Source organism: Neoarius graeffei, chromosome 24 (genome assembly GCF_027579695.1).
Source record: "Neoarius graeffei isolate fNeoGra1 chromosome 24, fNeoGra1.pri, whole genome shotgun sequence".
Taxonomy (NCBI): Eukaryota; Metazoa; Chordata; class Actinopteri; order Siluriformes; family Ariidae; genus Neoarius; species Neoarius graeffei.
The window spans coordinates 53,318,083-53,440,666 of record NC_083592.1 but is presented as its reverse complement, the minus strand read 5'-3'; the positions used below and the strand labels follow the sequence as shown (position 1 = coordinate 53,440,666).

General features: G+C 42.0%; 2 protein-coding genes across 5 annotated transcripts; both read left to right on the top strand.

The window, feature by feature from the left end:
* The first annotated feature begins 3,026 nt into the window (after nucleotides 1-3,026).
* Nucleotides 3,027-20,303, top strand: tcn2 (transcobalamin II). The gene is made up of 10 exons (XM_060907465.1): nucleotides 3,027-3,131; nucleotides 3,464-3,564; nucleotides 8,334-8,517; nucleotides 9,438-9,607; nucleotides 10,991-11,143; nucleotides 11,261-11,433; nucleotides 13,454-13,628; nucleotides 13,863-14,043; nucleotides 17,526-17,644; nucleotides 19,659-20,303. The coding sequence occupies exons 2-10, from the start codon at nucleotides 3,507-3,509 to the stop codon at nucleotides 19,718-19,720; spliced, it is 1,275 nt and encodes a 424-aa protein (XP_060763448.1). The 5' UTR covers nucleotides 3,027-3,131; nucleotides 3,464-3,506; the 3' UTR covers nucleotides 19,721-20,303.
* A 1,351-nt stretch (nucleotides 20,304-21,654) lies between these two features.
* Nucleotides 21,655-116,035, top strand: rabl6b (RAB, member RAS oncogene family-like 6b). Of its 4 annotated transcripts, XM_060907461.1 has the most exons (17): nucleotides 21,655-21,771; nucleotides 30,716-31,060; nucleotides 38,088-38,222; nucleotides 48,526-48,573; nucleotides 53,218-53,247; nucleotides 56,589-56,641; nucleotides 63,452-63,543; nucleotides 69,962-70,102; nucleotides 72,446-72,551; nucleotides 84,671-84,774; nucleotides 88,195-88,529; nucleotides 96,965-97,127; nucleotides 100,237-100,443; nucleotides 100,523-100,799; nucleotides 105,869-106,043; nucleotides 106,183-106,241; nucleotides 112,677-116,035. In XM_060907461.1, exons 2-17 carry the CDS (start codon nucleotides 30,928-30,930, stop codon nucleotides 112,872-112,874), a joined length of 2,256 nt encoding a protein of 751 aa, XP_060763444.1. In that variant the 5' UTR covers nucleotides 21,655-21,771; nucleotides 30,716-30,927; the 3' UTR covers nucleotides 112,875-116,035. The 4 variants fall into 4 exon arrangements, with proteins under 4 accessions (XP_060763444.1, XP_060763445.1, XP_060763446.1 ...); XM_060907462.1 differs by lacking the exon at nucleotides 53,218-53,247; XM_060907463.1 differs by lacking the exons at nucleotides 48,526-48,573; nucleotides 53,218-53,247.
* The last annotated feature ends 6,549 nt before the right edge of the window (nucleotides 116,036-122,584 follow it).

Here is a 122,584-nt window from a genome sequence, read left to right as displayed (position 1 = left end):
ACCTTATCAGTCAAAGTTAAAAAAAATCATCAAATATACAGGAAAGTAAATGAGAGAACTAACTTTTGGTCTTCCCATGGCCTTCAGAAGACACAACTGATGTAACTTCCTGTTGAACATGTTAATGTTCAATTCCTAATTCCTAATGATTCGATGATATTATGGAATGTTCCAAATTTGTCAGATTGGGTAATATGTTTGGGTAACAGGACTGAGTGAAAACCCAGGGACACGACTAAAATGTGTATTTTAACTAAGATATTGTGGATTTCTTATGAAAAAAATATATTTAAACCATGGATAGGATATGGAGTCACACAACATTGCAAAAGAAATACTGTTTCTGAAGGATTTTAATCATAATATTTCATAGTTATGTATAAAGTTAGAGTGCAGGCACAGGTAACACATGCTATTTTTCAGTGTTTTAAGTAGTTTTTATTAATCCTTACAATTCTATATCTTAAGTTTGAAATCAGATCAATGTGCAGGACATTCTGTGTAATAAGGAAATGTATTTTAAAGTACATTTTTATGTGCATTTATACATATAATTTTCTAGGGACGTAAATGGCACCGATTCGGTGGAATGGCTCATCACATTAACAGTTTTAACATGAAGTCAGCTTCGTTGATGCTATAAACCCCCACCGACGGAAGCCCCAAAGTCAGCAAGTCAACTGCAGTCCCCAGCCACAAAAGCACCACTGTAAGAGTCCAGAGCGACCCCCAACTGTCCTCATGGGGCCATCCTCCACAGGAGCGATGCGATGAGACTCCAACCAGACACAGGGCACCAGGATGGATCAGGCAGGTCCGAGGAGCAGAAGAGGTCAGCATCTCGATCCCAGGACCGACATGTACAGTGGTGCTTGAAAGTTTGTGAACCCTTTAGAATTTTCTATATTTCTGCATAAATATGACCTAAAACATCATCAGATCTTCACACAAGTCCAAAAAGTAGATAAAGAGAACCCAGTTAAACAAATGAGACAAACATATTATACTTGGTCATTTATTTATTGAGGAAAATGATCCAATATTACATATCTGTGAGTAGCAAAAGTATGTGAACCTTTGCTTTCAGTATCTGGTGTGACCCCCTTGTGCAGCAATAACTGCAACTAAACGTTTGCGGTAACTGTTGATCAGTCCTGCACACCGGCTTGAAGGAATTTTAGCCCGTTCCTCCATACAGAACAGCTTCAACTCTGGGATGTTGGTGGGTTTCCTCACATGAACTGCTCGCTTCAGGTCCTTCCACAACATTTTAATTGGATTAAGGTCAGGACTTTGACTTGGCCATTCCAAAACATTAACTTTATTCTTCTTTAACCATTCTTTGGTAGAACGACTTGTGTGCTTAGGGTCGTTGTCTTGCTGCATGACCCACCTTCTCTTGAGATTCAGTTCATGGGCAGATGTCCTGACATTTTCCTTTAGAATTTGTTGGTATAATTCAGAATTCATTGCTCCATCAATGGTGGCCAGCTGTCCAAGCCCAGATGCAGCAAAACAGGCCCAAACCATGATACTACCACCACCATATTTCACAGATGGGATAAGGTTCTTATGCTGATATGCAGTGTTTTCCTTTCTCCGAACATAACACTTCTCATTTAAAACAAAAAGTTCTATTTTGGGCTCAGACGTCCATAAAAACATTTTTCCAATAGCCTTCTGGCTTGCCCACGTGATCTTTAGTAAACTGCAGACGAGCACCAATGTTCTTTTTGGAGAGCAGTGGCTTTCTCCTTGCAACCCTGCCATGCACACCATTGTTGTTCAGTGTTCTCCTGATGGTGGACTCATGAACATTAACATTAGCCAATGTGAGAGAGGCCTTCAGTTGCTTAGAAGTTACCCTGGGGTCCTTTGTGACCTCACCAACTATTACACGCTTTGCTCTTGGAGTGTTCTTTGTTGTTCGACCACTCCTGGGGAGGGTAACGATGGTCTTAAATTTCCTCCATTTGTACACAATCTGTCTGACTGTGGATTGGTGGAGTCCAAACTCTTTTTAGAGATGGTTTTGTAACCTTTTCCAATCTGATGAGCATCAACAACGCTTTTTCCGAGGTCCTCAAAAATTTCCTTTGTTCGTGCCATAATACACTTCCACAAACGTGTTGTGAAGATCAGACTTCGATAGATCCCTGTTCTTTAAATAAAACAGGGTGCCCACTCACACCTGATTGTCAGCCCATTGATTGAAAACATCTGACTCTAATTTCACCTTCAAATTAACTGCTAATCCTAGAGGTTCACATACTTTTGCCACTCACAGATATGTAATATTGGATCATTTTCCTCAATAAATAAATGACCAAGTATTATATTTTTGTCTCATTTGTTTAACTGGGTTCTCTTTATCTACTTTTAGGACTTGTGTGAAAATCTGATGTTTTGGGTCATATTTATGCAGAAATGTAGAAAATTCTAAAGGGTTCACAAACTTTCAAGCACCACTGTAGCTCAGAGGGACAGATTTGGGGGGAGGAAACACAGGTTGTTTAGGTATTTTTTTTGTGGTGGAGGGACGGGGTCGGATGCAGTTGCCAAGGCTTCCCCAAATTTCAGTCTTGGGTGAACTGTTCCTTTAAGGTGCATGATGCTTGGATTGCGGTCTATTTATTAAATATTATGAAGTAAAATTTGTTCCTTTTTGAGAAAAATATCGTATTGAAGTTTAATATCAACAAGTGAATCTGAACAAAAAATACTGAAGCGACTTGGAGGCCATTAGATGACGTTTGTAGTCCACTTCCGGGTAAAAATCGTTTACAAATCCAAGACTGACTGACGTTTGTTTGTTTGTTTGTTTATGACGTGGAATCGTATTGATATTTAATAAAAAGTTTTTTTTATTAAACATGAATACGATTCCGCATCATTCATTCATAAATAAATAATAAAAAAATAGACAAATAGTTATTAAAATTAAACCGCATACGACCCCGCCCCTCCACCAAAAAAGAGCTCATTTGCATGTCCGCTAACTTTAACCCCGCCCTTTGTTTTGATACTTTGTCACGTGACGAATGGGACTGTGACTTTCATGTCCAGCCCAAATAAATAGGTCACACAGAACTGCGTGGTTCATTCAGATCACATTGTTCCTGAGGAGGAAGGTGAGGTTTAAGCTAAATTAATTTAAGTTTGAGTTAACATGTCGGTCATTTCTTAACTGAAGTGTAAATCCGTGTCATGGCTTTTTGTATCTCAGTCCAGATGAAGATTGTTAGAATGACGTCATGTTCTGTGATTATATTATGTGAACTGCTCCCACTGTGTCATTGACCTGGACATAATGTTCCCTTGTGATCTTCCATCACTGGCAAACTCTAAACTATCTGGTGTTTGTTTTAATTTACTCATGCTTTAATCAGTCAACTTCACACTGAACAAAACCTGATAACTCTGTGTGTGTGTGTGTGTGTGTGTTGTTTCCTTTCTCCAACAGGAAAAGGACAGGCAGACTTGGTGGAGATTGAACCTGAATAAAGATGATCATCTTCTGTATTGCAGCTGCTCTGTTTGCTCTGACTGCAGCAAAGACAGCTGGTAATTATTCTGCATTTCATCTTTTTTTTTTTTTTCTTCTCTGCCACCACTTATTATAGTGTTCTGTTTCAGCGAAGTTATATTAAAGCTGTAATAAATTGGCCTAATAAATTGGTTAGCACTGTCACCTCACAGCAAGAAGGTCCGGGTTCGAGCCCCGTGGCCGGCGAGGGCCTTTCTGTGTGGAGTTTGCATGTTCTCCCCGTGTCCGCGTGGGTTTCCTCCGGGTGCTCCGGTTTCCCCCACAGTCCAAAGGCATGCAGGTTAGGTTAACTGGTGACTCTAAATTGACCGTAGGTGTGAATGTGAATGGTTGTGTGTCTGTGTCAGCCCTGTGATGACCTGGCGACTTGTCCAGGGTGTACCCCGCCTTTCGCCCGTAGTCAGCTGGGATAGGCTCCAGCTTGCCTGCGACCCTGTAGAACAGGATAAAGCGGCTACAGATAACGAGATGAGATTTAAACAAAAGCTTTCACTTCAGGCAGATAGGCTATAAATGCCGGTTTAAAATGTGTAGTTTTATCAAAAGTAGAAAAATGTAATGTTGATGTGAATTTATAGGTGGAATAAAATGAAAGAAATATGATGCTTTATATTTGCTTAATATTTAAGTAGTTGGATTATGGGTGTGAACAAACTACACTGAAATTTAATTAATAAATATATTTATTAATTTCAGTTTGTTGAAAAGCCTGAAAAACAATTATTTTAGAGAATATCATCTCTTTTATTTTTTTACTATCCATTTTTATGATCCACCATACATATTTATTATATTTATGAATTAATTGATAAAAATTTGCTACAAAGTAGTAGAGGTGGACAGTAATGAAGTACATTTACTTGAATTCTGTACTTAAGTACACTTTTGAATATCTGTACTTGAGTATTTTTTTTTTTTTTGGAAAGTTATGACTTTAACTTCACTACATTTGAAAGACAAATATTATAATTTTTACTCCACTACGTTTCTATCAAGGCCCTCGTTACTATGAAGCAGCTTTGAAAGTGGAGGTTTTTTCATTTCTTTTCTAAAACGTGATTGGTTTTTTCTGCAGGTGACACTGAGACAGCTGATCAGTAATCACTAGGGTCACATCACGTCCATAGACTGTATAAAATCAAGTTCAGTGATTTCTCCACAGCATTATTTAACACGATCACTTGATGGCAGAATGGAAGGAGGCGGTTCTTCTGGGGAATGAATGCACTCTTGACTATAGCTAGAACCCATGTTTCAGTTTTCTGAAACTAAAACGAAACAAATCTTTATTAAATGTTTGCTTTGTTTGCCTAAAATGAACCACATCACAGCCTACAAAAATTTGCCGTCCAACCTACGGAAGCATGTCGAGGTATATAAATGTTTTTGTTCCAAGAGAAAGCTTGCAGTGAAGTTGTCTGTGCTTTTAGAGCTAGTGATAACGTTGCAATAGCTATATGGTCTGGTTAGTCAAATGACTTTCTATGGATTGGCCCGCCAAGTTGCCATCGCCTTGTCCACGGCTAACGTTTATGTAAAAACGGAGTTACGCTAAGATGAATAACATTTCAGAAGTGTTTCAGCATAATCTTGCCAAATAAACAAAATGTCGAAATCTTTCTTTTCTTGTAGCATTAGCTACCCAATATGATTTCAAGTTTGAAAAGAGTTTGCTAGCATGTCAGGTGGAGCTTCACTGACTAGCTAGCTTAACGTTAAACCACCATGATTCCACAGGCAGATTCATATGCAGTGATGGGAATAACGGCGTTAGAAATAACGGCGTTACTAATGGCGTTACTTTTTTTAGTAACGAGTAATCTAACTAATTACTTTTTACATCGTTATAACGCCGTTCCCGTTACTTAAAATAAAATACTATGCGTTACTTTATTAAAGCTGTTCTCATCTGGCACGCTGCTCGTTCAGCCTTTCTTTACTCTGCTTTCGTGTGGGGCGGGGAGACACGAGACAACGGCACAGTAAGCCAATCAGAGTAGATTTGGACAACATGCGTAGGTAGGCCACGCCTACTGCAGTACTGCGTGGTCTTTCAATTGGAAGACCCAGCGATGGCGAGCGGTCAGCCCAGCACTGCGCTTTCACACTGGAAATACAGCCATTACTTTTCATTACTTGAAATAAAAGGCAAGAGTGTTTACATGCAATGCACATTATGTCGAGGAACAAAGCGTTTGTCCTCGTCAGTGGCCAGTAATTAGTAACATAATTTTAATAACTACAAAATATATTACATTTGATAGATGTCTTATCTCACATTGTCCCACAAAAATATTAATATAGTGTAGATAACATTACTAATTGGTTCTGTTAAGTGTCCATTTCAGTCATTAAACACATTTAACATTCACTTTTATTCTGATTACACTAATTGAATTTGATTTTTTTTGAGGGGGAACAAAATGTAACGGAATAATTACTTTCCCTGGTAATTAGTTACTTTCATGACAAAGTAACTCCGTTACTAACTTAGTTACTTTTTGGGAAAAGTAACTAGTAACTATAACTAATTACTTTTTGAAAGTAACGTGCCCAACACTGTTCATATGCGCGTGAATACATGTGCGCGTACACACGCTTGCATGTGAGACCTGTGAGATGGACAGTATTGCACTAGTCAGTCAAAACAAATTGTTGGAATTTTTTGTTTTGATGTCAGATGATGGTCTCTTTTTTTTTTTTTTTTTTTTTTTCTTTTTGTCTTGCTTAAAGCAGTGTTGCTGTTGGGCAGTTATTAAGCTTGAGGTGTGGACCTGGGTTTTAAACAGGTTGGATTGTCAGTTTTATTTTCTGAATAAGCTGTATATTCCACTGTGGCAGTGCACACACTGGCAAAGCTGGGTCAGAACACTACCATGCTGCTTTGTGGGGTGTGGAGGAGTGTTACAATTAAAAAAAAAAAAAAAGACCGTGGTTCTTTTTCAGTTTAGTTGTTTTCATTTTGTAACGTTCTACCAGGTGTTTATTCTACAGGTTCTATGAGTTGGTCAGTAAATCCAGTCGGTTGCTTCAGAGGCATTAGGTTTTGTAAGCATTTTGGCAATAATACAACCATGTGTTGACAGAAAATGTACTTTTAATACTTAAGTATTTTTAAAAGCAAGTACTTCAGTACTTTAAGTTAAGTAAAAATTTGACTGGACAACTTTCACTTGTATCGGAGTAACGCTTGATCAGTGGGATCTGGACTTTGACTTAAGTAATGAAGCTGGGTCGTTTGTCCACCTCTGCAAAGTAACCACTTAATTTCAACTCCATTTTATTATTGTTTATTATTCATCAGGATGTGAGGAGTTGTATTATTTAATATATAACTTTGACGTAGGTTGAATATTTTAATTTGAGGGAGTTGTTAACTCTGATCGCTCTAATTTTAGTCAGTCAATCAGAAGAGAGAGAGTGTGTGTGTAAGGAACAGGAACAAGAGGGAAAACTGGAAAATAATTTTGTGAGGGGGGTTAATGATTTAACAAGAAACGATTATGGAAAAATCCAGAATTTCATCATCAAGGACATTTTTCTTTGTACTTTGCTCTGAGTTTATTTAGCAGTGTTTGTAGAGACGTGTGTGTGTGTGAGAACCCCAGTACCACTGCATGCTGCCCTGCTGAGGCAGCAGTTTGTCGGGGTCGAGACCTGTTGGGTCGTGAACTCCTTTTGGATTTTAAAAAGCTTTTTTGTGATCCATGCGCTGTGGGAAAGTTTCTTACTGTATTGCAAAATCCTGACAGCTGAGTCAAGTGGAGATCAGTTTGCTCTGTACTGCACATGTCTGTATAAACACCTCTGATAACAGGAGATGAAATTGTGCAAGAGGGGGAAAAACGTGTACATGAATGGTTGCACAATGTGGGTTTTTGTGAGCAAACAAAAAAAAAACGATTGTAACAAATCAAATAACCTCCCACAAGTTAGAAAAAAAAGGTGATCTGAATTAATTAATTCATCTATAGCACTTATCTGTCAGGGTGGTGGGGGAAGCTGGAACCAATCCCAGCTGACTTCAGGTGAGAGGTGGGGTTCATCCTGGGCAGGTCGGCAGTCTATCGCAGGGCTACGCAAAGACCGGAGACAAACAACCATTCACGCCTGTGGACGGTTTAGAGTAGCCAGTTGATCTAATCTACATGTCTTTGGACTGTGGGAGGAAACCCACGCAGGCATGAGGAGAACATACAAACTCCACACAGAAAGACCCTGGTCAGCCGTGAGGTTCAAACCCAGAACCTTTTGAGCCACTGCACCAATGTACATTATTATTATTATTATTATTATTATTATACTTATTAAGAAAAAGATCTAGAAACTGAGAGAATGTGGGGTATGACGACCACAACCATCAGTGGTAATAGGTGCTCTCAGTCTAGTCAAGAAAGGGATTGAAAAATACACCAACAAAATTCCTGGTAACATGAAGATGCAAGAAATTCAGAAAATTGTCCTCCTTGGCACTGCTCACATATTAAGGAGGACCTTACCGTATCTATCAAGTAGCTCCATCACACCCTCATGGTAGTCCGAAGTCCAAGGGATGGACTCTGCTCCGTGAGTGAACAGAACAGGGCATTAAATAAAAACTATAATGATGATGAACTGATGAGTGAAGATACAAAACCACCACCACAGTTTCTAATCTGTCGATTGAACAATGATTTACTGAATTAAAAAAAAAAAAAAAATTTAAAGGAATTTTTGAAAGAAAATCTCACCTGTGATATGAATCCACTGCTCCATAACTTTTTTTTTTTGCACACTCTCCCCACAGACTCTACTCATAACGATCTCCTGCTCAAGCTGCAACAGGATCTGCTGCGCGCTGCTGCAAATGAGCAATCTCTTCCCAACCCGAGTATCCACATCGCGCTGCGCCTTTCCACTCGACACAACCTGACCATAGAGGGCCAGTACCTCCAACTGCTCAAGACCAAGTTTCATGAAGACATTCAGAGGTACTTAATTGCTCTTCCAACCATATCTAAGTGACCTTGGATGCTCTAAATTTCCCATAGGAGTCTGTGTGTGTGCGTGCACGCACACGGTTCCCTGGGATGGAGTGGCATCCCATCCTGTGTGTATTCCTTCCTCATGTCTAGTATTTCCAGGATAGCCGCTGGTCTGGCTCCACCACAACCCTGAGCACTTACTAATGTTGGATGATGGATATAAATGCTGTAATTGATCACTGTATAAGCTGTTGTGTGAACACAGTTGGTCAATACTAATACTCAAAGGTCTGGTAGAGCTGGAGGTTTTCCTTCCAACCAGTCAGAAGCCAGACATGATGCCACTGGTTGTTCCAGTAGTTGCTCTTGTCTTGGAGCCATTTCAGTCCTTTGTGGATAAGATCGGACGTCTTTTTGAATTAAACCAACAATCCGAGCTCGCTGACTGATTCAGCGGTAGTTCTTGGAGTTGGCTAATTCATGCATCACCATACTCGATATACTACCGTACTACTGTACACTACATAGCACTAAATATCACTTAGTGGGAGAAGCCATGGCATCATGGTTAGAGAAGCAGCTTTGGGACCAAAAGGTTGTCGATTTGATTCCTTGGACCAGCAGGAATGACTGAAATACCCTTGAGCAAGGCACCTACCTCCCAACTGCTCCCCTGGCTGCTCTGGGTACGTTGTATGTTGCTCTGGATAAGAGTGTCTGCTAAATTATTTGCCAGAGGGAACCCATGCAGGAAACCCACGCAGACATGGGGAGAACATGCAAACTCCACACACAAAGGCCTCCGTCGGCCGCTGAGCTCAAACCCAGAACCTTCTTTCTGTGAGGCGACGGTGCTAACCACTACACCACCATGCTGCCCAATGTAAATGTTGCTTGTATATTATTTTTGTCTCTCTTCCAATCAGCAATCTGGACAAGGCGCAGCCTGTGGTGGGCCGCCTCGCCCTCTATGTACTGGCGTTAAAATCTTCCTGCCAAGACCTGAGCAATGCATCACTGTTGACTGGTGAGAAACGCCAACCTCTGCTCACACACTTGAAGAAACAGCTGGAGTTGGAGAAGGACCACATCATGAGTGAGGGTTTTTTTTTTCTCTCTCTCTCTCTCTCACATTCCTGTGTTAGCCTTATCTATGTATATTTATCCAGTGATTAGTCAAGGAGACCCTCAATGATGGTGTAGCTCACTCGGGCCCTGTCTAGTCCAGAAGGAATGATCTAAAGTGTTCCTGTGCAATAAATGTTGCAAGCTATATATAGAAGCGATATCCACCCTAGGAATACCAACCTATTTGCCAGAAAGAATCCAAAACAGCAAGGAATTGACCGAGAAGAAGTGATATTTTTATTTATTTTTTGTTGTTGAACTGCTCATTAAGGCTTAATTAGTCCATAACTTCATTAATAATTATAATTAAGCAAATCTGGGTAGAAGTTCTATGCACCCTAGGTCCCCCTACCTTCATGCCAGAAAGAATCAAAATCCGTGAAGAACTGAGGGAGAAGCGATTTGTGTGGAAACTGCTCATTAAGGATTGATTAATTACTCCATATCTTCATTATTAATTGCAATGATGCAAATTTGGGTAGAATCCATATGCACTCCAAATAGACCCACCTTCCTGCCAAAATGAATAAAAATCGGTGAAGGGCTGAGAGAGAGGAAGCGATTTTCGTGAAATGTGGACGACGCCGGACAACACATGATGGCATAAGTTCATCACCAGTCAGCTGGATGAGCTAATAATAGTGATGAGAAGACGACTTTGAGAACATCCCAAGGACTTGTGCTACAAGGCTGATTAATTCACTAATTATGGCACTCCAGGGTTCGATCACGAGTTGGCCTAGTGGTTAGCGTGTCTGCCTCTCGATCGGGAGATTGCGAGTTCTACTCACGGTTGGGTCATACCTTAAAAATGGTACCTACTGCTGTCTAGCAAAGCATGCTGCAATACAGATGTGAGGTGGGGAGTCAAACTCTCTTGGTTACCAGAGGACCAGCCCCTCCCCTCGTAACCCTAGCTATGTAATAGGCGAGAGGCCGAGGGCTATAGAAATGGAGATTGGCGCCACATAATGCATAATATGGTGCGGGAAGGACTTTAGACTAGATTTAGGGTTTGAGCCTGCTTTTCCCTGTTGTCCTGAAAGTAGACACAGGAAGTAATACGACAAATTGAAACAATAATGTGACTCGGCTGAGTTTGGAGTGCAGATAGCTTCTTAACATGCTTATTGCGAAAGACTTCTCTGGGCTCAAGTGACTCCAGAAAAAAAATGGTTAGCAAGAAATCTAGGTCTCATAAAGTGGCCATTAACTGAACATGGTGTTTAAAATCCCATCAGCCATCAACAGCACTGCTATATCTGAAACTCCACCGTTAGACCAAGCAAAAAAACCGGCAAGGGAGTAAACGAGGTCCTGTTTGTGATGTGTGCTTTTATTTTCTTCTCAGCCAGCTATCGTCCCCTGACTAACTACTACCAGTACTCTCTGGGCGTTCTGGCTCTGTGTGTAAGTGGAGTGAGAGTGAGCACTCAGGTCAGCCAAAAGCTCATTGACACTGCCCTGGATGACCAATTCAAACATGGTGACTCTGTAAGTGTGGGTGAGTTCATACGGTTTACTAACTGTATCCTGTACCATTTGGAGGATGATTAAACCCAGAAGAAGAATGTGTCGGAGAGTGTTTTGAATGCGTTGTGCTGTCTTTCAACCTTGCCAGATACTGTTGCAGTGGCAGGCATAGCCCTGCAATGTCTGAAAGATGCTGACACCCCGGTTATAAACAAAGAGAAGTTGGTCAATGCTCTGGTCTCCATCAGAAAGCAGCTTCTGGACTCGCAGAGAGCTGATGGACACTTGGGCAATGAGTTCAGCACCGGCCTGGCTGTGCAGGTGAGATTCTGGTATCCCTTTTCCACCAAGGTAGTTCCAGTGCTGGTTAGGAGCCGATGCCTAATCTCAAACAACTTCAATTTTTGACAGCTAAAGAACTGGCTCTTGGCCAGGAAAACTGGTTCCTACTATTTGTTGGTCTAGAACCAAGAACCGCTTACGTTAGAGGCTTGGGGCTGGATTGTCATGACCAACAAGACCAGCTAAAACTTTTTGTGATTGCCATTTAAAAAAAAAAGTTAGTATAGTGTTTAATCCATCATTGTTGTTATGCTTGGTGCTAGTGGCAGGGATTAGCAGCAGGATTAGCGGTTCTGCAAGTGGAGATGTCTACAGTGACCTAATAATGTGGCTCTTCGGTGGAAAAGCAGACCAGTTCTTAGAAGGTTCCAAAGTTGAAACTGCACAAGCACCTGGACTACATTGGTGGAATATGGGGGTATGTGTGACCCAAATAGATCAGACTTCTGAATAGTAAAATCACTCATCTGGGGTCTGGTTGTCGTCTCAAGAAGATGAATTAATCCAAACGAAACAAATCTCAGTGAAGGAGGCGTGTGCCCGTCAGTCCCAGTGAAGGAGGAGTGGTTTCTGTGCTCATCCACCCTACTGAAGGAGGTGTGGCCTCTGTTCCTGTCAGTCATACTGAAGGAGGTGTGACTTCTGTGCCTGTCAGTCTTCCTGAAAGTGTCTAGGGTTAGAAGAAGGAGGGTGTGGTTATCAGTGCTTATCAATCTCTGTGAAGGAGACGTGGCCTCTCTATTGCTGAATTCAACTAGGGGTAGTAGTAGTAACTCATAATTCCTGCCATCCAACCAGGAAAATTGAAAGAAAACACCTCCTCAATTCAGAATTCTTACTGTGGAACTTGCAATGGTCTCCTCAACCACTGACTTCCTCTGAAGTCAGGAAGTGACATCAACTCAACATGGCAGCTCAAACCATCAGCAGTAAACAAAGTAGTGCTTCTTAGCTTTAATCATGCAGACATACTCGCTTGTTAAATCTGTACCACCAAAGTCCTTAGAAGCAAGGCTTGCCACTCTGCAGCCTGCTAGCTGCCTCCGAGGCAGTTATTTTGGGCTAACAAGATCAGGCCCCTAACTAAACGAATGGTGAGGGAGAGCCGTAACTGCACTTTCAATGGCCACCAGGACCTAAAAACTGCATGTACAGAATCCCCAGTCAAATCTTGTAAAAGGGGGTGGCATGGTGTAGTGGTTAGCACTGTCACCTCACAGCAAGAAGGTCTGGGTTCGAGCCCCGTGGCTGGCGAGGGCCTTTCTGTGCGGAGTTTGCATGTTCTCCATGTGGGTTTCCTCCAGGTGCTCCGGTTTCCCCCACAGTCCAAAGACATGCAGGTTAGGTTAACTGGTGACACTAATTTGACCGTAGGTGTGAATGTGAGTGTCAATGGTTGTCTATGTGTCAGCCCTGTGATGACCTGGTGACTTGTCCAGGGTGTACCCCGCCTTTCGCCCGTAGTCAGCTGGGATAGGCTCCAGCTTGCCTGCTACCCCGTAGAACAGGATAAAGTGGCTAGACATAATGAGACGAGAAATCTTGTAAAATACGCTTAAAAATTTTGGTGACTTTACCCCAAAATAAGGTTAAATATTTTTCCCCACAGGTTATACACACACCGGCCACTTTAATATGAACTTGTTCTTGGCTGTAGGAGTGGAACCCAGTGTGGTCTTCTGTTTTCTGTTGCATGCTGCGATGCTTTTCTGCTCACCACGGTTGTAAAGAGTGATTTGTAGGAGTTACTATAGCCTTCCTGGCCAAAAAAAAAAAAAGCTTGAACCAATCTGGCCATTTTCCTCTGACTTCTCTTCTCAACTTGCTCAACTCAATGTATTTTGTTTTTTGCATCATTCTGTGTAAACTCTAGAGACTGTTGTGTGTGAAAACCCCATGAGACAGAGGGCAGTTTAGCTATATGATAAGACCAAGAATTTTGAGTGAAGGTAGCCACAGAGAAGTCATTATCACAATTTGTACTATATTTCTGTTTCAGGCTTTACTGGCCCTAGGCAAAAAAGTAGATGAGAAGTCTCCGTCTGTGAAAGCTCTGTGGGCTGATGTCGAAAATGGTACCTACCACAACCCCATGGGGATCTCTCAAATCCTGCCTGCTCTCCAGCAACGCTCGTATCTCGATCTGAAGAAAAAGAATTGTCAGGATGAGGATGGTTTGTACACTTGATACACTCACAGTTCAGTTACAAGTGAAAACATTCTGGATAAAGTGTTTTAATACGTTATCATTTGACGTTTTTGGCCACAGGTGGTTCTCACAATTTCTACATATCTAGATCTTCCTTGTCCCAAATAGAACACTGCATTCTGACATGTTCTCTGTCTTTAAGGTGTAATGTTGCAATGCTAATGGTATGTTGTGTTGCAAAACTGGTTTTCTTGCACAGACTCTCTCAGTTTGAGTTCCGATCCAACTGTCCTGCCAACTGTATCAAGTCGTCGTGTGCAGGTGGATGTGGTGGTGTTGAAGGCAGACGGCTCATCCTTCAGTTATAAGATCAAAGTTCCTGGTGGTACCTCACTGCTCGAGACTCTCAAGCTGCTTCAGCAGGAGCAGACAAACTTCACGTCAGTCCTGTTTATCTGACTATTTAAATGCAAAAAGGAACAAATTGCTCAAATTTAATTGCAATAACAGTTGGGTTTTTATAGAAAATTCAAATGCAAAAATACCGTAGAAACGACGCAACATAGAAATACTACTCGGTAAACAATAAATGCAAATATTCTTGATTATTCTATCCACATGGACTGGATATGAGCAATCGCGCGCTCTGATTGGCTACTCTACGACTAGGACATCAGCTCATATACTGTGAGTAGAGAAAAACAAAATGGCGGAGCGCATCTTGTCATGTATATCACTGTTGCTTTTAAATACTTGATGATAAAAATAGCTAAAAGAATATAGGTTCCCCACACTCCAGCCCAGTCAGTGGCGCTAACGCACCTTTAAGTTGGTTTACCAACTGCCAAAAAAAAACCTAAAGAAGAAAATGGCGGCGCGTGTTACTGAAATTAACCGAAGATAAAATAAAAACTCAACCCCCCCCCCCCCAAAAAAAAAATACAAAAAAAAAAAACAGCAAAATATGGAATGGAAAGTATTTGATGGTAAGAATGTACCTTACCCCCCTCCCCAGAAATTATTTTTTGCATTTCTCACAAATTGCTCCTGTCATTTCGCTGGCTTGTTTACTTTCTAAGCAGAAATGATTTTGTTGGCATTTTGTATAAAGTTTTTATTAATCAAATTTGCAAAAAATAAAAATGCTCCGTTTTCTCAAAATCCAGTGAATGTGGATAGAATAAGTTATTCCGGTCAATCTCGTAGTACACGGCTTGTAGCCAACTCGGTGCCACGCGCCTTGTTGGCTATTGGCTCATGTACGACAAGATTTCGTGGAATAACTGTTAAATATTTAGCAAACACTAATCTTCCTTAATAAATAACAAAAGCTAAAAACATTTGCTTTCAAACTGGACTTTAATGAACATAACTTCCTTTTTTTCCCCATTTTCCACGTTTGTGAGGATGTTTAGCGAGTTTGATGGTGTTGGCTAGCTAGCAACAAAATAGCACAAGCTATTTATACAGTACACATCAGCTCATGTTTAATAGCAAGGCAATGTTAGTAGACTATCTTTAGCAAACTTAGTGGTGCTTGAAAGTTTGTGAACCCTTGAGAATTCTCTATATTTCTGCATAAATAGGACCCAAAACATCAGATTTTCACACAAGTCCTAAAAGTAGATAAAGAGAACCCAGTGAAAGAAATGAGATGAAAAATTCTCGTCTCATTATCTCTAGCCGCTTTATCCTGTTCTACAGGGTCGCAGGCAAGCTGGAGCCTATCCCAGCTGACTACGGGCGAAGGCGGGGTACACCCTGGACAAGTCGCCAGGTCATCACAGGGCTGACACATGGACACAGACAACCATTCACACTCACATTCACACCTACGCTCAATTTAGAGTCACCAGTTAACCTAACCTGCATGTCTTTGGACTGTGGGGGAAACCGGAGCACCCGGAGGAAACCCACGCGGACACGGGGAGAACATGCAAACTCCACACAGAAAGGCCCTCGCCGGCCACGGGGCTCAAACCCGGACCTTCTTGCTGTGAGGCGACAGCGCTAACCACTACACCACCGTGCCGCCCAGATAAAAATATTATACTTGGTAATTTATTTATTGAGGGAAATGATCCAATATTACATATCTGTGAGTGGCAAAAGTATATGAACCTTTGCTTTCAGTATCTGGTGTGACCCCCTTGTGCAGCAATAACTGCAACTAAATGTTTCCGGTAACTGTTGATCAGTCCTGCACACCGGCTTGGAGGAATTTTAGCCCGTTCCTCCAGACAGAACAGCTTCAACTCTGGGATGTTGGTGGGTTTCCTCACATGAACTGCTCACTTCAGTTCATGGACAGATGTTCTGATATTTTCCTTTAGAATTCGCTGGTATAATTCAGAATTCATTGTTCTATTAATGATAAGCCGTCCTGGCCCAGATGCAGCAAAACAGGCCCAAACCATGATACTACCATCACCATGTTTCACAGATGGAATAAGGTTCTTATGCTGGAATGCAGTGTTTTTTCCTTTCTCCAAACGTAACGCTTCTCATTTAAACCAAAAATTTTATTTTGGTCTCATCCATCCACAACATTTTTCCAATAGCCTTCTGGCTTGTCCACGTGATCTTTAGCAAACTGCAGACGAGCACCAATGTTCTTTTTGGAGAGCAGTGGCTTTCTTCTTGCAACCCTGCCATGCACACCACTGTTCAGTGTTCTCCTGATGGTGGACTCATGAACATTAACATTAGCCAATGTGAGCGAGGCCTTCAGTTGCTTAGAAGTTACCCTGGGGTCCTTTGTGACCTTGCCGGCTATTACACACCTTGCTCTTGCAGTGATCTTTGTTGGTCGACCACTCCTAGGGAGGGTAACAATGGTCTTGAATTTCTTCCATTTTGTACACAATCTGTCTGACTGTGGATTGGTGGAGTCCAAACTCTTTAGAGATGGTTTTGTAACCTTTTCCAGCCTGATGAGCATCAACAACACTTTTCTGGGGTCCTCAGAAATCTCCTTTGTTCGTGCCATGATACACTTCCACAAACATGCGTTGTGAAGATCAGACTTTGATAGATCCCTGTTCTTTAAATAAAACAGGGTGCCCACTCACACCTGATTGTCAGCCCATTGATTGAAAACACCTGACTCTAATTTCACCTTCAAATTACCTGCTAATCCTAGATGTTCACATACTTTTGCCATTCACAGGTATGTAATATTGGATCATTTTCCTCAATAAATAAATGACCAAGTATAATATTTTTGTCTCATTTGTTTAACTGGGTTCTCTTTTATATATTTTAGGACTTGTGTGAAAATGTGATGATGTTTTGGGTCATATTTATGCAGAAATATAGAAAACTCTAAATGGTTCACAAACTTTCAAGCACCACTGTATTATTTTCAATTTTATTCCAGTCTGGTACATTTAAAAAAAACAAACAAACAGTTATATCACATGTTTTTGTAAGCTGTGTAAGCATTTTTCTTAAACTTGTCGGTAATTTCAGGTAAACGACACAGCTGCTTTTTGTTTCTTTTGCTAATTTGGAGAAACCTGAGGTAAATGACCAGGCATAAACTACTGTGCTAAGAATTACACCTCCAAACTGCTCGCTTTGTCTGATTTTATAGCTGCTAATAGGAGAAAGATGCTAAGTGAGTCGGAAAGAAGTCAGATTCTGTGGTTGAACGGGTTTCTAATCCAGACACTTTGCTCATTTTGAATTGGAGATGAATTTATGACATGGCCTGAACAAAGATTTACAAATCTCGCTTCTTTTTCCCTAATGTTTTACCACAGAAGCTATTGCTAATAGTAAAGCGCTAATAATGAAAAAAGTTGACTGGAGGTTTAAGCCGATACTTTGCCATGTTTATGTTCTGATCTGATCTCCTGTGTGGGAGTCTGGAGGTCATTTTATGTGTTTTGAGGAATTATTTTTTTTATTTCTGCTGCAGGTTTAAGACAGAGGACAGTCTGTGGGGGCCGTTTCTTAGTGTAGTGAACGGAGAACAGGCACGACAGACCGACCGGAGATACTGGCATCTTGCTTCTGGTGGACAAGCACTGAGTCAGGGTAACACACGCTACTTTAATCGTGCTATCATTGTGAGGACCAACACTGATGATTATTAATGCTATACTACACCTACACTACCGTTCAAAAGTTTGGGGTCACCCAGACAATTTTGTGTTTGCCATGAAAAGTCACACTTTTATTTACCACCATAAGTTGTAAAATGAATAGAAAATATAGTCAAGACATTTTTCTGGCCATTTTGAGCATTTAATCGACCCCACAAATGTGATGCTCCAGAAACTCAATCTGCTCAAAGGAAGGTCGGTTTTATAGCTTCTCTAAAGAGCTCAACTGTTTTCAGCTGTGCTAACATGATTGTACAAGGGTTTTCTAATCATCCATTAGCCTTCTGAGGCAATGAGCAAACACATTGTACCATTAGAACACTGGAGTGAGAGTTGCTGGAAATGGGCCTCTATACACCTATGGAGATATTGCACCAAAAACCACACATTTGCAGCTAGAATAGTCATTTACCACATTAGCAATGTATAGAGTGGATTTCTGATTAGTTGAAAGTGATCTTCATTGAAAAGAACAGTGCTTTTCTTTCAAAAATAAGGACATTTCAAAGTGACCCCAAACTTTTGAACGGTAGTGTGCGTATATATAACCCTAAATGTAACCTTTGGCTCATGGGGACCAGCCAAATATCCCCATAAGGTTGCTTTTCTTATCTTGGCGGAGATATTCAGTCCACAGGGTCAACGCTTGTACGTGGTGGATGCTTGCACATTGTGTGTGTGTCCTCTAGGAGGCGTGGTCACATGAAACATACCAGAATGATGATTTGGGGGGGAACCCAACATAAGTTCTGTGTTTCATTGTAGGAATAATAAACAAAGTAAAGTAACTAATGTGTAAATCCATAATTCTACTAATCACTGATTGTTGGATGCTTTTTATTTTGGGGTTGTGATCGTTTACACCGTCAACACTGTTTTACTGGGAGTCTGTTAGAAGACAGTGATAGAATACCGTGCCATCCTGCAGGATTAAACTGGCTGTTATCTCCAGTTGCTATAAAGCCTCATGCTTTATATATTTTTATTCACACAATATCGTGATGGTAGACTACTTCTTGTATGTCAGCCGAAGTTGACTGTTTACTGCAGATTTGTTAGCGAGCTCAGGAGAGGTACTCGCGGTGGACATCAAGGACGTAGAGCAGTTCCCACCCAACCGTTCACACACATTCTCACCTATGGGCAATTTTAGTGTAGCCAGTTAACTGAACCGCATGTCTTTGGATGGCGGAGGAAACCAGAGCACCTGGAGGAAACCCACGCAGACACTGGGAGTACATGCAAACTCCACACACAAAGGCTCCAGTTGGCTGAGAGGTTTGAACCCAGAGCCTTTTCCCGTAGTAGATTTCTGAAGACGGAGTAACCAGAAATGTGATGCTACCAAGCGGACCAATCACTGTTGTTGTGGTCTGCGTCACTGTGACACGTAGTTACGTTTTTGAGGAGGCTGACATCAGGCTTTGGCGTAGGATAAGTGGTTACACTATATACCCTGTGGTATATGTTTGACACAGAAAAGTATAAATTAAGATATAAAATCAGGCACACACACCATCATATACCAGCACTTTACTTAACAATTATTCGCCAAAGGTGAAGTGAAAATTGGTGAATGATGACTGAGACGAAACCGAGGTGAAAACCTGATTTGAGATGTCTGGGAACTCGATGGACGGATAATTTTCCAACTCGTAGGAAAAATCCTTCTTTACTAGCATGTAAGGATCTATCCCATCACAAAGAGCAACTATCCTGAAGGTATCTTGGCCTCAAAACTGCGAAAATGCTCTGAGACGGTTTCACTAGCTCTTTACGTAACGGCGGCCAAATCGGTTTGCCTGACCACCACTTCGTTCACTGGAAGTAAACTCTCAAGCAAAAGTCACATGAACGAATGCAACCTGTACTCGAAACTAATCTGTTTTCTGCAAATTAGGAGACGCTTTTAACCGTTTTTTCCTCTCTATGCTTTTTCTTTTCAGGTATAACAGACTATAAGATTGAAACGGCTCAGGTCATCACCATCAAGAACACGAGCTACTGATCCGGGTCCAAAATGAGACAAGGGAATCTTTTAATGAGAATAATACTCGCCAATTTTTAGTGTTCATTTCTCCTTTTTAATGGATGTTTTGTACAACAGTTAGTTCTGGTTTACTGAGCAGCGTTCTATCTTCACTATGACATCACTGGGACGTTTCACTGTCTGTATCACGTCACTTGTTTGTGTTCACCACATAAAATTCCAACTCCTAGCAATCATTCATTACACTGAAACGGTCACTACACTTACTACAGACCGTCAGTCAGTCGGTTACCATGGCAACACGCAACACTGTGTTTGGCTGTAGCTTCTTTGGGGAAAGGGTTTTTTTTAATGGAGCAAAAATAAATCAAATATTCAGCCATGTTGTGTCAGTTACTCTATTAATTTCTTCTTTAAAAAACTTGTATAAAAGCAATATCACACTCGCAGTCCTGCAGTTGGACTGAATACCTGTGGCCCCGTCCCTACAGCCGTGCTGATATTCACGACAACAGCACGATTGCGAGTTATATACTTAATTATATAGTTTTTTTTTCTTCTATGTAACAACTTTAACAATAAATAGAGTTGAGTATCAGAATACGTCATTATTTCTGTAGTCATGTTTTGATGGTTTTGTTTATGGGACAAAAATGTCAGATCGAATTATTTCAATAAAATGTCTATAGTGGTCACTGGAGAAAAATTGTTTATTTTATAAAATGTGTATATATGGCGGCACGGTGGTGTAGTGGTTAGCGCTGTCGCCTCACAGCAAGAAGGTCCTGGGTTCGAGCCCCGGGGCCGGCGAGGGCCTTTCTGTGCGGAGTTTGCATGTTCTCCCTGTGTCCGCGTGGGTTTCCTCCGGGTGCTCCGGTTTCCCCCACAGTCCAAAGACATGCAGGTTAGGTTAACTGGTGACTCTAAATTGACCGTAGGTGTGAGTGTGAATGGTTGTCTATGTGTCAGCCCTGTGATGACCTGGTGACTTGTCCAGGGTGTACCCCGCCTTTCGCCCGTAATCAGCTGGGATAGGCTCCAGCTTGCCTGCGACCCTGTAGAAGGATAAAGCGGCTAGAGATAATGAGATGAGAAGTTAAACCGTGACAGAGTTAACGTTCAGTATGAATTCCATGAAAATCCAATGAAAACCTTTGCTAGAGCTTTTTTTTTTGGGGCCCTTTTGGTGCTCCATAAGAAGATCCTGCTGATTACTGACATTTAAATAAAGTAAATAACAACACAAATAAATGTAAGGTTATTCATGGATATTTTCCACAACGTTTAATTATGGTAGTTGTAAATGAGCAATAAATCGTTTAGTGTGTCTTAAGACAAATTTTCATTTATTTAAATATTTTTGGTTAGGCATTTGAATAATTTTGCTGCATAAAATTATAAAACCAAAAACGTGTAAAGTTTTAAAGGTATGTGATCTCTCCAGTAGTTTAAGTATAAATTTATATTACATTATAACAACACCAGCATAATGATTAATGATATATAATTAATAAGTTAATTGTTCAGTTGTTAAACTAAAATCTATTTCATTAATTATGAGGACTTTAATTTTGAAAATAAGTGACTGAGGAAATTTTTCATTAAATCCCGCCTCCTTTGTTATGATTGGCTAACTTTATCTTGAAGAACGCTAGCCGGTAATATTCCACTTTATTAATGTTAATATCTTTCAGGTTTGTGTATGTTAGGACACAAATGATGAATGAATTAATTTAAAAATATTCTACATTTCGTTTGTAGCCGCTATGCTATATTTCCTCTCTCGCGCGTTTCCAAGCTTTCTTTGGTTGCTAAGCTGGCGTTTATACTGTCCAATCAGCAAGCAGTATGAAGTCGCGAGGGTTACCACTGGCCAATGGTAGCGCAGGAGGCGGGATTTGTTTTCGAGTATGCATTCATGCTTCACGCAGTTAGCCCCACCCCCTGCTCGACTACAGGTATTTGTATGCTGATGTGTCCGTATTGGAATATGGCTGTGTCTCGCCATTATTCGCTCAGAAAAATACAGATTCCATGCGGCCATTATGAACTCGAACTGTGCTCTTAGAGTGAGTATAACTTCATCCCTGTGATTACTACAGTAGCGCGAATGAACGGTATAATGACTCGTTTTGGAGAGCTAGTCTGCTATAGCTAGTCTCGCTACTGGGCTGAAGTCCAAATGAGTCCATGTTTGATAAGTAGTGCACTATGTAGGGTGTTGGCGTCATGATGTCATACCCTATGTAGCGCTCTTATGTAGGGAGTCAAGGGCGGTTCAGGATTCAGCCCACTTCCTGGATAGTCTTCATGAAATATTGGTGTGTTTTGTTTGTTTCATCAACACAGTGTATATTTTTCCCTTTTAGGAAACATGCATGATCTTGATTAGGGTTATTAAAATAATATTCTAATGTCAAAATGTCAGAGAAATCGTGTTGGTGAATAAGAGTGCAGTTATATTGGGTCACTGCACTGCAGAGGTGTGTTTTTCTTTTGGATAATCTTCTCTAATCATCATTATATCAGGTTTAATGATGAAATTTATCCATGCAATTGTTAATTTCAGTACAAAAACAAATGCATTGAGCTTGATGACATCTTGAGGACCTGCTTCAGTTCTTCTGCACTGGACATCCTGCTTTAACACAGTATTTCTGTTATAATTAGATCATTAAAGGTGCATTCAGTGTTTTTTTTTTAAATTATTTTTCCCCCCCTTCGGGTAATATTTGGCGATGTTTTCCTTATGTTCCAACACTTTTTTTTTTTTGAATAAAATACCCCAGTCTTAAGGCCAATTTATGCTGACAACCCAGTCCTCGCAGACGGTGTCGCAGATAGCGTCTGCGTAGCCCCCCCCCCCCCCCCCCCCCCCCAACCTTCGCAGACGCTCTGCGCGCACCTCCCAAAAATTGTGACCACCGCAGAAGCCTCGCAGACAAGAGGGCTCTGATTGGTCCACTCTACATCCGCTGTACACGCACTTCTGCTTCCCTACTTTCCTGGTTTGGTTTGTTTTCACGACCGGCATTTTTAAAAACACGAGCGAAGATGGAGCAGCACGAAGAGCGGTTGATTGAGGAAGTACGTACATCTATACAACTCCAGTTCTAGTCATTATAAAAAAAAAAGTTCTAGTCATTATAAGTAACCGGAGGATAAACACTCCACTAACCACACCCACCAACTACTCCTAGCGACTTCGCGCCCCCTTGCGTTGTGGCGGTGAATAACATCGCGCAAGCCTATTACTCCCCGCTCAACAATAAATTACAACTGTCTGCGAAAAGCTATCTGCGAAAGCCTTGTCGCAAGAGCATGCAGAGGCCCTTAGTGGTGCCTCAGGTTTTGGAGAAACATTTAAGGACGTGTACTACCTCCACCACCATCAGCATGAGGATGAACAGGCGTCTCTATTTTCTTGTCAATTCAGAAAGCTTTGCCTCTGAAATGATTTTGGCTTTCTAGCCTTCACGCTTAAGTTTTTCAAACGACCAAAGATCAGCTGCAGCACGCAGTCATGAAAGTGTGACACGGGACTGAATTTTCACCTCAACATTAAGGCCTGCCCGATTGCCCGGGGCAAGTGAAACACAAGTGGGATATGTCCCTGACATGCCCGACCAGGCAAGTTGGAATGAGCGCGTATTACGAACTAGCACCACAAAAATTAGGCTTTTTAATCTTTTATTTCAGTTCTTAAAAGCGTCCATCGCTACGTATCGGCCGTTATGTCTTGGCTGTTTTCTTAGTCTCGGTTTCATTTACTGCTTTGCAAGTTATTTCATATCCCCCCCCCCCCCCCCCCCCCCCCCCAGCTGTTGTAGTATGGTACGCGTACTGTTTATAGACCCCTTGTGCATGGCATCATGTGATAGTTACAGCTGGGGTCAGACAGACACTGTTTTTCATGCAAGCAGCTTAATCTGTCTTCAATATGGTTAATTTTTACGCTGTTTTTGCTTCTTCAAACAGAGAAATAGATAAACGGCATTACCATCTCCCCGCTATCAAGAAAAATGTTAACAAATAGAAGTAAATGCTTCAAGAACAGCGAGGAAATGAGCGGTTAAAGAATACGAGGAGAGGAGCTCAGCCTGAAAACTCCAGAGAAATTCACAATTGTATTTAAAATGTATTTTACAAAAACAGAAAGTCGGGCGTGAGGGTGGAAGTTTGTTTAAGAATCTCGTGTTTTGTTTTTTTTTTTTTTCCCTGCTCTCATTCGAGTCAGCTCCTTCATGAAAGTGTTTGAGTTTCTTTAAGGTGAAGCCGCTTCCTTATTCGACACAGAAAACCCAGATCGGTTTCAAACAACTCGGGCATTAAAAAAAAAAACTCAACAAGGAGCGACATGAGCAATAAATCCTGACAGAACAGATTAAGAACGGAGAGAGCTGGAGCTTTGCTTCTGTTATCAGAGGAACACAATCCTGTGCAAAATATTTATATATCAGGTTTTTTTTTTGTTATATCATCCACCTCTAGGTTTATATATATAAAAAAAAAAAAGTTGCCAGGTCTGTATAAAACACCCACAGCTTACACACTAAACAATCATTTTAAACTCAAACGTTATCCTGGCTGTCATGACGCAGTGCCTTTTTTTTCCCCCCCAATGTATATCATATATATTCTCAAACACCGTACTGTTGAAAAGTCTTGGCACCCTATTGTTTTCTTCATACAAACTTTGTTATAGATTTCTATTTTATGATTTCTACACAAACGCACTGAACTTTACAACAGCTGCACGCATGTGAAATGGAAATAAATCGACGAAGGCAGGAAAAACTATTTTGGATAAAATTATTGTCCGTTACAAGTAAAAGTAACCAATAAGCAAACTTAATAATAAACTTAATCAATAACCAAACTTCAACTCAATGTATGATCTTCATTTTATGTTGCAGTTCACAACTATTCTATGGTTTTCCTTAAAAATAAATAAATTAAAAAGTAGTACTCGCAAAATAGGTGGCAAGTGGGTTTAAAACAGGGGTGGGCAATTCTTTTTTCCATGGGGCCACATGAGAAACAGAAGATTTTGTGGAGGGCCGGACCAAAAGGCTGAACTAAATTCTGCATAATATTAATTGTCTTTCTTTATATAAAGCAGTAAATAACATTGTTTTTACAAGCCGCTAAGACTGGTAAGAGTATGGGGGAAAAAACGAGGTTGCCTTACAAAAAACGTCATTTATTCAATCAAATTTCCCAAAACAATGGTTAACAAAATGTGAACGTTTGTACCTTTTTTTTTTTCCAGTCACATTCAGCCCAAAACACAATAAAGACATCACAATATTGTCTTTCTACTCCAAATATCAAGCAAGATACATCATATTATAATAATGACGCCCACATTTGTAGTCTAATCACCTCATTTGCTGTTTTTCAGTTTTTTTATTTGTTCAGTGAGAGAAATCTCGTCTCTGTTGGTCTTTAACGAGTGCATCAGAGTCAGGTTGAATGTCTGAGGTGGAGATGCGAAGCACAGCTGACAGACGATCATCGGTGAGAGAGGATCTATACCTGGATTTGTTCAACTTCATCACTGAAAATGTTTGTTCACATATGTAGGTAGAGTCAAAGAGAACAAACATCTTCTGAACATGTCTCCTCACGTTTGTTGAAAGCCCTGCATTCGGTATCTACCTTTCTTCTTTTTGTGGACATTTTGGGGGCTAAAGTCTTCTTGTGACCTGCTCGCAACAACGTCGATTCAGTGTAGGAATCAGATCTACAGATCGGCTCGGGCTCCGGCGCCTGCTGGTGACGTCACACTATGTGATTGGCTGGACCGTTTGAAGGATGACGTACAAGTTTGTGGTTGGTCTGAACAAATTACGGAAGTAGTTATCGCGGGATTAGGTTTCATGGGATTTCATGTCATGTTCATGTCGCGCGTTTTGCGTTTTTGTTGAACACAACTTCAAAATAAAAGCACTGCACATTCAGTCCATGCATGAGGTAAAATTAGAAAATACGTTTATTTTGTAATTTCTAATTCATCTTACGCGGGCCGGTCAGAATGAACCAAAGGGCCGGATGCGGCCCGCGGGCCGTAAAATGCCCAGATCTGGTTTAAAAGTTAATGTCGAGCCCTGATTCCACTCGCATAAAAATAAGAATATGGGGGAAGCCATGGCCTGAATGTTAAAGCAGCCCTGGGCCCAAAGTGTCACTGGTTCAAGTCCTGGGCCCGGCAGGAAAACTGTGAGGGGAGTTGAGTGAATGAACAACACTTTCCCCTCCCGCTGTATCATGGCCGAAGTGCGCTTGAGCAAGGCAGCTAAACCATTCTCAACGATCTCGAGAAACGTTCAATTTAATCAGCAGGAAACGGCGCTTTAATTCACCATGAACTCTTACAGACAGGCTTTCGTCTAAACCGGGGAACAGGGGCGCTGCGCCCTCTTACCGAAATGCCGATTGAACCCCAAGTCACACTTGGGCCATGCACTTATTTGGACTACTGCACAACATGCAGTCTTTCTCAAAACGATCTTTTCTCCGTGAAAACATCCCAGCAACACTACGTGACAATGTGTCTGATCATCAAATACGTTATAATTACTCCAAAAATATTCCAATCATAGTAGATACACCGCCAGACGGTGCAGAAACAATCCGAATTGGCGTTTTCCAGACTGAGGCGCCATGTTGTTTACTTGTTGCGGCTGCTCTCGCGAGAGTTGACATGGGTTACATACAAGGTCAGCTGACTTGTAGAGCGAGATTTCTCGAGACTGAATGACCTTTCACCCACCGGCGCGGGAGCTTTTGACAGAAGTAGTTCGCGAGTTGTTTTTGTTGACACTTGGGCATTTAAAGATGTCATCCCGCGGCACGAAACGGAAGAAAGCCAAAGACTGTCCGGGGCAGAAGAAGATTTACTTTTCTTTTTCAGTGTTGACAATTTGTTACAATTTCCCTGTCAGATAGCCTCAGAATGTCCCATTGTAGCCTCAATTTTTCAAAGGCTTCGCACGGCGGGGCGGGGGGGACGGACAACCGGCACCACCATCCCCCCGTCGCATCGCTCCCTCGCCATGGTGAGCGCCCTCATACTAAATTTTTCTAGAAAAACCCCTGACAGATATAAACTGGTCACCACACACACAGGCGTAATTAGCCTTTTCCTCAGTTCAGTCTTTACAATAGGGCTGTGCGATATGGGAAAAAATGAATATCCCGATACATTTTCTCCATTTCACGATATACGATATATATCTCGATATATTTAAATCTCCTCTAAAGGACCCCATGAAATCTAACTTTTACTCTTTACTGTTTTCGCTACAATCCCTGCAGATTAAATAACATTCTTGGTTAACTTTACAGGTGGTTTTCAACAACACATTTTAAATTTTCCTGTTAGTGATTAATCACAATTGAGTTGAAATAAGACTATTTTTATTCAACAAAGATGTGGCACAAACTGCAAAAACAACCTTGAAAATTGCAACAAAGGGGCGACACAATACAGAGCTGCTCAGAGCTCAAACCAATAAAGCGCAAACTCAACACTGAGAGACATTTAGCCTAAATAAGAAAAGTGCTCTTTCATTAAATTATTTTAAAAAATAGATCTCCAAGCTATTAACCTGACTACTGAGAACCACTGGAACATTCACAATAGAGAGAGAGAGATTGAGGGAGAGAAGAGAGAGATCTGCAAAAGAGCAATTCCAGCGTTATGGACGTGACACTTGAACTCAAAATGGCAACAAATGACCCAGTGCATGTTTTATCGTCTCCCAGTATTTAAACAGGTGTTGCATATTTTAAGGCTGTACCATACTGGAGAAGTGATAGAACAAGAACAATTCCCATAGTACATCTAGGGCATGCCAGAAAACGCCAATAAAAGATGCGTTATGGATGTGACAGAAAAAGTATCACTTTTCTTGGGTGACTCTACATTTTTATCAAACTCTGTGAAATTGTAAACCTAATGTCGAAATGGAGATATCCATTTGATAGAGGGGTCCAAGGTGAATATTAAAAAATCTTTGTTTAAAATATTTTGTATTTCATGCAGAGTTTCGGAAGGAAAAGTCAGCGTTATGGATGTGACGAAATTCCATTATGGACGCGTCTGAAATAGACATGGCATATGTTTAGAAAATCAGCAATTTAACCACCATAACTCTTTGAAAAACTCTCTAAATATCAGCTAAAACTATCAAAGTTCTTAAATAATATTTAGGATGGCTATTGTTTTGCTGTTTTGTGGATTTTAGCATACATTTCTGTGGCTTGTGGCAATAATATAGAATTGTACATGATCAAAGTTGATTTTAGCTTGGGGTTTACATTATAAGAAAGAAAGACTGACAGTGACATATTAGGTTGGTTACAAATTGGTTCAACTTATTCACATCTGTAAAATACAGGCCTAGGTGAGATCTCTGGGAGTGGTTTTGATGTTGCTTTAATTTTGCATGGTGAGGTTGACATTTACATGGAATTGCCCATAACATCATTTTCCTCTTTGCACACTTTTGAACTGAGTGTTTTCTGGCTCTGCCTCTCAGATGTGTATAATTCCGGTGTTGCCTTCTCTGTAAAATGTCTGCGACCAGACAACTCATATTTGGGATCGAGTGCGTTTAGTAATTTTTGGAAGCCTGGTTTTTCCACTGTTCTAACTGGGATCATGTCTTCGGCAATGACGTTAGTGACTGCATCCGTTATAGCTCTCCATCTCTGACTCGGTTTCTCATATGGGGGGCTTTGGAGAACGAGGCCGCTATGGTCATTTGTTTAGCTCGTGGGGGGTTTTAGCTCGTGGGCAAGTAGTTCAGAGTTTAAGAGACTCTGCATACTGTACCGGGTGAGTTTCAGGTGATGGAACATATTTGTCGTGCTGCTGCCTTTCGTGATGACAGGTTGTTTTTTTTTTGCACACTTTACAAACTGGCATTTGCTGTTCCACGTCCTCCTCGCGATATCCAAAAAATGCCAGTTGACTGACCCCTTACTAGTTCTTTTAGGAAGTAATTTGTCGCTGAAATTGACAGAGCTTACACGGTAGCCTATGCAACACCAGCGATTGCACGAACCGAGTCAGCGCTGTAAACCGGAACCAGGAAATCTTCCCGCCGGCAGTGTTGCCAGATACTGCTAACGTTTTCCAGCTCAAAATATGTTCAAAACCCGCCAAAATGCACTTAAAACCGCTCAATCTGGCAACACAACTGAAACTAGAAAATCTTCCCGGAAGTTCCTTTCAGCACCGAGATGTCGCCCGGGATTGGTTGGCGAGTGCGTGACCTTATTGTTTTCTTTACCCTTAGGCAGCCTCTCACGTTACTGCCTGAGGGACAGAGAGAAAACCACCGGAAAAGGTTTTAAACAAACACAAGTCGGAAGATGACCGTAAAATACTCGATAGTTACGATATAATAATTTTATGTATCGCACACAGAGTTTTCGCGATATATCGAGTATATTCGATATATCGCACAGCCCTACTTTACATTGTGTGTTTTTGTGAACCACAGCGTACACACGGCGTTCTCTGGACACTTCATCTGTTTTGTCGCCGTTTTTAATTATTTTGGGAATTCTGAAGAACCGTTTTGCTTATTACTGCAATTCTTATCTCGCACAAACGAGGCACTGTCTTTCTTCAGAGGCAGCGAAATCAAAAGAAAATCACGAAGCGTTGGAGCAGCTCACATGTCAAGCACCGCTATCTTGGTGGTTGTTGTTGTTTTCATTATCATCCATCATGGCCGACGTCCGGTTTGGAAAATAAGCGTGACGTCACGTGCACACGAAGAATACTTAAACACGTTACGTTTCTCCCTCTGCTACCACTTTATCAGTTTATCGTGCAACCAACATCGATGAAACGCAAGTCGACGATACGGCTGTCTATTTTCAGCCAAGCAGCGCTGCACGCTGCCACGCTGGCTAGAGTTTACATCTCACAACACTAACAACAATAGTGTGATAAATATTGACCGACATTGTACGGGATTTTCTAGAAAAGTCATTCGCAAATGTTTTTCTGAGGGGAACGAAAGAACAATTTAGCGAATCTGATGCATTTGTTCCAGTTTGGGGTGTTTTTTTTTTTTTTGGGGGGGGGGGTATCTAGTCAAGGATCGTCAAAGATTTCATCATAATAATTTTTTCTTTTAATTTTTATCACCAACTTGTGTTTTTAGCTCATCCGACCGTAAAGCCGATGAGCCGTTGCCATGGCGTCAGTTCATCCTCCACAATCCCGTTAAATCGTGTCTCCTCCGTCAGTTCTCCACGGGTTTCCGTTCCAATTGTTTTGTTTGAAAGAACTCCTCACGCCGCACAAAACCTGGTCGTTGTTTTGTCAAATTCTTTGCTAACGAGTTACTAATGAGGCCAAATTAACGAATTTTCCAGGTCTCTCTCTAGAATTATATCTCCTCTCGCGGTTCTCATCCGATTCCATCCAATTCTGATCGATGTTTTGGGCCGATCGTCCCTTGAGGGACAAAATTTGGCCGTTTGTTTGTTGATTTTTTCCTGTTGGGAACAATTTGTTTACAACGTTTGTTTATTTTCAGTTAAATCGCGTCTCCTCCCTCCATCAGTTCTCAATGGATTTCAGTTCTGATTGTTTTTATTTGAAAGAACTTGACCTTCTGCGCAACACTCGTTCATTTGTATTTTCAAATTTTTTGCGAACAAATTAGTAATCAGGCCACTTTTTTTCGCTCCGGGGACAAAATTGAGTCCTTTGTTGGTGTTCTTGTTGTAAGCAGTTAGTCGTGGAGGTCGGTCCTCTCTCACATCGTCACATTTCAGTTCTGTTTGAGCTTTCGGTCGTCACGGGTGTTTTGATGGCAGGCCAGACGAGCGACTGCGTCCTTGACGTTCTGGTTATTAAATGTTTCAGTGGATTAATCCTGAGAATCTGTGACTCGGTTCTCCGATTGGTTGTTCATGAAGCCATCGGCTTATTAATAAAGTCCCAGCCTTTCTGATCGCATCGTCTGTCTGTTTCTTTGGCAGGTTTTATCATCTGAGGTCAATGGAGGCATCGCAGGCTGTTCATCCATGAGGATCAAGCCTTGGTTTCTTCATAACAGCGTTATGATCTAAAACTGATCCTGTCCTCCATTATGGAAGATAAAGAGTGAAAGTGTGCAGTCGAAAGCCTGCGAGTTAAACCGTGATCGACACCAGTGAAGAAGTTGAATTCAAAGCCGCGCCGTGTCGTCGAGATGTTCTCCGCTCTGAAGAAGCTGGTCGGCTCTGAGACTCCTGTCCAGCAGCGGGACAAGAACATTCCCGCCGGGCTGCAGTCGATGAATCAGAGTCTGCAGAGACGATTCGCCAAAGGAGTTCAGTACAACAGTGAGTCTGCTTTTTAATTTAATTTTTCTCGAACATGAACACGTCAGTGTGCTGAGAGAGTGATGGTGATAATAAAGACGCACCGTTTTCTCAAACCGTGTCAGAAAAGGTTTAATCGAGCTGTGCGGAGGATTTGGAGCGGATTATTCCAACTGAGGGAACGGGTCAGTCCGAGACGGAGCTGGAGGGAAATGTGGGTCGGATTGTTCTCTCTGGAGTAGAGGCCTTTTTTTTTTTTTTTTTCTTTCCTTCCCAGGGTTGCCTGTGATTTATAGTGCTGCACATCATGACTGTGACTTAAAGGGGAACAGAGAGCAATATATAGAGTAAATATAACAATAAAACACACATTAACGAACCTTATTCAAGACTTACAAAAGTTTTTTGTTCTAAGGTTGGAAAGTTATAGTGTTTTGAAAGTAGCTCGAGCAAACTATTTCCGCAGTTTGAACAGCCCGCCATGATATTAATTTTATCCAATCAGAATGCACGTTCATTTTCTCTGCGTAACACTCATGACGTATGTATGTGCCCAGTTGTGTTGGCTCATTGAGGTTGGGAATAGCACGTGTGAAATACCCGTTTCTGCCTCTTGGGTCATTCCATGCCAACTCACCTAAGGGTCCCCACATCACCGTCTCAGATTTTGCTCAAAAAATTCTATAATCAAGAATCATATGTTTGTACCACACATGCAAAATATTAGCTCCCAATTCATTGTAGTTTTGGAACTACAGGCCTTTGAAATTTTGATGTCAAAATACCACATGACGAAATGGCTCTTTCCCCAACTTCAGAGACCCATAACTTTTTATTGCAGCTATCTAGACAGTTGTGTTTGCAGATTCTTACTGAATGATACCCACTCTTTTCAAATCTGTTGCCACAAAGCCTCTGAAGGACATACGTTTTGCATAATGGGAAGCCAAAAATGACGTTTTGGCCAAAATCACTTAAAATTCATTAAAACTCTAGGGGGCATAGTAGAAATATGAAGCTAGTTAGATTTTTTTCCTCACTACATAGTAATTGTAGGGTTGTTATCTGTTCACAGAAACATATTTTGCCATGAAATTTCAATTCCTGAATTTAAAAAAATTTTTTTAACATCTTACGTCCTTTCCGAGGGGGCTAAAATAGGGCATTTTTGCCATCTTATTTGGTCATGTGGCTAGGGGTTTAGGATCTTCTAATTTTTTGTGAAGATGCTCTCATATAAGATGTAACTACTCCCTGATTTTTTTTAACAAACGCCCCTTGCTTCATATTTTAATAATTTGTTTTGTACATGGACAGTTTCATCATTTTTCACTTTTTTCCACATTCAGAACTCTGTAACTCTAAATTGGAAAATTCCTACTAGCAGCTATTTCAGATTTACATACACTGACACACAAATTTTCATATTTTAGTAGTAGTATGCCCAAGAAATTCATATTTTTCTTTCTATTGGGACCTAAAAACAGCTATTTGGCCAAAAATGACAAAAACGCTGGGCAGCTTTTAATAAACAAGGGAATAATGAAGGGGTGTTTTGCACACAAATTAAGGCTTATAAGAACCTAATCTAGGCATACACATTTCCTGAACAACTTTTACTGTATTGTATAGTATTTTTTGCAATTAGAAAATTTTAGGTATAATTGCAATTTTTGTTGAATATCCTTGGAAAATATAGAAAAATAACAACAAAATTCTGGAGTAGTATTTTTAATATACTTCAAGGTTGTGTAAGCACAAAACATTTAGCAATGAGGTTTTATTTACATATTAACACATTCAATGATCCATGATCATGATGTTGAAAAACATCACAAGATTTGTACATAATTTAAAGTCAAATATGGGCATCCGTGATAATGGGTAATTCATTCACAGGCAGTACAGTTTCATGTGATGTGCTAAGACACTCATAAACTGTCATCTAGTAGTACATAAGTTAAAACTTAAGTCTTTCACAAGTTTGAAGTCATCCTCTGTTAGTTGGTATTGGCGTCCCCCACTTTTTATGTTTGGGGCCTCTACCACACAAAGGACATGAAGCAAAGGCACCCAACATTCATCTTTCCTGCTTTGTGGTGGCCATGAGAATGTGTTGCCTCGTCCTTGTCTCATGAAATTGACATACACATCATTTTCTTCTTCATTTCTGGTGACAATATTTCCAATGTACCATTTTCTGTCATAAACACAGGCAATATATTTGCCCGGCTGGTACATATTTGGTGCAGATTGGGACATTTGGCTTGGGGCCTGTAACTGGGACTGTAAAACTGGTGTGGTTTCAGGTCCTATGTCCACTACCGATGATGGTACCACATCAGAAGAAACCCTTCTCATCTCCAGCTGAGTGGGTGCAATTGGGCTAAGGATATCATTGCTTATATATATATATATATATATATATATATATATATATATATATATATATATATATGGATAGAAAAAGTCACCACATCTTTAATTTATGAGGAAAATAGCCCATTCCCTCCAGAACTTGAAAAATATCAAGTCAACATTTTTGTCATTTTTGGCCAAATAGCTGTTTTTAGGTCCCAATAGAAAGAAAAATATGAATTTCTTGGGCATACTACTACTAAAATATGAAAATTTGTATGTCAGTGTATGTAAATCTGAAATAGCTGCTAGTAGGAATTTTCCAATTTAGAGTTACAGAGTTCTGAATGTGGAAAAAAGTGAAAAATGATGAAACTGTCCATGTACAAACCAAATTATTAAAATATGAAGCAAGGGGCGTTTGTTAAAAAAAATCAGGGAGTAGTTACATCTTATATGAGAGCATCTTCACAAAAAATTAGAAGATCCTAAACCCCTAGCCACATGACCAAATAAGATGGCAAAAATGCCCTATTTTAGCCCCCTCGGAAAGGACGTAAGATGTTAAAAAAATTTTTAAAAATTCAGGAATATAATTTTCATCGCAAAATATGTTTCTGTGAACAGATAACAACCCTACAATTACTATGTAATGAGGAAAAAAATCTAACTAGTTTCATATTTCTACTAGGCCCCTTAGAGTTTTAATGAATTTTAAGCGATTTTGGCCAAAATGCCATTTTTGGCTTCCTATTATGCAAAAAGTATGTCCTTCAGAGGCTTTCTGGCAACAGATTTGAAAAGAGTGGGTATCATTCAGTAAGAATCTGCACACACAACTTTCTAGATAGCTGCAATAAAAAGTTATGGGTCTCTGAAGTTGGGGAAAGAGCCAATTTCGACATGTGGTGTTTTGACATCAATATTTCAAAGGCCTGTAGTTCCAAAACTACAACATAATTGGGAGCTAATATTTTGCATGTGTGGTACAAACATATGATTCTTGATTAGAGAATTTTTTGAGTAAAATCTGAGACGGTGATGTGGGGGAGTTCCTGAAATTTAGGTGAGTTGGCACGGAATGACCCTCTTGCGACGATTTCGCAAGTCCACGGGTGGCGCCCAGCTCATTGCAGCAAATAAATTCTGCTGGACTCGCGAGCAACTCCACGTTACATTTTCCGCACGAGCACCACGCCGTGTCACCTGCACGCAGACCCTCTGCCCCACGCTCGCCATGCCCATGGTCAGCATCAGTCTCATCCTCGCCGTCATCCGAGCTTTCTTCTCTTATTTCATCACCGGAGTCGAGAGTACCTCTCCTAGCTATTTTTAAGTTCGTTTCTTAAGACAAGGATTTTTTAAGATGTTACCTTGTTGACAGTTTCGGCGAGAATCTTCCGCCTTCTTCAAAACAGTCACCAGATGTGTCCTGGGGGAGCGACCTGACAGCAGGAGGCGTGAACTACCTGTCAAATTGGGCGGGACGTTCACGCCTCCGTAGCGTAACATCAGCTGATAAGGCACGTCACCACTCGACATCTGGTGACTGTTTTGAAGAAGGCGGAAGATTCTCGCCGAAACTGTCAACAAGGTAACATCTTAAAAAATCCTTGTCTTAAGAAACGAACTTAAAATAGCTTTAATAGTTAGACATAATGAACTTCCACTACATAGTACCTCTCCTAGGTTCAAACTGGTACCCTTCTAAGTAGGGCTGTAACGATACACCCAACTCACGATTCGATTCGTATCGCGATTTTTGACCCACGATTCGATACGCCCACGATTTTTTTTTTAAATGTTTTTTTTAAAGTAGTAAATTTGACTTATTAACATTTACTTGCTTACATTAACTATTTAATAACAAATAATTCAGACCACTGCAGAGAATGAGTAATATGTATGCAAAAATGAACAAATGTATATCCAAAGATTGTTTTATTTCTCAAAATAATACTGTTGAGCCGGAAGCTCTGTTTTTTCGGTTCTGAAAGTCATTTTTCCAAATCGTGTAAATCCGTTAAGATTTTTTTTGGGGGGGGGGGGCTCTCTCACTGTCTCACTCTCATAGGGCCAATGATTTTCTGTGATCGCGGAAAACAGATGGAAATTACGGAATTTTTATGGTGAAACATTGCTCGCGTGTCAAAATGTAACTGCCGCAGAAGGCTTCCGCCCAAGCAGACATGCCTTCAGTGTTGCCAGATATTGCTAACGTTTTCCACCCCAACATATGTTCAAAACCAGCCAAAAAGCACCTAAACCCGCCCAATCTGGCAACACTGCATGCCTTTCCGGTCAAGTGATTGTGATTGGCTTGTGGCACACCTAGCCAGCCAATGAGCTGCTTGTTTACAGATTCGCTCCCCGCGTCGCAACCAGAATGGCGACCGCTTAAAAGAAACGAATGCTCTGCCAGTGGCGAGTGTGGACGTTGCGTGACTCGCAGAAGATTGTCGCAGGTCGGCGAAAAAACGACTTACTAATAGATATAAAAAATAAAAGTAATTTAAGTAAGTTTAAAATGTAATTTAAATAAAAAGTAAAGTATTCATAAATTGAAGTTTGGAAGCACCTCTGTTTTTGGGCTGAGGAGAAGTTTGAAAGGGTGTACCGCGATTCTGCCTTCTTGTATCGCGATACGGATTGTGGCTCTGCGTATCGCGATTTCGATTTCGATACGCATATTGTTACAGCCCTACTTCTAAGCCATAGCCTGCTTGCAGTGTGTCTTGCGGGATCTCTTCGTATGATTCGACAGAGCTGTCGCTTTCACTTGATGCGCCCGACGCCATGATTACACGCTTATCTCCTCTATTTCGGAGAGTTCCGCTAGTGCAGTGGGTAGTGCTGACGTCACGGTCTTTTAAAAATGGCGACTCTTGTGCGGTTTAGCGTATAAAGTATTATATTTACAATTACCAAGATATTTCGTTGTTTTCTAGTATATAAATTTGATAGAATACTTAAGACGTTACTTTGTCACATCAGCAACTGTATATATTATATTCGGTACCCCTTTAATGTAGAAATAAAACAATTCAGGATGTGCAGGGCTCTACGTTAACTTTGAGACATGGTTGCCCATTCGGGCAACCATTTGTAGAAATCTGGTTGCCCGAACTCAGAACATGGTTGCCCAAATATTACATATTATTTTTTAATTTATTATTCAACCTTCTCAGACTCTGTCTGTATCAACAAGCATTGACACTAGCGCCCCGTGCGAGTAATGCGGTAATTAGTCATGTAGTGAAGGACATACCAATAGCCAGTCCCCCCAGGATTCCACGGGCCTTTTTTGTGATTGTTGCGGGCTAAAATGTCTGATGTTGCGGGGGTTTTTCCAAAAAATTGCAATGAAAGTTGCGGTGTTTTTTAGGTTTTTGTTGCGATTACATTGCGGGAGGAAGTGAAAGTTGCGAGAAATTGTTGCGATTTTCTCTTTTTGTGATTAAAATTGAGTGATATGTTAAATATTAAGTTATTACTGAAACTATTGATTAAAAAAACAAAGACACTGAGAAATGGTCCTATAAACAACTTTACCAATATAAAAGATTACCAGGACTACAAAAATGCAGAAAAATAGGCTTTACTTATCCAAATGCACCTGTTGGTTCGAAAGTTAAAGTGCAGAGAACCTCACAGCACAACATGAAGTTACCTTAAAATATAATATAAATGCCTCAGCTTAGGGCGGCACGGTGGTGTAGTGGTTAGCGCTGTCGCCTCACAGCAAGAAGGTCCGGGTTCGAGCCCCGTGGCCGGCGAAGGCCTTTCTGTGCGGAGTTTGCATGTTCTCCCCGTGTCCGCGTGGGTTTCCTCTGGGTGCTCCGGTTTCCCCCACAGTCCAAAGACATGCAGGTTAGGTTAACTGGTGACTCTAAATTGACCGTAGGTGTGAATGTGAGTGTGAATGGTTGTCTGTGTCTATGTGTCAGCCCTGTGATGACCTGGCGACTTGTCCAGGGTGTACCCCGCCTTTCGCCCGTAGTCAGCTGGGATAGGCTCCAGCTTGCCTGCAACCCTGTAGAACAGGATAAAGCAGCTAGAGATGATGAGACGCCGCTTAATTTGAGGGGGAGCAAGCCGGAGCGCGCTCCGGAACCTCGGCCGGAGCACTCCAGGAGCAAGCCGGAGCGCGCTGCTTAATTTGAGGGGGAGCAAGCCGGAGCGCGCTCCAGCAGCTATTTACACTGGATCCGGTGTAAATAGCTGCCGGATCATAATTACAGTAAACTAGTAAATACAGTAAAGGAAAAACTTGAGACTGAAAGGTTTTAACAGTCATCCAAATGACTGAACGTAAACATTGCTACAGTAACATACTAGCTACTATGTTGTTGACATTAGCTAGTGCTAACAGCTAGCTGCTAGTACACTGCTACAACACAGACACCGACCCTAATAATACAGTTCTTGGTTATTGCCTGGTAACAGCAAATTTATAACGGGCCATGTCTCAACAGACTAAGAAGTTATTTCAATGACATTTAATAACATTTTATTTATCCTGAGGACCGAAAGTAAATGAAAATGTGAACAAACCTTAAAAGAGTTTACTCTAAAGAGTTTTCGATCTGATCCACTCTTCACACGTTTGGTATTTGGACAGTAGCGAACGCTTATTCAAGTTGGCCGTGGTGTTGAAGTCTGACGGCGTGATTTTTGTGCGTGTGCGTAGTGAAGATCGTGATCCGCGGGGACAGGAACACAGGGAAGAGCACACTGTGGCAGCGTCTGCAGGGAGGGAAGTTCCAGGAGGAGTACATCCCCACGCAGGAGATCCAGGTCACCAGCATCCACTGGAACTACAAGAGTGAGTGTTCGAGTGTTCTTTTTCTTCCAGAAGGTGACACTTTAGGATTTATAAAGTCTTATGTTGTTTATGTCAAACTGGGGGGGATTGGGTGAAATGTCAAGAAGGAAAAAAAGATCGTTCTGGAAAACTGATTTTCATTGAAATGTTGTTAATTTCTTTTAAACACAGCCAGAAGGTGCATGATTTATTCTTCTGAGATAGTTTGACTGCTCACTGGGTTTCGTGAGCTTTAACCCGAAGTTCAGTAACTCAAAGAACAAGTGCACTTCGGATCGATTAAACAGAAAATATTACTTGGATATGTTCTGAAGTGGTCCATGGAATTAATTTTACGGTTAAAATCGTCTCAGGTTACAAAATATACAAGAACTTGTCTTATAATGTAATATAAAATTCACATTTCATTTGGATCCAAATCACATTTGTATAAAAATCGATTTTGGGGGCAGGGCTTAGCTAGTCGTAACATCGCTAAATGTTTAACAATTTGAAGTCGAGGTTATTATTTGTTATTCCACCGAATCAAGTCGTACATGAGCTGATGGCTGACAAGGCGCGTAGCACCGAGTTGTCGATAAGTGGAATAACTGTTTTATTCTATCCACATTCACCGGATTTGAGAAACGGAGCATTTTTATTTTGCAAATCCGATAAATACAAACTTTATGCAGAAACAAACTGGCGAAATGACCGGAGCAATTTGTGAAAAAAGCAATAATAATAATTCTTGGGGGGCGAAGATGCGTTCTTACCATCAAATACTTGTGTTCCATATTTTGTTCCCTTTTTTTTTTTAAAGGGTTTTTTGATGGCTGGCACATCAACTTAAAGGTGCATTACCGCGACCGACTGAGCTGGAGTGTGGAACAGGAGATATTGCCCTGGGGGGGGACAAACAAAAAACTAATTCTTTTAGCTATTTCTGTTTCTTTTAAGTATTTGATAGCAAAATGATTCTATCTGACTTGATGTGCTTTGCCATTTTGTTTTTCCTCTACCCATGATATGAGTTGATATCCGAGTTGTAGAGTAGCCAATCAGAGCACGATTGCTCATATCCAGTGAATGTGGATAGAATAAATGTTATTTCCCAGCTGGGAGGTCCGTATGGTGAAATACCGTGACCGAGGTCTTGAAAGTACTGAGCGAGGCCCTCTGGGCTGAGGTCAGTATTCAAGGCCGAGGTCACGGTATTTCACCATACGGACCGACCTTAAGCTGGTAAATAATGTATTTATTTTTTTCTTTACCAAATTCTAACAGAAAACGAGAGCGCCCGAAAAGGAAAACCGAGCCGAGCCGCCATTTTGAATCCTCATTCACGGCTGTAATGCAAATGGCTTCCTCCTTGGTATACAAGTGCACTTCCATGGCAGGAAAAAAACTACATTTTGCCGCCTATGTAGTCCCCTATTTATACAAATAGGAGTCATTCAGGATTCAGCCATGTTTTTGCTCGGCGTTAGCAACAGTTAGAGGTTTTTATCTTTCTCCTGAAATGTTTTCTTTTATTTCTTCTTCCTCAGGGGAGTAAAACTCGCTTTCGCTGTGAACACTGTCGTTATCGCTATCCATGCTGTAAAATTAATGCTATTCTCCTGAGAAATGCTGGCAAAAATGTATAAGATTTTTGATAATCTCATAAATGTTATAAAAAAAATAAATGTTGACAAAAAAATGCTACTATGTTTGTTATTGTGAACAAGCGAGTCGCCAGAGGTCCGTAACCGGGGTCCGTACCGTAGGATACAGACCCGCTCGCCAGCCAATCAGAGCGCAGGATTTGGACCGCGAAAAAAATAAATCACCGATATTCAATGACCCTGAGGCGAATAATTGTTTTAGTATAAATACACAATTGATTTAAAAAAAAAGAAATTGTATTTTTATTTTTAAGTCATTTATTTCAATCTTCAAACGCATGTAAATGTAATCAGGGCACGGTGCAGACTCGTGTCACTTATCTGCGCCTAGTCACATAAAATCCTTTGTTTAGGAATCGATAAAATAAATCGCAACTCCACTTTACCTTTGAATAGTTTTAGGTCAAACTTCGTAGCATTTTTAGTGCTTTTAGGAACAGCGTTTTCTTTCTTCAGTTGTAATTCTTCCTTACTTACGGTGACGAAGCAATCGGAAGCCATTTTGCCGAGTCGCTCGAGGTGATTGAGAAATAGTCCAAATTTCTCGACCAATCAGTGTGTGGGATTTCCTATAATTCTGTAACCTGTGGTTAATGTTGGACATTTGGGTTTCTAGAGCGCATATTCATAGGCACGCGTGTGACAAGTTAAAGGAAACCCCAGTACAAACTGTTCGGAAGCTGTTCAGTCATGATGAGGCACCGGAACAGCTTTGGCTCCGATTCTGCATATCTATTACCCCTTTTCCACCAAATCAGTTCCAGGGCTGGTTCACAACTCGTTCAACTTGCGAGCCAGCTGAGAACCAGTTTGCTTTTCCATAGCTCGCGGTGCTAAGGGGAGCCACGTCATTACGTCGCTGTATACGTCAGTTACGTCATTACGTTTGCATAAACCTTGGCGCGAATATCGAAGCAAAAACAACGCGGAAGAAGCAGCAGCAGCAACAACAATAATGGATGACTTCGCGTTTGTACATCTGCTGCTTCTCGTCGCTTAAAAATGGCGATCTTTCGCGGTCTTGTTATTGTTGTTGGTCTTAACAACTCCGCCCCCCCCACTGACGTAAGCGGTTCTTTCCTCTGGCCCAGCAGAGAGTTGGTGCTAGCCTGGAACTGGTTTTTCTGGCCCCAGAGCCAGTTCTTTCAGTGGAAACAGAAAACCCGGTTCCAAATTAAGCACTGGCCCCGAACCAGCCCTGGAACTGCTTTGGTGGAAAAGGGGCGTATGAAACTCTACTGGAGCAATAAACCCCATTCTACCAGAAGGTTTTCCCTCATTTGTTGTTTCGATGATGGTTGAATGATGAGGGGTGTTAGAGGAAAATCCTCAACACCTTCTGACCAATCAGAACTGAGCATTCAGGAGAGAATTGCTGTGAGATGATCCATACTGTTAAATTTTTTTTTATTCTCTTGTCTTCCCTTGTGTAATTATTATCGGCTCTAGGTGCACAACCAGGTAAAGAAACACTCCTGGGCATTTTTAGCGACCTTTATAGTAGATTAGACTAGATCAGTAGATTTTAGATAGTTTGTCGAGGAAACGCAGAATCCCCCAATCCGTAGCAGTGTACCGTAAATTATGCAGCCCTGTTAGATGGTGGAGACGCTAGAACCTGTCTGATTAAAGCTAGTTATTGTGTTGGACCATAAAGAACTTCATCTACATGGAGACACAAGATCGCAGTGTCTCCTTTTCATGTGGGCTGCATCTACTTTAGCTTTGCTTTTGGATCCTGGAAATGAATCAAAAGCAGCGATTTGCCAAGGTGTGACTCAACCCGCTGGCGAAGATACAAGTCCAAAGCAGACTCGCTTGGATTTCACGGAGGCACATGAAGATAAATACTACAGGCTGATTCACGTAAACATTCAATCTGTCCTTGTCAGAGGAGTATAACTAGATATCATTTACTAAATTAATGTGGATAGAAAGGATGGATTGATACTGGTACTACAGGCCTTCTCATTTATTTGTGCTCGTAAAGAAAAAAAAAAAAAGCTCTGATATGGAACATGCATAGAATGTTGAGAAGCCTTGTGTGCCTTGTCGTGCCAATGAGCAGCGATCTGGAAGCTGCAGACTGTGCTCTGTGGGCACTCAGTTGAGCGCATTCCTTCACCAAGCCTCGTATTATCAGCATCAAAATCAAATCACTTGAACCTGGGATAACGCTAAAGCCGTCCACCAAACTTCATCCAAATCCGTTCGTTACTTTTTGAGTTCCATTGGGAGCAGGCAACAAAATCCTTGATCCGCAAACATATTTGGAGCCCGGATCTGCATACATATCCAGATTTGCATCAAAATCTAATCGGTTGTTCCTTGATCCATGGCTCACCTTTCCACCAAAATTCATCCAAATCCATTCACTACGTTTTGAGTTACACTGGGAACAAACTGAGGTGAAAAACATGACCACCTCCAACAAAGATGGCAAAGGTAACAACAGCATCTTCCTACAGGACGCATAATATGATCTTGAACATGAAACTCGGAATAAAGAGTTCATCGCTAGCGGCAAACACAGGCTAGGTGAGGAAAATGTCTACATACATTTATACGCTCACTCCGTATCGGTGGTAAACCAGAGGTTCGAGAGGTAAACGCAAAAGTGTGCATGCTCAAATCGGTGATCAGAAGCTTGTTTTTAACTCCATCGTCCTCACGCTGCTTGACGATTCAGCGGTAAATCCGACTCTCCGTTCCGGAAAACTGATTCACTCCAGATGAGGAGTCGTTCAGGGACCGAATCGACACTTCAAATCGCCTCTTTTAGATAATTTTTTTTTGTTTTAAGTTGAAAAAGCAGACGATGATCTGCATCTCAGCACAACCGGACGAGGGGAAGAATTTCTTCTTAAGTCCAGTTCTCACTACATTTGTGCTGTGTTCGCACTTATACCGGTACGATAGTGGTATAATTGTATCGATACAAAGTATACCGGTACAGTTTAGTGCATCTGTCCACACTAGCGAGAAATGTTTGCGGTTTTCTTTCACGGTAGTTGAAATGCACGTGCGCGAAATGTTTCCGTGGTTACCGAGTAACTTCCTTCCGAGAATATGGCGGATGAAACGTGTGTGTGCTTTTTGTTGTCAATGTACAGTCTGTATTTCTGGTGGTCATTTATTCAGTTGAATTGTATAAAACGCGCGAGGCAGTTGAGAAAGAAACAAAGAAAATGAATCTCCCTTTCTCTCCCTTTTCCCCTCTTCCTCCTTTCTTCCTCCCTCTTTTCCCCTCCCTTTCTCCCCCCTTTCTTTGCTCCATGTAGCTCCAATTTTGGACGTTTGAGCCATTTTGACGTTTTATTTACAGCTGGAAAGCACGTGCGTATTGTATCCAGGGCTTTGAACCAGAATTTTTTTCCTATTGGTTCGTTCCGAACAGAAACGGAATTTTAACGTTTCCGGTTTTGGGTTCCACCATTAAATAGACGTTCCCGAACCGGTTAGAACAAAAAAATTTCGTTCCTGGAACGGTTAATTACGTTCCCTGTCAGCTGTTTAACAAATGGCTATAAAATTATGTCTCTGTCTCATCCAGCTTAAGCCAAATGTAGGCTAATTCTATTACAACCTTCATTAAATAAGACAAGAAATAATTCAAAACAATTATTATTTCAAATGTTGGCGATTTGGATTCTCAGTACGTCTTCCCATCTACACAAACAGAAAAAGTGCCAAAAATGAAAGATAATTCGTTTAATGTGTTACCAAAGGCTAGTCAGGCCCTATGCATTGATAGGCTAACAGAGGTTAACGTCATTTAATGTTCGCGAGCCTCTCATTAACGTGGACAAATATATTGATATCATGTTTGAAATTGACGTTTTTGAATAACGATAGACTGCAATATTTACCTCTTATTTAAGATGTGGAGACGTGATAGTAGTCCACCCTCCCGCTCTCTCCATTCAGTCAGCGAACGTCACACAGGAAGTGAACCCCAGCGGGTCATAGAAACTTGCGCAGGAGAAGAATGACTTTTATTTGTAGGCTACGGAAACTTTGAGGAACGAAATAAAAACCGGTATTAACCGGTTACCATTATTTTTAATAAGCGTTTCTGTTCCGGAACATAAAAAATAATAAAGTTTCTGGTTTCGTTTCTGTTCCATGTGAAATAGAAAAAGTTCCCGGTTTTCGTTTTCGTTCCTTGAACCGGTTCAAAGCCCTGATTTGTATCGTATGAATAACCCGGAAGACGTAGGAATGGTTCATTGCGCATGCGCATTATATTTGTATCGATACAGAACCGCTTCATCTGTCCACACTACAGCGAAGCGCTACTGTACCGGTACGAAACCCACAAACGGACCAGTGCTCCCAAATTCCCGTTTCGATCCCTGAATTTAGTTCCCGTGCGCAGCAGTGGTTAGACCCGTCTCGATATGGAATCACGTTTTGGAGAGAATTCTGATAGCGATTGGGATTCTTATATGCCGGATGAAGGGGCAGATGATTATCGAGGATATTCCAGAGTGAATGGTTATCTTTTTGAGCCCCCCCAAGACGAGAAACTGCCAGTTCACGCAGTTCATGACAGTCTTCCTCTGTAGCACGTGCGAGATGGAGAGAGAAAGAAATGTGCAGAACGCGGTGGCTACCTTTTTATCATGTTTTCCTGAACGAAACTAAAAACAAATCGAGTCTTGCAATATTGCGATCTGAGAGCATTTAACGCGTTTCTGTTAATAATTGATGATGATTCTGCATGCGCATTTTTCTTCCTGTACGTCAGATATGATGAGCTCGGCTGTCGCAAGCGTGTAAATGTTGCTCATAATCCTGTATGTGTGTGTGAGAGAGAGAGAGAGAGGGGGGAATCAACGAACTATCCAAATGTCAGATCAAATGTCCTTTATTAAATGAACGAGTTTGTTTTTTGCTCCAATAATTCCAACGTGGTCGTTCTGGTGGTGGTGAACACTTGATGAATCAGATTCATTATCACGGTAGGAGGCGACACGAAAACTGCTCGCTTCGTTTGCACAAACCTCACCCGCCCACTGTCGCTTTAGATTTGTCTCGTTTCTCGGAAATCCGTGAACTGGATGTCCTGTTATATATGGATTTGAACATCCAAACACAACACAGCGCTTTCTTTCACATCGTTATTTTTGTAAGATTCCATTAACAATCTCCAGTTTCAGCGAGTAAACAAGCACGGAGTCAGATGAACCGAAATGACCCAGATAATGACCCAGGTTCCATGCGTGACGTCATGCGAGATTAGCCCTGAGGCAAGGCTGCCGTTTTCTGGGATCCGGAAACCGCGATTTATCAATTAGTTTTGTGTTTGATGATAAAATAAGTAATTAATATTTTCTCCCCCTGCTTTATTAATTCATTTTGGTCATTACTAATGATGTATGTTCATTTGAAAGCAATAAGGCATTACGTACACTTTAACAATGAAGGAATCTGACTCTCTGAACCCCTGCTCATTTCCTGTCCGACCTTAGAGCTCGGTTTGTAGTGGTTAGCTCATGTACTTCATTTAAAATCAACTGGTTAATGTTCTGGAGAAAAGATGTGCGTAAACATGCGCAATAGGGGTGGGTATTGCCAAGGACCTCACGATACGATACGCATCACGATACTTAAGTCACGATATGATACTGCGATATATTGCGATATTCTACATAGTTCACTGAAAAATGTAAACGCATTATGCATCTTAAAATCCGAGTTGTATGTACATCAGATGATAGTGATAATTCATGGGACAAACTGAGTCAAAACAATGTAATTCTAATTATCCATGCCATTTTATTGTAACTATACAAGCGCAAGTTACAACATATTTGCAGGAACAACACGGTGTCTGGACCACACTGAAAAGTGCAGTGGGCATCTTACGCTACGTTCACACTGCAAGGCTTAATGCTCAATTCCGATTTTTTTGTGAAATCCGATTTTTTTTGTGAGGTCGTTCACATTAACAAATATATGCGACTTGTATGTGAGCCTCAGTATGAACGAAAAGCGACCTAAAAGTGTTCCGCATGCGCATTGCAGGATACGACGACGTCACACGCCGTGAGCATGGCCAGTGTTTACGGAAGTAAAACCGCCCGGTTGCGGTATGACCCATCCAATCTAGCTTGAATAGCTGCATCCCCCCAAACGGAAATCAGCTCCCTAACCTCTGCGTCCTTCCATTGAGAAGATTCAGAACCTTCACAGCCCGAAGCGTCCCTCGCATTGATGTCATGCGCAGGGGCGCAGATACGTTTTTTTGAACTGGGAGGGACAAAAAACTGGGGGGGACAAAGCTGCCAGCAAACCAACCCCGATATGCCTGTCAAACTTGTTGTTAGTAACCATAGCAACCAAGCTCGAGCTTGCAACCTGTGCAGTCTGCGCAGCTCAACCAACCGAATATCAGTCTTTGTTTTGTTTTATGTGAGTTGTTGCAACTATGTATGTACTGCCGTGCACCTCAATAAACCGAATGGTAATTAGTCTTTTGATTTTTCCGTGAGGTTTGCCTTATGCAAAGAAAGACAGCATAGACGTTTTTTCCTCCCAATAAGTGGGGGGACCGAGCGAGGTGAATTTAAATCTGACTCGTCCCACCCTCTATCTGCACCCGTGATTATGCGCCATGTTGTTGTAACTTTTTTTGAGAGACCCGCCGCCTACTTCAGCGCAGAATAGTGACGTTTGTGGCTTGTTGATGACGTGTAAGTCGGATGAATGCGACCTGGCGGTTCAGACTGAAGTCGCATATGAAAAGAGCGGATAGGAATCGGAATTAGGACCACATATCCAAACGGCCTGGGTCGGATTTGAAAAAATCGGATCTGTGTCGTTCATATTGTCAATAAAAGATCGGATACAGGTCACATATGGGCGAAAAGATCGGATTTGAGTCACTTCAGCCTGCAGTGTGAACGTAGCCTTAGTCTCCCTGAGCACATATGAAACAAAGTGCAGTGCGGGTCAGCGTCCACACACTGAAACTGAACTGAAACCTCAGTGAATCACGTTTCTTCTGAACTTTGAGTAAATACTCAAAATAAAATGCAGTGTCTCACACACACTAAAATTGAAAATGCAAAATAAAGTGCAGCTTCTTGCCTTTGGTCTTAAATGACAAAATTAAGTTCACAGTTACAGTAAGTCACACATCACTGAAGTAGACAGGAGGACTTTGGCGCTGTCCAGTGTAGTTTGCTTCGGGTCGGGTTTCGGCGGCTCCGGCTGAGCTAATATGTCGGGGTGGTGTCGTGCTAAGTAAGTTCGCAAGTTTGTTGCGTTACCTGAATATCTAATTGGAGAAAAACAGGTTTCGCAAAGGGCGGCATGGTGGTGTAGTGGTTAGCGCTGTCGCCTCACAGCAAGAAGGTCCTGGGTTCGAGCCCCGGGGGCGGCGAGGGCCTTTCTGTGCGGAGTTTGCATGTTCTCCCCGTGTCCGCGTGGGTTTCCTCCAGGTGCTCCGGTTTCCCCCACAGTCCAAAGACATGCAGGTTAGGTTAACTGGTGACTCTAAATTGAGCGTAGGTGTGAATGTGAGTGTGAATGGTTGTCTGTGTCTATGTGTCAGCCCTGTGATGACCTGGCGACTTGTCCAGGGTGAACCCCGCCTTTCGCCCGTAGTCAGCTGGGATAGGCTCCAGCTTGCCTGCGACCCTGTAGAAGGATAAAGCGGCTAGAGATGATGAGATGAGGTTTTGCAAAGTGCGTACTCTTTGTCCAGCTCACTGTTTTTTTTTTCTCCTTTCCTTTGGAATCCAAAGTGCCTCCAAACGTCTGCCTTAAAGTTCGGCGGCGTCTCTAGGTTTACATTAACAGCCATGCTTGCTTGTTTTTTTTTCCCTCACCGCAACCGCCGGGGAAAAAAGAGAAGACGAAGAGTGCCTTGCAGTGAGGTAGCGGCACAGCGACACCTTGCGGAGCGGAGGTGCGGAAGTCGTACTGGATTTACAACCCGTCTGAAACATGATTTATTATTTGAAAAAATATCGATATTCAAATTGAGTTTGAATTTCATGGCTGCGATGTCAATCAGGGAAACGAACAGAGCTGGATTTGATTGATCAGTGCTAAGTAGGTTACTCGTTTTATTTCTTTTTATGCCTCCGCCACCGTAAGGTGCAGGAGGCATTATGTTTTCGGGTTGTCCGTGAGTGCGTCCGTCCGTCCCGAAACCTTGTGAACGTGATATCTCAAAGGCTAATGAAAGGAATTTCACCAAACTTTCACCATTTGTGCGCTTTGGGACAAACATGAACTGATTAGATTTTGAGATTAAAAGGTCTAAGGTCAAGGTCACTGTGAGGTCAGATGTCTGTCTGAAAACCTTGTGAACACAATATCTCCAAGGCTGATACAAGTAATTTCACCCGGTCACGATTACTGAGGTCAAACGTCCATCCCTAAATCACAACTTGAGGCGTGTAGTCTACCAGGCGGAGGCATCCACATCGCCGCCGTTGGCGTCAAGTTCTATCTAATTTTAATCTAGATTGGTAACGAGGACCAAAAAGCATACACATTACAAAAAAAAAAAAGTATATTTTGTCCCATCTGCAAAATTTTCTCTTTTAGCACAGACTCCAAAGTATCTAGGGAAAGTCTTAAGGAAGTGTGATTTGTAAACCTGAGAGAATTCCGCTCATTCCTGTGGTGTGTCTTCACAGCGACTGACGACGTTGTGAAAGTGGAGGTGTGGGACGTCGTGGATAAAGGTGAGTCTGATGAACTGCATGCTGGGTTGTTTTTTTTTTTTTCTCCCTCCTGCATCTATATTCTTGCTAAAACTCATTAAAGGCTCGGGTGAGAGTTTGGGATTTCACGTTAGTTGTTTAATTTGTTTAAAAAATGTTTTATTGCGTTCACGGAATTAAAAAAAAAAAAAGCTATCTATAGGTATGTGCCGATAATCAGTAAGACGATAAATCGAGATACTTGCTTCAACATTTAGTGGGTTTACATGCACAACAAATAATCTGATAATATAAATAAGATGATTATAGGATTCTCATTCTGGATTGAAGCAGCTCAAAAAATCCAATAAATATATATTTTTTCTTTTAAAAATTACAAATTGATTTCCGTATCTTTTTAATTTTCCTGTTGAATGCAAAAGTTTGTACACCCTTGCACAGAATGAAGATGGCGGTGTAATTTATTGCTGCGAAACTTTCAATGTGTTTGGCTTATTAAGATATTTAATAATTAATATATATCGGTGTGTATGAATATGTAAGGAATAAAACACTCATTTTCCAATAACGGGATGTCTTGAAGTGCTTTATTCCTCTTGTACCACTTTTTTTTTTTTTTGCGCAATGATTATAATATTTAAATTAATGAACAACACCTTGTATTTTTTTTTTTTTTCCCCGTCCCTTTGTTTATGGTATAGTTCTTGTTCTAGATTACGCTATTAGCAGCGATAACCTGACGTTCCCTCAAGTTAATAAGCAGCAGAGAAAAGGGAAAAAAAACACCCTGCAGGTTTTCTTGTTACAGAGATGCGTAACTGCAACATGTCAAATCCGTGGTGGAAACATTTTCAAGCTTTACATCTGCGTGAGCTACAAAAAGCTGAAACTGGAGACTCCGTCCATTAATGTTACTATAATCAGTGATCATGTTCATGATGGTTTTCTTTGTTAAAGAACAGTATGTTCGTTGTTTAACGTCTGTTTTGCAGCTGCACGACTGATAGAGCTGCTGTTCTAGAAAACCTTTTGGTCGTCTTCTGACCAGTCAGATTCAAGAATTCAAAATCAGTGCTTTCATTTGTAATAGATGCAGTATATTTAAGTTATTCCATGAAATCGAGTCGTACATGAGCTGATGGCTGACGAGGCGCGTAGCACCGAGTTGTCTATAATCCATGTACGATGAGATTGAGGTGGGGTTTACATTAGACCGTATCAGCGGATCATCAGATTAACGTTTTTAAAAACGATTCGCGTGCACACAGCAACGCCAATACACGAATACGCTAATCGCATGACTAATTAGACGGCACGTAAGTTGAAATGTGTAATGTGTAAATTTCTCCTCAGCGGCTCGGCTCCGCAGGCATCCTGCGCTCCAAATCACTCCGCCCTGAACAGCGAGTGCCCTCTGGAGGGTGCGCACTCCGGCCCTGCGCAGCTCACAGAGCGCGCGAGTGAAGTGCACAAGCTGTGATTCGGGACTGAGCCACTGTGCGCAAGTCACTTACCACTTGCAAGTGGAAGGATGGCAAGCCTAAAGACAATCATAACTACACAATGGGCAGTATTTGCATCAGTATTTGCAGTATTTTCATACTTTTATACTCTTTAATGAAAGGTGATACAAGGCGGAAGTCCGCGCCGTTTTTCAGCAGTCGCGTCACATGACCAACGCCAGCGAATCAGGAAGGTGGATGTCACAGTGACGTTGTCCAATGACGACGTCAGCTAGAGCTCAGCACAGCGTATCCGCGTATCTCAATGTTTACACAGCACCGGATCAAATACGAACTGGGTTGAATACGTGGGCCCTGGCGGATTCAAGTTGTTCCGCCTGTGGAGTCGTTTTCCCGGCGTTTTAATGTGCACGGACAGTGCACCCGCGACGAAAACGAGACAGATACAGTCTAATGTAAACCCCACCTGAGTGGAATAACTGTTTTATTCTCTCCACATTCACTGGATTTTGAGAACCGGAGCATTTTTATTTTTTGCAAATTCGATAAATAAAAACTTTATACGAAACGTCCGACAAAATCATTTCCGCTTAATGTAAACAAGCCAGCGAAATGACAGGAGCAATTTGTGAAAAATGTGAAAATAAATAATAATTCTTGACAAATAAAAAGAAACGTTCTTACCATCAAATACTTTTATTCCATATGTTGTTCCTTTTTTTGGGGGGGGGGGGTTGTTTGAGTAGTTTTTATTTCGTTCTCGGTTGATTCAGTAACACGCTCCGCCATTTTATTTTTCTCTACTCACGGTATAGACCCTTTTCAGTCACGTGACCTTCGTAAACGCGACCACCATTTTGGACATGTAGCGGACTTCGGCTCGAATTGGTTTGAATGCGAGGAAGGCGACAAACGGAGAACATACAAGAAAAAGGAGCGAGATGCAGAAAACACCTTCGCTATCCAGCGACGTAGGGCATTTACAGGGCGAGCAGAGGGAGAAATAACAACAGTAACGACACATTAGCAACGCCGTACAGAAATAACGGTTTATGGCACAGACCCTTTCGGTTCTCGCTCATCTAGCTGCTACAATGACTGCTTAGACTGCAACAATAATACCTAACACACATTTAAGTATCCGTCGTAAAGACGTGAAACTCGTCGAGTGACGAGTGTGTTCATTGATAAGCTAACACAATCTAAAAGTAGACATACCATCACACTGCCCTGGCGCTGTGTACAGTTTACCTTCTATGGTTTGTGCACTCACTATTTGCCATTACTTTCTCTAACCGTTGTTACAGATTACAGGGAACGGCCTGGATTTAAGAGACAAATACATGTTCCTCTTGTTTTGAACACTTATTTGTAGGCAGTGCTTAATTTGTAAAGTGGGAGGTCCCGGAGCGCAGAGGATGAGCGGCTCCGGTGCGGAAAAAAAGAGGGGGGGCACGGCGCTGCGCTTCTGGGCATGTTTTGTAATAACACTGCAAATTAAGTTCATCTGCAGATATTTTGTGGATGTCGTTTCATGAGAGAAATCACCAACAAGGCAGATATCAAAATCAGACATTAACACTAAATAAACTTGCATTTTTTTATTTAATTTTTTTAAATTTTTTTTTTATGTTACATAGTCAAAAGAGGTGTCGGATCACCGGATCCAGTGTAAATAGCTGCCGGAGCCAACGCCCAAGGTTCCGGAGCGTGCTCCGGCTTGCTCCCCCTCAAATTAAGCGCTGTTTGTAGGACACTGCCTCTGATCTGTCCTACAGTCTACCAACAGCAAAGGAACACAACGCTAGCTAATGTCGTTAGCTAATAGCTACTACAGAAGAACAAAGAGGTTACAATGGGTTATTTTAGCCTATTTGGTTACACACTCGCCGCCACAGAATGTTAACAGCAATGTAATGCCTTTTCTGGCTAATTTTATTCGTCTTACCTCCAACAAAGTGGTCACTGCACAAGCGTTGGTATGCCGAGGGCTGCCAATCTTTCCTGTTTATGGCCGCTATCCATCTTCTCCGTCGGTCAGCATCTACCGGGATCCGATAAAATGATAACCCTTGCCTTGTTTGTTGATGGTTACTACATCCAGGTGCACAACAATATAGTGGCATGATGGAAGTCTTGCTGAAAATAAACACTTTCTTTGCTGCCGTTCCTCAATGCTGGCTGTGGTAAACTACTGGTAGTACATGTCCAAAATGGCGGCCGCGTTTGTCGTGACGTCACGTGAAAAGGGTCTATATGAGCTGATATCCTAGTAGTACAGTAGCCAATCCGAGAGCGCGATTGCTCATATCCAGTGAATGTGGATAGAATGGTCTCTAATAACTCGTACATCCAGAATTGGCCTTTATAACCGCCTTCGAATTCTTTCACGTACGCTGATCAGCTTTTGGAGCTTGTTCGTAGAAATATTCGGAACCCGTTTATTTATTTATTTATTTATTTATTTTTAAAGTTTTTTTTTGTTGTTGTTGCAGGAAGCGCATACATTTCTTAACATCTTGGAATTTCATGTTTTGTAAAATGTACCTCTGTTTTACAAATTATTTCCAGTTTTCCCATTCAAACACTATGGAGGGGTACAAACTTATACACTCGGTGTTTTGCCATAAAACTGTGGCATGAAGGAACTGTCGAGCTGCTTTATAATTTGTCTTCGGGGGAGGGGAAATGGTTTATTGAGTGGCACATATTACTTAAGTGCATGTAAACGTGTTTTTCTGTCCTCACTACTGTTCTTACTCGAGTTACGGGTAAATAAATCCTGAACCGGGTTCCTTTTGGGGCAAAATTGCGTTTTAACTCGAGCTTTTTAACCCACTAGTTTAACAGGAAGTCGTTTAAGTTGGTGTCACGATAACGTCGGAGGTCAGCTGGTGACTCGTGACTTAATCTTATATCGGCACATACCTGTGTACTTGTAATCTAAATTGTGGGAGTTTGTTTAATTAAAAAAAAAAAAAAAAGATTAGATGGTCGGTGTGTGTCATTTCCAGGCTTTTAGAGACAAACTAGCTTTCTGCTTGCTCGTATTTCACCCATCCCCATTGCCATGCTTTCATCAGATGCATTATTAAAGCACGGCCCGGTTTACTGAGCCGCTCGGCCCACGCACGCCGACTCGACTCGACTCACCGTGTGTATTAATGTTGTCTCTCTTGCTCTGCTCTCACTGTGCACCCAGGCCAAAAAATCCCTCTTCCTGAAGGTGTAGGTGAGAAACCACTTCTACATAGAGATTGATGGACTTTAGTTCATAGTTGTGTGTGTTTCCAATGGGTGTGTGTGTGTTTTTTTGCTCTGTGTGTGTGTGTAATCTTGGTGCAAACACAGCTGGCACTTTTCACTCATTGCATTGCAGTTGGATTAAAGTGGCTTGAAACTCTCGGCTGTGTCTGAGGGCCTGCCAGCCAGAGATCCATCACAGTGCGCAACATGGAGCGTAGCACGCCGGATATGATAATGCATCCGCTCTGATTAATAAAGCTAACACACGCTTTCTAACCTGAAGCTCACAGTGTTCCATTTTATTGGCATAAAAAAAACACCACCACAGATTTATTTAAGTACATATTCAGTAAAATCCATCCTAAATCTCCCAGCTAAAAAGGAAATTAATTTTGGGGTTTATTAACATTTTTTTTTTTTTTCATTTACTGACTCAGTCGATCAGCCGGGACGCGCTTAGCGTCTGATGTTTGCGCTTTCATTTTCACGCTGGAGTCAGGCGAGTAATAGTGTACGAGTCACGCAAAACCATCATGTTGAAAATTTTACCCTGAACCTTAGGGCTGAATCTAGTGATTTTGATTCATCAATGAATGAATGCGTCTGTCTGTCTGTCTGTCTAGGAAAGCACTGTCGACCCTCTTCTGCATGCACGAGCTCAAAAATGTGTATGATTGGCATTGGAGAGCGAGGATGCCCCTCCCACCCAGCCTGAGTTTTGTGATTGGAGCTGTGTATATTTTTGCTGATGGTTCAGAGTGCTGTAATAATATTATTATGATGCGACATTGTTGATTTATTTATCACACAGTATGATGGAGTGCTGACTGTGTGCCAGGTCAGACGTAAAAGTCAGCGTATGACCATGGCGCGCCGTGCAGGTTTTTTTCCCCACACTTTTCTTCTTTTTCTTTTTTTGTTTTTCTTGCTTTTTGTTTTTTCTTCAGTTTTACTTTTTCTTTCTTTCTTTCTTTCTTTTCTTTCTTTCTTTCTTTCTTTCTTTCTTGGTTTGTATTTTTTTTTCTTCAGTCTTTCTTCAGTTTTTCTCCACTTCATATTTCTTTGTTTCTTTCTTCAGTTTCTTTCTCCTGTCTTTCTTGCTTTCTTTCGTTTGCTTCTTTCATTTGCTTCTTTTTCTTTTTTTCTTTCTCCTCCCTGTGTTTCTTCAGTTTTACTTTCTTGGTTTGTATTTTTTTTTTCAGTTTTTCTTTCTCCACTTTCTTCTTGGTTTTGTCTTTCTTTTTCTTCATTTCCCCCTCCACTTTTTCTTTCTCTTCAGTTTTTCTTTCTCCACTTCATATTTCTGTTTCTTTCTCCTGTCTTTCTTGCTTTCTTTTGTTTCTTTTTCTTTCTTTCGGTTTGCTTCTTTCTCTTTCGGTTTGCTTTCTTGGTTTGTATTTTTTTTCTTCAGTCTTTCTTCAGTTTTTATTTCTCCACTTTCTTCTTGTTTTTGTCTTTTTCTTCATTTTCCCCTCTTCTTTCTTTCTTTCTTTCTTTCTTTCTTTCTTTGTTTCTTTCTTTCTTTCTTTCTTTCTTTTTCTTTCTCCTCCCTGTGTTTCTTCAGTTTTACTTTCTTGGTTTGTATTTTTTTTTCTTCAGTCTTTCTTCAGTTTTTATTTCTCCACTTTCTTCTTGTTTGTCTTTTTCTTCATTTTCCCCTCCTTTCTTTCTTTCTTTCTTTCTTTCTTTCTTTCTTTCTTTCTTTCTTTCTTTCTTTCTTTCTTTCTTTCTTTCTTTCTTTCTTTCTTTCTTTCTTTCTTTCTTTCTTTCTTTCTCCTCCCTGTGTTTCTTCAGTTTTACTTTCTTGGTTTGTATTTTTTTTTTCTTCAGTCTTTCTTCAGTTTTTCTCCACTTCATATTTCTTTGTTTCTTTCTTCAGTTTCTTTCTCCTGTCTTTCTTGCTTTCTTTCATTTGCTTCTTTTGTTTGCTTCTTTTTCTTTTTTTCTTTCTCCTCCCTGTGTTTCTTCAGTTTTACTTTCTTGGTTTTGTCTTTCTTTTTCTTCATTTTTCCCTCCACTTTTTCTTTCTCTTCAGTTTTTCTTTCTCCACTTCATATTTCTGTTTCTTTCTCCTGTCTTTCTTGCTTTCTTTTGTTTCTTTTTCTTTCTCTTTCGGTTTGCTTTCTTGGTTTGTATTTTTTTTTCTTCTGTCTTTCTTCAGTTTTTATTTCTCCTCTTTCTTTCTTTCTTTCTTTCTTTCTTTCTTTCTTTCTTTCTTTCTTTCTTTCTTTCTTTCTTTCTTTCTTTCTTTCTTTCTTTCTTTCTTTCTTTCTTTCTTTCTTTCTTTCTTTCTTTCTTTCTTTCTTTCTTTCTTTCTTTCTTTCTTTCTTTCTTTCTTTCTTTCTTTCTTTCTTTCTTTCTTTCTTTCTTTCACTACATCACTTAGAACTTGGGTATTGAGTCCATTGATCTGAAACAGGATTTTACTGTTTTTACTCTTCGGCTGTTTCACAATCAGGGTTAACTTTTTGGGTCCGCAGCAGTCCAAAAATCAAACCTCAGATTTGTGTTTCTCTGCTGCAAAAATGACCTTTTGAGATGGAAATGAACTGCAGAATTTCAGAGCTACAGGTCGTAGACCGGGTGTGTTACTTGTGGTGAGAAGAGGCAGATACGTAGTGCATTTCTAAAACTGGCCGCCTTTCTTATCGTCCACAAGAGGAAGGAATACAAAGTGAAAAACTGTTGAAATGAATGTGATGTATGTTCAGTCCAAAATTTTAAGTCCTGTGCAGTGATGTTTGTACACGACGGTGACTGTAATAATGAAGTGGTGACGATCCCTGTGGTTTTCCAGAGAGGACAATCTTTTTTTTTTTTTTTCTCATTTATTTTTAAACAGACTCAAACTTCAACCACATGTGAAGCTCCGCTGCAAATCAAATGTCTCACGTCTGTTTCAAGAACTGTGTTTGTTTGTTTTTTTTTTTTACTGTGCAATAGCAGAGTATTCTGCTTCAGAAGATTAGTGCAGTGTGCTTGATCCCATGACCAGAACGTACCATGTATGTAAGCTGTACCTGTGAACTCTTAAGATACTTAACTAAAAGCCCCGTAGGTGTGTAATTTGAGGTTTGAGTTTAACATTAAAAAAAGACTCATTAGCTACTTTACCGTCGTGGCTCTGAATCTCTGGCTACAAAATGCGTCTTGGCTGATCGACTACATTGACGGCATTTTAAAAACCATTACGTTTTTTGCTGATCCATTCCTTCAAATGTTGTATTTCATTCCAGCTTGACGTGGCTAATGAATGTTGTGTATTTTCACTGAGCAGCTGCTTAACTCTGACTGTTTAGGCTTAATGGATTTGTTTTGTCTCTGTAGGCAGGGGTAAAAAGCGAGGAGACACACTGAAGCTCGAGAACGATCCTCAGGAGGTAAAATTAATCACTCTTAACACGGGGCTCTTAATCATGAAGGGAAACTCAGCGGTGTTCGGATTACTGTGATATTAAATATAGAAATGAAATGGATTGCTGTGTGCGCTCAATATATTCTTAAATATGAGAAACATATGTCACGAATAAAACACTTAATGGATTGTGCTAATGTGACCCAGAGCGAAGCGGAGTTACTGTACCTCAAAGTTGATTTATTTTCCTAAAATAGCACGTTTCTAAGTGTTTCATCTTATACAGCACCAACTTGCCAAGAATTATTATTATTATTAGGGCTGTAACAATATGCGTATCGAAATCGCGATACGCAGAGCCACGATCCGTGTCGCGATACAAGAAGGCAGAATCGCGGTACACCCTTTCAAACTTCTCCTCAGCCCAAAAACAGAGGTGCTTCCAAACTTCAATTTATGAATACTTTACTTTTTATTTAAATTACATTTTAAACTTACTTAAATTACTTTTATTTTTTTATATCTATTAGTAAGTCGTTTTTTCGCCGACCTGCGACAATCTTCTGCGAGTCACGCAACGTCCACACTCGCCACTGGCAGAGCATTCGTTTCTTTTAAGCGGTCGCCATTCTGGTTGCGACGCGGGGAGCGAATCTGTAAACAAGCAGCTCATTGGCTGGCTAGGTGTGCCACGAGCCAATCACAATCACTTGACCGGAAAGGCATGCAGTGTTGCCAGATTGGGCAGGTTTAGGTGCTTTTTGGCTGGTTTTGAACATATTTTGGGGTGGAAAACGTTAGCAATATCTGGCAACACTGAAGGCATGTCTGCTTGGGCAGAAGCCTTCTGCGGCAGTTACATTTTGACACGCGAGCAATGTTTCACCATAAAAATTCCGTAATTTCCATCTGTTTTCCGCAATCACAGAAAATCATTGGCCCTATGAGAGTGAGACAGTGAGAGCCACCCCCCCCAAAAAAAATCTTAACGGATTTACACGATTTAGAAAAATGACTTTTTCAGAACCGAAAAACCAGAGCTTCCGGCTCAACAGTATTATTTTGAGAAATAAAACAATCTTTGGATATACATTTGTTCATTTTTGCATACATATTACTCATTCTCTGCAGTGGTCTGAGTTATTTGTTATTAAATAGTTAATGTAAGTAAGTAAATGTTAATAAGTCAAATTTACTACTTTAAAAATACATTTAAAAAAAATCGTGGGTGTATCGAATCGTGGGTCAAAAATCGCGATACGAATCGAATCGTGAGTTGGGTGTATCGTTACAGCCCTAATTATTATCCATTTATTTTTAATTACGGATCATTTTTATCCATTTATTGTTTTGGATATGATGTCATTTATCTCTGCACCGACACTGGAGACTCCTTCCGGAAATGTTACATAAACGTCTCCTCACAGAAAACTTCATGTTAAAGATTACACGCATTTTTAAAAATTGTTTACGTGGAGTGTCCTTGCGTAAATTGTTACTACTTGGCATGATGTACAGTACTGCGCAAAAGTCTTAGGCCTTTGTTTTTGTTTGTTTTTTTTTAAATGTAAACTTTGTTATAGATTTTCTATTTTATGACTTCTACATTGAGTCAAAACATTTATAAAAACATTTTAGAGTTCCAAACGTTCGTTTTTTTTCCAGCACAAAATTAAATGTTACTGGGGGAAAAATAAAGTTTGTAATATATCTGAGCCGCATATTCCATAAGACGCACTTTTCAGATTAAAAAAGAAAACGTAATGAAGGCTGCTGGGTTTTGGTGTAAAATGAAGAAGCGAGTGTGACGGTCAAAGTGTCCAGAAGAACTGGGGCTGGTTCTGGAAGACGCTCAGTAAAACCTACAGCTCATTTCCGCATAAAACTGACCTCACTGCAATATTTATCTTCATAAATATTTATCATTCGAATAATTGATTTCTACACTACCGTTCAAAAGTTTGGGGTCACCCAGACAATTTTGTGTTTTCCATGCAAAGTCACACTTTTATTTACCATCATAAGTTGTAAAATGAATAGAAAATATAGTCAAGACATTTTTCTGACCATTTTGAGCATTTAAAGGTCCCATGGCATGAAATTTTCACTTTCTGAGGTTTTTTAACGTTAAAATGAGTTCCTCTGACCTTCTTAAGTCACCCCAGTGGCTAGAAATTTCATAATGCGTAAACCAAACTATGCCCAACATTTGAGAATGGCGCATCAAAACAGCGCGTTGATAAACTCTTCCCTTTACTACGTCAGCAAGGGAGATGATCCCCACACCCCCCCTCTGGATTCCCACCCACTGTATGGATTGCCCACCCAGCTCAAAAGTTGCCACCAAACATGGAAATTGCGCTGTACATGGATGTGACAACACAGAAAGGAGTCTGTTTTTACTGCCGATGGGAGAGCCCCTGAAGACGCAGTGGCTTAATTTTATTTACTTCAATAATACGCCGTCGAGTCTACCTAAGACGGTGTATGTTTGTCGGAAGCATTTTCCTGATGAATGTTTCCACAACTTGGGACAGTACAGGGCAGGTTTTGCACATCAACTGTCACTGAAGCCTGGGTCCGTACCAAGCATCCCTGCCGCATCAGCAACAAACACCGAACAAGTAAGTGTATAACTGGTCGTTTTGCCGTGTTTTAAAATCAGTGCCACGTTAGCCTAGCAATGGCTACATTAGCTGTGCAGCTAACCACTTCCTGCAGTTAGCCAGGTACATGGGCTCGAGTTGTACCATTTTTTTTTTTAGACAGGACGGATGAACCAGGGCATTCGCCCGCCTGGCCGTGCCCGACGAGGAGCGCTCTCGGCCGGCTTGGGAGGCAGACGGCAGCCCCTCCCCCTTCCCCCATGGCACGCCCCCACCCTCTACCCTTCCCCGCCTCCTGCTTCTCATTAGCAAAACGACGCACTGGGAAAAGCGCTGAAATGGGGCTTTCTCCCAGGAGTCTATATCTACGTACCGAGGGTTCATTTCGAGAAAGGCTGCGGATATAACATCCGGAAGCCTCCACGAGCCCGTTTAAAGCATCAACAAACCACCATGCCATGGGCCCTTTAGGTGGGGTTTACATTAGACCAGGGGTGTCAAACCTGATCCATAAAGGGCCTTGTGGCTGCAGGTTTTCATTCCAGCCATGCAGCAGCACACCTGACTTGGCTCATTCAATCAACTGAACTGTCTTCACACAGTCAAATACTTGCAGCCACACCCACCCTTGATTAAAGGGTGGGTGTGTCAGTTGATTGAATAAGCCAAATCAGGGTGCTGCTGCATGACTGGAATGAAAACCTGCAGCCACACGGCCCTTTATGGATCAGGTTTGACACCCCTGCATTAGACCGTATCAGCGGATCATCAGATTAACGTTTTTAAAACGATTAGTGTGCACACAGCAACACCAATACACGATTCGCGTGCACACAGCAACACCAATACACGGATACGCTCGGCTCCGCAGGCATCCTGCGCTCCAAATCACTCCGCCCTGAACAGCGAGTGCCCTCTGGAGGGTGCGCACTCCGGCCCTGCGCAGCTCACAGAGCGCGCGAGTGAAGCGCACAAGCAGTGATTCGGGACTGAGCCGCTGTGTGTGTGATCCCAGCGCATATCACTTACCACTTGCAAGTGGAAGGATGGCAAGCCTAAAGACAATCATAACTACACAATGGGCAGTATTTGCATCAGTATTTGCAGTATTTTCATACTTTTATACTCTTTAATGAAAGGTGATACAAGGCGGAAGTCCGCGCCGTTTTTCAGCAGTCGCGTCACATGACCAACGCCAGCGAATCAGGAAGGTGGATGTCACAGTGACGTTGTCCAATGATACGCCAGCTAGAGCTCAGCACAGAGTATCCGCGTATTCTCAATGTTTACACAGCACCGGACCAGACACGATCTAGATTGAATACGTGGACGCTGGCGGATTCCCGTTTCCAGGCGTTTTAATGTAAACAGACAGTGCATCCGCGAAGAAAACGAGACAGATACGGTCTAATGTAAACTTGGCCTTAATCGACCCCACAAATGTGATGCTCCGGAAACTCAATCTGCTCAAAGGAAGGTCAGTTTTATAGCTTCTCTAAAGAGCTCAACTGTTTTCAGCTGTGCTAACATGATTGTACAAGGGTTTTCTAATCATCCATTAGCCTTCTGAGGCAATGAGCAAACACATTGTACCATTAGAACACTGGAGTGAGAGTTGCTGGAAATGGGCCTCTATACACCTATGGAGATATTGCACCAAAAACCAGACATTTGCAGCTAGAATAGTCATTTACCACATTAGCAATGTATAGAGTGGATTTCTGATTAGTTTAAAGTGATCTTCATTGAAAAGAACAGTGCTTTTCTTTCAAAAATAAGGACATTTCAAAGTGACCCCAAACTTTTGAATGGTAGTGTATATACAGGGTGTTTTTCAACAAATTTGATATTTCACAATCTAAAAACTTTGCCAATTCTCGTTCAACTGACCTCAAATTTTAACAGCATGTGTGGAAACGGGTCAAAATTGTGTGTAATTTTGTTGTTTTTGGTTTTTAAAAAAAAATCTTTTTAGGTATAGAAATGCCATTCACTGGAAAAGAAAAAGCGTTGTGTGTGTTCGAGTACGCTCAAACACAGTTGAACAAGTCGAAAATTTGTGAAATCGTTCATGGAATCCACATAATTTCTCATTCAAATTTTGAAGAATAAATCTTGTATTGCTCAAAATTAAGCCTGTTTGGTTTCATTTGCCTAGACTATGTAGTTTCTGGGATATTTACATCTCAAATAATATCAAATTTTTTTTAAGTGTGTGTATATGTATATGTAATATAAAATTTTAGTGTGTGTGTGTGTATATATATATATATATATATATATATATATATATATATATATATATATATATATATATATATTTATTTATTTATTTTGTATCTAGTTTTTATTATTCAGTTTGTTACTGAGCTTGGAGCTGCTGGAACATGTGACTTTCCCCTACGGTGATAAACTCATCGATCCTATCTTATGATGTTTTACATCACTATAGAGAAATGCTGTTACTGAAAATCAATCAACGCTGTCTGACCAATCAGAATAGAACGTTGTACAACACTGTATATACACCCACTGGCTACTTTAATAGGAACGTTTTCTTGAGTCTAAGGCCAAGTTTACATTAGACCGTATCTGTCTCGTTTTCTTCGCGGATGCACTGTCCGTTTACATTAAACCGCCTGGAAACGCCGGGAAACGGGAATCCGCCAGCGTCCACGTATTCAATCCAGATCGTGTCTGGTCCGGTGCTGTGTAAACATTGAGAATACGCGGATACGCTGTGCTGAGCTCTAGCTGGCGTCGTCATTGGACAACGTCACTGTGACATCCACCTTCCTGATTCGCTGGCGTTGGTCATGTGACACGACTGCTGAAAAACGGCGCGGACTTCCGCCTTGTATCACCTTTCATTAAAGAGTATAAAAGTATGAAAATACTGCAAATACTGATGCAAATACTGCCCATTGTGTAGTTATGATTGTCTTTAGACTTGCCATCCTTCCACTTGCAAGTGGTAAGTGACTTGCGCACAGCGGCTCAGTCCCGAATCACTGCTAGTGTGCTTCACTCGCGCGCTCTGTGAGCTGCGCAGGGCCGGAGTGCGCACCCTCCAGAGGGCACTCGCTGTTCAGGGCGGAGTGATTTGGAGCGCAGGATGCCTGCGGAGCCGAGCGTATCCGTGTATTGGTGTTGCTGTGTGCACGCAAATCGTGTATTGGCGTTGCTGTGTGCACACTAATCGTTTTAAAAACGTTAATCTGATGATCCACTGATACGGTCTAATGTAAACATGGGCTAAGATCCCTGTTCTTGGCTGTAGGACTGGAACCCAATGTGGTGTTCTGTTTTCTGTTGCATGCTGAGATGCTTTTCTGCTCACCACGGCTGTATAGAGTGATTAGATTAGATTAGATTAGACAGAACTTTAGAACTTTATTGATCCCTTTGGGAGGGTTCCCTCAGGGAAATTAAAATTCCAGCAGCATCATTGCAGGATAAACAGAGAATAGAAAATAGAGAAAAACTTCTAGATAGAATAAATTAAATTAAGTATTTACACATACAAATCTAAAAAAATAATAAAAAAAAAAAGCCAGCAGGAGAGGTATTGTACTTTTTTTTTTTTTTTTTTTTTTTTAATATATTGTGCATTTGTCCGGTATTGCTTATTGTCAGGCTAGGCTACTGCTCCTTCCCGTCCTCTGTCCTCCTGTTACCCCTCCTCCCTCCCAAAGAGGAGTTGTACAGTCTGATGGCGTGAGGGACAAAGGAGTTGAGTTACTATATCTTTCCTGGCAAAAAAAAAAAAAAAGCTCGAACCATTTTCCTGGCCGTTTCCGTCTGACCTGTCTTATCAACAAGGTGTTTGTTTCCACCCACAGAACTGTCGCTCACTTAACTCGATGTTTTTTTTGTTTCTCGCACCATTCTATCTGTGTAAACTCTAGAGACTGTTGTGTGTGAAAACCCCAGGAGATCAGCAGTTTCTGAAATATTCAAACCAACACCCATACCACAGTGGTTAAAAAAAAAAAATCACACTTTGAGATCCGTTTTTCCCCATTCTGATGTTTGAACATTAACTGAAGCTCTTGATTTGTATCTGCGTGATTTTAATGCATCAAGGGATCGGCTGATTCGAGAACTGCATCAAACAGAACAGCAGGTGGATGGGTGCGTGTTCCTAATAAAGGGGCCAGTGAGTGTAAATTGTAATATATTGTGTATGCAATACATTTTCTAACAGGATGTTGTTTGCATGTGTGCAGACTGAGAACGAGATGGCCTTGGACGCGGAGTTTTTGGACGTCTATAAGAACTGTAACGGCGTCATCATGATGTTCGACATCACAAAGCAATGGTAGAAAACAAGATCTTAAACCTCTGGTTCTTAATCCCAGTATGTGACTGGTGTCCCAGTATAGTGATGTAAATTCTGTTTTTCTGTCACTGGACAGTTGTAAAAAGCATTTCACCGCGTGTATGTCGTGCTGTGTGTGTGACCAGTTAAATTAGAGTTTGAATTCAATGTTGCTCATTTAAAAGATTTTTTTTTTTTTTTTATCTTAAAGAAATAATCCAGCCAAAAAAATGTACACAGATTTCCACATGGCTCAAACGTTGTGGATCAGTCAGGTATTTACTCTGCACCTGATATTTACTTCTTTAGCTACAAGGCAAACGTAAGTCTGGAAAATGTTATGCGGTGTTTCAGGAGGTGCTACCGTTTACTTAATAACTGTTAATAGCTTTAAAAAAAAATCAGGGTTCCCATAGCTCATAGAATTTCCAGAGTGTTATGGAATGTAAAAAGTCTATTCCAGACATGGAAAATCAGGGAATTTGATCATGTTTTGGGCCAAGTCATGGAATAATCAGGGAAGTTTGTTTGTCGCATGGATAAAAAAAAGAAAACACAACTTTATTCACCACACACTTGTGAATTTTCCTCTCTGCATTTAACCCATCTGAAGCAGTGAACACACACACATGAGCAATGAGCACACACACATATTCCCAGAGCAGCGGGCAGCCATGCTAACAGCGCCCGGGTAGCAATCAGGAGTTCGGTGCATCGCTCAAGGGCACCTCAGCCCAAGGCCGTCCCATATTAACCTAACCGCATGTCTTTGGACTGTAGGGGAAACCGGAGCACCCGGAGGAAACCCACGCAGACACGGGGAGAACATGCAAACTCCACACAGAAAGGCCCTCGCCTTTCATCAAAGGCCGTTGCATTCAAACCTAGAACCTTCTTGCTGTGAGGCGACAGCGCTAACCACTACACCACCGTGCCGCCCATTTATCAAGGTTGTATTATATTTTCAAGGTTATTATTATTATTTTTTTTTCCTTTCCCCCGCCACCATTTTAAAGATTTGTCCGCGTTAGTTTAAAAAAAAAAAATCTTGCAAATTGGGGCGGCACGGCGGTGTAGTGGTTAGCGCTGTCGCCTCACAGCAAGAAGGTCCTGGGTTCGAGCCCCGTGGCCGGCGAGGGCCTTTCTGTGCGGAGTTTGCATGTTCTCCCCGTGTCCGCGTGGGTTTCCTCCGGGTGCTCCGGTTTCCCCCACAGTCCAAAGACATGCAGGTTAGGTTAACTGGTGACTCTAAATTGACCGTAGGTGTGAATGTGAGTGTGAATGGTTGTCTGTGTCTATGTGTCAGCCCTGTGATGACCTGGCGACTTGTCCAGGGTGTACCCCGCCTTTCGCCCGTAGTCAGCTGGGATAGGCTCCAGCTTGCCTGCGACCCTGTAGAACAGGATAAAGCGGCTAGAGATAATGAGATGAGATGAGATCTTGCAAATTGATGGATTTAAAATACTGTGGCTGGGGTTTTGTGGGGTTTTTTTGGGGGGTGGGGTCAGTTCAGCACAAAGGTGGTCTGTTTTTCCGTTCATTATCGGTCATGGAAAAGTCAGGGAATTTCACATTTTGACTTGAAGTGGGAAACCTGGTCCAAATTATTTACTTTCTTAAGGCCTCTGCATGCTCTTGCGACAAGGCTTTCGCAGATAGCTTTTCGCAGACAGTTGTAATTTATCGTTGAGCGGGGAGTAATAGGCGTGCGCGATGTTATTCACCGGCACAACGCAAGGGGGCGCGAAATCGCTAGGAGTAGTTGGTGGGTGTGGTTAGTGGAGTGTTTATCCTCCGGTTACTTATAATGACTAGAACTTTTTTTTTATAATGACTAGAACTGGAGTCGTATAGATGTCCGTACTTCCTCACTTCCTCAATCAACCGCTCTTCGTGCTGCTCCATCTTCGCTCGTGTTTTTAAAAATGCCGGTCGTGAAAACAAACCAAACCGGGAAAGTAGGGAAGCGGAAGTGCGTGTACGGCGGATGTAGAGTGGACCAATCGGAGCCCTCTTGTCTGCGACGCTGTCTGCGAGGCTTCTGCGGTGGTCACAATTTTTGGGAGGTTCGCGCAGAGCGTCTGCGAAGGTGGGGGGGGCTACGCAGACACCGTCTGCGACGCTATCTGCGAGGACTGGGTTGTCAGCATAAATTATTCTTTACTTGCGTGCTTGCGTACATATTTATTTGAATGAACCATTGGTGTAATTTGCAAGCTTTGTGCCAGGAAGTCTGTCACTTGGGGGAGAAGAAGAAGAGAATACTGGTTTAGGCCACACCAATTTAATTAGTTGGTTCTCGGATTTTTTCAGGAAAAAATGAAGCGAGCGTGCGAAATAAAAATAAAATAAAAAAAATGCTCTGATGGTAAAATTAGCGGTGGAAATAGAGGGCTTTCATAATAGAGAAACAAAACAAAGACAATACATGATTGTTACACATTTCATATGGCTCTTTTAATAGCTTCTCTTATTTCCACCCATATGCGTTAAGAGCGAGCTCTGGCTGCACGTCTTTTATCAGGCAAACCAGTAAACAGAGGCTAAATAAACGATTGAATTACAGTCAATTGAACATCTACAATGCACAGAAAAAAAGATTTGACCAGGAGTAGGCTACTTCTGATGGCTAAATACGTTGAATGATTTTTTTTGTTTGCCCCTCACATCAATCAATGAAATATATAAATCAAACCCACCTCCACAGAGTCGTTGTCCAGGTTGGCACATCGCAGGGTAACAAGCTCACGGTATCTTGAGTACAACTGTGCAACGTTTTCCCCCTCTTGAATTTCGACACACCTGTCAAAGATTTTACGCTTCTGTTCGCTGAACATCCTAACAATCACAAACGCAGGCTTTGCAGGATTCCCCTCCACAGGCATGTTTCTTCCACAAGTCTTTATCTAAAGTGAAAGGGGTGATTTGATTGGTTTTCGACGTCACGTGACCTCAACCTGCAGTCAATTTTCAGGTTTTTTTTTTCCTTTTTCCCATTTTGCATTTTCTTCAAGTGGCGATTCCGAGAACCAACTAATCGAATTGGTGTGACCTTACGGTCCGTGTACTTTTTCGTTCATTCGTTATTCTATTTTGGAAGTCACATGAGAAATGAAAAAGGACTCGTTTATGAATTTTTACACTTGTGTATGACTTGTGAAATGGAATCCAGAGCCATGTTTTGATGTGTTGTTAGTTATTGAAAATGAGTCATTGAACAGCAGAAAAAGGGAAAAAGCAATTTTGAAAAATGCCGTTCTGAATTGCGTTTTAGTTTATTTAGAACTTAGGTTTTGGGTGACCTGGAAGCCTAAGCTTGTGGGCGGGTTGGGAGCGTTATGGTTTGTTTATTCTCATCCGCATGACATGGCGTCTTTGGAGGCATATTCCGACTTGATTTGTGAAATGTTGTGAAGGCGTGCTACGCATCCAGATATTTCACAGTCTTCTTCACGTAGATTCACCCGTTTAGGGCCTTTGAAGAGCATGTACTGCATAGCATCCATGATCCATGAACTCGCTGGAGGTCGATCTATCGTCATCGTCGTGTGTTGTAAGTGAGACATGAGTGAGCGCGAGCCAGGCGGTGTAATTTACTTCTGGGTGAAAATATAGGATCAGTCAAATGAAATTCAATAAAGGAATATTACAAAATAAGAAAACGATCAGAAATGTTGTCCACTTTTCTAATACTACTATTTGATGATGGCAATACATTTCGAAAACAAAATCGAGCCATTTCTGCTTGTATTGTTTTAAATAAAACACCAAGCTGCACCCTTTTTTAAATTTCATCTTTCATTCCAAAATACAGTAAGCCCTCAGTATTCGTGGGGGTTAGGGACCGGACATGGCCACGAATAAGCCAAAATCGCGAATACTTGTAAACCCCCCCCCCCCAAAAAAAAACTGCTCACAAATGCTTAACTCTTCCCTTCCTTTAGCATATCGAGAAGTCCTACCTTCTCCTGCAGCGTCATTACCTTCTTCTGGCGCTTAGGTTCCTTGGCAGGAGCCTTAGAAGATGCAGAGCATTTAGGAGCCATTGTAGGGCGTAAAAATTATTCAAAAATACCAAGAACGCACAACACGTGAACAAGTCTGAACTACGGGAACCGCGAGACTGTACCGTACAATGCGCTCATTCGTATCAGCCAATGAGCAGCAGCCCGCCATTCAAACTTCAGCCAATAGCGAGCGAGCATTCGGCTCCGAGAACGTAGCAGTGCGTAAACGTTCGATATGTTCGCCGCAAATGACCGTGAATCGCTGAGATTTCCGCTAATGTATAGGAGATACGTTCTGTATAAAATCCCGCGAATATGTGAATTCGCGAATACTGAACCGCGAATAGGCGGGGGTCTACTGTAGAATAATGCAGGGCTTTTCAAAGTGTGGGGCGCGCCTCCCCTAGGGGGCGCCAGAGTTCTTCAGGGGGGGTGCAACGTGAGGAAAAATAAACCAGAATAAGTTACTATTGCGGACATTTAGCGAGCTTCAGCTAGCCTTTACCAGAGATAAAATGGATCGATTTTTAGTACCTAAAGCTACAGTGAGTGAGGAGACGGAGTCTGGGCCAAGCAAAAAAAGAAGGAAGTCTGACCACGATTATTTAAAGTTTGGATTTTCATGGACTGGATCTGAAGATGCTCCACTGCCACAGTGTGTTGTCTGCCAAGAGGTGCTAGCTAACGATGCTGTGGGATGTTTAAAATGTGTAAAACAAGATTTTTTTTTTTTAAAAAAGCACAGATGTTTAAAACGTGTAAAAGAAAAAAGTGTACAACAACCATTTTTTTTTAAATACGAATGGAACATTAATCAGACCCTCCAGGATTTCGCGATGTTGCGATTTGCAACTTCAATGCAAATTCAACCAATCCCCGCGAATTCAGGGCGGTGTTGCAATTATATCCAATCACCGCAACTTTCCTGCAAATTTGACCAATCGTTGGCATCGTCTTGAGGTGACGTCGACAAACTACCTTCCGCCTTACTTCCAGTGTTGCCAGATTGGGCGGTTCAAGTGCATTTTGGCGGGTTTTGAACATATTTTGGGCTGGAAAACGTCAGCAGTATCTGGCAACACTGCTTGCGTCCGTGTATACGTTCAAGAGAAGCAGCATGTGCGAGTCAGTGTTTATGTAGGCTTAAATTCTGTTACTGAAAGTGTGTTATGTTTACAGTGAAGGACTGTGCGGACTTTACATTAATTTTTTACTTAATACAAGAAATTAATGGATGCCAACGTTTTTGCCAAAATGGTATTTTATTTTCCATTGTTTAGGCAGCTTCAGCATCATACTGTGAGATTCTGTTCAAATTTGTTTTTTTTCTTCTATGAAGCCTGAGCCATTTATTTTATTAGTTTATAATAGAGTATTAGTGGCTCAGGTGGATAAGGTGCCATACCATAAATCCGGGGACCCGGGTTCGATTCCGACCTGAGGTCATTTCCCGATCCCTCCCCGTCTCTCTCTCCCGCTCATTTCCTGTCTCTACACTGTCCTATCCAATAAAGGTGAAAAAAGCCCAGGGGCGTCGTGGCTCAGGTGGATAAGGCGCCATACCATAAATCCGGGGACCCGGGTTCGATTCTGACCCAAGGTCATTTCCCGATCCCTCCCCGTCTCTCTCTCCTGCTCATTTCCTGTCTCTACACTGTCCTATCCAATAAACGTGAAAAAAGCCCCCCCAAAAATCTTTAAAAAAAAAGGTGAAAAAAGCCCCCAAAAAAATCTTTAAAAAAAAAAAACTATAAGACCATCATATTTGTCTTGTGTACTATGCAGTCATTATCCTAATCGTAAATATTACACAACTAAAGCAGCGTCACGGCTCATTATAACGACCGTCTGTTTTAATCTTGGAACTAAAAAAAAAGGCATATAATATAAACTCCTTATTAACCCTTGCTTGCTCTGTCTTTATGGGAAAATATCAGATCTCGGTCTTCCCATAAAGACCTTGTGCTCAGTTAATAAGTAGTTAATATTGCCCAGCCCTAATATAATGTATAAATATGTAGATTATATTCATAAATAAAATCTGTTAAAATGTATAATAACACGTGCAGTTGAACTGCAGCAGGTCTGAGAACCGCTGTGTTAATGAGATCTGCTTGAGAATGAAAATGTTCATAATAATAATATTCAGAATCGGAGACGATAAAATTAAACACTAAATGAGGTTTATAAAAGTCGGGATGTTTTTCTGACTCGTGTCGATTTGTCTTGCTCCTTGACTCGTCCAATACCTTCTTTACGAGGTTTAAATGTACATTAGAGCTGGGAAATGCTGGAACGTTTAGTGCATGGGATTAATATAAAGCTACAGGAATACACACGGATAGATTTTTACAAACAGGAAGTGTGGTCTGCTTCTCTAAACGCGCTCTTTGTTTGTTTTTCCTTCACAGGACTTATAACTACATTTTGCGTGAGCTGCCCAGAGTGCCGACCCACGTGCCCGTGTGTGTGCTGGGTAATCATCGGGACATGGGCGAGCACAGGGTCATCCTTCCTGATGACATCAGAGACTTCATTAACAGCCTCAACAGGTATGAAGACGACGCCAGGACCTCGTGTCATGGAGGAGGAAGTGTGGAACGTGCATTTGACTTTGAAACATGATATTCTCCAGGAAGTTTGTTATATACTGTAATGTGGTCTTTTTATTAGTATTCCTGTGACTTTAGGGCAGCGTCCTTTAGGTTTTCTTTTTAATTTTGGTGCAGTACACACAGGGCTCTGTATGTTGAACACAATGCTGTAACTGGACCTTTTTTCCCCTTAAACCACCATTTCTCACTTTTTTTTTTTTTTCATTTGCAGTTAGAAACAAGGCTTGTTTGTTCATTCGTTCATTCCTCTAGACCAGGAATACACACTGCCTGAGATACCAGTCTACTAAAGTGCACTCGCACCAGAATAGCCAGTCCACCGTCTGGGGTGTTTTTTTTTTTTTTTTTTTTTTTTTTTTTGGGAGGTGGGAGGAAGCCAGAGAACCCAGAATAAACCCACACAGACCATAACCTGAGCTCAGGATCCAACCGTGCACTCTGTCGCTGCTGTGATGGAATCCAGTAGCCCGTTTTATTAGGAGGTTATACTGATGTGGAACACGTTGATATGATGAAATAATGTGTGAGAGATGGAACGATCCGATTTAAGAACACTTGGATTGTAGGTTAGAAAATTATCCAGATTAGGAAATACACCCTACATTCTATCTAATCCATCTATCCAGTCCATCCTGATTAGAAAATATCCTATCCAATACATCCTATCCATCCATCCAGATTAGAAAATACATCCTATCTAATCCAATCCGTCAATCCAGATTAGAAAATACACCCTATGTCCTATCTAATCTATCTATCTGTCCATCCAGATTAGAAAATACACTTTACGTTCTATCGAATCCATCCAGATAAGGAAATGCACCCTATGTCCTACCTAATCCAATCTATCCAGATTAGAAAATGCACCCTACGTCCGATCTAATCCAATCTATCCAGATTAGAAAATACGTCCTACATTCTATCCTATCCATCCAGATTAGAAAGTACACCCTACGTCCGATCTAATCCAATCTATCCAGATCAGAAAATACATCCTACATTCTATCCTATCCATCCAGATTAGAAAGTACACCCTACGTCCGATCTAATCTAATCCATCCAGATTAGAAAATATGCCCTACGTCCGATCTAATCCAATCCATCCAGATCAGAAAATGCGTCCTACATTCTATCCTGTCCATCCAGATTAGAAAGTACACCCTACGTCCGATCTAATCCAATCTATCCATCCAGATTAGAAAGTACACCCTACGTCCGATCTAATCCAATCCATCCAGATTAGAAAATATGCCCTACGTCCGATCTAATCCAATCCATCCAGATCAGAAAATACGTCCTACATTCTATCCTATCTATCCAGATCAGAAAATATGTCCTACCTAATCCAATCTATCCAGATTAGAAAATACACCCTACATCCGATCTAATCCAATCTATCCATCCAGATCAGAAAATATGTCCTAGCTAATCCAATCTATCCAGATTAGAAAATACACCCTACGTCCGATCTAATCCAATCTATCCGTCCAGATTAGAAAATGTGCCCTACACCCGATCTAATCCAATCCATCCAGATCAGAAAATATGTCCTACATCCTATCCATCCAGATTAGAAAATGCACCCTACGTCCTATCCAATCCATCCAGATTAGAAAATACGCCCTACGTCTGATCTAATCCAATCTATCCATCCAGATTAGAAAATGCGCCCTACGTCCGATCTAATCCAATCCATCCAGATCAGAAAATACGTCCTACATTCTATCCTATCCATCCAGATTAGAAAATACACCCTACGTCCAATCTAATCCATCTGTCTATCCAGATTAGAAAATGTACCCCATGTCCGATCTAATCCAATCCATCCAGATGAGAAAATACACCCTACGTCCTACCTAATCCAATCCATCTAGATCAGAAAATACATCCTACATTCTATCCTATCCATCCAGATTAGAAAATACACCCTACGTCCAATCTAATCCATCTGTCTATCCAGATTAGAAAATGTACCCCATGTCCGATCTAATCCAATCCATCCAGATGAGAAAATACACCCTACGTCCTACCTAATCCAATCCATCTAGATCAGAAAATACATCCTACATTCTATCCTATCCATCCAGAGTGATAAATACACTCTCTGTCCTATCTGATCTAATCTAATCCATCCAGATTAGAAAATACACCCTACATCCTATCCAGTCCTTCAGTTTCAACCGGTATCTTCAAGCACTCAGTATCAGATGAGTCGTCGTCGTATTGCTGGATATCTCAAGCGTCTAAATGTTTGATGACTTTGCTCTTCCTCCCAAACAGGCCCCTGGGTTCTTCCTACATCCACTACGCCGAGTCTTCCATGAAAAATGGCTTCGGCCTCAAATACCTGCACCGGTTTTTCAACATTCCTTTCTTGCAGCTCCAGGTAAGACGTCTTCGACTTCAGGACTGGAGTACAATGACGCCCAGAATCTCTCGGGCCGACTCTCTAGTTTAGAGGATAGACTCGAGTCCATTGTTGTGCCACTCACTTAATATTTCATCTCGGCGTGTGGAGTGTCTTGAATGTCCAGCAGTAATTAGATCAGCGGTGTCCGACTGCAACCCTGGAGCTCTGCACTGCAGCTGAACCAACTCGAGTCGTCTCATGACCTCGTTACAGTGCACTTTATCAGTAGGGCAAACTTTTAAACTCTAAACTCGACAAACCCTTCAGGCTGCGAGTTTACGTCTTGTAGTGTTTGTTTGTTAGACTGTAATATAATCAGACCGACTGCAGTCTTACCGTCACCGCTTACCTCCGAGTGGTGTTAGTTGTAGTAAGTTGATTTAACACTTGAATTTACTTCCTTAATACGTTTTTATCTGTATTGGTCAGATTGATTTTATGGAACAGCAGCTCTGGGCGCAAGGCAGGTCACAGGTTTATATAGCGACACGTTTCTATGGTAACGATTCCTTCACAAGGCGTAACATATAATCTAAGCCCAATTAAAAAAAAAAAAACCTTACTGTTCTTTAACAGTGCACTTGATTTCATGACTTTCTGTAAGGAGAAGTTTGATGTAACGGTTTCTGCAAGGCAAGGCGTCTCCCGCGTCGGTGCTTTAACAAGCAGAGATTTAAAAAAAAAAAATCAGCCATAGGGAAGTCTTCAGGACAGGATGTTGGGCTTTGTGGGTTCTCAGTCGTGTTTTCTTTTACCGTATTTTCTGGACTATAGAGCGCGCCTGTATATAAGCCGCATCCGCTCTATTTTTTTAAAAAAATTTAAAAAAAGATATACAAGCCGCACCGGGCTATAAGCCGCAGATATCTATGTTGAAAAATTAGATATTTACTGCATGTACAGAACGATTTTGTACTGTAAATGTACATGTATGTACCTGAACAGATTCTTTCCGAACAGTGCCTTTTAACACGGCAGCAACTTTGCTGATTAAAACGGAACAGAACCAAGAGAAAATAACCGGTATTTATTTACCTTCATTTCTCCTGTGTTTGAAACCACAAGTCACTTTAATCATCTTCGCTGGATTTGAAAATAATTACCAGTTAGTAATTTGTCGTGCGTGTTCTATCTGCTAAAGATCTGCTAATTCTTCTTTGCATTGATTTTTCGTCTATCTTATTTTTGATTCTACTTCCGGTTAGAGCGCCCCTAGCGGTGGAAGAAAAATCCACAGAATAGCCGCACCTTTGTATAAGCCGCATGGTTCAAAACCTAGGAAAAAAGTAGCGGCTTATAGTCCAGAAAATACGGTAGTTGTATGACCAATAGAGATCTTGCAGTCACGTGACCGGAAAGTACACAACCGCCATCTTGTCGGTCAAAAACACCGCTGAATACTGCTGCACTCGTGTACAGAATGGATCAATTTCAATCGACGGACTACACGGCTCATTTTTCTAATGAACAGATAACTAGATATATGTCTAAAATAAACGATCTACAGATTAGTGACCCTTATGGCTTACCGGATGGAGTTTTCACGACCGGATTTTGAACTGCCAGCGGAATACCCGGACGTGTATAATTACCTCATTAACTTTCCCTCGCTGTTCAGTGGTGAAGCACTGCGTGCTTATAAATCTCTGGACAGTTATCTTTACAGAAATTCAGGATTTGTCAGCGACTCAGATGTGGCATTTTGTAAACAAGAATCCTCATTGGATGGGTAAGTCACTTAAGTATTGAGTATAGCACTGACCAGCCGATTATAGAATAGAATAAGGTAATTCCAGCTGTAATTCCAAATCGTCCGTCTTGTTTACATGGATCTGGCGTTGGAGAGGTAGAGGCTTAGCAGTGGAGGTTTGAGTGGCTGTTTTCTGAGCTTAGTCAACAGGCCGGCTCTGCAGCCTCACTTTTGCTTCCGCTCCCGGCGCCGCCTCCTTCACTTTGCTTCCGATAACAATCCACGGAGACCCCGCTGGTCTCGCTATCTCGTCCGGAATGTTGTGCATGCGATGGAAATCGCTACAAACCGTCATTTTCTGCTGGAAACCAATGTCCAGTAAGTCCATACGGTTGTAGTGGATATTGAAGTCCGGTACAGATGAACAACACGCAAAAACACACACACACAAAACATGCACAGGTAGGGAGAGCTTGTAGCCGCAGCCGTTGTAGTAGAATTGTATATAGTAGGGTTTTCCAGAAGAAAAGGTAGAAGTAAAAGCAGAAGTAGAAGGCGGAATATGGCGTTTGACCGACAAGATGGCATCTGTCACAATCTGGATCGGCTGTGACGTCACATGCAAGTGCTCCATAACAGAAACGAAGTTGTTTCAAGGACGTCCCATGACAATTAAATAGATGAGAAGGATGACGTTAGCAAATTCCTGTGGTATAAAAGGAAGAAAACACGTTGGGGTATGCCGTTATTGGAAAGTAATGAAATTTAGGTTGATTTAAGGGCAACGCCACTTCATCGCACCGTTAATAATGACCAGGGATCGAAACGGGCGGTCGCCCACTCGCCAATGCGAGTTGGAAAGGGTACGGGCGACTAGTGACAACATGTACTCGACCGACTGGCTCGCCACGCTATATATATCAAACTACTCACTGCCTCGATGGTTTCTATCAACGATTCTCGCCCATTTTAAGCAGAACTTGGTCTATTTTACCATTTTTTACGATAATTTCAATAGATATTATGAGACATTTGTCAAGTTGGGCGGCACGGTGGTGTAGTGGTTAGCGCTGTCGCCTCACAGCAAGAAGGTCCGGGTTCGAGCCCCGTGGCCGGCGAGGGCCTTTCTGTGCGGAGTTTGCATGTTCTCCCCGTGTCCGCGTGGGTTTCCTCCGGGTGCTCCGGTTTCCCCCACAGTCCAAAGACATGCAGGTTAGGTTAACTGGTGACTCTAAATTGAGCGTAGGTGTGAATGTGAGTGTGAATGGTTGTCTGTGTCTATGTGTCAGCCCTGTGATGACCTGGCAACTTGTCCAGGGTGTACCCCGCCTTTCGCCCGTAGTCAGCTGGGATAGGCTCCAGCTTGCCTGCGACCCTGTAGAACAGGATAAAGCGGCTAGAGATGATGAGATGAGATTTGTCAAGTTGGCATAGACGCGGGCGCCGCCATATTGTTTACGTGCGCAGTATACACCGCTACATGCAGCATGGCTGCGCGAAGTTTCGTTTCTTCCCGTTCATTTTCGTTGCTGCCCGTGAAGACAAATGTAACTTGAACCGCTATTGGTCAGATAGATTAGACCCCTGCGAAGTTTAAAAGTCCTCGGCTTGACATTTCTGACAGCTATCAAAACGAACGGATATCGCTCAACAAGTGTGATGAGTCAGAGCAGCCTGCAGGTGATGAGAGGGAGTATGTGGCAGGAGATGTAGAGCCCCGGGAGAGACAGAATGAGGAGGTGGAAGATGAAGATGACGAGGAGGCGCAGCATGATGTGGTGTATGACCCAATAGATGATGATCTGGATGAGGGTTTCGAAGATTGTGATGATAATGAGATGACTGAGGAAGAAGTTTATAGACAGTTGAAATTGATCACTCATGTATAATATGGTTGTATTATATGAATAAATATATAAAATCGGCTTGAAATTTGTAATTATAAATACGGACCAGTGCAACTCCATTTGGACCAGTAGCTCTGAGAGGCCAAATGGACCAGTGCTCCCAAATTCCCGTTTCGATCCCTGATAATGACCTGTCTTGTACACTTTCACGTTTGCCTGCAACCTTCTGTTACACATCATTCCTGACGCTCTCCTCCATCCATTCCGACCTGCTTGCACTTTCTTCTTCACTCTCCATTACTTTGTACAGTTGAGCCCAGATATTTGAACTCCTCCGCTTTGACCACCTCTATTCCTTGTAGCTGTAATGTTCGTAATGTGCGTGTAGCTAATATTCTTGTGAACGCTGTAATATTAGCAAATATAATTACACTAATGCCGCTTTTCCACTACAAACGCGGCTGAGTCGGGCTGAGCCGTGCCGTGCTGAGTCGGGGCTGTTGGAGTTGCATTTCGACTACAACCGCGCTGAACCGTGCTGGCTGGAAGTGGGTGGACACATTGGGTGGAGTTAGCGAAAGTGGGTGGACGTCATGTGATGTCGTTAAGCAGCGCAAACAGTGACATCAGTGATCTTTTAAGCGGTAGTCTCACGACCCGGATAGTAAACAATAAACATGGAGGACATGGAGTCGTTAGTGTTGCTGGTCTTGGTGCTGTGGCTTGTTGTCACCGACAACGCCAACAGATACTGGCAAGAGCGTATAGATGAGGCGAGGCGCATAAGGCTTCAGAAATTCTCGTAATTCTTCTTCTTCCGGGTTTGCGGTGTTTACAGATCCCAGCGCGCTCGCGGGGCGTGTGTGAGCATGTGAGGACACTCCTCCTCACCAATCAGTGCACAGGGGAGTGTCTGCTCACGCCCCCAGCCTCACTCGGCTCGCTTCAGCCCCACTCCAAAACGGTGCGAGTTTTAGGGGCTAAGCAGGGCTGAAGCGAGCCGAGTCGTGCTGGTTTTTGGTAGTCGAAACGCGAGCTGTGTCGGGCTGAAGCGAGCTGAAGCGAGCTGAAAAAGGGTAGTGGAAAAGGGCCATAAGTAACTTTAAAAACGCACATTGATAAAAGTTGCTGAATTCGTGCTGAGTTTATCTCAGGAAGAAAAGAAATATATCACAATGGAAAAATAACTTCGTTCCGCCCGAATAAGTTCCAAATCTGTGCTCAAATCAGAATTTAAGGGAGTTGTACTCAATAACGTACAATATGACTCGGGTAGTCAATGACATGGACAGGCTTTAATTTTCAAACAAATTTTGCATACACTGTACACACACAATCTTGCCTATAAATACCCGGGGGAAATGATGGGAAAATTGTCATTATTGAAGATGCCACGCCTAAGCCAAAATCAACGTGAACAGGCCATCGGGATGTTGCGTGCCGGAAGTACACAGACAGAGGTCGCCCGGCACTTCGGTGTTCATCATTCTACCATTTCCCGTTTGAGTCAGCGTTACAGACAGACAGGGAGCACCAGGGATCGTCCACGCCCTGGTCAGCCTCGAGTCACGACGCCAGTTCAGGATCAGCACATCAGGCTAGCTCACCTCCGTGACAGATTCCTGACACCCTCAGTCACTGCTGCTGAGACCCCTGGACGACACAGACCCAGAATCTCCAGCATGACGGTCCGAACATGGACCAACTGTCACTGAATTTTTTTAATTGTGAATTAATTCTTGAGTTTGACAATAAATGTCCTTTATCGATGTTTCAAGATGTGTGTGCATTACATACAATATCATAAATTTCAAATATATGCATGGATCTAAAGTGATATCGTGTTGAATTCCATTGTGCGTTTTTAAAGTTACTTAGTATATTATACCGGGTATAGTGGTTTACCTCTGTCCATCCGAAACACCCTTTTTCTCAATCAACCACAAATCGTAGCCACTTGGTACCAGACTTCAGCTTGAGGTTCTATAGACCCTTTTCACTCCCGTGACCTTCGTAAACGCGACCGCCATTTTGGACATGAAGAAATAAGGGTTTATGGGACAGACCCTTTCGGTTCTCGCTCATCTAGCTGCTACAATGACTGCTTAGACTGCAACAATAATACCTAACACACATTTAAGTATCCGTCGTAAAGACGTGAAACTCGTCGAGTGACGAGTGTGTTCATTGATAAGCTAACACAATCTAAAAGTAGACATACCATCACACTGCCCTGGCGCTGTGTACAGTTTACCTTCTATGGTTTGTGCACTCACTATTTGCCATTACTTTCTCCAACCCAGTGTTTGAACTATGCCGATATTTTCGGGGGATCCCTTTTTTTCCCTTGGGGGGGGGGGGTGCTTGCGCTTGCGCTTGTCTCAGAGCGCGGATCTCCAAACACATGAGAAGCCTATCTTACGCACATATCACGCGGACTCCACACACGCATCGCGTCTGAAGTCATAACTCATCAGGGGAAATCGTGTCCGCATTGGCATGTTCAAAAAACAACCTCGCGTCAACAATGATACCACACGCAAGAAAAAAAAAAACAGTCAGTCTACTCAACACATCTGATCCACAGCAGCACCAAAGCATCACTGGAAATCATGTCAACAACCAATCTTCCATTTCAACACGCGTCAACAAACAAATGGCACCATAAACATGAACGAATCGGTCAGGCTACCGATTCCAGACCCATAGCAGACGAATAATTAAATGCATCTTACCTTAAAGCAGAATCGACCACAAAGGAAGTGTGTTGGCACTGTTGGCAGACTTCCTTTCTACTAGTTTGTGTCCCCAACCTGGCAGCAGCAGTCGTTGTCCTATCGGTTTATTTTATCTTTGATGTAAACACAACGCTTCGGATATGCAAATGCTTCCCGTTACACACGATTGCTATGTCAATAAACATCATTTTGCCAATATTTTAGAGACCATCCATCTTCTCCGTCGGTCAGCATCTGTCGGGATCCGATAAAATGATAAATCTTGCCTTGTGTGTTGATGGTTACTACATCCAGGTGCACAACAATATAATGGCATGATGGAAGTCTTGCTGAAAGTAAAAACTTTCTTTGATGGCTATATTCCTTTCGATGCTTCGCCGTCGTTCCTCGTTGTTGGCTGTGGTAGACTACTGGTAGTTCATGTCCAAAATGGCAGCCGCGTTTGTCGTGACGTCACGTGGGAAGGGTCCATACCGTGGTTACCATTTTCAGGTCTGTCGTACATCGACTTCCTGTTTACTGACTGAATATTTTTACGAAACATATAGCATGGATCTAGAAAAAAAAAATTTTTCTCAGCAACTACAAATCACAACTGTTTGATATTTGGTACCGAGCTTCAGCTTGGGGTTCTAGACCGTATATACCGTTTTCAGGTCTGTCACACATCGACTTCCTGTTTACCGACCGAATGTATTTACGAAACCTGTAGGGTGGATTTTGACACTATTTCAAAATGACAGTTTACCAGGATGCTGTTTGAAATCCATCACAAGCTCTTTACTTGTTTCAGGGTTCATTATTTGTTGCCGTCAACATTCATAAGCGTTCTGTTCCTTCGATTGCTTGCATTCTGATATATGCCTCGGTCACAACCGGCCGTATGTGCTCCTACGGCCGGTCTACGTGCAAAAAATGCAAGAAACGCACGGAGGGCGCGCGTGTGACGTGCTGATTTTCGAGCCGTAGACCGGCCGCAGAGGTTCTTTGTTGTGTCAAACAAACTCTACGGGCGCTTACGTTTTTTTCAGGTTGCAAGGCAAACTTACGGCCAACGTGCGTCTTTCTCCACGAACAAAAAAAATGCAGCGATTTGGGAAACGCCAAAAATCGCACGGCCAAAAAATCATACGTCTGGTTGTGACCTAGGCTATAAGTGAGAGCAGGGCGGGGGATATGTAAGTGAGCAGTAGCTCACAGTTGATCCTGTTAAGGAATAGACCTAAACAAATATAGAGAAGAGGGTTTTTTTTGTAATTATTATTTTTTAAATTGTATTAGAAACAATCTGGCTGAAATCAGCGTCGTAGTCAAGTCACTAAACCTCGAGTTCGAGTCCAGTCTCGAGTCCCCAGTGTTCAAGTCGAAGTCGTTAAAAAAAATTTCGGGTCGAGTCCAAGACTCCAACCGCACCGTTTGACGGTGGCTGTTTGTTTCAGCGCTGTTAACATTAGTTTGTTCCTGAACGTGGCGTATGAACAGGTGAATGTGCTTCTCTTTATCAGGGAGTGTGAAGTATTCTGTCAGAGATGGTTGGGAGACGGATGTAAGTGCAGAAGGTGTGTTTATTAATACAAGTGAAGACGGTAAACAATCCAGAACGGCAGGCAAAATCGTAAAACAGTGAAACGGGCAACAGGTCACGCGAGGCACAAACAGGCTATCGTAGACTCGACAGGATCAAAGACGAAAAACAGGAAATCAGGGATCAGGAAACCAAACAAGGAAATAAGGCTCGGTAATGTGTCAGCAACGCAACTCAATACTTCGCAAAGTAAGTGTGTTTTCACAGTTTTTATATAGACTTGCTGATTGCGCCTTCATCCTGTGCAGGTGCGACTCGCTTACGGCGCGCGCGAGAGAGTCCGCTTGGCGCACGCGCTGTCCGGAGCGCGCCCGAGAGTCTATCTGATGCACGAGCCAAGGCGCGGAGGTGTGACAGTCTTGCACGAAATTCGTAAAAAAAAAAAAAAATCATGTAAATATAAATATGCCGAATTATTATGGCATGTTACAAAAAAAAAAGAAAAAAAAATCAGAGTCCTCGTCTCCAATTTATGAATCCAAATGCAGTGAATGCTCAAGTCCGAATTGAGTCACGAGTTCTTAAAATTAGGGCACAAGTCAGACTCGAGTACCACAAGCCTGGCTGAAATTCATCATTTTAGCATTTTTTTTTAACTAGTTCCTTTTTGAAGGGGGAAAAAAAAGCACAATTTGGCGTGCAATTAAAATCTGAATCATGGACGTACAACCCCGATTCCAAAAAAGTTGGGACAAAGTACAAATTGTAAATAAAAACGGAATGCAATGATGTAGAAGTTTCAAAATTCCATATTTTATTCAGAATAGAACATAGATGACATATCAAATGTTAAACTGAGAAAATGTATCATTTAAAGAGAAAAATTAGGTGATTTTAAATTTCATGACAACAACACATCTCAAAAAAGTTGGGACAAGGCCATGTTTACCACTGTGAGACATCCCCTTTTCTCTTTACAACAGTCTGTAAACGTCTGGGGACTGAGGAGACAAGTTGCTCAAGTTTAGGGATAGGAATGTTAACCCATTCTTGTCTAATGTAGGATTCTAGTTGCTCAACTGTCTTAGGTCTTTTTTGTCGTATCTTCCGTTTTATGATGCGCCAAATGTTTTCTATGGGTGAAAGATCTGGACTGCAGGCTGGCCAGTTCAGTACCCGGACCCTTCTTCTACGCAGCCATGATGCTGTAATTGATGCAGTATGTGGTTTGGCATTGTCATGTTGGAAAATGCAAGGTCTTCCCTGAAAGAGACGTCGTCTGGATGGGAGCATATGTTGCTCTAGAACCTGGATATACCTTTCAGCATTGATGGTGTCTTTCCAGATGTGTAAGCTGCCCATGCCACACACACTAATGCAACCCCATACCATCAGAGATGCAGGCTTCTGAACTGAGTGCTGATAACAACTTGGGTCGTCCTTCTCCTCTTTAGTCCGAATGACACGGCGTCCCTGATTTCCATAAAGAACTTCACATTTTGATTCGTCTGACCACAGAACAGTTTTCCACTTTGCCACAGTCCATTTTAAATGAGCCTTGGCCCAGAGAAGACGTCTGTGCTTCTGGATCGTGTTTAGATACGGCTTCTTCTTTGAACTATAGAGTTTTAGCTGGCAACGGCGGATGGCACGGTGAATTGTGTTCACAGATAATGTTCTCTGGAAATATTCCTGAGCCCATTTTGTGATTTCCAATACAGAAGCATGCCTGTATGTGATGCAGTGCCGTCTAAGGGCCCGAAGATCACAGGCACCCAGTATGGTTTTCCGGCCTTGACCCTTACGCGCAGAGATTCTTCCAGATTCTCTGAATCTTTTGATGATGATATGCACTGTAGATGATGATATGTTCAAACTCTTTGCAATTTTACACTGTCGAACTCCTTTCTGATATTGCTCCACTATTTGTCGGCGCAGAATTAGGGGGATTGGTGATCCTCTTCCCATCTTTACTTCTGAGAGCCGCTGCCACTCCAAGATGCTCTTTTTATGCTCAGTCACAGGGGCTTCAAAGTTTGGGAGAATAGCAGGGTACAAATAATTTACAGCAGGGTGCAAAATGGTAAAATGTCTGCCAGCGGCAGACATAATGCATGCAAAGCGTGCAGGGAGATATATATATATTATGAATGAGGGAGAGATGCAAGTACGAATTTTTCATGGGGCGGGATGGTTTGGAACAGGCCATCTAAAATTGGGATAACATTTACCCGGGACGGGTATTTGAGGCGGGTCGTCTAGCTTAAGCTTGATTAGCGTTGTTACGCACGCCAGTGTTTCCCACAGAAATTTTGGAGACTATGGGGGAGGCGCGGGGGTTTAAAATTGAGTGATTTGTTAAATATTAAGTTATTACTGAAAAACTATTGATTAAAAAAACAGACACTGAGAAATGGTCCTATAAACAACTTTACCAATATAAAAGATTACCAGGACTACAAAAATGCAGAAAAATAGGCTTTACTTATCCAAATGCACCTGTTGGTTCAAAAGTTAAAGTGCAGAGAACCTCACAGCACAACATGAAGTTACCTTAAAATATAATATAAATGCCTCAGCTTTCATGTAAGAAAAAAAACTATTAATACTAGTACTGTGTGCAGGCAGTCTCTCCTGAAGACTAAATTAAACAATAATTATAAACTAATAAAATAAATGGCTCAGGCTTCATAGAAGAAAAAAACAATTTGAACAGAATCTCACAGTATGATGCTGAAGCTGCCTAAACAATGGAAAATAAAATACCATTTTGGCAAAAACGTTGGCATCCATTAATTTCTTGTATTAAGTAAAAAAATATGTTGCCAGATACTGCTGATGTTTTACAGCCCAAAATATGTTCAAAACCCGCCAAAATGCACTTAAAACCGCCCAAATTGGGAGGGAGACCGCCCAATCTGGCAACACAGGGGCAGTCATGGCTGCACTCATGTCAAGGATGTAAACACAATCTGGCAACACAGGAGGCAGTAATGGCTGCACTCATGTCGAGGATATAAACACAATCTGGCAACACAGGCGGCAGTAATGGCTGCACTCATGTCGAGGATGTAAACACAGTTGACGCGGCAACGGACATACATGACATAGTGGATGTAATTTACGTTCACAACTTTTTTTGCTGTCAGAAATATTTAATATTAAATTTTGTGACTCGACTGACAATAGCCGGCGGCATAACAAGCCATAGCCGGCGATTTGCCGCCGGTGACCGGCTACTTTTGAGACCGCTGCAGTCATGTTAATGACCTATTACCAATTGACCTAATGAGTTGCAATTTGGTCCTCCAGCTGTTCCTTTTTTGTACCTTTAACTTTTCCAGCCTCTTATTGCCCCTGTCCCAACTTTTTTGAGATGTGTTGCTGTCAAGAAATTTCAAATGAGCCAATATTTGGCATGGGCGGCACGGTGGTGTAGTGGTTAGCGCTGTCGCCTCAGAGCAAGAAGGTCCTGGGTTCGAGCCCCGTGGCCGGCGAGGGCCTTTCTGTGTGGAGTTTGCATGTTCTCCCCGTGTCCGCGTGGGTTTCCTCCGGGTGCTCCGGTTTCCCCCACAGTCCAAAGACATGCAGGTTAGGTTAACTGGTGACTCTAAATTGAGCGTAGGTGTGAATGTGAGTGTGAATGGTTGTCTGTGTCTATGTGTCAGCCCTGTGATGACCTGGCGACTTGTCCAGGGTGTACCCCGCCTTTCACCCGTAGTCAGCTGGGATAGGCTCCAGCTTGCCTGTGACCCTGTAGAACAGGATAAAGCGGCTAGAGATAATGAGATGAGATGAATATTTGGCATGAAATTTCAAAATGTCTCACTTTCGACATTTGATATGTTGTCTATGTTCTATTGTGAATACAATATCAGTTTTTGAGATTTGTAGATTATTACATTCCGTTTTTATTTACAATTTGTACTTTGTCCCAACTTTTTTGGAATCGGGGTTGTATCTCGGACTGCTTTATGATCCGTCCATCCAGGATTCCCGTTAGTGATCCCTGAAGAGCGAGAGGTTCAATGGGTTGATACGGAATCCTCACTGAAAGCAGCAGATGAACTGATTTTGGAATCGATCCAAGCAGGGTCAAGGTCACGGCAAGGACAAATATCTGAAATAATAACTTCCTGTTTATTTCCCATGCTCATGACCTCAAGGCAGTTCTTAGCGATCAGTCCGTCCTTCTGTGCGTCTGTTGAATATTACTCACTATACTTTTTGTTTGTGTAACAAATCCTGCACGGTCATTTAACCACTCTACTGATTAGTCATGTTTTCGCCTGCAGAGAGAGACGCTGTTACGGCAGCTAGAGACCAACCAACTGGACATCGACGCCACGCTGGAGGAGCTGACGGTCCAGCAGGAGACAGAGGATCAAAACTACGAAATGTAGGATGTCTCTGTACATTTTCATATCTTTTTATCTCTCTCCTATCCAACACCCCTGAATAAACCTGTAAAACTAGGACGACATTCATTAGCTAGATTATTAAAACAGGGAAAACCCTGAAGTGTGAATTCTGGACTGAGCTTCAGGGAGGTCCGAGTGCTCGTCGGTGGAGTGGATTGTAGGATTATCTAGCATTTTTTTGCGCATGTGGGTGAGCACTATGTGGAAATGAAACCTATAGATTGGACTAATTTAGTTGAAAAGCAGAAGATATGAGATGAGATGGTGGGATAGTGAGTTGTTCCGCTGTCAAAACAAGATTTCGTGTTAACTTGAGAGGAACCGAGGTGTGACATCATTTGAAAAAGTTTCCTCTTTCTCACACTCTGCTGCTGTTAATTTATCTCGCAACACTTTTTAAATGGACCACACACACATGACCAAACACCGGTTCTGCTGGACTAAATCCTCGGGATTCCTGCACTGTCTGTCTTATTCCGAGCAAGAAAAATCGGATTCCTTCATCCCATTCCTTTTTTTTTTTTTTTAAACTTTAATTTTTATTGGATTTTTTCATTCAAATACAATAATACACAAAAAACAAACAACAAAGAAAAAAAAAACCTTCTGTTAACAGCTAAAGGCCTCTGCATGCTCTTGCGACAAGGCTTTCGCAGATAGCTTTTCGCAGACAGTTGTAATTTATCGTTGAGCGGGGAGTAATAGGCGTGCGCGATGTTATTCACCGCCACAACGCAAGGAGGCGCGAAGTTGCGAAATCGCTAGGAGTAGTTGGTGGGTGTGGTTAGTGGAGTGTTTATCCTCCGGTTACTTATAATGACTAGAACTGGAGTCGTATAGATGTACGTACTTCCTCACTTCCTCGATCAACCGCTCTTCGTGCTGCTCCATCTTCGCTCGTGTTTTTAAAAATGCCGGTCGTGAAAACAAACCAAACCGGGAAAGTAGGGAAGCGGAAGTGCGTGTACAGCGGATGTAGAGTGGACCAATCAGAGCCCTCTTGTCTGCGACGCTGTCTGCGAGGCTTCTGCGGTGGTCACAATTTTTGGGAGGTGCGCGCAGAGCGTCTGCGAAGGTGGGGGGGCTACGCAGACGCTATCTGCGACGCCATCTGCGACGCCATCTGCGAGGACTGGGTTGTCAGCATAAATTGGCCTTTATAGGTCCTCCCATTCAGTCACAATGCAACAATTCTGTCTTGTTCAGTTGTCATGACTATAATTTCTCTTGGTATCATCCTAAAGGCCAATTTATGCTGACAACCCAGTCCTCGCTGATGGCGTCTGCGTAGCCCCCCCCCCTTCGCAAACGCTCTGCGCGCACCTCCCAAAAATTGTGACCACCGCAGAAGCCTCGCAGACAAGAGGGCTCTGATTGGTCCGCTCTACATCCGCTGTACACGCACTTCCTCTTCCCTACTTTCCCGGTTTGGTTTGTTTTCACGACCGCCATTTTTAAAAACACGAGCGAAGATGGAGCAGCACGAAGAGCGGTTGATTGAGGAAGTACGTACATCTATACGACTCCAGTTCTAGTCATTATAAGTAACCGGAGGATAAACACTCCACTAACCACACCCACCAACTACTCCTAGCGATTTCGCGACTTCGCGCCCCCTTGCGTTGTGGCGGTGAATAACATCGCGCACGCCTATTACTCCCCGCTCAACGATAAATTACAACCGTCTGCGAAAAGCTATCTGCGAAAGCCTTGTCGCAAGAGCATGCAGAGGCCCTTACCCCTTCTGTAATAATTCCATTTCTCCCATTTCCTTTCAAACTGTTCCTCCTTCATTCTCAAGGTATGTGTGAACCTCTCCATATCATAAATCTCCTCCACAATGCTCAGCCACTGATCTCTAGTTGGGGGGTCTACCTTATACCAGGCCCTTGTAATTGCCTTCCTGATAGCCACCAATAATACTTTCACCAGGTATTTATCTTCTCCTTGTACCCCCTCTTGTGGGATGTTCCCCAGATATAATCCCAAACAAGTCTTGGGTATCTCATATCCCAGAATCTCCCTCAGCACACTCCAGACTCCCTCCCAGTATCCCTCCATCTTTTGACATTTCCAAAATACATGTGTATGGTCTGCCTCCACTTGACCACACAACCTCCAACATGATTTCTGATCTGGTGTGTATCTCCCCTTAATCTTTGGTGTTATGAAAAACCTTATGTTCTTCCACCCAAATTCTCGCCATACCCGGGAGCTAGTGGCTGAGTGTTGAACCTTGCACACTTTATACCAGTCATCTGTTATTTCTATTCCAAGCTCTTTTTCCCATTTTTCTTTAATATAGACAGTTGAATTACCCCCACTGGCACCTATAGCTTGGTATAGAGCTGAGATTACTCTACATTTTCTCCCTTCGTATGCATTTATCATTATTTTAATAATCATATTCTGTTCTTTGGGTTCTTCTAACTTTATTCTTCATCCCATTCCTTAATCCGAAGAACAGCTACAAAGCAGGGACTTTAGGGTTTGATAAAACCGGTTGTAAGAATTACACATCTGATGTCCAACCACAACACTTTCATGACTTGGAAAAGAAACGTGAAGTAAAATTTAGGCGCGAGACGAACAGGCTGCATAATCTCTCCGCTGTAATTGTGGTGTTTAGACAGCAGAGGGCACTCTAAGAATATGCATTATTATACCTACAGGGCACTTTTTCGATGGAATAAAAACATTGTGTTCTATTCCCTTCCAGCGGGTTTCATTCATTTGGTTTGATAGCATGCGATATTGTTAGCGTATCGCTTATCCTATGTGCATTACGTCACTCTACCCAGTGTAGAATGAGTGTTGAATTTGGTTTACGATATTGCATGGTTGCCAAGACATCACACAACAGAGATGTAAAATTTCTGTGCTAGCGAGTGACTGTGACAATTTGTAGACAAACATGGCTGCCAGGTTTGCTTCGTTAAATACGGAAGATTTTGAGAGAATTTTGAAAGAGAAAGACGCGTCGAACACCTGAAAGGAATGTGTATGTATAATACTGGCTTGTTTTCATGGTATATCAGATATATTCCATTCAGCTAGCATGATAGCCAGTGTTATTTAAATAGTAGGAATGCGCGTGACTTCACCCTAGGCGGAAGTAATCCAGCTCTAATGCTTCAAAAACAAATTTAAAATGCGAAAGAGGTGTTGTGCGATTGATCGATTAACTGTACAAAAAGATTTAACAAGAAATCCGAGCTCTCTTTTTACACCCTGCTGAAAGATAAAGAAAAGAGAAGCAAATGGAGGCGCTACAAATGTTCACAAATTTATTGAATCCTCAGGCGATCGAAACTTTCTGATAAGCTTGTTGTTGAGGTATTTATCTGATTTAGATTTGACTGTGATGCATGTGTTAATCCTGAAGCTCCTGTTCTCAGATTCCTAGAGATGATGGAAGCCCGTGCTAAAGGCTACAGATCTCCCGGCGATGCTAACGGTCAAAGCCCATCGTCAGGCTCTCAGTCCCCCGTGGTCCCAGCAGGCACCAGCTCTACAGGCAGCTCCAGCCCTGGCACTCCACAGCAACCCCCTGTCGTGGGGCAGAACCCGCAGTTGCCCACGACCTCACCGGCTGTAGATGCTCAGATTCCTGCTGCTCCTCCTCCAGCTTCTGCCCCTTCTCCATCTCCGGCCCAGCAGCCGCAGAAACGCAGCTTCATCTCCAGGCTGTTCGGCTCGACCGCCGCTCCTGAGGTGCCCACTGCTGTTCCAGGTGAGGGCGTCTTACAGGAAGTACTGTACGTGAGACTATCTATCTGCTTTTTGTGTTCTTAATTGTTTCGTAAAGTGCTTGAATCTGATTGGTCAGAAGGCAGACCTTCAGTAGAATCGAAGCATAATAGTAATGTTATTTTTAAACTTTTTTTTTTTTTTAATAGATGTCCAGTGTCAGCACTGTGTGCTGTCTGGTTAAGATAATCCTAATGCATGTAAATACAAAATATGTATACCAGCGGTCTCAAAAGTAGCCGGTCACCGGCGGCAAATCGCCAGCTATGGCTTGTTATGCCGCCAGCTATTGTAAGTCGAGTCACAAAATTTAATATTAAATATTTCTGACAGCAAAAAAAGTTGTGAACGTAAATTACAACCACTATGTCATGTATGTCCATTGCCACGTCAACTGTGTTTACATCCTCGACATGAATACAGCCATTACTGCCGCCTGTGTTGCCAGATTGTGCGGTTTCCCGCCCAATTTGGGCGGTTTTAAGTGCATTTTGGCGGGTTTTGAACATATTTTGGGCTGTAAAACATCAGCAGTATCTGGCAACATATGTTTTTACTTAATACAAGAAATTAATGGATGCCAACATTTTTGCCAAAATGGTATTTTATTTTCCATTGTTTAGGCAGCTTCAGCATCATACTGTGAGATTCTGTTCAAATTGTTTTTTTTCTTCTATGAAGCCTGAGCCATTTATTTTATTAGTTTATAATTATTGTTTAATTTAGTCTTCAGGAGAGACTGCCTGCACACAGTACTAGTATTAATAGTTTTTTTTCTTACATGAAAGCTGAGGCATTTATATTATATTTTAAGGTAACTTCATGTTGTGCTGTGAGGTTCTCTGCACTTTAACTTTTGAACCAACAGGTGCATTTGGATAAGTAAAGCCTATTTTTCTGCATTTTTGTAGTCCTGGTAATCTTTTATATTGGTAAAGTTGTTTATAGGACCATTTCTCAGTGTCTGTTTTTTTTTTAAGCAATAGTTTTTCAGTAATAACTTAATATTTAACATATCACTCAATTTTAAACAACCCCCGCGCCTCCCCCATAGTCTCCAAAATTTCTGTGGGAAACACTGGCGTGCGTAACAACGCTAATCAAGCTTAAGCTAGACGACCCGCCTCAAATACCCGTCCCGGGTAAATGTTATCCCAATTTTAGATGGCCTGTTCCAAACCATCCCGCCCCATGAAAAATTCGTACTTGCATCTCTCTCTCTCTCTCTCTCTCTCTCTCTCTCTCTGTCTCTGTGTATATATGTGTGTGTGTGTGTATATATATATATATATATATATATATATATATATATATATATATATATATATATATATATATATCCATATCCATCCATATCCCTGCACACTTTGCGTGCATTATGTCTGCCGCTGGCAGACATTTTACCATTTTGCACCCTGCTGTAAATTATTTGTACCCTGCTATTCTCCCAAACTTTGAAGCCCCTGGTATACACACATGCGCGTGCACGCGCACACACTTTCTACACAGTTTCCGATTTGAAGAATTCCCCTGGGGCTTGATGCTCCAAGACATGGAATAATTTAAAGGATTAGGACTCGTGAACATTGTAGAGGATCACATGACTTTGTGTGTGAGAAGGGGTGTTCACACGGCAACTTTTACTCCGGTGTAGCACCGGGGCTGCCCCGGTAGAGCGTTCACACGGTACAAAGTTATACCGGTGTAGCCCCTGAAAGCTGCTTAAACCGGTGCAAATCTAACCCTGCTCGGGAGGCGGTTTAAGAAATTTACTCCGGAGTAAATGCTAGTTTGCGGGGCAGCACCGATATAAAATGGGCCGTCTGAACGCTACAGGGGTAGACTCGCTACGCGTGAGGAGAGTTGATTACATACGGGCATTGCATAATTTGCATCCTGGTATTTTGCGCTTCCAAAATGGCGAATATCAACAACAACAGAACTGCGTGTCTTCCAGTGTTGCCAGATTGGGCGGTTTTAAGTGCATTTTGGCGGATTTGACTATATTTTGGGCTGGAAAACGTCAGCAGTATCTGGCAACACTGGTGTCTTCATCCGCGTTGTTTTCCCGGCGCTTGGTGATGCCATGAAAACCGGGAAAAGAAAGTACATTTTCACGCATGCGCATATTTCATTTCCGCATTATTACTATCGTATAGCACGGTCGCAAAAACTGCCGCGTGAACGCAAGTGGGGCTGCACCGGTGCTAACACGCTTCTCTCTAGTAAGCAGGTTTGTGACGTGTGAACGCTCCACAAAATTTACACCAGTGTAAGATATATCGCAACAAAATACATTGATGCAAATATGTGCCGTGTGAACACCCCTAGAGAGAGATAATTTTATATCCCCTCAGCATCAGCAAGGACAGATGTAAAAAAAATTTTTTTTTTTTTAAACTGAGCAGAAAAAAATACAGTAACTAATTCAAAGCTTTATTCGTAATGTTTCTATCCCTTTAATCTGCATACTGAGGAGCTTTTTATAGTAGTAGTACTTTATTGTCACCATACAAGTACAGTGAGATGTCGTTTAGAAACAGCCCACAGATGCCCATAAAAGTAATAAGTTAAGTAGTTAAGCAATATAGATACTGTATATCAATATTTAAAATATATATAGAAAATATAAAAATCCACAATAAATGTATACAATCAAATGTGCTAGTAAGGTTAAAAGTAATGATATAAAATTAAGATAAATAATAAATTGGTGCAGGGTTCAGGTATTCACTGACCAAGTTAGCAGCGCAGTCGAGCTAGATTAATGTTGGTATGGGACACACACACACACAGTTGGTAGGATAAAAGTAGAGGTATAAATAGTAATAGTAATAAATAAGGTGCAAGTGAGCCATCATATTACGTTACAAAGCTGTGGCCACAAAATGCAGTATAGTTACCCAGACCAATGCACAGGGTCCTATTGCACAGACCCCACTGCACAGTCCAGGAAAGCAGGGGTCAGTATCAGTAATGTCCTAGTACAGTGATCACACTATTGGACAGACACCCCCCCCTACCCCCACCACACACACATACACCCACACACACATGCCTTCCAGGTTTCCCAGTCTGGGGGACCACTGGCATCTCACAGTTCAGCACATCCTGAAGTAATGAGGGGGGGCAAGTGACGCATGGAGTTCAAAAGTCTGATGGCGGTGGGATAGAAAATGTTCTTCAGTCTTGTAGTGCGACTGCGCAGCGTCCTGAAGCGTCTGCCAGATGGCAGCATGGTGAAGAGCCTGTGACCGGGGTGTGTGATCCTTCAGTATGTTTATTGCTCTGTTTGTGCAGCGTGTGTGATGGATCTCCTCAAGTGTGGGGAGTTGGCTGCCAATGATCCTCTGTGCCGTTTTAATGATGCGCTGTAGCGTCTTCTTGTTGTCGGAGGTGCAGTTGGAGTACCATGATGTAATGCAGTATGTAATGACTGATTCAATGGTGCAGCGGTAGAAATTGATGAGCAGATTTCGTGGTAGTTGGGCCTTCTTCAGTGTCCGCAGGAAGTGCAGCCTTTGGGCCCCCTTTTTGGCTATTGCCGAGGTGTTGGTGGCCCATGACAGGTCCTGGCTGATGTAAACTCCCAGGAACCTAAAGCTCTGCACCACCTCCACTGACTCCCCTCCAATGCTGATGGATTGGTGGTGGTCACCCTGGCCACGCCGCCTGAAGTCCAAGATCACCTCCTTCGTCTTCTTGGAGTTCAGGGTCAGGTTGTTATCTTGGCTCCAGCGTGCCAGGTGCTCCACCTCTTCCCTGTAGGCCGACTCATTGTTGTTGGAGATCAGGCCAATCACCGTTGTGTCGTCAGCAAACTTCACGATTGTGTTCGTGCTGTGCTTAGGAACACAGTCATGTGTGAAGAGGGAGTAGAGAAGGGGGCTGAGCACACATCCCTGCTGTGTTCAGGGTGATGGGTCTTGAGTGGAATTTGCCCATGCGCACAGACTGAGGCCTATTACTGAGGAAGTCCAGTATCCATCTGCGGAGCTGGGAACTAAAGCCGAGGTTATACAGCTTAGTGGCCAGCTTGAGAGGGGGGATGGTGTTAAACGCCGAGCTGTAGTCAATGAATAGCATACGCACATAACTGTTTGGTTCCTCCAGGTGTGAGAGGGCAGTGTGAAGGGCCAATGAAATGCCGTCCTCCGTTGATCTGTTGGTCCTGCAAACTGATGTGGGTCGAAGAATGGGGGGGGTATTGGATTTGATGTGAGCTAGCACCAGTTGTTCAAAGCACTTCATCACAATGGGTGTGAGTGCTACTGGGCGATAGTCGTTCAGGGACTTGATGGCCGCCTGCTTGGGAACAGGAACAATGGTGCTGGTTTTAAAGCAGGTGGGGACTGCAGCTTGGTCCAGGGAGATGTTAAACAAGTTAGTGAGGACTGTGCTTAGTTGGCCTGCACAGTATTTTAGGGCCTTTCCGGGAACTCCGTCTGGTCCTGGTGCTTTGCGAGGGTTAATGCTGCCGAGGGCCCGCCTAACCTCGTGTTCGCTTAGCACCGGTGCATGTGATGCAGTGTCCATAAGTTCAGTGAGGGGTTGGGGAATGGGTCCCTCATCAAACCGTGCAAAGAATTTGTTGAGGTCATCAGGGAGGGTTGGGTTGTGAGAGCTGGGCAGACAGGGGTTGGTGCTCTTGTAGTCGGTGTAGGATTTGATGCCCTGCCACATGCGTCTGGGGTCAGAGTCCACAAAGTGCTGCTCTATTTTTTCTTTATAGGAGCGCTTAGCTTCCCTGATGCCCCTCTTCAGGTTGGCCCTGGCTACTGTGTAGGCTGCCTGGTCGCCGGAGTGAAAAGCCTCGTCTCTGATTGCCAGCAGGTTCTGGACTTGTCTGTTCATCCAGGGCTTGCGATTTGGAAAAGTGCGAATGGTCTTGTGGGTGGTGACGTTGTCTACACAGAAGCTAATGTAGTCCAGAACAGAAGATGCATATGTATTTAGGTCTGATTGTCTATCCAAGGTAGAGATCGAATTAAAAAGTTCCCAGTTAGTGTCCTCAAAACAGACTTGCAAGCATTCAATAGCTCCTTCAGGCCAGACTCTGATGATCTGGCTGGTGGGCTTTGACCTGGCAATGAGAGGCTTATATGCAGGGGTCAAAAACAGAGGGATGTGATCGCAGCGTCAGAGGTGGGGGGAAGGGGATGCTTTGTATGCGTAGGCAATGTTACAGTAAACAACATCTAGTGTATTCTTTCCTCTGGTTGGAAAATCCACAAACTGATAGAATTTAGGCAGAACAGACTTCAAATTAGCATGGTTAAAGTCTCCAGCTATAATGAACACAGCGTCGGGGTGAGAGTTTTGCAAGTCGCTGATGCTGTCATAAAGTTTGCTCAGTGCCATCTTAGCGTTAGCTTGGGGAGGAATGTAAACAGTGAGGAGAAACACCGCGGTGAATTCTCTTGGGAGATGAAACGGTCTGCACTGCAAAGAAATAAACTCCAAGTCCGGAGAGCAATGTTGTTCTGTGATAATAACAGAGGTGCACCAAGAGTTACTCACGTAAGTACACATACCTCCACCTTTGTCCTTGCCGGAGTTAGCAGTTCGGTCGGCCCGGTATACAGTCCAGCCGGCAATCTGAATAGCCGAGACGAGGATGTTAGCGCTTAGCCATGTCTCCGTGAAGAGTAGGGCACAGCTGTTCCACTTCTGTGTCGAGATCCTGAGTCTCAACTCGTCCATCTTGCTGGTTAGGGACTGGGTGTTCGCGAGGACTAGGCTGGGGAGTGGAGGTTTGTGAGGGCAGTTCTTCAGCCTCATCTGGATGCCGCCTCTCTTACCCCGCTTCTTTCTCCTGCATCTCCTCCGACGATGGTGTGACTTGGCTCGGTTGTTTACCCACGCAGGCACAGTGGTTCTAAGTAGTTCTTCAGGGATATCCGTGGGTGGTGGAGGAATAAAGCCTTCCAGTCCAGTATCGATGAGTTCTTCCGGACTGTAAACAGTGCATGCTCTCACTGATTGTAGACTGTTGCTAATCCTTACTAAAACAAGGTTAAAAACGATAAAATAAAATAAAGTTGCATCTGTTTTGGGAGCTCCGGGCCGCAGCAACTATTTGCGCCGCCATCTTGAAAAAATAAATAAATATATATATATATATATATATATATATATATATCACAGGTGGCTTCTCCAGTGAGGAGAGGGAGGAAGATCCTCCTTAAAAATTCTAAGAATAAAAAGTTGAAATTGTCTTGACCAATTTAATGAATTGCTGTCCTTGAATATTACTATTTTACTGCCAAATACGACATGTACATTATATTCGTTTCTCTGGGTGAAATTACATTAGCACCCCCTATCGCTCGCTATTAGAAATTACTGCACGGAGGATCTTCCTCCCTTCGGCTCCCATTCACTCCGATTCAAACAGTCTCCGGCACTGGCGGCTCGTGGTTAACATAGACTTCAATGAGAGAGAGGAGGAAAATCCTCCTCTAAGAGGGTGGGACTAGCTAAGAGATCTGACAAGTGCTACAAAATATCAACCAATAGGCTGCAGCCCTCGTTGCGCAATGAACCAATAAGTAGAGGCCTTAGCTGCCTGGGGGGAGGGGTTATCTTATCAAACTTAACTTCTAGATCCGGTGACTCGGGCACTTCGGCAGTCAGAGTGAGAACGGCGAGGTGGAAGTGGATTGACTATGTTATAGATATTCTACGAATAAAGTAATGGAAACAGAGGACGTGGTGAATGTTTTGCTTGCAAAACCCTTCCATGGGCTGAGCTACAAACATGGCCGCCAGGTTTGCTTCATTAAATACGGAAGATTTTGAGAGAATTTTGAAAGAGAAAGATGTGTTGAACACCTGAAAGTAATGTGTACAGCAGCTATAAAAAGTGTACACACCCCGTTAAAATGATAGGTTTTTCAACTATTATCAACTCAACCCGTGCGTGTAACTATAGCCGGTCCAGCAGGTGCGGTCGCATTGGGGCCCGTGACCTTCAACCAAGCATTCCTTCCTCCCTCACTTTTACAAAAGCCAGTCGCTACTGATATATATATATATATAATCACATATGATTGAGGAAACATTAAAGTGCATATCCTGGACCAATTTCTTTTTTTTTTTTTTTTTTTTATATATGAAAGTATGTCCCTTTACACACTCATCCAGAAGGGCAATTTTGCACAAGGCCATCTGTCTCCAGCAGAAAAAAATAAAATAACAAAACGCGTCTGGAAAAATCCCAAGGGAGTCTGGAGCCAGATTCGTGATGTCACCTGCGGAAGCGCCAGCAGGCTGCGAGAGCTTGCACAGCTTGTGTAGACCAAGTTTAGCAGCTAGCGATTTTGCATTGAAATATGGAATTGTCACCTGAGCGCAATGTTACTTCACCTTTGGATGAAGAATATAATGAGATGTCTGAATTATTTCTTACCCTGGCAACAGTCAACTTGTGAATTGCCGATTTTCTTGGTCTTTTTCTCGGCTCTGCTTGGTCCTCGGCTTCGAGGGCCTCAGTAGATGCGGCACTTCGCCTTCTGTCAGGGGAGACGAACACGGCTGGCTCCTTTGGTGACGCTGACACAGATGGAGACGGTGTTGCTTTGGGCATTCTGACAGATGGAACTGCGTCTTTTTTCAGATCAAGTTGCCTCGCGAAGTCCATTTCCCACTGAAAATAGTTCTCAAAGTCGTCGGGCCTTGTGAAGTGAGCACCGCAAATAACGCTGTAGTCTGTAGCATGTAGCCAATTTTTCCGGGTGCCTTGCACGAAGCACTCCCATTTCTCTCTTTGTCCGGTCTTTTGGAAAACGATGAGTACTAATCCCATCAAGATTGGTGTTGCTACACCCTCCTACGATACATCTGTTAACCATTTTAATAATTACGTGATAACGTTGAAGAAATTTGCAGAAAACCACCAGGTCGTTTTCTCATAAACAAACCAGCGCTGACGTAGGATTCAGAGGGAGGCGTCCCGCACGCGACGTCACGAAAATCAATGTTTGCCGGGAAATCCAAATGCCAAGTTTTTTCAGAGGCGGACCAATTCACCTCAAATGGCTTGATTTCAACTGAATGTTTCTGGTATTGCGCAAGGGAAAAAAATTGCACAAAATGTAACAGATATTTGACCAAAGTTTAATATAAAAATAAGAGAATTGCATTGATCTTGTTCCTGAATTTACCCGTGATATGCACTTTAAATTAGTGATTGTACAGATTTTGTGACTCATTGCTCTTCAGAACCCTTAAATAATTCAGAGGTTAACGCTGAATCCGCTGAAATCTGACTTTCACTTCCAGTTGACGTTTCTGACTTGGAACTTGGAAAACCCGGTTTCCCAGTATAAATAAAACGTGCTCATAAAATTCTGAGAGCTCTTCAACCACGCCTTGAATTTTGCTTTGAATCCGTTTGTGTTTGGTGTGTTCGAGCAGAGGCGGAGCCAGCAGCTCCCCGAGCCCCGCCCACGGTGCAGAGTGTGGATGACTTTGTGCCAGATGAAGGACTGGATAGGAGTTTCTTAGACGACAGCGTCCCGTCCAGCACCAAACCCAGCACGAACACACAGCCACACCCGACGACTACGGACAGTGACAGGTACAGCGCGTGCGCGCGCACACACACACACACACACACACACACACACACACAGTCAGATGTACCATTAGGAGCCTCGCTCAGAAATAACTCGCACATTTCATGAACCTGCCATCAAACCCTTGGTGAATTTTTTTTTTTTTTTTTTTCTGTCCCAGGACAACGAGGCGAACCTAATCATCGTCTTCAGCAGTTCGCCTCGTTCTCTTTACATGGAAAATATTCATTCATAAAGATTTTTGTTCATGTTGAAATGTGATTTGATGAACGCAGATGCCAAAACGCAGTCTAAAGGCCTCTGCATGCTCTTGCGACAAGGCTTTCGCAGATAGCTTTTCGCAGACAGTTGTAATTTATCGTTGAGCAGGGAGTAATAGGCGTGCGCGATGTTATTCACCGCCACAACGCAAGGGGGCGCGAAGTCGCGAAATCTCTAGGAGTAGTTGGTGGGTGTGGTTAGTGGAGTGTTTATCCTCCGGTTACTTATAATGACTAGAACTGGAGTCGTATAGATGTCCGTACTTCCTCACTTCCTCGATCAACCGCTCTTCGTGCTGCTCCATCTTCGCTCGTGTTTTTAAAAATGGCGGTCGTGAAAACAAAACAAACCGGGAAAGTAGGGAAGCGGAAGTGCATGTACAGCGGATGTAGAGTGGACCAATCAGAGCCCTCTTGTCTGCGAGGCTTCTGCGGTGGTCACAATTTTTGGGAGGTGCGCGCAGAGCGTCTGCGAAGGGGGGGGGGCTACGCAGGCGCCATCTGCGACGCCATCTGCGAGGACTGCGTTGTCAGCATAAATTGGCCTTAAGATATGCACTGTGGTACAGTACAATGATACACACACGCTTCATCTGGAACAAGGCGAAGGATGCCTCCTGGACGCCTCCCTGGAGAGGTGTTCCAGGCATGTCCCCCCAGGAGGAGGCCCCGGGGAAGACCCAGGACACGCTGGAGGGACTATGTCTCTTGGCTGGCCTGGGAACGCCTCTGTGTTCTTCCCGAGGAGCTGGCCGAGGTGTCTGAGGAAAGGGAAGTTTGGGCTTCCATGCTCAGACTGCTGCCTCCGCGACCCGGCCCCGGATAAGCGGAAGAAAATGAGATGAGATCAACTCCTCTCACAATTTTTGGACGAATTTCTCGAAGCTTGGTAAAAGACCTTGTTATATGACGGTAATACGCAGGTTGCGATTTAATTTCGTTTGTGAAAATTTTCCTGGAGTTTTGACCCTTGATTATATAACTTGTACTTTGACAATTTCACGAGGGTGTACGTTCTTCTGAAATCAACTCCTCTCACAATTTGTGGACGAACTTCACCAAACTTGGCAAAAGGCTTTGTTATATTACAGTTATACGCAGATTGAAATTTCGTTTAATTTGGGCAAATTTTCCCAGAGTTATGCCCTTGATTATTAACAAACTTGTACTTTTGGCAATTTCATCAAGGTGTGCTCGCTTTCTGAAATCAACTCCTCTCACAGTTTTTGGAAGAATTTTACAAAACTTGTCAGGATTCTCTCGCTACGTTCACACTGCAAGGCTTAATGCTCAATTCCGATTTTTTTGTGAAATCCGATTTTTTTTGTGAGGTCGTTCACATTAACAACTATATGCGACTTGTATGTGATCCTCAGTATGAACGAAAAGCGACCTAAAAGTGTTCCGCATGCGCATTGCAGGATACGACGACGTCACACGCAGTGAGCATGGCCAGTGTTTACGGAAGTAAATCCGCCCGGTTGCGGTATGACCCATCCAATCTAGCTTGAATAGCTGCATCCCCCCAAATGGAAATCAGCTCCCTAACCTCTGCGTCCTTCCATTGAGAAGATTCAGAACCTTCACAGCCCGAAGCGTCCCTCGCATTGATGTCATGCGCAGAGGCGCAGATACGTTTTTTTGAACTGGGGGGGACAAAAAACTGGGGGGGACAAAGCTGCCAGCAAACCAACCCCAACCCCAATATGCCTGTCAAACTTGTTGTGGGTTACCATAGCAACCAAGCTCGAGCTCGCAACCTGTGCAGTCTGCGCAGCTCAACCAACCGAATATCAGTCTTTGTTTTATGTGAGTTGTTGCAACTATGTATACACTGCTGTGCACCTCAATAAACCGAATGGTAATTAGTCTTTTGATTTTTCCGTGAGGTTTGCCTTATGCAAAGAAAGACAGCATAGACGTTTTTTCCTCCCTATAAGTGGGGGGGACCGAACGAGGTGAATTTAAATCTGGGTGGGACGAGTCCCACCCTCTATCTGCGCCCGTGATTATGCGCCATGTTCTTGTAACTTTTTTTGAGAGACCCGCCGCCTACTTCAGCGCAGAATAGTGACGTTTGTGGCTTGTTGATGACGTGTAAGTCGGATGAATGCGACCTGGCGGTTCAGACTGAAGTCGCATATGAAATGAGCGGATAGGAATCGGAATTAGGACCACATATCCAAACGGCCTGGGTCGGATTTGAAAAAATCGGATCTGTGTCGTTCATATCGTCAATAAAAGATCGGATACAGGTCACATATGGGCGAAAAGATCGGATTTGAGTCACTTCAGCCTGCAGTGTGAACGTAGCCTCTGTTATATGTCGGTAATACGCATATTGCAATTTCATTCAATTCAGTCGCATTTTACCAGAGTTATGGCAGAATTACCAGCAGGGGATATTGTGCTCTCAGAGCACTCTTTATTTTTGTTTGTTTTTTATTTTTTTTTTCATGGTATGCACACGAGTTTGGCAGTTTGTCTTTAGCCTATTTGAAATAGCCAAATGTTTTTTAATAAATACGTTGTAATGTTGGAAATATGTGCCTCGATGATGTCGTTCTTTATGTAGTCTGCCTAGATCAGTTGTTTTCAGCTCATTACAAACAGAAAATATTTGACCGGTGTTCGTCTAAATCGTCCAGGAAATTGAAATCTTGCCAATCATACTGACGGCAACATTTTTCTCGAACGGAAGCGCTGTTTTACACCATGTGTTATAGGAAACGCACACAATGTACGGGAAAGCTTTTTCAGAACCAGATTGCGAGAGGAGACTCAACTGTGTCTGGAAGAAAGGCTTGTAAGATCGTTCATGTTAAAAAGGGTTTGTTTCCTTCTCCGTCAGTGATGGAGAAGGGAGAGGAGGGAACCCGATGGTCGCAGGGTTTCAGGACGATCTGGATCCTGATGATGCTGCTCCCATGCAGCAGCCCAGATCCTCAGTCCCCAGTAAAGATCTCAATATCACGTTATCCAGTGACGAGGATGAGAACACACCTGAACCAGTTGTGGCTAAGGATGAAGATCTGGAGATCCAGCTGGACAGCCATCTGTAAGCTCGGTGTTCGATTTCTCATCAGATAAGGCTTTGTTTTTGTTGAACATTAATGTTCTTGCGCTCTTTCCTGCAGGGATGATTTGCGTTCTTTAGCACTGGAGGAAAAACCCAAACCCGTGAAGCCCGTGCCTTCAGTCCAGCCTCAGATGGTCACCGAGCCTTCGATCCTCACGCCGACTCCCGCGCACACTCTCTCGCCTCCGAAGCGGGGGAAAGCGAAAGCGGCTCCTCCTCAGGGCGGCGACTCCGATACGGACCCCGAGGCCCCCGTGGCTCAGCAGTTGCTCTCCTTCATCATGGACGACCCTGATTTTGAGAGCGAAGAGGAGCAGGTGCGGAAAGAGAAAAAGGTATGAGAGAAGTCTTTAACCATGATGTATAAATTGTATTCCATCGTGATATCTCGTTAAGACTTGATCATTTTTTTTTTTTTTTTTAAGAAGATGATTTTAAATAACAGCAGCAGCTCTCTGAAGTGAATTAAAGACAATCGCTATTAAAGTGCATATCCTGGACCAAATTCTTTTTTTTTTTTAACATGAAAATATGTCCCTTTACACACTCATCCAGAAGGGTAATTTTGCACAAGGCCATCTGTCTGCAGCAGAAAAAAATAAAATAACAAAACGCGTCTGGAAAAATCCCAAGGGAGTCTGGAGCCAGATTCGTGACGTCACCTGCGGAAGCGCCAGCAGGCTGCGCGAGCTTTGCACGGTTTCAGTGCACAGCCTGTGTAGACCAAGTTTAGCAGCTAGCGATTTTGCATTGAAATATGGAATTGTCACTTGAGCGCAGTGTGGGAAACGATGAATACTAATCCCATCAAGATTGGTGTTGCTACACCCTCCTACGATTCATCTCATCTCATTATCTGTAGCCGCTTTATCCTTCTACAGGGTCGCAGGCAAGCTGGAGCCTATCCCAGCTGACTACGGGCGAAAGGCGGGGTACACCCTGGACAAGTTGCCAGGTCATCACAGGGCTGACACATACACACAGACAACCATTCACACTCACATTCACACCTACGCTCAATTTAGAGTCACCAGTTAACCTAACCTGCATGTCTTTGGACTGTGGGGGAAACCGGAGCACCCGGAGGAAACCCACGCGGACACGGGGAGAACATGCCAGGGATCCCAGACGTCCGCTATTTAGCGGAATTCCGCTATTTTTCTAGCCAAAGTGGTGGTGGGTTTTTTGTTTTTTTGTTTTTTTTAATCTCTTGTATATCCGTAAAAAATATGTTTAAGTAAAATGACCAGCAGAATACGTTCTGATTTGGTTTGCTTGTTTAGCGATGTTTTTGTCAGCTTCGTTTGTTCTCGTTGACATTCGGGAACACTCGGAAGTTAAATTGATGTAAATACCGCGAGACTATACGCGATAGAACGAGAAAACAATATGGCTGCGCCCATTTGCTAGAAAATGTGTTTTAACTCCATTCGTGCTTTTGTTTCTAATGCGTTGAACTTAATTCAATATGCAGGGCTGTGAAATTTCCGCGGATTCTGTCGCGAAAAATATCATCTTCACAAAACGTCTATTTTTGCATTAAAAATCATTTGGGGGGGGTCTAGTCGGTTTTAATCATAGGTTTTAATCGCCTTGCACGAGACCGGCGGCTCAGCCGGACTCGCGGAGTTTTATGCCAGCTGAGCGTGGAACACATCTTGACGGCGACTCAGGAGCAGTGTTGCCAGATTGGGCGGTTTCAAGTTCATTTTGGTGGGTTTTGAACATATTTTGGGCTGCAAGATCAGACATAGTTAAGATGCCATCAAAAAGGAAAGCTAAGGAGGTGTTTGAGAGAGATGCACAGAGGGCTAGAAAAGAACACACAGACAGACTGAAGGAAAAGATGGAAAAGAACAAGTTTGCAAAACTGAAAGAGATGGTGTTAAAGAAAAGAAAATGAAAAGACTTTCATTAGATGCTGTTTGACAGACTATGAACATTTTGTAAATAGCTTTAATAGAGGAATGCAAATACTATAGAACTAATAACTAATAGCCTTACTGAAAGATGAATTGAAAGAAATAGCTGGGAGTGATGCAAAGAGGAATAGAAGGAGCCAGAAGTAAAAGAAAAGATGTAAATAATAGAAACATTAGGGTTTTTTTTTAAACTTTTGCTCTGTAGACAAGAGACATTGTGACAGATTCTTGGAAAAAGCCAGGACATAATACAAGAATTAAGTGTAATTTGGAAGACAACAGGAATCTCTCACTTAAATATTGAGCATGATTTTTCACAAAGTCATTTTGAAAGGCTTATCAAAGTTTTCTTTTATTAACATTTCTTTAAATTGTTATTTACACATTTTTTTTTACTTTTATTTTGATTAAGAGATAAAATGCATAGGCACTTATTAGATATTTCAAGGTATTTTACATGGATCTTTCATTTTAAAAGAGAAAACTGTTGATGGGTATTTTATATGGCAAAATGAAGACCAAGACTAGTCAAATATTTACTTGTTGAGATCAATTTTTTTACTTGTAGGAAATGCTCAGAATACACCATATAACACCTAAAATGCCTTGGTGTCCGGCTTATGCTGGGGGGCCGTGCCCCCCAGACCCCCCCCCCTTTTCCTCGGATTTCTTATTTACAATTTCACAGCCCTGAATATGTCGTGGAAAAAAGACATCGTCCATAAAAGAGATAGCGGAACAGTGTCCGGGTTAGAAGTATATTCTTCAAAGCTACATTTTCATCTAATTTTTATAAATAACAAATTTTTTTTGCCACTTATGTCATTGATTATAAAATATGGCATCAAATAGATACACATTATTGTTAAATTCTGTTGCTTTTCTATGTTAAATCCAGGGCTTTGAACCAGAATTTTTTTCCTATTGGTTCGTTCCGAACAGAAACGGAATTTTAACGTTTCCGGTTTTGGGTTCCACCATTAAATAGACGTTCCCGAACCGGTTAGAACAAAAAAATTTCATTCCCGGAACGGTTAATTACGTTCCCTGTCAGCTGTTTAACGAATGGCTATAAAATTATGTCTCTGTCTCATCCAGCTTAAGCCAAATGTAGGCTAATTCTATTACAACCTTCATTAAATAAGACAAGAAACAATTCAAAACAATTATTATTTCAAACGTTGGCGATTTGGATTCTCAGTATGTCTTCCCATCTACACAAACAGAAAAAGTGCCAAAAATGAAAGAGAATTCGTTTAGTGTGTTACCAAAGGCTAGTCAGGCCCTATAGAGGGCTACCGCATGACGTCACCGCGCCGCGAGATTTTGTTAGGCGCCATATTGGAAGACCAAGTACACATCTATGCAAGTACATACATTCATAAAACAAACTACACCTGAAATGTAGCCAGGGCCGGTTCTGCCCTAATCTGGACCCGGGTGCAACATCGCGCAAACCCCCCCCCCCCCCCCCCCCCAAAAAAAAACAGTCTAAATCAGGACAACCATCACATAACTATAACTATAAACATTTTATATCAACTACTTTAACTAAATGGGCTATAATAAATAAGCCTGCAGGCAGCCACGGCGGGCTGCCTCAGAAAACTAACCATTTGTCCTACCTTAAAACTCGTTTTGCATTTTCTGCCTCCTTTTTTGTATTTTCGACCCTCCGTTTATTTTCTTTCCTTTTCTGAAAACCCGATTTGTGTCCAGACATTTTGTTCTGCTACCAACGAACTAACTCGTCAGGTCTCGTCTCTCGAGCCCGTGATGATTCCCGTGGGAGGGGCAACAACTGATACATTTTTACAAACAGCCAATAGGGAGGTTGCAACGTTCAGGCTCTTCTTTGCTCAGACACTCAGTAATTCACTTCTCACTAGTAGTCCACCTTCCCGTTCTCTCCATTCAGTCAGCGAACGTCACACAGGAAGTGAACCCCAGCGGGTCATAGAAACTTGCGCAGGAGAAGAATGACTATTTGTAGGCTACAGAAACTTTGAGGAACGAAATAAAAACCGGTATTAACCGGTTACCATTATTTTTAATAAGCGTTTCTGTTCCGGAACATAAAAAATAATAGTTTCTGGTTTCGTTTCTGTTCCATGTGAAATAGAAAAAGTTCCCGGTTTTCGTTCCTTGAACCGGTTCAAAGCCCTGCTTAAATCTATGTAAAAAATGTGTTCTATAGCATCTTTACATGTTAAAATCTCAACAGCTTCAGGGGGCTTGCAGCGCTGATAGTTTCTTACATTCCTCTATGTTTTTCAATTACTGCTGGGTTCCCGGACATGCAAACTCCGCACAGAAAGGCCCTCGACGGCCACGGGGCTCGAACCCAGACCTTCTTGCTGTGAGGTGACAGTGCTAACCACTACACCACCGTGCCCTACGATACATCTGTTAACCATTTTAATAATTACATGATAACGTTGAAGAAATTTGCAGAAAACCACCAGGTCGTTTTCTCATAAACAAACCAGCGCTGACGTAGGATTCAGAGGGAGGCGTCCCGCACGCGATGTCACGAAAATCAATGTTTCCCGGAAAATCCAAATGACAAGTTTTTTCAGAGGCGGACCAATTCGCCTCAAATGGCTTGATTTCAACTGAATGTTTCTGGTATTGCGCAAGGTAAAAAAATTGCACAAAATGTAACAGATATTTGACCAAAGTTTAATATAAAACAGGAGAATTACATTGATCTTGTTCCTGAATTTACCTGATATGCACTTTAAAGCTGGTGTGCAGGAATGACGACGGAAGGAGCGTCCACGCACTTGGCGACATGCTGTACTAGGAAAATAATCACAGATAATGTGATCTGATGTGACCAGTCATGAAACGGAGTTACTGTTCCCACTCTGAAGTTGATTATTTTCCAATTAACCGCACACCCTGAAGTGTGTTATTCCTCTTATACCACAGTGATTAAAATTTACATTTGTTACAGTACAGCGCGCCTGATTTTTTATCCATTTATATTTACGTTTAATATCGTGAAGCGTGGGGCGGCACGGTGGTGTAGTGGTTAGCGCTGTCGCCTCACAGCAAGAAGGTCCGGGTTCGAGCCCCGTGGCCGGCGAGGGCCTTTCTGTGCGGAGTTTGCATGTTCTCCCCGTGTCCGCGTGGGTTTCCTCCAGGTGCTCCGGTTTCCCCCACAGTCCAAAGACATGCAGGTTAGGTTAACTGGTGACTCTAAATTGAGCGTAGGTGTGAATGTGAGTGTGAATGGTTGTCTGTGTCTATGTGTCAGCCCTGTGATGACCTGGCAACTTGTCCAGGGTGTACCCCGCCTTTCGCCCGTAGTCAGCTGGGATAGGCTCCAGCTCGCCTGCGACCCTGTAGAAGGATAAAGCGGCTACAGATAGAGATGAGATCGTGAAACGTTTTCTTTTAACCACTTTAATTTGACTTCTGTATTTGACAGAAAACTTGACTTTTTTTTTTTTTCCATCACGTTTCTTTCTACAAAGGGTGCTATCCCTGTCAGGTCTGACCTTCCCGACCTCTCGGATGACGAACTCGTCCCTGCCGAGCCCTTGAAGTCCTCCATGCGCTCCTTCAAACACAAGAACGACAGCGACCTTTTCGGCCTGGGCTTCGAGGAGAAAAGCGTCAAGAGCAAAGAGAGCAGTGACGAACAGGATGGCAAGTCCTTCTTGTAGCATGACATTTAAAATCCTGTTAGGGTTTTTTATTTTTTTATTTTTTCTCCCCCCCTCAAAATCCATATCCTGTACAAAATAGAAAACACAAGAGGCTGACTTGGTTCTTGTCTGTTTTGCAGAAAAGGAAGTCAAGCACTCCATGAAAGAGAAGAAGAAAAAGAAGAAGAAGAGTAAAGAGGTGAAAAGAATAAAAAAAAGTCCATCTTTGGAGATAGCAGATATGACGAGGAGTAGATTTTACACTTTTTGCGGAGTGTGAAAAGGCTTTTTTTTTTTTTTTTTAAAGCAAGGATGCTCAGGGTTGTCCAAAAAATCTGAAGTAGCCGGCTTAAAAAAAAAAAAAAGTAACTGGTAACTCTGGAATTTGTGGCTGGAATGTCCCTCCAGATGTGTGCGCGCGTGTGCTTGGCTTTCTCAGTTCCCCTCTGTAGTACGCTGCCTGGCTCTGTAACACGACTACATACACTACAGCGTGATCACGTGGTCTGGCTCAGCCAATCAGAGCGCGAGAATCGATCAAGAAATATGGCGTCACTTCCAGTCATGCCCGACCCGAATCAAAGACCGTTTCATGGTGGTGGAATAATTGGATTTGCAGTAAATTATGGGCAGCAGAGACGATATAAATCGCTTGAACATTTGAAAGGCAAGTTTTTATTTTTTTCTGGGATCGAGTAGCCGGCGCTCTCTATTTGTTTCTGGCTTAATGTGGTTATAGTTTTTGTCTTTGGATTAAAAAAAAAAAAAAGAAATAAAGACTGTTCCTGGAGCTGAAGAGAGTAAAAGTGGGTTGGAAGAGGTGACTTTTTTTTTTTTTTTTAAATAAATTATAATTATTAGCTTTGCCAGTTAAGTTTATTAGTATAGACCCCTTCGCAGGCGCGCAGCCTGGACCCAGAAACAATGGCGCTGCCCATAGACCGGCATTATGAGCTGTCAGATTATGCCAAACAATTGTCGTTACAAGATCGAGAATGCTACGTAAATAAGTTAACTCTAACAAGTGGACATCGCCTACCGGATCCGCATTTAATTAAAGAGTGGACGGACGATGTTAGTAAGTTCCCTGGTATACAATGGCCAGATATATACTCGTACCTTATTGACAAGACTTCAGTGTACACCCACGAAAAACTTCGTGCCTACAAGTCTTTAGACACATCGGATTATGTTATGTGCGGGCATGTACAACTTGATTAACAATGGGACATTCATATTCATTTTGTTTTAATCAAATTATGCCAGTGATGTGACGGCAATGTGGCTTTAGCTACAACAGCAAATACCAACACTAAACAGCAATTTGCAGGAGGTGATGGCATGAAAGGAATGATAGTGTAAAGAGTGCAGCTAAGAGAAATCAGAGCTGCGTAAAAAGCGAGAGGCAGAGAGCAGAAATGAAGCTGAACGGGGCGGGAGCTAGGTTAGAGCAGTCAACGTAAGTTGGCATTTAGAGTGAGGGCACACAATTTCACCTTTCCATCCTTGCTTTAAAATTGTGATTTTCGGCATACACAAATAATGACGGCACAAAATCTGGACTGCTTGAGTCAAGCGAGACCTCTCCTACGAACAAAACTGCATGCAAAGCTAAGTTAACATGCTAACAATATTCATTACATTGTGTAACTATGACCCAGCTAATCAGACAAACGTTACCAAAGTATTTTGCTACATCAATAAACGAAGACTAGAAAGAATAAAAAAGAAAGATTTAATAAATAGCCTGATCTTACCTGTGATGAAGTGGGCGCTGCAAACCCGCGCATTTTTGATGGGGCTTTCATCCCAGTCTACACGTTTGATGGCTTGTAGCCATAGACATCGGCGATCATTTTGGAATGGGTGAGATCCTGCTGGAATTCTGAACATTTTAACCCCATCACTGCTATGATTCTGACACCTGACAACAAAACTAGGCATTTCTGAGTCTTTTTTGGGTCCAGGCTGCGCACGCAATTTCCGCTTACGTATGAATGACGTTTACTGCGAAGGGGTCTATAGGTAATCGTATGGGGCCGAGTAAAATTTAAGGATTCATTTCACGAGTGATTTTTCGAAGTTTTGAAAATTTCAAAACTTTGAAATCACGAGTGAAATTGATCCTTAATTTTACGAGGAACCATACGATTACTTGTTTTATAATATATCGGGCCAAATTCATACTTCGGAAGCCATTCAAGCTCACGACATTTGTCATTTACGTTTTCTGAACGTTTGAATCAGTTTCTAAAGCGTCTTTCATCATGACACGGCGATGCGACACGAGGATTTACATCTTTCAGGACTGATCCCGGATATTTCTCTTGTCTCAGATGCCGATCCAATGCTGCCTGTATTACTTTAAGAGAGTCTGGTTCGTAGTTTTCCCCATTTTCTTTCCTCACTTCTGCATAAAACTGCGATAGCACCTTAGATTAGATTAGATAAAACTTTTATTGATCCCTTTGGGCGGGTTCCCTCAGGGAAATTAAGATTGTCTAACTCACAGCATTCATACGCCACTAGAGAGTCGTTTATTTGTCTTTCTGCAGCCCATTTCTTAAACACGGAAAGCCAAAAATTCGTACTTTTTTTTGGTATTTTCATTTTCGCTTGCAGCTTTCAATTGGTTTATCATTTCTTCGTCAAATATAGCGAAGCGCGGCATTGCTGAGTCAGCAGAGTCAGCCATCTTGTTGACAAAATTTGCTCATTTTTGTAACCGTCACCAAGCAACGAACTAGCCAATAGCATTTCAGAAATGCGGCCCCGTGTTAAGGAAAAGCCCTCCTTGATGGACCAATCAGAATTGAGTAATTTGACCCTATGTATTTTATAATATAAGAAAACAATAGAAGGCAGGGTAACCGCAACAGCCTTGGTAGGCCAATTAGTGCAGACTCGTAATATACCTCAGAAAAATTTAGAAACTCAATAGTGACAGTTTAAAGGAACAGTCCACCGTATTTCCATAATGAAATATGCTCTTATCTGAATTGAGACGAGCTGCTCCGTACCTGTCCGAGCTTTGCGCGACCTCCCAGTCAGTCAGACGCGCTGTCACTCCTGTTAGCAATGTAGCTAGGCTCAGCATGGCCAATGGTATTTTTTGGGGCTGTAGTTAGATGCGACCAAACTCTTCCGCGTTTTTCCTGTTTACATAGGTTTATATGACCAGTGATATGAAACAAGTTCAGTTACACAAATTGAAACGTGGCGATTTTCTATGCTATGGAAAGTCGGCACTATAATGACAGGCGTACTAACACCTTCTGCGTGTTTCGGCAGCGCATTGATATGGAGCTCAGATATCAATGCGCTGCCGAAGCGCGCAGAAGGTGTTAGTACGCCTGTCATTATAGTGCCGACTTTCCATAGCATAGAAAATCGCCACGTTTCAATTTGTGTAACTGAACTTGTTTCATGTCACTGGTCATATAAACCTATGTAAACAGGAAAAACGCGGAAGAGTTTGGTAGCATCTACCTACAGCCCCAAAAAATACCATTGGCCATACTGAGCCTAGCTACATTGCTAATAGGAGTGACAGCGCGTCTGACTGCGTCTGACTGACTGGGAGGTCGCGCAAAGCTCGGACAGGTACGGAGCAGCTCGTCTCAATTCAGATAAGAGCATATTTCATTATGGAAGTACGGTGGACTGTTCCTTTAAAGGCAGCGTATAGCTATGCAGGGTATTGTACTTGAGGCAAATAGTCTTCAAGGTTCTTGGGTTTTCAGGGTTGTAAATAGCTTGCAGTGATCTCAAATAGATCATAGGCTTACTCTCTCTCCCATCAATCACTTCGATACTAGTCAATCATCAGCATCTGTGAGCTTATGTACAACCCCGATTCCAAAAAAGTTGGGACAAAGTACAAATTGTAAATAAAAACGGAATGCAATGATGTGGAAGTTTCAAAATTCCATATTTTATTCAGAATAGAACATAGATGACATATCAAATGTTTAAACTGAGAAAATGTATCATTTAAAGAGAAAAATTAGGTGATTTTAAATTTCATGACGACAACACATCTCAAAAAAGTTGGGACAAGGCCATGTTTCCCACTGTGAGACATCCCCTTTTCTCTTTACAACAGTCTGTAAACGTCTGGGGACTGAGGAGACAAGTTGCTCAAGTTTAGGGATAGGAATGTTAACCCATTCTTGTCTAATGTAGGATTCTAGTTGCTCAACTGTCTTGGGTCTTTTTTGTCGTATCTTCCGTTTTATGATGCGCCAAATGTTTTCTATGGGTGAAAGATCTGGACTGCAGGCTGGCCAGTTCAGTACCCGGACCCTTCTTCTACGCAGCCATGATGCTGTAATTGATGCAGTATGTGGTTTGGCATTGTCATGTTGGAAAATGCAAGGTCTTCCCTGAAAGAGACGTCGTCTGGATGGGAGCATATGTTGCTCTAGAACCTGGATATACCTTTCAGCATTGATGGTGTCTTTCCAGATGTGTAAGCTGCCCATGCCACATGCACTAATGCAACCCCATATCATCAGAGATGCAGGCTTCTGAACTGAGCGCTGATAACAACTCGGGTCGTCCTTCTCCTCTTTAGTCCGAATGACACGGCGTCCCTGATTTCCATAAAGAACTTCAAATTTTGATTCGTCTGACCACAGAACAGTTTTCCACTTTGCCACAGTCCATTTTAAATGAGCCTTGGCCCAGAGAAGACGTCTGCACTTCTGGATCATGTTTAGATGCGGCTTCTTCTTTGATCTATAGAGTTTTAGCTGGCAACAGCGGATGGCACGGTGAATTGTGTTCACAGATAATGTTCTCTGGAAATATTCCTGAGCCCATTTTGTGATTTCCAATACAGAAGCATGCCTGTATGTGATGCAGTGCCGTCTCAGGGCCCGAAGATCACGGGCACCCAGTATGGTTTTCCGGCCTTGACCCTTACGCACAGAGATTCTTCCAGATTCTCTGAATCTTTTGATGATATTATGCACTGTAGATGATGATATGTTCAAACTCTTTGCAATTTTACACTGTCGAACTCCTTTCTGATATTGCTCCACTATTTGTCGGCGCAGAATTAGGGGGATTGGTGATCCTCTTCCCATCTTTACTTCTGAGAGCCGCTGCCACTCCAAGATGCTCTTTTTATACCCAGTCATGTTAATGGCCTATTGCCAATTGACCTAATGAGTTGCAATTTGGTCCTCCAGCTGTTCCTTTTTTGTACCTTTAACTTTTCCAGCCTCTTATTGCCCCTGTCCCAACTTTTTTGAGATGTGTTGCTGTCATGAAATTTCAAAATGTCTCACTTTCGACATTTGATATGTTGTCTATGTTCTATTGTGAAATACACTATCAGTTTTTGAGGTTTGTAAATTATTGCATTCCGTTTTTATTTACAATTTGTACTTTGTCCCAGCTTTTTTGGAATCGGGGTTGTACGTGAAGGTGGGCGGATAGCGCTTTCTTTCGAGTATGTTTTATGCTGCATTCGTCTGATTTTTGCCTGAGCAGCAGTTCAAAAAGTTGCGGTCAGCTGGCACCACATACCTCGGAGGAAACATGTGATGGCCTTTGCCCTCCCTGATTGGTGGCTGGAGTGTGATGGTGTGTCTGTCTGGTGGATGAGAAAATCTGGCAGAATTTAATCATCATATTCATTCATACATTTGAATCTGTTTGAAATGGCATGTAGTTGATCAGTGTGCATGTTTAGCTTACTGTTACACATCTTTACTGACACGTTTTCAGCCGTTTCTGTACACCCTGATGGTAACTGTGTTTGTTTCGGTGTGTGTGTATATATATATATATATATATATATATATATATAATATAGTGTGTGTGTGTGTGTGTGTATATATATATATATATATATATATATATATATATATATATATATATATATATACACACACACACACACACACACACACACACACACACAGTGCTGTGCAAAAGACTAAGACACATGTAAAGAAATGCTGTCGACCAAAAATGGAGTGAAAAATAATGAAATGAAATGTTTCAACATTTAAAAAAGAAATAATACCATAAACAGTAAGCCGTAATAAGTGAAATAAAGTCAATATTTGGTGTGAGACGACCATAAATAGTAGTCTCAGGTCCAGTGAGTGCAGTTTTATGCGGAAATGATCTGTAGGTTTTACTGAGCGTCTTACAGAACCAGCCGCAGTTCTTCTGGACACTTTGACTGTCACACTCGCTTCTTCATTTTATACCAAAACCCAGCAGCCTTCATTATGTTTTCTTTTTTTAATCTGAAAAGTGCAATCTTATGGAATACGCGGCTCAGGCATATTACAAACTTTTTTTTTTTCCCCTGTAACATTTTAATTTTGTGCTGGAAAAATAACGAACGTTTGGAACTCTAAAATGTTTTAATGTTTCAACTCAATCTAGAAGTCATAAAATAGAAATCTATAACAAAGTTTGTATGAAAAAAATATATAGGGGTGCTCATGACTTACACAGCACTGTATATATTTATTTGTACTCGTATAATATTATACTAATGACAACTGATGATTGAACCTTATAATTAAACATTAAATCCAAGAGTTCACTTTTTTTTTCTTGCCCCCCCCCCCCCCGACCTTGTCGTTCACATCCTCCTCCTCCTCACCAGGATGAAGAGAAAAGCAGCAAAAAGAAGAAACACAAGAAGAAGGAGCGCGAGGAGCCAGAAGGAGCCGGAGATGAGAAAGAGAAGAAAAAGAAAAAGTCCCGGAACAAGAAAGTCGGCGAGCTGGATGATTTGGAAGCCTTCCTGGGTGGAGGAGAAACGGTGGAAAAGAGAGAAGAGGGAGACTACGAGGAGCTCTAGAGGACGAAACGTGGCGAATTTTTAACCTGCACTACTGGCCTTGATTTGGCTTCGGCATTTCAGCAGCACGGTTCTCGACATTTTGTGTGTGTGTGTGTGTGTGTGTGTGTGTGTGTGTGTGTGTGTGTGTGTGTGTGTGAAACTCACTCTGTTTGTGAGTGATGTTCAAACCTGCTCTTGGTCACGTGTCATTTCTACCACGGAGGAGCGAAGGGAGGCTCCTTCTGTAACTCCAGCTGCAATAAGTGGAGAAGCCATTGAGATCTCCTGCATGTAACTTTTTTTTCCCCCCCCTCCTTCTTTTTCTTCTCCAGGGTGAAGATTCAACTGGCTTCTCGCTTTTCTACTGTATCTGTTTGCTTTTTTTTTTTAAATTTAATTTAATTTTTTTGTATCCACTCCAGAAGCAAACCACTTGGCTTTGATAATAAATTAGCTGTTGTTTTGTAGGCATGTGCCGATAATCAGGTTCATGATGTATCGCGATATTTAGGTTGCACGATATTATTATTGGGCGTTGTTTTTTTTTTTTTTAATATAAAGCAGTCACTCTGCAATCCCACACTTCTATTCCCCAGATGAGAAGTCCATGAATCGTTTGAACTCTGACTTGATGGTTAAAACGCCCTCTGAGGCAAACAAGTACATACGAGGTATTTAAAACATAATGTGTATATGGTCATTTATCAGCAATTTTGCATCCTGTTACATAGTGACTTGTGTGAAAACTACCAGAGTTGTATAACAGGACTCGATGCAATAATTACTCCCAAATTAAATGTTGATTTAGAAATTGACAATTAGATCTTGGTACATGGTGTGTAGTGGAAAGCAATGTCAAAAAAATACCATGTGTACCTGGTATTTAATGCTAAGAAGTTTCCATAAATGCATACATGCTTTACATGATGGTTCCTTTAATATTATTTACATCAACAATTGATAAAATTCGGCCTTAATAAACCAGAAACCAGAATAAAATAACAAGCAAGGAGTAAACCACTTTGTGGGTGTGCCGTTGGAGGAAAATAATCAGCGATAGGGTGGTGTGAAATGGCCTGATATGAGTAAATATTGAATATTCATCTGAAACTAAAGGGGTCCTAGCATTGAGCCCTGAGGTACACCTACTGTTTTTTTTTTCACACTAATCACTATACACTTAAATTTCTCGTTCAAAAATGACCTTTATTTGTTTAAGAAAACCAGGTTACACATTTATTCTAAGTTTTGCATTGTCGCACCAAGAACTGCACTACACAAGCAAGTTATACTCCGTTTAACTAAAGCTCATTGCTCTGAATTTCCAACCTTTGAAAAAAAAACGCCTCCTGAATTTGGAAGTTGTACTCTGAAACTTGAAGGTTTCCTCCGCTTCCGAGTTCGACACGTGCCGTCAAATCAGCATGGCGTCAGGAGGAAACAAAGTCGCACGTCTTACCTTTTTATACAAGTTACGCCGTGTATACAAGTATTTGCTTTAGATCGATTAACATACAAGCATCATTATCACTTGTTAAATGATGATACATCACTTGTCTTATTAACGTTAGATGGGAACATTGTTGCTAACAAAAGACAGACATCCATCAAGGGTCCATGTTTTATCCTGTCTTTGTAGCTTAATCAACACGATTCCAAATGCGTCAGTACTATGCACTTGAATATCCGACATGCAAATCGTTTTCTGGAAATTACACAACAGTGTTTACACGAACAAATCCTGGCTCGCTACAACATTCCTAACGCAACATTGTGATTAATACTGGGATGTTGGGAAATGAAACGTAATATCGGCACATGCCTGTTCTGTCGTAAACGCATGACTCTTACCGTCGGTGTTGGGGCATGGCTTACCGTTCTTTTCTGTACATTTAGTTTTGGTGTATAATTAGGTGACGTGTGCTGTGTACTGTACTTTGTGCCTGTGTATAATTATTGTTATTTTTCTCCAATTTCCAGAAAGACTTTCTTGTAGATTTCATTTTGGAATGATACGACTTGCAAGGATTTAACAATAATAACAACGACGAAAAAAGCGATTATCTGCTACTGGTTCACGTATATCGGAAACGTAGGCAGTTTTATAGGAATAGTTCATCCAAAAATAATAAACGTCCGAGGTTTCATTACTTCAGATCATTGATAAGCCGAGACAATTCATATAAAATAAAATTAGCTTGTTTGCACGTTCACCATGAGGCTGAAGTAGCTAAAGTAACAAAAGTGAACAAAATTGAAATAACTAACGCGTATACTTTTATCACCGCTAATGGACAACTCCGCCTTCACGATTATAGTTTAGCGTGAACTCAAACTATGCGTTGAAGGAAGAAATGGCTTCGAGATGTAGCTACGACGGGTTTGTGTTTTATAAATAGCACCGAAGTAATCAGGTCATCATGTAGCTAGAAGTAGCTAGAAGCTTTTACTTGTTCGCAACTTTAGTGCAAAATTAAGTAAATGAACTTAAGAGATTAAATATTTCTCGGCGAAGCAAATCCAGTACACATGTTTTTGGCTGAACTTCTTTCAGCTCTCAGGTTGGTTGGTCGCCATTCTGAAATATCTGCAGAGGTTTTCAGACATCCAGGTTACGTTAAATGTTTTATAATAGCAAGTCAAGGTTACTGCACTTCCTATATATACTGTATATATTTTTTCTCACTGAACTAATGGAGAATTACCTTTTTTGTTTTTCGTACTCCAAGACACCATTTTGATGTGTATACACAATGAATGAGTCAAAGTGACTACAAGAGCTTCATTGAAATGATTTGTATCTTTAAGGAAATGGTGGACTGGATTAATGAAAGATTGGTCACTTTCTCCTTCACTCAGTTGTACTTGATCAGCCGAGGTGTGTGTGTGTCCGTCCGTCCGTCCAGTGCGATTAGTTTTGAGCTGAAGCTTTTGAATGGAAGTCTGTCTCCTAGTTTTTTGGAAACAAATCTGGATTTAGATTGCTGCATTCAAACTTTTATCGTCCGCGTTCATTTCATTACAATTCCACTGCCACACTTTGAAAGGTGGAGCTTGTGGTGTGGATCGATACCAAACTGCACTGACGGCAAGGAAAACAGCTTTCCGGTTGTCCAAGATGGCCGCCTCGATAACATTTCAGTGTTCAGCTATATGGAATCAATTTTATGCCAAAATGTTCATACAATACTTTTGAAATATCAAACAAAAATGACAAATCAAAATACAAAAAAAAGTAAAATTTTTTTAGACTGGCAAACAAATTATTCGTGTAATCGTGCAAAATATCAGTCTATTACTCTTCAGAAACCTTATTTTTGTTCTGCGTCTTTCTCAGTTTTGTTTGACGTAATTTATTTTGGTTGCGATTCCAGCTTTCTCGTTTGCGCTCCCTGACTTTTTGCTTGCAGTTTTGGCACAAACTTCACGTGTGGGCGGGCTGTCCAGGAATGCATTCCCATTGGCTAACTTGTGTTTGACTGACAGCTACGCTCAGCCATTCCCTACTCGGATTTTGGCGGACTGTTTGACGAGTGACCGATCCATTGACGGTAAACAAGGATCGAGTGGACTTCAGTGGCGACTATGATATTGAATTTACACTTTGTTGAATTAATTCAATATCATAGTCGCCACTGAAGTCCTTGTTTACCGTCAATGGATCGCTCACTCATCAAACAGTCCGCCAGAATCCGAGTAGGGAATGGCTGAGCGTAGCTGTCAGTCAAACACAAGTTAGCCAATGGGAATGCATTCCTGGACAGCCCACCCACACATGAAGTTTGTGCCAAAACCGCAAGCAAAAAGTCAGGGAGCGCAAACGAGAAAGCTGGAATCGCAACCAAAATAAATTACGTCAAACAAAACTGAGAAAGACGCGGAACAAAAATAAAAGGTTTCTGAAGAGTAATAGACTGATATATTTTGCACGATTACACGAATTTGTTTGCCAGTCTAAAAAAAAATGACTTGTTTTTTTGTATTTTGATTTGTCGTTTTTGTTTGATATTTCAAAAGTATTGTATGAACATTTTGGCACAAAATTGATTCCATACAGCTACACAGTAAAGTTTTGTTTACAGTTACAGATTATAATGATCCAGAAATGTTGATGTTACAATTTTGGAATTACGAGTTTTTTTTTTTTTTTTTAAATATAAAAACACTATGTTAGCTTGAGCTGCTTGAGTAGATTTCTAAAATGAATCCAGCATCTATGGTTTAATCTGTAATCAATAAAAGAGTAATGTTTTAGTGAGGAGTCCGAAACTAGAGTATTAAAATGATTTCCTGCTTGTAATTACATGTTGAACTTGCGCAACTTTTAAGGTTGCAGAAGCAGCAGCGGTGACACGAGCGCCACTGTTCACGTACTCGCCTTGTTTTTGTTCGTTCGTCTATCTGGAGGATTAAAACCCATGTCCATTAGGTGGCATCCCAAGTGAAAATCTAATCTTTAAACACACTGATGACCTTTTTGTTTCACTTTAAAACTTTTCTGCTGTCTTCTTGATTGGGGTCGTGAACTGAACCGTGGTCCGTCCATGTAAAAAAAAAACTGACTTTATATTTAAGTTATTCCATGAAATCGAGTCGTACATGAGCTGATGAGCCATGTAGGACGAAATTGAGTGGGGTACCTGCTTTTATTCTATCTACGTTCACTGGATTTTGAGAAACGGAGCTTATTTTGGCGGGGGGGATCCGATCAACTTTATACAAAACGTCCAGCAAAATCATTTCCACTTCAAATGTAAGCAAAGTGGTGAAATGACGGCAGCAGTTTGTGGAAAATGCTATAATAATAATTCTTGAAAAATACTTTTTTTTTTTTTTAAAGATATGTTCTTACCATCAAAAACTCTTATTTCATATTTTGTTTTTCTCTACTCGCGGTATATGAGCTGATATCCTAGTAGTAGGGTAGCCAATCAGAATGTGCTCATATCCAGTGAATGTAGATAGAATAATCAAAATGACTTACTCATCTAGAAAATCAAGAACGCTGCTACACGTGACGGAGCTTTTCACTTGGTTTGATGGTTGGGTGAGGTTTTTAAAACTTTTTAACCATAATAAATAAACCACATTCGTGTTGGTGTTCATGTTGGATGACGGTCTCGTGTGATTTCCACAACACACGTTTATTTCTTCTGAAGTGTGCAGTGTCACATGGTGCTATACTGCCCCTGCTGTTTACATTGGCATTGCACCACACGGATGCCCCAAATGACCACAGGATGTCCGTGACGGCCATCTTACACACTTGCACATCCAACAAATTCTTTAAAAGCAAGTATAATAACGCCATTAAGCTTATTTCACTCATTTATGATTTACAAAAATGAGTTTTAGACTTCCGTTAGCTTTAAAGTCTCGTGTTGGTGAAATAAATGGGTTTAAGACCAGACTATGGGAAAACAAATGTCCCGTGATGTCATCGCAGTAAGCACACCGACACATCTCGGCTGATCGACTGTATTTGACGTAAAGGGGTTTATTTTTCTGAACTACACTTTCAAATGTTGAACACTCCTCCAGACACGCCTCCAGCCCTCTACAGCTGCTTTAAAGGAGGTCTGACATGACTGATGTGACTGTAAGAGAATAAATACTGACCCTGACGTGGACAGGAAATAAGTGAAGAATCAAAAATACTGCAGGTCCAAAGACCTTTCTGTTTCAGGTGTTGTGTTTTTTTTTTTTTTTTTTTTGCTTTCTCGGATACATTCTGCATTGCTGATGACCAGTGGAGGAGGATTATTATTATTATTATTATTATTATTGCTTTATTCCCTTAACGCTTGAGACCAAACCCTGTTAAGTGCAATGAACACATTTCCTTCCTTTTTCCTTTGCCACTTTTTTGGGGTGTTTTTGTATTTCGAGCGCTGTGTATATCACTTGAGAGAGAAAACTGTGCTACTCCATGTTCATCTGGCTGTAATGAACTTGGTTTGAATGTCCGGTCTCAGTGTGACGCTCAGACTCTAAGGAAATGATGTATAAATTACTGAACACACCACACACACATGAAAGGAGGTTTGGTTTTCGAAAGAAACCAACAGCGCTTTTGAAAACACACATGACTGGCTTCCTGTCCGACTTCATACAACTTTAAACTGTGTGTAAAAATGAAACGCAAATATAGCACGGACTTTCTTCCATCATATTGCTTCCTCTTCCTTTATTCGTATTCATTTTTTTTATTTTTAAGCACACACTGTGGTGCAGGGGGTGTGCAAACTTTTATTTGATTAGGAGTCACAGGACGCAGGCTTTCAGATAATGACCACGGAGAGAGAAAGAAAAAAAGAAGTGTGTAACCGCTCACCATTATATTGTGTTTTAATTGAAACAGCTCAGGAAATGTGGTTGGGGAAATAAATCCTGACTGACTATGATCAGAGATCACTTAAATGCTTGGTGAAGTCAAATCGTAAAAAACTCGATACAGTCTTCATTCACTTGTTACAGCAACTGATGCCAAAACCATTTCTGTATTTATTTAGCTAGCACACCTGCTGTTACTTTACTTTCTTTTCCTCCATTACTTTCCATTTTTACCCAAATGAGGAAGGAGAACACCGAGTGATGAGTTTCGATCAGATGTGAGATGTACTGAAGGAGACACTCGGCATTTAAGACCAGAACATTCCTACTTTCTTAATACCGAAGGAAACACGATACAAGCGTCAGGGTTTACGTAACCTACAGGAAGCCTGCATATGTATATGCACACAGAAATACACACACATGCGCGTCACATGACCTTTATCCGTTTTTCCATTGTGCCAGAGTCCAATCTTTATACTCCCCAGCAAACTGAAGTCTTTTCTCTTGATTATCCTCCCATACGAGTGGTTTTCTAATACTTTAGAATAATCGCACAGCAGTTTAGTCCCAATCCTGTGAGTTCTTGTCATAGTGTGTGCGTACAAATGCTCTTACTTTCATTATTAAATACAGCCATGAATTCTACTGTTTGATTTTTTTTCTTTATGATTTGACTTCACTAAGCATTTAAAGGAACAGTCCACCGTACTTCCATAATGAAATATGCTCTTATCTGAATTGAGACGAGCTGCTCCGTACCTGTCCGAGCTTTGCGCGACCTCCCAGTCAGTCAGACGCAGTCAGACGCGCTGTCACTCCTGTTAGCAATGTAGCTAGGCTCAGCATGGCCAATGGTATTTTTTGGGGCTGTAGTTAGATGCGACCAAACTCTTCCGCGTTTTTCCTGTTTACATAGGTTTATATGAGCAGTGATATGAAACAAGTTCAGTTACACAAATTGAAACGTAGCGATTTTCTATGCTATGGAAAGTCCGCACTATAATGACAGGCGTACTAACACCTTCTGCGCGCTTCGGCAGCGCATTGATATCTGAGCTCCGCATCAATGCGCTGCCAAAGCATGCAGAAGGTGTTAGTACGCCTGTCATTATAGTGCGGACTTTCCATAGCAGAGAAAATCGCTACGTTTCAATTTGTGTAACTGAACTTGTTTCATATCACTGGTCATATAAACCTATGTAAACAGGAAAAATGCGGAAGAGTTTGGTCGCATCTAACTACAGCCCCAAAAAATACCATTGGCCATGCTGAGCCTAGCTACATTGCTAACAGGAGTGACAGCGCGTCAGACTGCGTCTGACTGACTGGGAGGTCGCGCAAAGCTCGGAGAGGTACGGAGCAGCTCGTCTCAATTCAGATAAGAGCATATTTCATTATGGAAGTACGGTGGACTGTTCCTTTAATAATGTATTGGACAGTTCTTAATCCAGTTCTGGTTATTTCAGTCATCTCCTGAGTTCTGTTCTTTGCTTGATGCAGGCCGATAATTTGACCTTCTGAAACAGAGTAGCATCTTTTCCATTTCATTTGAGGGGATTCCCGAGCAAATAATGTGCATGAAATCACTCGCTTCGCGCAGTCAAGCAGACAGAGGAAGTCCATGTGCGCATGCGCAGGTTTCCCTTTGACTGTGCACTGACAGTTTACCCGGACATCATTCTGTCGGTAAACGAACAGCTGATCACACCGACGTGCTCGCTGACCGTCGATATTTATTAGTTTGGTCCTGCCTTTCCTTTCCTTCGCAACATAACGTCTTTTCTTCTCACTTTCCATTACTATAGTCGGTCTTTCACATGCCTTTCAGGTATTCCGGTGTTCACCAACGAACCAGTGCCGTTACTTTAGCCTGTGTTTCCGTATTGTGTAACATTTACTGGTACATGTTGCAGTATGATGGGAACGCTGGAATGTCAGACACTTAAAATTAAAACCCTGATGTATAAATAATACTAATATGAATTTTCCCTCTCATTCCTCAGGATGACTCAGTAAGAGTCTTCTGACATGGGTGTTGAAGAAATGAGAATCTACTCACTGCATCAGTTCGGGTTACAATAATTGTTGGCAGCTGAAGCATTAATCGTGGAATGAAATTTGGTTCAAATGTACAGATGAATGACAAAGCTATCTGTCTCTCTCTCTAATCACTGCAGTAATTATCCAATCAAAGCAACTTAAGTATTTGCTTATTTCAATCCAAATGACAACTTTTTTTTTAGCCAGACAGTGCGTGCTATTTGAGTTACTATAGTCTTCCTATCGGCTCAAACCCATCTCATCTCATTATCTGTAGCCGCTTTATCCTTCTACAGGGTCGCAGGCGAGCTGGAGCCTATCCCAGCTGACTACGGGTGAAAGGCGGGGTACACCCTGGACAAGTCGCCAGGTCATCACAGGGCTGACACATAGACACAGACAACCATTCACACTCACATTCACACCTACGCTCAATTTAGAGTCACCAGTTAACCTAACCTGCATGTCTTTGGACTGTGGGGGAAACCGGAGCACCCGGAGGAAACCCACACGGACACGGGGAGAACATGCAAACTCCACACAGAAAGGCCCTCGCCGGCCCCGGGGCTCGAACCCAGGACCTTCTTGCTGTGAGGCGACAGCACTAACCACTACACCACCGTGCCGCCCATCGGCTCAAACCATTTTTATTTATTTTTTTTTAAAGAACAACAACTTTATCACACGTACACTCAAGCACAGTGAAATTCCTCTCCGCATTTAACCTATCTAAAGCAGTGGGCAGCTATGCTACAGCGCCCGGGGAGCAGTTGGCGTTTAGGTGCCTCGTTCAAGGACACTTCAGCCCAAGGGTGCCCCATGTTAACCTAGATATTAACAAGAACTTTCTTTCTTTCCTTCCTTCCTCTTTCCTAGCTAGCCAGTGCACATTAATAAACATAAAATGTCAGTGTGCCAGAATTAGCCCAAATGGCTATTTTACAGCTGTTGTCCATGGACCGACGTTAAAAGGTCAGCAATACCTTTCGAGAAAAAAAAAAAAAAAGACAAACACATGCAATAAAAATACAATCAGTATATTTTACAAAAAGACAGCATAACAAGTGGCAAAACAGACAAATGGAGGAATCAACAGTGTGACAAGTCTGATTGCTGATCAGCCACTCCTTCAGGTTGGATTTAAATGTCTAATGTAAGTTAGTATTGAGTTCCACTCACGAGCATCTCGAACTGAAAATACAGATCGACTGAAACTAGTTTTTCTTTCTTTGGTTCTTGGATGTTTTTTGTTTTCCTGCACCATTCTGTGTCAACTCTAGTTACTGTTGTGTGTGAAAATCCCAGGAGATCATCCGTTTCCGAAATACCCAAACTGCCACCAGCAACAACAA

What these genes read in the sequence shown, in the direction of transcription:
- tcn2 (XM_060907465.1), top strand. Translation starts at nt 3,507, where the DNA reads ATGATCATCTTCTGTATTGCAGCTGCTCTGTTTGCTCTGACTGCAGCA. An exon ending in GGAGAAGGACCACATCATGA is followed by an intron (nt 9,608 to 10,990) that starts GTGAGGGTTTTT and finishes TTTTCTTCTCAG; the next exon opens with CCAGCTATCGTCCCCTGACT. An exon ending in TGGACAAGCACTGAGTCAGG is followed by an intron (nt 17,645 to 19,658) that starts GTAACACACGCT and finishes TTTTCTTTTCAG; the next exon opens with GTATAACAGACTATAAGATT.
- rabl6b (XM_060907461.1), top strand. Translation starts at nt 30,928, where the DNA reads ATGTTCTCCGCTCTGAAGAAGCTGGTCGGCTCTGAGACTCCTGTCCAG. An exon ending in TCGAGAACGATCCTCAGGAG is followed by an intron (nt 56,642 to 63,451) that starts GTAAAATTAATC and finishes GCATGTGTGCAG; the next exon opens with ACTGAGAACGAGATGGCCTT. An exon ending in GAGCAGTGACGAACAGGATG is followed by an intron (nt 106,044 to 106,182) that starts GCAAGTCCTTCT and finishes TCTGTTTTGCAG; the next exon opens with AAAAGGAAGTCAAGCACTCC.